Raw genomic sequence first — 144,179 nt, 5'->3', positions numbered from 1 at the left:
GAGGGATCCTGAGTTTTCAGGCCTTCTCTCCTTTGCTTTTTCATTTCAGTAGAAATGAGAGGGAACAATTCCTCAGGGATGCCCAGCATGGCTGCATGGGCATAAAACTCTACATCAGCCCAACCTGAGGCCTCTAGGTCATTACCTAAGAGACAGTCTACAGGTAAGCTAGGTGATACCACCACCTGCTTAGGGCCAGTAACTCCACCCCAACTAAACTGAATTATAGCTAAGGGAAGAAACTTAGTGGAGTTATGGACATCAATAATCTTATACTGTTGTCCAATGATGTGTTGATCAGGGTGCACTAGGTTTTCAGTCACCAAAGTGATACTGGCACCTGTGTCCCTGTAGGCCAAGGCCTCAACACCATTTATTGAAACTGTCTGCCTGTACTTATCCATTGTAAGGGGGCAAGCAACCAGTGTGGCAAGGCCAATGCCACTAGGTGTGACAGAAACTGTCTTGGGACTGACTACCCCAGTTTCTACTATGGACCCAAAAGTGAACCCAACTACACCCTTAACTTGACTGTTGCCAGCAGTCCCACCACTAGTACCACTACTGCTAGGGGCACTAGAGCTTGATGTATTAGTGGTGGTAGGCTCAGGGGGTTTACCTGGACAGGACTTATCCCCTGGCCTATGGCCTCTGTTTTTACACACAAAGCACCAAGGCTTTTTAATGTGTGCAGGTTGGGAAGAAGAGGAAGAATTTGTTTTATCCCCACCCTCTGAAGAGTGTTTAAGATTTGAAGTGGGATCTTTGGTTTTACCCTTATCCCCATGCTTATCTTGAGATTTTTCACCATCTTTCTTCTTATTGCCATCTTTGTCACCCCCTGTATGAACTTTTCTGTTCACCCTTGTTCTGACCCATTTGTCTGCCTTCTTTCCCAATTCTTGGGGAGAGGTCAGATCAGAGTCTACCAGGTACTGGTGCAACAAATCAGACACACAATTATTAAGTATATGCTCTCTCAGGATTGTGTTATACAGGCTTTCATAATCAGTAACTTTACTGCCATGTAACCACCCCTCCAAGGCCTTCACTGAATGGTCAATGAAATCCACCCAGTCTTGTGAAGACTCCTTTTTGGTCTCTCTGAACTTTATCCTGTACTGTTCAGTGGTTAAGCCATAACCATCCAGGAGTGCATTCTTAAGAACTTGGAAATTATTAGCATCATTTTCTTTCACAGTAAGGAGCCTATCCCTACCTTTTCCACTAAATGATAGCCATAGGATAGCAGCCCACTGCCTTTGAGGGACATCCTGTACAACACAGGCCCTCTCAAGTGCAGCAAACCACTTGTTAATGTCACCCCCCTCCTTATAAGGGGGAACTATCTTGTGCAGATTCCTGGAATCATGCTCTTTTGCAATATGACTATGGGGAATACTGCTGCTGCCACCATGGGTATCTAAACCCAACTTCTGTCTTTCCTTCTCTAATTCAAAAGACTGTCTATCCAAATCCAGCTGTTGCTTTTTAAGCTTCAGTCTGGTTTGTTCCACCCTCAACTTATTGAGTTCCCTCTCTAACATTCTGTCATCAGGGTTGGTGGGAGGGACATTCCTAGAAACAGAGCTATGATGGGAATGAACAGAAGGAGACCTGTCCCTTACAGAAGCCACCCTAACAGCTTGGTTAACAGAAACATTACTACCAGTATGGTGAGAATAAATGCTTTTGCTATGATGTGAGACAACACTATTTATATGGTGTGGCTCATCATCATTACCAACTATGCTAGACTGTCTAGTAATGGGCAGGCTAGGAAGTTTCTTTCCTGAATCTTTTCCTGGGGGAGTCCCTGAATCAGATTGGGAACTATTAGGTACTTTTTCAACAGATGAGGCACCTATGGCCTTATCTTGTTCTCTAAGCATGTTAAGTAACAGTTCCAAGGAAGGATTTTTCCCTACACCCAAACCTCTCTCTATACAGAGACTCCTTGCTCTTTTCCAGCTAAGGTTGTCATATGCAAGTTTGGACAGATCAACATTTTGGCCTGTGCCAGACATTTTTTAGAGAGAGTTAAAGTGATAGAAAAAGAGAAAAAAGTTTTCAGAACTTTTTGGAAAGACAGAAAAAAACTTTTTAAACTTTTAAGAACTTTTTGAAAGTTTAGAAGTACTTTTCAGCACTTAGAAAAGAGTGAAAAGAGGAAATGCAAAACTTTTTGGCTATGTGTATATACACTGACCTTGTTTTGTATATTTTTCTCTTATGAAAAGTACAATGACAAGAGTGGTAAGTAGTCTCAAGCACTTATCCCACCACTGCACAACCAATGTAGGAGGCTGGACTGGCTTGTAGTGAGTACCAAGGGGTACTTGCACCTTGCACCAGGCCCAGTTATCCCTTATTAGTGTATAGGGTGTCTAGCAGCTTAGGCTGATAGATAATGGTAGCTTAGCAGAGCAGCTTAGGCTGAACTAGGAGACGTGTGAAGCTACTACAGTACCACCTAGTGTCATATGCACAATATCATAAGAAAACACAATACACAGTTATACTAAAAATAAAGGTACTTTATTTTTATGACAATATGCCAAAGTATCTTAGAGTGTACCCTCAGTGAGAGGATAGGAAATATACACAAGATATATATACACAATAGCAAAAATATGCAGTATAGTCTTAGAAAACAGTGCAAACAATGTATAGTTACAATAGGATGCAATGGGGAAACATAGGGATAGGGGCAACACAAACCATATGCTCCAAAAGTGGAATGCGAACCACGAATGGACCCCAAACCTATGTGACCTTGTAGAGGGTCGCTGGGACTATTAGAAAATAGTGAGAGTTAGAAAAATAACCCTCCCCAAGACCCTGAAAAGTGAGCGCAAAGTGCACTAAAGTTCCCCTAAGGACAAAGAAGTCGTGTTAGAGAAATAATGCAGGAAAGACACAAACCAGCAATGCAACAACTGTGGATTTCCAATCTAGGGTACCTGTGGAACAAGGGGACCAAGTCCAAATGTCACAAGCAAGTCGGAGATGGGCAGATGCCCAGGAAATGCCAGCTGCGGGTGCAAAGAAGCTTCTACTGGACAGAAGAAGCTGAGGTTTCTGCAGGAACAAAAAGGGTTAGAGACTTCCCCTTTGGTGGACGGATTTCTCTCGCTTTGAAGAGTCGTGCAGAAGTGTTTTCCCGCCGAAAGGACGCCAACAAACCTTGCTAGTTGCAAATTGTGCATTTGGCGTTTTTGGACACTGCTGGGGCCCAGGAAAGACCAGGAGGTCTCAAATTGGACCTGAAGAGAGAAGGGACGTTGAGCAAGACAATAAGCCCTCACTGAAGCAGGTAGCACCCAGAGAAGTGCCAGAAACAGGCACTACGAGGATGCGTGAAACGGTGCTCGCCGAAGTTGCACAAAGGAGTCCCACGTCGCCGGAGACCAACTTAGAAAGTCGTGCAATGCAGGTTAGAGTGCCGTGGACCCAGGCTTGGCTGTGCACAAAGGATTTCTGCCGGAAGTCCGCAGGGGCCGGAGTAGCTGCAAAGTCGCGGTTCCCAGCAATGCAGCCCAGCGAGGTGAGGCAAGGACTTACCTCCACCAAACTTGGACTGAAGAGTCACTGGACGGTGGGGGTCACTTGGACAGAGTCGCTGGATTCGAGGGACCTCGCTCGTCGTGCTGAGAGGAGACCCAAGGGACCGGTAATGCAGCTTTTTGGTGCCTGCGGTTGCAGGGGGAAGATTCCGTCGACCCACAGGAGATTTCTTCGGAGCTTCTGGTGCAGAGAGGAGGCAGACTACCCCCACAGCATGCACAAGCAGGAAAACAGTCGAGAAGGCGGCAGGATCAGCGTTACAGAGTTGCAGTAGTCGTCTTTGCTACTATGTTGCAGGTTTGCAGGCTTCCAGCGCGGTCAGCAGTCGATTCCTTATCAGAAGGTGAAGAGAGAGATGCAGAGGAACTCGGCTGAGCTCATGCATTCGTTATCTAAAGTTTCCCCAGAGACAGAGACCCTAAATAGCCAGAAAAGAGGGTTTGGCTACCTAGGAGAGAGGATAGGCTAGTAACACCTGAAGGAGCCTATCACAAGGAGTCTCTGACGTCACCTGGTGGCACTGGCCACTCAGAGCAGTCCTGTGTGCCAGCAGCACCTCTGTTTCCAAGATGGCAGAAGTCTGGAGCACACTGGAGGAGCTCTGGACACCTCCCAGGGGAGGTGCAGGTCAGGGGAGTGGTCACTCCCCTTTCCTTTGTCCAGTTTCACGCCAGAGCAGGGCTAAGGGGTCCCCTGAACCGGTGTAGACTGGCTTATGCAGAATTGGGCACATCTGTGCCCAACAAAGCATTTCCAGAGGCTGGGGGAGGCTACTCCTCCCCTGCCTTCACACCATTTTCCAAAGGGAGAGGGTGTCACACCCTCTCTCAGAGGAAGTTCTTTGTTCTGCCATCCTGGGCCAGGCCTGGCTGGACCCCAGGAGGGCAGATGCCTGTCTGAGGGGTTGGCAGCAGCAGCAGCTGCAGTGAAACCCCAGGAAGGGAAGTTAGGCAGTACCAGGGTCTGTGCTATAGACCACTGGGATCATCGGATTGTGCCAACTATGCCAGGATGGCATAGAGGGGGCACTTCAATGATCATAGACATGTTACATGGCCATATTCGGAGTTACCATTGTGAAGCTACATATAGGTAGTGACCTATATGTAATGCACGCGTGTAATGGTGTTCCCGCACTCACAAAGTTCAGGGAATTGGCTCTGAACAATGTGGGGGCACCTTGGCTAGTGCCAGTGTGCCCTCACACTAAGTAACTTTGCACCTAACCTTTACCAGGTAAAGGTTAGACATATAGGTGACTTATAAGTTACTTAAGTGCAGTGTAAAATGGCTGTGAAATAATGTGGACGTTATTTCACTCAGGCTGCAGTGGCAGGCCTGTGTAAGAATTGTCAGAGCTCCCTATGGGTGGCAAAAGAAATGCTGCAGCCCATAGGGATCTCCTGGAACCCCAATACCCTGGGTACCTCAGTACCATATACTAGGGAATTATAAGGGTGTTCCAGTAAGCCAATGTAAATTGGTAAAATTGGTCACTAGCCTGTCAGTGACAATTTGAAATAAATGAGAGAGCATAACCACTGAGGTTCTGGTTAGCAGAGCCTCAGTGAGACAGTTAGGCACCACACAGGGAACACATACATATAGGCCACAAACTTATGAGCACTTGGGTCCTGACTAGCAGGGTCCCAGTGACACATAACAAACATACTGAAAACATGGGGTTTTCACTATGAGCACTGGGCCCTGGCTAGCAGGATCCCAGTGAGACAGTGAAAACACCCTGACATACACTCACAAACAGGCCAAAAGTGGGGGTAACAAGGCTAGAAAGAGGCTACTTTCTCACACTAGGGAATTATAAGGGTGTTCCAGTAAGCCAATGTAAATTGGTAAAAATGGTCACTAGCCTGTCAGTGACAATTTGGAAAGAAATGAGAGAGCATAACCACTGAGGTTCTGATTAGCAGAGCCTCAGTGAGACAGTTAGTCACTACACAGGTAACACATTCAGGCACACTTATGAGCACTGGGGCCCTGGGTTACCAGGGTCCCAGTGACACATACAACTAAAACAACATATATACAGTGAAAAATGGGGGTAACATGCCAGGCAAGATGGTACTTTCCTACAGTCTTCTTCACCTCCTGAGGCCTCTGTACACTATTTGCAAAATTCCTTGCTGCACAGCCTGGACTAGATCCCCAGCACTCTGTCCTATGACGCTCGACTTGCTGAGTTGACTTCCTTTGGCGTGGGACCTTCCTTTGTAGTGCTACACCAACTGGATTTTACACCTCCTTTGTCCCCGTGTCCTGGGTGTCCAATGGGGGCTGTCTGGTCGTCTGAGGGCTCTCTGAAGTGCTGTGAGTCCCCTCTTCCTCCTCACACAGAGTTGAGGCCCACAGGTCCTTCCTGGGTCCAGACAGCTCCATTTTGAAACAAAACACAACTTTGCCAGGACCAAGGTTTGTTGGATGAATCCAGTGCCAAAACTCGCCTGCATCCAGCATCTCTTCATGGGACATCAATTGCATCATGCAGGAACCTGCTGACATCTTCCTTGGGTGCATTTCTGCCATCTTCGTCCAACCGGGGACTCTTCTTTTGCACCGTCTTCTGGGTTGGCAGGGGCTCCTGTCCATCCTGGAACTTCTTCTGACTTCTGGACTTGGTCTCCTTCCTTTGCAGGTCTTCAGGTCCAGGAATCCACCATTTGTTGTTTGCAGTCTTGCTTGGTTCTTGCAATAACTCTAATCATGACTTATAGCTCGTCCTAAGGAAACTTGCAGTACTTTACTCCTACTTTCCTGGGCGCTGGGGTGGGGTAATGTATTTCCTTTACTGTATTTTTACTCTCCCAGAAATTCTCTATACACTACACTTGCCTAGGGGGGAATTCATGATTCGCATTCCACTTTCTTAGTATATGGTTTGTGTTGCCCCTAGACCTATTTTCTCTCATTGCATTCTACAGCATTTCCTATTGTTTGCACTATCCTATGTCCAATTACTTACCTCATTTTGGTGTCCAGTGGATATATTGTGTATAATACTTACCTCCAGAAGGATTATTGCCTCTAAGATATTTTTGGCCTCGTGTCACCCAAATAAACTAACTTTATTTTTGGTAACACTGAGTACTGTCTTTACTTGTGTATAAGTACTGTGTAACTATAAGTGGTATTGCAGGAGCTTTGCATGTCTCCTAGTTCAGCCTAAACTACTCTGCTATAGCAACCTCTATCAGCCTAAGCTGCTAGAGCACTACTACATTTCACTAATAAGGGTTAACTGGACCTGGTGTAATGTGTAAGTACCCAAGGTACCCACTGCAAACCAGACCAGCCTCCTACAACAGGCAAGCGTGGTTCAGAAAAGTCAGCGATGAGTCGATTCCTTACTCACAAGTAAGGCCGTGCATCGTTTCTTCTCCGGTCGGGTAGGCAATGTGTTGTTTCTCTCCCTTGCATGAGAGCAATGCGTCGATTTCTGGATGGGGCACCAATAATCCACACAGGTTCACGTTGAGTTTGATGCCCAGCGATGATGCGTATGAAATCCGGCCGCACAGTGATGGAAAACTGCGTTGCGTAGGGTTTGTGTTGTTTTCAGCAGCCGCTACGGTTGTTGGCGTCGTTTCTCCAGCCGTGATGCAGGTGATGCTTCGATTTCTCAGCTACGATGCAGGTGGTGTGTCGATTTAATCTGCGAGGTGGGTGGCGCATCATTTTTACAGCCCCGTTGCAGGTGGTGCATCAAAAGTTTCCCCGCACGGCTTCCTGTGCGTGGATTTCAGTCCTTGTTCTACCAGCTTTTCCTTTTATCGGCCCAGGGACTTGATAGGTCACTACTTGGCAGAGCAGGAGTCTCAGCAGAGGGTCCAAATTCTGGCAGATGAAGTCATTGATGGCCCTGAGACTTCAACACAGGAGGCAAGCTCAGTCCAAGCCCTCAGATATTCTTCACAAACAGGAATATACCACAAAGTTCAGTCTTTGCCCTTTTTCAGGCAGAAGCAGGTGCTGCAGGCCAACCCATCAAAGCACAGTAACAGGCAAAGGGGCAGTACTCCTCCTCCACCTCTTCAACTCTTGGTTCCAGAAGTAATCTGAAAATTTGGGATACTTTACCACTTTCTGCCTTTGAAGTAGGCAAACTTCAGAGGAAAGTCTCTGTTGTTCACAAGATCATGCCTTGTCCAGGTCTGGTTCCTGACACACACCAGGGGGTTGGAGACTGCATTGTGTGACGGCAGGCACAGCCCATTTTGGTGTAAGTGACCACTCCTCCCTCCACTCTAGCCCAGATGGCCCAGCAGGATATGCAGGTTACAACCCAGCTCCCTTTGTGTCATTGTCTAGAGGTGTTTCACAAACAGCCCACTGTCAGTCTGACCCAGACAGGGAATACACAGGCAGGCAGAGTCGCAGAACAGTTTAAGCGGAAAAATATCCACTTTCTGAAAGTGGTATTTTCAAACTGACAATTTAAAAACCAACTTTACCAAACGATCTATTTTTAAATTGTGAGTTATGAGACACCAATCTCTATATTTCTATCTGCTGCCAAAGGGAAACTACAATTAAATTATATTTAAAGGCAGCCCCCATGTTAACCTATGAGAGAGATAGGCCTTACAACAGTGAAAAACGAGTGTTGGACTTGGCCCTTTTTGCAGGGTCATCCCCATTTTTTTTGCCTGCTCCCTCCTATTTTTTTCTGACCTGTTTTTGTTGGCTTTAGGACTCTTGGCACTTTACCACTGCTAACCAGTGCTAAAGTTCATATGCTCTCTGTTTAAATTGATTGGTTTATTCCAGATTGTCATATTTGATTTACTAGTAGGTCCCTAGTAAAGAGCCCTAGAGGGGCAAGCAAGGTGTAAAGTATTTGTACCAACACACACAGTGACTCAGTGAAGGCACTACAAAATGAAACAACACAGGTTTAGAAAAAAAGGTAATATTTATCTAAACAAAACAAGACCAAAACGTCAAAAATCTGACATACACAAGTCAAGTTATGAATTTAAAAAACAATAAGAGTCTTAGGCCCTCATTACAACATTGGCGGTAAATCCCGCTTACCGCCATGCAGAAGACTGCCAACACACCACCGCGGCCACGGAATTCCGCTACAGCTATTACGAACCACTGTTCAGAATCCGCCAAAATCTTGACACCCACACAAGTCCGCCACACCAAAGGTCAGTGATAAACTGGCGATAACAAAACCTCCACCGTCACGCCAACAGGAATACGCCCACAATATCACGACCCACTAACCCGCGCAACGGTCTTTCAACCGCGGTATTCCATTGGCGGTACACACCGCCGCAATCAAAATACACACACTTTTACAAAACACAACCACATTGGACAATTCCAAATACACACACCTGATACACATACACACACCACTCCCACACACCCAATACAATATAAAACACACACCCACATTACCCACAAACCCTTACAATGAACAATTTGGAAGAAGCAGAGAGTGACCAAAGCAAAGACCACACCAGCATACAGAGGCACACAACACCATCACACATACACATCCACGCACAAAACACAACACACCACTAAACATCACCCCATACATCACAACACACACCATCTCACACATCACCCACACCACCCCATGGCACCGCAAACACACCCCAGGTTTTTTGAGGAGGAGCTCAAGGTCATGGTGGAGGAAATCATCCGGGTAGAGCCACAGCTATTTGGATCACAGGTGCAGCACACCACCATAGCTAGGAAGACGGAGCTATGACGCAGAATTGTGGACAGGGTCAACAAAGTGGGACAGCACCCAAGAACACAGGATGACATAAGGAAGAGGTGGAACGACCTACGGGGGAAGGTGCATTCCGTGGTCTCAGGACACCACATTGCGGTTCAGAGGACTGGCGGAGGACCCCCACCTCCTCCACCACAACTAACAACATGGGAGGAGCAGGTCTTGGCTATACTGCATCCTGAGGGCCTCGCAGGAGTAGCTGGAGGAATGGACTCTGGTAAGTCAAAGCTTTGACTACTTCATCCCCCACCCTACCTGCATGCTATCACATATTCCCACCCTCACCCTCACCCCCATCACTGCAACTCCTCACATGTGTCCCACTATCACAAACCACACATCCCAACACCAAGCCCTGCATGCAACAACAAAGCATGGACAGCCATCACCAATGCATGTCCACTACACATACCCACAGAAACCCCTAAACAATTATCACACAAGGTCCTACACAAGAATGTAAGCACTGGGGTACAGGGTCACCCACCCATTGCACACCATGGCACACACAGATGCAATAATCATGACTTTACACCCCTGCAGGGACCCTACCCACCGGCACCGGACAGGAGGTTCCAGACATGGCCACTTCACCCACAGAAGAGGCCCACAGTGATGACAGCAGCTCTGTCCAACTGGATCTAGATGACCAGCCCGGCCCATCAGGGACCTCGGGACAGTCGGTTCCCCTCACACAGTCACAGGCCACCACAGAGCCTCCCCCCTCAGGAAACACCAGCACAGCACCCACCCAGCGGGCCCATACCTCTGTCCCCAGGACATGTCAAGCAGCAGTGTGTCCACCACTACAGGGAACCCAAGCTAACCCACCACCAGTGGGCACACGGTTCAGGGGACAGAGGTCCAGGAAAACCGGGGAACTGGGAGGTCTGCTGTGCGATGGGGGAGGACAGGCCCAGGGAACCCACTCTCCACGAGGCCCTCTCCAACATCATGAGAGCATACCATCATTCCCAGGAGACGATGGCAACGGTACTGGCCAAATTTCAGGAGACCCAGTGGCTGCAGGAGGAACAGTATTTGGGGTTCAGGGAGGAACTCAAATCCATCAGTACCACCCTGGGCACCATTGTAGGGGTGCTGAAGGACCTCATGAACACCAGGAGGGACACTGTGGCACAACAAGGGGCCCCTAACACTAGCCTGGATGATGAACTGCCCACCACCTCTGACGGTGCTAGTGGACAGGAGGCACCGCCACAGGACCACTACACCAGCACCCCACCCCCTGCAGATGGAGAACCACCCTGCAAGCGGTCCCTGAGATCCAGGACAAAGACAGAGAACAATGCCAAGACCCCCTCCAAGAAATGAGACCACCCTGATTGTCATCCTTCTGTCCCACTTTGTCACCCTGTCCATCCTTAAACTGCCCTAGCTCCACTTCCTATGCCCCTTTGGACAATGCACCTGTGATACTCATAGATTGGACTCTGCCATGGACATTCCTCCACCATCACCCCTGACCATTTTACATCCCCCTCCACTATTTAGCACTTAAATAAACACCCTTGAATCACAAAACAATCTGGAGTCAGTCTGTGCTTTCACAAATGTGTATTTGCAATAACTGAGGTAAATAGCAATGTCCATTGTATTGTCAACATACCTATGTCACACAGCTCTAGTCCATGAGGTAACATAGCAGAGGTCACACAGTGGGACCCACATCTGTGAAATTGAAAGGGAAAGTGACAAATCAGGGTCCATACACTGGGTGAAAGTGACAGACAGATGAGAGGTCGAACAATTTTATCAGATGTAGGAGGCAGTGATGTCTTCTTACCTGTGTCTCACTGGAAGTATTGCTAGATCATGGTGTTTCTGCTGTCTATATCCTCTTTTTCTGCCTCCTCTTCTTCACTGTCCACAGGCTCCACAGCTGCCACAACACCTCCTTCAGGAAAATCCTCCTGCAGAAAAGGCACCTGTCATCACAAAGCCAAGTCGTGCAGCCTACAGCAGGCCACGATGATCTGGCACACCTTCTTTGGTGAGTAGTATAGGGAACCACCTGTCATATGGAGGCACCGGAGCCTGGTCTTCAGGAGGCCGAAGATCCTCTCTATAGCCCTCCTAGTTCGCCCTTGTGCCTCATTGTAGCGTTCCTCTGCCCTTATCCTGGGATTCCTCACTGGGGTCAGTAGCCATGACAGGTTGGGGTACCCAGAGTTACCTGCAAATGTCGAGGGACAACTGTTAGACACACACTAACCCTTAGGGACAACCCCAGACCCAGACAACTATTCACACTGTCTGGGGTCCATGTCCTCACCTAATAGCCACACACAGTGCCTCTGGAGTTGCCCCATCACATAAGGGATGCTGCTATTCCTCAGAATGTAAGAGTCATGCACTGAGCCAGGAAACTTGGCATTCACATGGGAGATGTACTGGTCAGCCAAAAACACCATCTGCACATTCATCGAATGGTAGCTCTTCCGGTTTCTGTACACCTGGGTGGGGGTACCAAGGCCACATGTATCCCATCAATGGCACCTATGATGTTGGGGATATGTCCCAGGGCATAGAAGTCACATTTCACTGTAGGCAAATCCTCCACCTGAGGGAAAACGATGTAGCTGCGCATGTGTTTTAGCAGGGCAGACAACACTCTGGACAACACATTTGAGAACATAAGCTGGGACATCCCTGATGCTGTGGCCACTGAAGTTTGAAAAGACCACTTGCCCAGGAAATGGAGTACTGACAGGACCTGCACTAGAGGGGGGATTCCTGTGGGATGGCGGATTGCTGACATCAGGTCTGGCTCCAACTGGGCACACAGTTCCTGGATTGTGGCACAATCAAGTCTGTAGGTGACTATTACATGTTGCTCTTCCATTGTCGACAGGTCCACCAGCGGTCTGTACACCGGAGGATGCCGCCATCTCCTCACCTGCCCCAGCGGACGTGCTCTATGGATGAGAACAGCGATCAGAGGGTCAGCCAACACTGAGGTACGAAAATAACAACTTTATTGCGCACATTTGTCATTCCGCTATGTGCCTGTCTTAGTTTGTATGCAAGGCCTAGATATGTCTGGCGCATTTAAAATTAATGCCATGTGGCCCCCTGAAATGGAGGCTGCCTGACCTGTAATGTGGGACAAGAGGATATGAGGTAAGTGTGCTGGTGTTGTACACCGTGGCGGTAGGCGGTCGAAGACAGCGCGCAATCCTGCATTGGTTAACATTGGACCCTATGGGTCCCAGGAGCCAATGAACATGTACGCCGGCGGTGACGGTGTGCACCGCCGCAGACGTGTCATGCCATTTTCTGTCTGTTCACTCACTTGATACCTGATCTTCGACAGGAGAGGACCTACACTGCAAGTGCTGCTGTGACCTCAGTCTGGAAGCGACAATGGCTCAAGTGTCTGGGGAAAGGGCTCCTGCCTTCACATCGGAGGAGCTGGAGAAACTAGTGGGTGGGGTAGTCCCCCAGTACACGCTACTCTACGCTCCTCCAGACAAACAGGTGAGTACACTGTGAGCATGCTGTATGGGCAATGACTGTTTGGAGTGGTGTGGATGGGAGATGGGGGGATGAGGAGTGCATGATACGACGATGGGTGTATGTGCGTCAGGGCAAGGGTGGGAATGTGGGCCAATGACTGTGACGGTCCGGACGGTTAATGTTTTACCTTTCCCCCTGTACTATTCCTTTAGGTCAGCGCCCACCAGAAGAAGGATATTTGACTCTGGGGGTCCACCACAGACGGAGCACCCACTGCCGTAAAAGATGGGAGGACATTCACCACTGGAGCAAGAAGACGGCGGGGACCCAGCTGGGGATGGCCTCCCAGCATGGGAGGGGTGCCCGTCGCACTATGACCCCCCTGATGTTCCAGATCCTGGCGGTGGCAAATCCGGAGTTGGATGGGCACTTGAGGGCATCACAGCGACCACAAGGGGGTCAGTACAGTCACATCCATTTGACTCTGCGTGCATTGGAGGTGTCTGGGTGGGGGAGGCGGGCTGTGGGTTCCCCTAGGCTAGGGCGAGCCTTGTAGGCAAGGTCCATTTGTGAGGCAGGCTAAGTGGTACCCCAAACCCACCAGTAATAAGAGCCATCTACACCTAGTCAGGCTTCTGTGACTTCCATGTGTGCAGCAATTGGGCATAGGCCATGTACCCCATGTCCCTGTGATCAATTAGGGAACTCTAAGTGCATGGCGTAGTGCAGAGGGCTGCTGTGTCTGTAGTGTCCGCCAACGGTAGTGGTATTGCATGCACTGAACATGTTTTTCTACTTTCTTCCCCCCCCTTTTTGCGGTCTCCGTGTTCTTGTGTGCATTAGAATCATCAGGCGAAGGAGCTGTGCCACCGGAAGAAGGAGGGAGCTGTATCCCACAGGGCCCTGGAGGGCGAGACTACGGAGTCAGAATTCACCAGTGGGACGAAGGGCGAGGGGAGCTCCACTGCGGGGACTGGAGAAGAGACCAGCGACATCGACTCCTCCTCTGATGGGAGCTCCCTTGCAGTGGCAGCCCCCTCTGTGACCCCTGCATCTACAGGCACCGCCCTCCCAGCAGCCCCTCAGCGTGTGTCCCATGGCCGCTCACCCAGGAGGGTGGGTATCTCCTTCACCCCAGGCACCTCAGGCCCTGCCTCAATCAGCCCTGCTGCCATCAGTGAGGAGGCCAATGACCTCCTCAGATCCCTTACTGTTGGGCAGTCTACCATTCTGAATGCCATCCAGGGAGTAGAGAGGCAGTTGCAACAGACAAATGCATACCTGGAGGGTATTCATTCTGGCCAGGCAGCCCAACAGCGAGCATTTCAGACTCTGGCCTCAGCACTGATGGCAGCCATTGTCCCTGTGTCCAACCTCCCCCCTCCAACTTCCTCCACCCAGACCCAATCCCCAGTACCTCATCCTATCCCAAGCACACCACCAGACCAACATGCACACACCTCAACACACAAGGGTAGCTCTGGCAAACATAAGCAGCACACATCCCACAGGCACTCTCACAAGCGTCATACCCATGCACACATACCAACATCCACTGCCTCCACTGTGTCCCCCTCCTCCACGTCTCCCTCCTCCCTCCCTGTCACGTCTCCACTCACACCTGCTTGCACTACATCTTTAGCCTCTACCTCCATCACCAGCACGCCCATCACCACACACCGCTCACTTGCAATCACCACCCCCACTACCATTCACACATCCCCTGTGTCCTCTACCAGTGTGTCTGTGAGCCCTCCTCCCAAAGTACACAAATGCAGTCACACACCCACCCAACAGCCATCCACCTCACGACAGCCTCCAGCCCATGCACCTTTACCCAAAGTCAGCAAACGAACACCTCCTGCAACCACTACCTCTTCCTCCACTCTCAAACCCCCTCCATCTACCCGTCCCAGTGTGTCTAAAAAACTTTTCCTGTCAAACCTTGACCTCTTCCATTTCCCTCCCCCACCCCTTCCGTCCCCGAGGGCCCGCCTTTCCAGGTCCCAACCCAGCACCTCTGCCATCACATCACCGGGCACAGTGGTGCCAACAGTAACCGGCTTCTGGAGTGCGCCAAGCAGCAGGGCTGCCAGTGTCCCAAAGGTGGAGGCCAAGGACATTCCCCCACCTCCAAAACAGAAGAAGTTGCCCACATCCTGGAGGGAGAAGGCCAAAACACCTGCCACCAAGGGCTCAGCCAAGACAACAGTTGGGAGTGGCAAGACAGCTGCGCCACCATCCAAGGTGGGGAAGGGCCTGAGAAAGAAAGGCAAGTTGCCGCCAACCTGCACGGTGGAAAAGACCGGCACCGCCACTTTCACCGCCGCCACAGGCTCCGCCGGTCATGACACTGCCGCCAGCACCAGGGTCAGTGAGCCCCCCACCACCACCGCCGCTCATGACACCACCGCCAGCATCGGGGTCAGTGAGCTCCCAACCAGCACCGACACTCATGACACTGCCGCCAGCACCGAGGTCATTGAGCCCCCCCACCTGCACCGCCGCTAATGACACTGCTCCAGCACCGAGGCCAGTGAGCCCCCCACCAGCACCGCTTCCCAATGACCGCCGCAAGCACCGCCGCTACTGAGCCCGCCGCCAGCACCGCCAGCGGCCACGCCACATCCTGAGCCAGTGACACCACCGCAGACATGGCTGCCATCCCCAGTTGTCATTCGTACGAGGCTGGTGGTCAGTTCCAGAAACTTGGGCAGCTTCCATGTTGCCCCACCATCAGTGGAGAATCACATCCACTACCTCAGTCCTTGGCAGGATGAAGCACTCTGGGCACCAAGCCCCCTCCAGAACCAGTGAAGTATCACATCCACTACCTCTGTCCTGGGCGGATGAAGCACTCTGGGCACCAAGCCCCCTCCAGAACCAGTAGAGTATCACATCCACTACCTCTGTCCTTGGCGGGATGAAGCACTCTGGGCACAAAGCCACCTCCAGAAACAGTGGAGAAAGGCATCCACTACCTCTGTCCTTGGAAGGATGAAGCACTCTGGGCACCAAGCCCCCTCCAGAACCAGTACCAGTAGGCATCCACTACCTCTGTCCTTGGCGGGATGAAGCACTCTGGGCACAAAGCCGCCTCCAGAACCAGTGGAGAAAGGCATCCACTACCTCTGTCCTTGGCAGGATGAAGCACTCTGGGCACCAAGCCCCCTCCAGAACCAGTGGAGAAAGGCATCCACTACCTCAGTCCTTGGCAGGATGAAGCACTCTGGGCACCAAGCCCCCTCCAGTACCAGTGGAGATTCACATTTACTACCTCAGTCCTAGGCAGGATGAAGCAGTCTGGGCACAAAGCCCCCTCCAGAACCAGTGGAGTATCACATCCACTACCTCAGTCCTTGGCAGGATGAAGCACTCAGGGCACAAAGCCCCCTCCAGAACCAGTGGAGACTGTTATCCACTTCAGAGACTGTGGCTTTGCACTCCCCAGGATAAAGCAGTGGGCAAACCACCCACTGAGAGACTTGAGAGACTGTGGCTTTGCACTCCCCAGGATAAAGCAGTGGGCAAACCACCCACTGGAGAGACTTGAGAGACTGTGGCTTTGCACTCCCCAGGATAAAGCAGTGGGCAAACCACCCACTGGAGAGACTTGAGAGACGGTGGCTTTGCACTCCCCAGGATAAATAAGTGGGCAAACCACCCACTGGAGAGACTGAGAGACTGTGGCTTTGCACTCCCCAGGATACATCAATGGGCATGGAGCCCCCTTGAGGAGCTGGCGACGTGCACTCATCCGGCTGAGGTGCCCCCCCACCGTTCCCCCTGAGGTGCCTGTTTTATTTCGATCCGATGCCCCTGCAGTGTTTTCCCTGTTTGGATCGAGTATCTTGTGTGGGCCTCGCCCATGCATTTTGGGCCCAGTGGTCCACGGACTATATAGGTGCAGTACACAGACTTGAATTCTTGGTGTACATATTTGTTGATAGTGTATATATATTTTAGAGTAATGGATTTCTCTTGATTACATTCGTTCAAATCATTTCCTTTTGTCCTTGCGTTTTTCCAGGGAGGGTTGGGGGGGAAATGCAACGTTTCTGCATGTATTTGTGTGTGTGTTGTTGTGGGTGAGGGTGGGGGTGTTCGTGTTGCGTTTGTGTGTCACTCTCTTTTCCCTCCCCCCTCCCCTGTGTTGTAGGTGCAGTACTCACCGTGGTCGTCGCTGCCGTCGGTCGTGCTCCTGGTAAAGGAGCAGGAAGACAATCGCAGGGAGTATTTGGAGTTCCGGCTCCATGGTGTCCTGGTTCCTCGAGGGGTGTGTAGAGGTGAGAGTTTTCCCTTCCAAATCCTGTTTCCCCCGTGTTTTTGCTCGCATTGAATCCGCCCCGGAAAAGGTGGCAGATTGGCCTGTCATGATAGTGTGGGCGGTACATTGTCTTCCACCTGTCTGTTGGCGGTGACCGCCATGTTGTTTGTTTGTACCGCCCTGGCAGTCAGAGTGTTAATGTGGCTGTCTATGTTGGCACTTTCCGCCACGGTCGTGATTCAATTTTGTTTTCCGCCGGCCTGTTGGCGGCCTTACCGCCGCTTTAACACCGACTGCCAAGGTTGTAATGAGTGCCTTAATCCTTAGAAAACAGTGACAATGCTGTTATTGTCCAAAAGTACCTGGGTAGCATCAAAATAAAGCTGCACAGGCGAGCGTGTGTCGAAAAGGCCAGCGATGTGTCAATTTCCCACCAGGAAGCGAGAACGTGCGTTGTTCGTCCTCCTGTCGGGTCGGCGTTTTTTCTCTCCTGCAAGAGAGCGATGCGTCGATCCAGACAGGCACCTCTGGTCCAGGCAGGCTTTGCGTTGATTTTCCTCACCCAGCGATGTTGCATTGAAATCCGGTCTCACAGTGTCAAGAAACTGCGCTGTGTGTGGGCTTGCGTCGTTAACCGCAGCCACTGTGGGTGTTGCATGTTGTTTCTCCAGCCATGTTGCGTCGATCTCCCAGCCACGATTCAGCTGGAGTGTCGATTTTAGCCGTGAGGCCGGCAGTGTGTCGATTATCAGCCACGGGATGGGTGGTGGTCAAATATTTCCCCTCACGGCAGATTTTGCATGGATTTCTGTCCTTTTCCACCAGCTTCACCTTTCAAGGGCCCAGAGACAAGTTAGGGCACCACTTGGCAGGGCAAGACCCTCAGGTGAGAGCCCAAGTGCTGGCAGAGAGAAGTCTTTGATGTCCCTGGGACACCAGAGAAGTAGGCAAGTACCTCATGTGCACAATTTTCTCTGTACTTCACCTTGCTTTCCCCCCTCACAGGCTAAATGTGCCATGTGTGCAAGTGAGACTTCTTGTGTGCCTGTAGTTGCAGTCTGTATGGCATCAATGGGATGGACAATGTGCAAAGTGCTGTATGTTAAGTTCAGTCACATTGTGTTGTATGAGGGTTTGGGGGTCCTAGGTTATCCTTATGTTGGATGCACATAACGGGGTAAGCAGACATTACTGCCAACCTCTGACATCTCTTTCATCATGATTGTTGTAAATATCAGACAACATGTATGTGCAGGACAGCATGATCTGTGTATGAGTCATTTGAGAGTCATGTGAACAATGTGTATAGTGCCACCAGTCTTTCAAACCCCATCTGCCCTTGTTAAACTGTGGAAGGCATATCATGAGTCACTCTCTCCTTCACCAGCAGATCCTGTCATGTAGCCAATATGATGCTCTGGTGGCAAAATCTACCCTCACTGCCTCATTCCTTTGACTGGATTAGGAATGGATGCAGAGGTATATCATCATTCTATTCCATATGTGCGTTTAGCTTCATTGTCAACGTGTGTCTTAGACTCGTGAGACATCCCTTACTCCCACAGCTCTGTTGTCCCCTTCACACAGGTCATATTTGTCCTGTACAGACATATTGCATAAATGACGGTCCCACAGTGCAGATAATGTGTAGATTCCTGGATGGCCATGATATGTGACTCAGTAGCTTGGTCATAGAGCAGAAACTGTACAATGCATGCCTTTGTTTGTTGGATGCCATCTCTGTAGGATAGAGACATATGCCCAAAGGAGTATTCTGTGGTACAGTTACATAGCACAGAACCCTACCCCATAAAGTGCCACGAGTCTGCATTTGTTATGCCACATGTCCACAAATGGAAAAGGAAGGCACTTCCTGAACCCACAATGGTAGCCCCTTGATTGTTACCCCTGTATAATGTTGAGGTTTGTACTCTGGCAGTTGCCTGTAGTGACTGTTTGCAATGAATCGTTCTCACAGAGTGTGAATGTGTTGGTCCATTCATGTCTAAGGACTTTACCCTTCAAATGCCACATAGTTGTTTAGTGTTTCATTGTGGCTCACATCACAGTACAGGCTGCTAGAGCATATGCTACCTGAAGTCAGTAGGCTTGCTTTGCTTTGTAGGCCATGAACAGGGTAGTGAGTTAGTCTGCAGATGAAAATACATGTCTGTAGTCAAGTCCCTGTAATCATTGCTGTGTGTGTTTCACAATTGGGGAGTATTAACATATAGAAAAGTCCTAGCTTCCTGTTACTGACATGTATGTGACTCAACCATTTGTTCTCAAGTTTGTGATTATAATCTCTTGATTTTGCATCCATGCGGGACAACACCCATCAGAAAAAGGAACTATAGAGAGCCACTGTCAAGAAGGTGTGGACCCTGGAGGATCACAGCTGCTGGAGCGCCTACTGTGGGAAGAGATGGCAGGACCTGAGATGCTGGCCCAGAAGATAGCAGAGTTGAAGTTGGGGATGTTCTACCAACGTGTGAGGGGTACCTGTCGGACCATGTCCCCCTAAATTTTCTGCATTCTGGAGGTGGTCTACCCATATCTTGATGGGCGTTGAAGGACAGCACAGCAGCCACAAGGGGGTGAGTACAGGGCATATTCCTACCTGTAACATTGCAAAGTGAATGTGTTAGGTTCTGGCAGCTCACTCTAATTATTTGGGATGAGCTATGTATAACACAGTAGATGAGTGATTGTTTCTGTAGACATGTCATGTGTTGTATACTGATGTGCCTTGCTTATTGGCCCAGGGACCTAAGACATAACTGTGTACAATCCACAAACAACTTGTTCTACAGGGACAACATATGGCAGCATATAGTGATCAATCAAGTACTGTTTGTTACTATAGTGAGTGTAAATTATATACAACAGACCACTACTTCTCAGTGTTACAGGCCAAAGGTAAGGAACTGATGGATTACCGTCCGCAGCCATGTGTCTGGTTAACCTCTTCGCTGCCAGGCCTTTTCCCCCTCCTGTGCCGAGCCTTTTTTTGGCTATTTGGGGCAGTTTGTGCTTAGGCCCTCATAACTTTTTGTTCACATAAGCTACCCACGCCAAATGTGCGTCCTTTTTTTCCAACATCCTAGGGATTCTAGAGGTACCCAGACTTTGTGGGTTCCCCAGAAGGAGGCCAAGAAATTAGCCAAAATACAGTGAAAATTTTGTTTGTTTCAAAAAAATGGGAAAAAGGGGCTGCAGAAGAAGGCTTGTGTTTTTTTCCCTGAAACTTGCATCAACAAAGGGTTTGCAGTTCTAAAATCACCAGCTTCCCAGCTTTTAGGATCAGGCAGACTTGAATCATAATACCAAATTTTTCAACACAATTTTGGCATTTTACTGGGACATACCCCATTTTTATGATTTTTTGTGCTTTCAGCCTCCTTCCAGTCAGTGACAGAAATGGGCATGATACCAATGCTGGATCCCAGAAACCGCAACATTTCTGAAAAGTAGACAAAATTCTGAATTCAGCTAGGGGTAATTTGTGTAGATCCTACAAGGGTTTCCCACAGAAATAAGAACTGAAAAAGAACAATATTGAAATTGAGGTGAAAAAAACATACATTTTTCTCTACGTTTTACTCTGTAACTTTTTCCTGCAATGTCAGATTTTCAAAAGCAATACACCGTTATGTCTGCTGGACTCCTCTGGTTGCGGGGATATATAGGGCTTGTAGGTTCATCAAGAACCCTAGGTACCCAGAGCCAATAAATGAGCTGCACCTTCCAGTGCGTTTTCATTCTATACCGGGTATACAGCAATTCATTTGCTGAAATATAAAGAGTGAAAAATAGCTATCAAGAAAACCTTTGTATTTCCAAAAAGGGCACAAGATAAGGTGTTGAGGAGCAGTGGTTATTTGCACAACTCTGAATTCCGGGGTGCCCATACTAGCATGCGAATTACAGGGCATTTCTCAAATAGATGTCTTTTTGGCACACTCTCTTATATTTGGAAGGAAAAAATGTAGAGAAAGACAAGGGGCAATAACACTTGTTTTGCTAATCTATGTTCCCCCAAATCTCCCGATAAAAATGATACCTCACTTGTGTGGGTAGGCCTAGAGCCCGCGACAGGAAACGCCCCAAAACGCAACGTGGACACATCACATTTTTTTAAAGAAAACAGAGGTGTTTTTTGCAAAGTGCTTACCTGTAGATTTTGGCCTCTAGCTCAGCCGGCACCTAGGGAAACCTACGAAACCTGTGAATTTTTTAAAACTAGAGACCTAGGGGAATCCAAGATGGGGTGACTTGTGGGGCTCCAACCAGGTTCTGTTACCCAGAATCCTTTGCAAACCTCAAACTTTGGCTAAAAAAACACATTTTCCTCAAATTTTGGTGACAGAAAGTTCTGAAATGGGAGAGGAGCCACAAATTCCCTTCCACCCAGTGTTCCCCCAAGTCTCCCGATAAAAATGATACCTTACTTGTGTGGGTAGGGCTAGCGCCCGCCTCAGGAAATGCCCCAAGACGCAACGTGGACACATCACATTTTTTTAAAGAAAACAGAGGTGTTTTTTGCAAAGTGCCTACCTGTAGATTTTGGCCTCTAGCTCAGCCGGCACCTAGGGAAACCCACCAAACCTGTGCATTTTTTAAACCTAGAGACCTAGGGGAATCCAAGATGGGGTGACTTGTGGGGCTCTGACCAGGTTCTGTTACCCAGAATCCTTTGCAAACCTCAAAATTTGGCTAAAAAAACAGCTTTCCTCATATTTTGGTGACAGATAGTTCTGGAATCAGAGAGGAGCCACAAATTTCCTTCCACCCAGCGTTCCCCCAAGTCTCCTGATAAAAATGATACCTCACTTGTGTGGGTAGGCCTTGCGCCCGCGACAGGAAATGCCCCCAAAACGCAACGTGGACACCACATTTTTTTAAAGAAAACAGAGGTGTTTTTTGCAAAGTGCCTACCTGTAGATTTTTGCGTCTAGCTCAGCCGGCACCTAGGGAAACCTACAAAACCTGAGCATTTTTGAAAACTAGAGACCTAGGGGAATCCAAGATGGGGTGACTTGTGGAGCTCCGACCAGGTTCTGTTACCCAGAATCCTTTGCAAACCTCAAACTTTGGCTAACAAAACACATTTTCCTCAAATTTTGGTGACAGAAAGTTCTGGAATCAGAGAGGAGCCACAAATTTCCTTTCACCCAGCGTTCCCCCAAGTCTCCAGATAAAAATGATGCCTTACTTGTGTGGGTAGGCATAGCGCCCGCGAAAGAAAATGCCCCAAGACGCAACGTGGACACATCACATTTTTTGAACGAAAACAGAGGTGTTTTTTGTAAAGTGCCTACCTGTAGATTTTGGCCTCTAGCTTAGCCGGCACCTAGGGAAACCTACGAAACCTGTGCATTTTTTAAAACTAGAGACCTAGGGGAATCCAAGATGGGGTGACTTGTGGGGCTCTGACCAGGTTCTGTTACCTAGAATCCTTTGCAAACCTCAAAATTTGGCTAAGAAAACACGTTTTCCTCACATTTCGGTGACAGAAAGTTCTGGAATCTGAGAGGAGCCACAAATTTCCTTCCACCCAGCTTTCCCCCAAGTCTCCCGATAAAAATGATACCTCACTTGTGTGGGTAGGCCTAGCTCCCGCGACAGGAAACGCCCCAAAACACAACGTGGACACATCACATTATTTGAAAGAAAACAGAGGTGTTTTTTGCAAAGTGCCTACCTGTAGATTTTGGCCTCTAGATCAGCCAGCACCTAGGGAAACCTACAAAACCTGTGCATTTTTGAAAACTAGAGACCTAGGGGAATCCAAGATGGGGTGACTTGTGGAGCTCCGACCAGGTTCTGTTACCCAGAATCCTTTGCAAACCTCAAACTTTGGCTAACAAAACACATTTTCCTCAAATTTTGGGGACAGAAAGTTCTGGAATCAGAGAGGAGCCACAAATTTCCTTCCACCCAGCGTTCCCCCAAGTCTCCAGGTAAAAATGATGCCTTACATGTGTGGGTAGGCCTAGCGCCTGCGACAGAAAATGCCCCAAGACGCAACGTGGACACATCACATTTTTTTAAAGAAAACAGAGGTGTTTTTTGCAAAGTGCCTACCTGTAGATTTTGGCCTCTAGCTCAGTCGGCACCTAGGGAAACCTACCAAACCTGTGCATTTTTGAAAACTAGAGACCAGTGGGAATCCAAGATGGGATGACTTGTGGGGCTCTGACCAGGTTCTGTTACCCAGAATCCTTTGCAAACCTCAAAATTTGGCTAAAAAAACAAGTTTTCCTCACATTTCGGTGACAGAAAGTTCTGGAATCTGAGAGGAGCCACAAATTTCCTTCCACCCAGCATTCCTCCAAGTCTCCTGATAAAAATGATACCTCACTTGTGTGGGTAGGCCTAGCGCCCGCGACAGGAAATGCCCCAAAACGCAACGTGGACACATCACATTTTTTGAAAGAAAACAGAGGTGTTTTTTGCAAAGTGCCTACCTGTAGATTTTGGCCTCTAGCTCAGCCGGCACCTAGGGAAACCTACCAAACCTGTGCATTTTTGAAAACTAGAGACCTAGGGGAATCCAAGATGGGGTGACTTGTGGGGCTCCGACCAGGTTCTGTTACCCAGAATCCTTTGCAAACCTCAAACTTTGGCTAAAAAAACACATTTTCCTAAAATGTTGGTGACAGAAAGTTCTGGAATCAGAGAGGAGCCACAAATTTCCTTCCACCCAGCGTTCCCCCAAGTCTCCCGATAAAAATGATACCTTACTTGTGTGGGTAGGCCTAGCGCCTGTGACAGGAAATGCCCCAAGATGCAACGTGGACACATCACATTTTTTTAAAGAAAACAGAGGTGTTTTTTGCAAAGAGCCTCCCTGTAGATTTCGGCCTCTAGCTCAGCCGGCACCTAGGGAAACCTACCAAACCTGTGCATTTTTGAAAACTAGAGACCTAGGGGAATCCAACATGGGGTGACTTGTGGGGCTCTGACCAGGTTCTGTTACCCAGAATCCTTTGCAAACCTCAAAATTTGGCTAACAAAACACGTTTTCCTCATATTTTGGTGACAGATAGTACTGGAATCAGAGAGGAGCCACAAATTTCCTTCCACCCAGCGTTCCCCCAAGTCTCCTGATAAAAATGATACCTCACTTGTGTGGGTAGGCCTAGCGCCCGTGACAGGAAATGCCCCAAAACGCAACGTGGACTCATCACATTTTTTGAAAGAAAACAGAGGTGTTTTTTGCAAAGTGCCTACCTGTAGATTTTGGCCTCTAGATCAGCCGGCACCTAGGGAAACCTACCAAACCTGTGCATTTATGAAAACTAGAGACCAAGGGGAATCCAAGATGGGGTGACTTGTGGGGCTCTGACCAGGTTCTGTTACCCAGAATCCTTTGCAAACCTCACAATTTGGCTAAAAAAAAAAGTTTTCCTCACATTTTGGTGACAGAAAGTTCTGGAATCTGAGAGGAGCCACAAATTTCCTTCCACCCAGAGTTCCCCAAAGTCTCCCGATAAATATGATACCTCACTTGTGTGGGTAGGCCTAGCGCCCGTGACAGGAAATGCCTCAAAACACAACGTGGACACATCACATTTTTTGAAAGAAAACAGAGGTGTTTTTTGCAAAGTGCCTACCTGTAGATTTTGGCCTCTAGCTCAGCCGGCACCTAGGGAAACCTACCAAACCTGTGCATTTTTGAAAACTAGAGACCTAGGGGAATCCAAGATGGGTGACTTGTGGGGCTCTGACCAGGTCCTTTGCAAACCTCAAAATTTGGCTAAAAAACACATTTTCCTCACATTTTGGTGACAGAAAGTTCTGGAGTCAAAGAGCAGCCACAAATTTCCTTCCACCCAGCGTTCCCCCAAGTCTCCCAATAAAAATGATACCTCACTTGTGTGGGTAGGCCTAGCGTCCGCGACAGGAAATGCCCCAAAATGCAACGTGGACACATCACATTTTTTTAAAGAAAACAGAGGTGTTTTTTGCAAAGTGCCTACCTGTAGATTTTGGCCTCTAGCTCAGCCGGCACCTAGGGAAACCTACTATACCTGTGCATTTTTGAAAACTAGAGACCTAGGGGAATCCAAGATGGGGTGACTTGTGGGGCTCCGACCAGGTTCTGTTACCCAGAATCCTTTGCAAACCTCAAACTTTGGCTAAAAAAACACATTTTCCTCAAATTTTGCTGACAGAAAGTTCTGAAATGGGAGAGGAGCCACAAATTTCCTTCCACCCAGCGTTATCCCAAGTCTCCCGATAAAAATGATACCTTACTTGTGTGGGTAGGCCTAGCGCCCGCGACAGGAAATGCCCCAAGACGCAACGTGGACACATCACATTTTTTTAAAGAAAACAGAGGTGTTTTTTGCAAAGTGCCTACCTGTAGATTTTGGCCTCTAGCTCAGCCGGCACCTAGGGAAACCCACCAAACCTGTGCATTTTTTAAACCTAGAGACCTAGGGGAATCCAAGATGGGGTGGCTTGTGGGGCTCTGACCAGGTTCTGTTACCCAGAATCCTTTGCAAACCTCAAAATATGGCTAAAAAAACATCTTTCCTCATATTTTGGTGACAGATAGTTCTGGAATCAGAGAGGAGCCACAAATTTCCTTCCACCCAGCGTTTCCCCAAGTCTCCTGATAAAAATGATACCTCACTTGTGTGGGTAGGCCTAGCGCCCGCGACAGGAAATGCCCCAAAACGCAACGTGGACACATCACATTTTTTTAAAGAAAACAGACGTGTTTTTTGCAAAGTGCCTACCTGTAGATTTTGGCGTCTAGCTCAGCCGGCACCTAGGGAAACCTACAAAACCTGTGCATTTTTTAAACCTAGAGACCTAGGGGAATCCAAGATGGGGTGACTTGTGGGGCTCTGACCAGGTTATGTTACCCAGAATCCTTTGCAAACCTCAAAATTTGGCTAAAAAAACACGTTTTCCTCACATTTCGGTGACAGAAAGTTCTGGAATCTGAGAGGAGCCACAAATTTCCTTCCACCCATCTTTCCCCCAAGTCTCCCTATAAAAATGATACCTCACTTGAGTGGGTAGACCTAGCTCCCGCGACAGGAAACGCCCCAAAACACAATGTGGACACATCACATTATTTGAAAGAAAACAGAGGTGTTTTTTGCAAAGTGCCTACCTGTAGATTTTGGCATCTAGCTCAGCCGGCACCTAAGGAAACCTACCATACCTGTGCATTTTTTAAAACTAGAGACCTAGGGGAATTCAAGATGGGTGACTTGTGGGGCTCTAACCAGGTTCTGCTACCCAGAATCCTTTGCTAACGTCAAAATTTGGCTAAAAATAACAAGTTTTCCTCACATTTTGGTGACAGAAAGTTCTGGAATCAGAGAGGAGCCACAAATTTCTTTCCACCCAGCGTTCCCCCAAGTCTCCCGATAAAAATGATGCCTTACTTGTGTGGGTAGGCCTAGCGCCTGTGACAGGAAATGCCCCAAGATGCAACGTGGACACATCACATTTTTTTAAAGAAAACAGAGGTGTTTTTTGCAAAGAGCCTCCCTGTAGATTTCGGCCTCTAGCTCAGCCGGCACCTAGGGAAACCTACCAAACCTGTGCATTTTTGAAAACTAGAGACCTAGGGGAATCCAACATGGGGTGACTTGTGGGGCTCTGACCAGGTTCTGTTACCCAGAATCCTTTGCAAACCTCAAAATTTGGCTAACAAAACACGTTTTCCTCATATTTTGGTGACAGATAGTACTGGAATCAGAGAGGAGCCACAAATTTCCTTCCACCCAGCGTTCCCCCAAGTCTCCTGATAAAAATGATACCTCACTTGTGTGGGTAGGCCTAGCGCCCGTGACAGGAAATGCCCCAAAACGCAACGTGGACTCATCACATTTTTTGAAAGTAAACAGAGGTGTTTTTTGCAAAGTGCCTACCTGTAGATTTTGGCCTCTAGATCAGCCGGCACCTAGGGAAACCTACCAAACCTGTGCATTTATGAAAACTAGAGACCAAGGGGAATCCAAGATGGGGTGACTTGTGGGGATCTGACCAGGTTCTGTTACCCAGAATCCTTTGCAAACCTCACAATTTGGCTAAAAAAACAAGTTTTCCTCACATTTCGGTGACAGAAAGTTCTGGAATCTGAGAGGAGCCACAAATTTCCTTCCACCCAGCGTTCCCCCAAGTCTCCCGATAAAAATGATGCCTTACTTGTGTGGGTAGGCCTAGCGCCCGCGACAGGAAATGCCCCAAGACGCAACGTGGACACATCACATTTTTTTAAAGAAAACAGAGGTGTTTTTTGCAAAGTGCCTACCTGTAGATTTTGGCCTCTAGCTCAGCCGGCACCTAGGGAAACCCACCAAACCTGTGCATTTTTTAAACCTAGAGACCTAGGGGAATCCAAGATGGGGTGGCTTGTGGGGCTCTGACCAGGTTCTGTTACCCAGAATCCTTTGCAAACCTCAAAATATGGCTAAAAAAACATCTTTCCTCATATTTTGGTGACAGATAGTTCTGGAATCAGAGAGGAGCCACAAATTTCATTCCACCCAGCGTTCCCCCAAGTCTCCTGATAAAAATGATACCTCACTTGTGTGGGTAGGCCTAGCGCCCGCGACAGGAAATGCCCCAAAACGCAACGTGGACACATCACATTTTTTTAAAGAAAACAGAGGTGTTTTTTGCAAAGTGCCTACCTGTAGATTTTGGCATCTAGCTCAGCCGCCACCTAGGGAAACCTACAAAACCTGTGCATTTTTTAAACCTAGAGACCTAGGGGAATCCAAGATGGGGTGACTTGTGGGGCTCTGACCAGGTTCTGTTACCCAGAATCCTTTGCAAACCTCAAAATTTGGCTAAAAAAACACGTTTTCCTCACATTTCGTTGACAGAAAGTTCTGGAATCTGAGAGGAGCCACAAATTTCTTTCCACCCATCTTTCCCCCAAGTCTCCCTATAAAAATGATACCTCACTTGAGTGGGTAGACCTAGCTCCCGCGACAGGAAACGCCCCAAAACACAACGTGGACACATCACATTATTTGAAAGAAAACAGAGGTGTTTTTTGCAAAGTGCCTACCTGTAGATTTTGGCCTCTAGCTCAGCCGGCACCTAAGGAAACCTACCATACCTGTGCATTTTTTAAAACTAGAGACCTAGGGGAATTCAAGATGGGTGACTTGTGGGGCTCTAACCAGGTTCTGCTACCCAGAATACTTTGCTAACGTCAAAATTTGGCTAAAAAAAACAAGTTTTCCTCACATTTTGGTGACAGAAAGTTCTGGAATCAGAGAGGAGCCACACATTTCCTTCCACCCAGCGTTCCCCCAAGTCTCCCGATAAAAATGATGCCTTACTTGTGTGGGTAGGCCTAGCGCCCGCAACAGAAAATGCCCCAAGACACAACGTGGACACATCACATTTTTTGAAAGAAAACAGAGGTGTTTTTTGCAAAGTGCCTACCTGTAGATTTTGGCCTCTAGCTTAGCCGGCACCTAGGGAAACCTACGAAACCTGTGCATTTTTTAAAACTAGAGACCTAGGGGAATCCAAGATGGGGTGACTTGTGGGGCTCTGACCAGGTTCTGTTACCTAGAATCCTTTGCAAACCTCAAAATTTGGCTAAAAAAACACGTTTTCCTCACATTTCGGTGACAGAAAGTTCTGGAATCTGAGAGGAGCCACAAATTTCCTTCCACCCAGCTTTCCCCCAAGTCTCCCGATAAAAATGAGACCTCACTTGTGTGGGTAGGCCTAGCTACCGCGACAGGAAACGCCCCAAAACACAACGTGGACACATCAAATTATTTGAAAGAAAACAGAGGTGTTTTTTGCAAAGTGCCTACCTGTAGATTTTGGCCTCTAGATCAGCCGGCACCTAGGGAAACCTACAAAACCTGTGCATTTTTTAAAACTAGAGACCTAGGGGAATCCAAGATGGGGTGACTTGTGGGGCTCCGACCAGGTTCTGTTACCCAGAATCCTTTGCAAACCTCAAACTTTGGCTAACAAAACACATTTTCCTCAAATTTTGGTGACAGAAAGTTCTGGAATCAGAGAGGAGCCACAAATTTCCTTCCACCCAGCGTTCCCCCAAGTCTCCAGGTAAAAATGATGCCTTACATGTGTGGGTAGGCCTAGCGCCCGCGACAGAAAATACCCCAAGACGCAACGTGGACACATCACATTTTTTTAAAGAAAACAGAGGTGTTTTTTGCAAAGTGCCTACCTGTAGATTTTGGCCTCTAGCTCAGCCGGCACCTAGGGAAACCTACGAAACCTGTGCATTTTTTAAAACTAGAGACCTAGGGGAATCCAAGATGGGGTGACTTGTGGGGCTCTGACCAGGTTCTGTTACCCAGAATCCTTTGCAAACCTCAAAATTTGGCTAAAAAAACACGTTTTCCTCACATTTCGGTGACAGAAAGTTCTGGAATCTGAGAGGAGCCACAAATTTCCTTCCACCCAGCGTTATCCCAAGTCTCCCGATAAAAATGATACCTCACTTGTGTGGGTAGGCCTAGCTCCCGCGACAGGAAACGCCCCAAAACACAACGTGGACACATCACATTATTTGAAAGAAAACAGAGGTGTTTTTTGCAAAGTGCCTACCTGTAGATTTTGGCCTCTAGCTCAGCCGGCACCTAGGGAAACCTACCAAACCTGTTCATTTTTTAAAACTAGAGACCTACGGGAATCCAAGATGGGGTGATTTGTGGGGCTCCAACCAGGTTCTGTTACCCAGAATCCTTTGCAAACCTCAAACTTTGGCTAAAAAAACACATTTTCCTAAAATGTTGGTGACAGAAAGTTCTGGAATCAGAGAGGAACCACAAATTTCCTTCCACCCAGCGTTCCCCCAAGTCTCCCGATAAAAATGATACCTTACTTGTGTGGGTTGGCCTAGCGCCTGTGACAGGAAATGCCCCAAGATGCAACGTGGACACATCACATTTTGTTAAAGAAAACAGAGGTGTTTTTTGCAAAGTGCCTCCCTGTAGATTTCGGCCTCTAGCTCAGCGGCACCTAGGGAAACCTAGCAAACCTGTGCATTTTTGAAAACTAGAGACCTAGGGGAATCCAACATGGGGTGACTTGTGGGGCTCTGAGCAGGTTCTGTTACCCAGAATCCTTTGCAAACGTCAAAATTTGGCTAACAAATCACGTTTTCCTCATATTTTGGTGACAGAAAGTTCTGGAATCAGAGAGGAGCCACAAATTTCTTTCCACCCAGCGTTCCCCCAAGTCTCCCGATAAAAATGATGCCTTACTTGTGTGGGTAGGCCTAGCGCCTGTGACAGGAAATGCCCCAAGATGCAACGTGGACACATCACATTTTTTTAAAGAAAACAGAGGTGTTTTTTGCAAAGAGCCTCCTTGTAGATTTCGGCCTCTAGCTCAGCCGGCACCTAGGGAAACCTACCAAACCTGTGCATTTTTGAAAACTAGAGACCTAGGGGAATCCAACATGGGGTGACTTGTGGGGCTCTGACCAGGTTCTGTTACCCAGAATCCTTTGCAAACCTCAAAATTTGGCTAACAAAACACGTTTTCCTCATATTTTGGTGACAGATAGTACTGGAATCAGAGAGGAGCCACAAATTTCCTTCCACCCAGCGTTCCCCCAAGTCTCCTGATAAAAATGATACCTCACTTGTGTGGGTAGGCCTAGCGCCCGTGACAGGAAATGCCCCAAAACGCAACGTGGACTCATCACATTTTTTGAAAGTAAACAGAGGTGTTTTTTGCAAAGTGCCTACCTGTAGATTTTGGCCTCTAGATCAGCCGGCACCTAGGGAAACCTACCAAACCTGTGCATTTATGAAAACTAGAGACCAAGGGGAATCCAAGATGGGGTGACTTGTGGGGCTCTGACCAGGTTCTGTTACCCAGAATCCTTTGCAAACCTCACAATTTGGCTAAAAAAACAAGTTTTCCTCACATTTCGGTGACAGAAAGTTCTGGAATCTGAGAGGAGCCACAAATTTCCTTCCACCCAGCGTTCCCCCAAGTCTCCCGATAAAAATGATGCCTTACTTGTGTGGGTAGGCCTAGCGCCCGCGACAGGAAATGCCCCAAGACGCAACGTGGACACATCACATTTTTTTAAAGAAAACAGAGGTGTTTTTTGCAAAGTGCCTACCTGTAGATTTTGGCCTCTAGCTCAGCCGGCACCTAGGGAAACCCACCAAACCTGTGCATTTTTTAAACCTAGAGACCTAGGGGAATCCAAGATGGGGTGGCTTGTGGGGCTCTGACCAGGTTCTGTTACCCAGAATCCTTTGCAAACCTCAAAATATGGCTAAAAAAAACATCTTTCCTCATATTTTGGTGACAGATAGTTCTGGAATCAGAGAGGAGCCACAAATTTCATTCCACCCAGCGTTCCCCCAAGTCTCCTGATAAAAATGATACCTCACTTGTGTGGGTAGGCCTAGCGCCCGCGACAGGAAATGCCCCAAAACGCAACGTGGACACATCACATTTTTTTAAAGAAAACAGAGGTGTTTTTTGCAAAGTGCCTACCTGTAGATTTTGGCATCTAGCTCAGCCGCCACCTAGGGAAACCTACACAACCTGTGCATTTTTTAAACCTAGAGACCTAGGGGAATCCAAGATGGGGTGACTTGTGGGGCTCTGACCAGGTTCTGTTACCCAGAATCCTTTGCAAACCTCAAAATTTGGCTAAAAAAACACGTTTTCCTCACATTTCGTTGACAGAAAGTTCTGGAATCTGAGAGGAGCCACAAATTTCTTTCCACCCATCTTTCCCCCAAGTCTCCCTATAAAAATGATACCTCACTTGAGTGGGTAGACCTAGCTCCCGCGACAGGAAACGCCCCAAAACACAACGTGGACACATCACATTATTTGAAAGAAAACAGAGGTGTTTTTTGCAAAGTGCCTACCTGTAGATTTTGGCCTCTAGCTCAGCCGGCACCTAAGGAAACCTACCATACCTGTGCATTTTTTAAAACTAGAGACCTAGGGGAATTCAAGATGGGTGACTTGTGGGGCTCTAACCAGGTTCTGCTACCCAGAATACTTTGCTAACGTCAAAATTTGGCTAAAAAAAACAAGTTTTCCTCACATTTTGGTGACAGAAAGTTCTGGAATCAGAGAGGAGCCACACATTTCCTTCCACCCAGCGTTCCCCCAAGTCTCCCGATAAAAATGATGCCTTACTTGTGTGGGTAGGCCTAGCGCCCGCAACAGAAAATGCCCCAAGACGCAACGTGGACACATCACATTTTTTGAAAGAAAACAGAGGTGTTTTTTGCAAAGTGCCTACCTGTAGATTTTGGCCTCTAGCTCAGCGGCACCTAGGGAAACCTAGCAAACCTGTGCATTTTTGAAAACTAGAGACCTAGGGGAATCCAACATGGGGTGACTTGTGGGGCTCTGAGCAGGTTCTGTTACCCAGAATCCTTTGCAAACGTCAAAATTTGGCTAACAAATCACGTTTTCCTCATATTTTGGTGACAGAAAGTTCTGGAATCAGAGAGGAGCCACAAATTTCTTTCCACCCAGCGTTCCCCCAAGTCTCCCGATAAAAATGATGCCTTACTTGTGTGGGTAGGCCTAGCGCCTGTGACAGGAAATGCCCCAAGATGCAACGTGGACACATCACATTTTTTTAAAGAAAACAGAGGTGTTTTTTGCAAAGAGCCTCCCTGTAGATTTCGGCCTCTAGCTCAGCCGGCACCTAGGGAAACCTACCAAACCTGTGCATTTTTGAAAACTAGAGACCTAGGGGAATCCAACATGGGGTGACTTGTGGGGCTCTGACCAGGTTCTGTTACCCAGAATCCTTTGCAAACCTCAAAATTTGGCTAACAAAACACGTTTTCCTCATATTTTGGTGACAGATAGTACTGGAATCAGAGAGGAGCCACAAATTTCCTTCCACCCAGCGTTCCCCCAAGTCTCCTGATAAAAATGATACCTCACTTGTGTGGGTAGGCCTAGCGCCCGTGACAGGAAATGCCCCAAAACGCAACGTGGACTCATCACATTTTTTTAAAGTAAACAGAGGTGTTTTTTGCAAAGTGCCTACCTGTAGATTTTGGCCTCTAGATCAGCCGGCACCTAGGGAAACCTACCAAACCTGTGCATTTATGAAAACTAGAGACCAAGGGGAATCCAAGATGGGGTGACTTGTGGGGCTCTGACCAGGTTCTGTTACCCAGAATCCTTTGCAAACCTCACAATTTGGCTAAAAAAACAAGTTTTCCTCACATTTCGGTGACAGAAAGTTCTGGAATCTGAGAGGAGCCACAAATTTCCTTCCACCCAGCGTTCCCCCAAGTCTCCCGATAAAAATGATGCCTTACTTGTGTGGGTAGGCCTAGCGCCCGCGACAGGAAATGCCCCAAGACGCAACGTGGACACATCACATTTTTTTAAAGAAAACAGAGGTGTTTTTTGCAAAGTGCCTACCTGTAGATTTTGGCCTCTAGCTCAGCCGGCACCTAGGGAAACCCACCAAACCTGTGCATTTTTTAAACCTAGAGACCTAGGGGAATCCAAGATGGGGTGGCTTGTGGGGCTCTGACCAGGTTCTGTTACCCAGAATCCTTTGCAAACCTCAAAATATGGCTAAAAAAACATCTTTCCTCATATTTTGGTGACAGATAGTTCTGGAATCAGAGAGGAGCCACAAATTTCATTCCACCCAGCGTTCCCCCAAGTCTCCTGATAAAAATGATACCTCACTTGTGTGGGTAGGCCTAGCGCCCGCGACAGGAAATGCCCCAAAACGCAACGTGGACACATCACATTTTTTTAAAGAAAACAGAGGTGTTTTTTGAAAAGTGCCTACCTGTAGATTTTGGCATCTAGCTCAGCCGCCACCTAGGGAAACCTACAAAACCTGTGCATTTTTTAAACCTAGAGACCTAGGGGAATCCAAGATGGGGTGACTTGTGGGGCTCTGACCAGGTTCTGTTACCCAGAATCCTTTGCAAACCTCAAAATTTGGCTAAAAAAACACGTTTTCCTCACATTTCGTTGACAGAAAGTTCTGGAATCTGAGAGGAGCCACAAATTTCTTTCCACCCATCTTTCCCCCAAGTCTCCCTATAAAAATGATACCTCACTTGAGTGGGTAGACCTAGCTCCCGCGACAGGAAACGCCCCAAAACACAACGTGGACACATCACATTATTTGAAAGAAAACAGAGGTGTTTTTTGCAAAGTGCCTACCTGTAGATTTTGGCCTCTAGCTCAGCCGGCACCTAAGGAAACCTACCATACCTGTGCATTTTTTAAAACTAGAGACCTAGGGGAATTCAAGATGGGTGACTTGTGGGGCTCTAACCAGGTTCTGCTACCCAGAATACTTTGCTAACGTCAAAATTTTGCTAAAAAAAACAAGTTTTCCTCACATTTTGGTGACAGAAAGTTCTGGAATCAGAGAGGAGCCACACATTTCCTTCCACCCAGCGTTCCCCCAAGTCTCCCGATAAAAATGATGCCTTACTTGTGTGGGTAGGCCTAGCGCCCGCAACAGAAAGTGCCCCAAGACGCAACGTGGACACATCACATTTTTTGAAAGAAAACAGAGGTGTTTTTTGCAAAGTGCCTACCTGTAGATTTTGGCCTCTAGCTTAGCCGGCACCTAGGGAAACCTACGAAACCTGTGCATTTTTTAAAACTAGAGACCTAGGGGAATCCAAGATGGGGTGACTTGTGGGGCTCTGACCAGGTTCTGTTACCTAGAATCCTTTGCAAACCTCAAAATTTGGCTAAAAAAACACGTTTTCCTCACATTTCGGTGACAGAAAGTTCTGGAATCTGAGAGGAGCCACAAATTTCCTTCCACCCAGCTTTCCCCCAAGTCTCCCGATAAAAATGAGACCTCACTTGTGTGGGTAGGCCTAGCTACCGCGACAGGAAACGCCCCAAAACACAACGTGGACACATCAAATTATTTGAAAGAAAACAGAGATGTTTTTTGCAAAGTGCCTACCTGTAGATTTTGGCCTCTAGATCAGCCGGCACCTAGGGAAACCTACAAAACCTGTGCATTTTTTAAAACTAGAGACCTAGGGGAATCCAAGATGGGGTGACTTGTGGGGCTCCGACCAGGTTCTGTTACCCAGAATCCTTTGCAAACCTCAAACTTTGGCTAACAAAACACATTTTCCTCAAATTTTGGTGACAGAAAGTTCTGGAATCAGAGAGGAGCCACAAATTTCCTTCCACCCAGCGTTCCCCCAAGTCTCCAGGTAAAAATGATGCCTTACATGTGTGGGTAGGCCTAGCGCCCGCGACAGAAAATACCCCAAGACGCAACGTGGACACATCACATTTTTTTAAAGAAAACAGAGGTGTTTTTTGCAAAGTGCCTACCTGTAGATTTTGGCCTCTAGCTCAGCCGGCACCTAGGGAAACCTACGAAACCTGTGCATTTTTTAAAACTAGAGACCTAGGGGAATCCAAGATGGGGTGACTTGTGGGGCTCTGACCAGGTTCTGTTACCCAGAATCCTTTGCAAACCTCAAAATTTGGCTAAAAAAACACGTTTTCCTCACATTTCGGTGACAGAAAGTTCTGGAATCTGAGAGGAGCCACAAATTTCCTTCCACCCAGCGTTATCCCAAGTCTCCCGATAAAAATGATACCTCACTTGTGTGGGTAGGCCTAGCTCCCGCGACAGGAAACGCCCCAAAACACAACGTGGACACATCACATTATTTGAAAGAAAACAGAGGTGTTTTTTGCAAAGTGCCTACCTGTAGATTTTGGCCTCTAGCTCAGCCGGCACCTAGGGAAACCTACCAAACCTGTTCATTTTTTAAAACTAGAGACCTACGGGAATCCAAGATGGGGTGATTTGTGGGGCTCCAACCAGGTTCTGTTACCCAGAATCCTTTGCAAACCTCAAACTTTGGCTAAAAAAACACATTTTCCTAAAATGTTGGTGACAGAAAGTTCTGGAATCAGAGAGGAGCCACAAATTTCCTTCCACCCAGCGTTCCCCGCAAGTCTCCCGATAAAAATGATACCTTACTTGTGTGGGTTGGCCTAGCGCCTGTGACAGGAAATGCCCCAAGATGCAACGTGGACACATCACATTTTGTTAAAGAAAACAGAGGTGTTTTTTGCAAAGTGCCTCCCTGTAGATTTCGGCCTCTAGCTCAGCGGCACCTAGGGAAACCTAGCAAACCTGTGCATTTTTGAAAACTAGAGACCTAGGGGAATCCAACATGGGGTGACTTGTGGGGCTCTGAGCAGGTTCTGTTACCCAGAATCCTTTGCAAACATCAAAATTTGGCTAACAAATCACGTTTTCCTCATATTTTGGTGACAGATAGTTCTGGAATCAGAGAGGAGCCACAAATTTCCTTCCACCCAGCATTCCCCCAAGTCTCCTGATAAAAATGATACCTCACTTGTGTGGGTAGGCCTAGCGCCCGTGACAGGAAATGCCCCAAAACACAACGTGGACACATCACATTTTTTTAAAGAAAACAGAGGTGTTTTTTGCAAAGTGCCTACCTGTAGATTTTGGCCTCTAGATCAGCCGGCACCTAGGGAAACCTACCAAACCTGTGCATTTATGAAAACTAGAGACCTAGGGGAATCCAAGATGGGGTGACTTGTGGGGCTCTGACCAGGTTCTGTTACACAGAATCCTATGCAAACCTCAAAATTTGGCTAACAAAACACGTTTTCCTCATATTTTGGTGACAGATAGTTCTGGAATCAGAGAGGAGCCACAAATTTTCTTCCACCCAGCGTTCCCCCAAGTCTCCTGATAAAAATGATACCTCACTTGTGTGGGTAGGCCTAGCGCCCGCGACAGGAAATGCCCCAAAACGCAACGTGGACACATCACATTTCTTGAACGAAAACAGAAGTGTTTTTTGCAAAGTGCCTACCTGTAGATTTTGGCCTCTAGATCAGCCGGCACCTACGGAAACCTACAAAACCTGTGCATTTTTGAAAACTAGAGACCTAGGGGAATCCAAGATGGGGTGACTTGTGGGGCTCTGACAAGGTTCTATTACCCAGTATCCTTTGCAAACCTCAAAATTTGGCAAAAAAAAAAAGTTTTCCTCACATTTCGGTGACAGATAGTTCTGGAATCTGAGAGGAGCCACAAATTTCCTTCCACCCAGCGTTCCCCCAAGTCTCCTGATAAAAATGATACCTCACTTGTGTGGGTAAGCCTAGCGCCCGTGACAGGAAATGCCCCAAAACACAACGTGGACACATCACATATTTTGAAAGAAAACAGAGGTTTTTTTTGCAAAGTGCCTACCTGTAGATTTTGGCCTCTAGCTCAGCCGGCACCTAGGGAAACCTACCAACCTGTGCATTTTTGAAAACTAGAGACCTAGGGGAATCCAAGATGGGGTGACTTGTTGGGCTCTGACCAGGTTCTGTTACACAGAATCCTATGCAAACCTCAAAATTTTGCTAACAAAACACGTTTTCCTCATATTTTGGTGACAGAAAGTTCTGGAATCAGAGAGGAGCCACAAATTTTCTTCCACCCAGCGTTCCCCCAAGTCTCCTGATAAAAATGATACCTCACTTGTGTGGGTAGGCCTAGCGCCCGCGACAGGAAATGCCCCAAAATGCAACGTGGACACATCACATTTCTTGAACGAAAACAGAAGTGTTTTTTGCAACGTGCCTACCTGTAGATTTTGGCCTCTAGATCAGCCGGCACCTAGGGAAACCTACGAAACCTGTGCATTTTTGAAAACTAGAGACCTAGGGGAATCCAAGATGGGGTGACTTGTGGGGCTCTGACAAGGTTCTGTTACCCAGAATCCTTTGCAAACCTCAAAATTTGGCTAAAAAAACAAGTTTTCCTCACATTTCGGTGACAGAAAGTTCTGGAATCTGAGAGGAGCCACAAATTTCCTTCCACCCAGCGTTCCCCCAAGTCTCCTGATAAAAATTATACCTCACTTGTGTGGGTAGGCCTAGCGCCCGTGACAGGAAACGCCCCAAAACACAACGTGGACACATCACATTTTTTTAAAGAAAACAGATGTGTTTTTTGGAAAGTGCCTACCTGTAGATTTTGGCCTCTAGCTCAGCCGGCACCTAGGGAAACCTACCAAACCTGGGCATTTTTGAAAACTAGAGACCTAGGGGAATCCAAGATGGGGTGACTTGTGGGGCTCTGACCAGGTCCTTTGCAAACCTCAAAATTTGGCTAAAAATACACATTTTCCTCACATTTTGGTGACAGAAAGTTCTGGAGTCAAAGAGGAGCCACAAATTTCCTTCCACCCAGCGTTCCCCCAAGTCTCCCGATAAAAATGATACCTCACTTGTGTGGGTAGGCCTAGCGCCCGCGACAGGATATGCCTCAAAACGCAATGTGGACACATCACATTTTTTGAAAGAAAACAGAGGTGTTTTTTGCAAAGTGCCTACCTGTAGATTTTGGCCTCTAGCTCAGCCGGCACCTAGGGAAACCTACCAACCTGTGCATTTTTGAAAACTAGAGACCTAGGGGAATCCAAGATGGGGTGACTTGTGGGGCTTTGACCAGGTTCTGTTACACAGAATCCTATGCAAACCTCAAAATTTGGCTAACAAAACACGTTTTCCTCATATTTTGGTGAAAGATAGTTCTGGAATCAGAGAGGAGCCACAAATTTTCTTCCACCCAGCGTTCCCCCAAGTCTCCTGATAAAAATGATACCTCACTTGTGTGGGTAGGCCTAGCGCCCGCGACAGGAAATGCCCCAAAACGCAACGTGGACACATCACATTTCTTGAACGAAAACAGAAGTGTTTTTTGCAAAGTGCCTACCTGTAGATTTTGGCCTCTAGATCAGCCGGCACCTAGGGAAACCTACGAAATCTGTGCATTTTTTAAAACTAGAGACCTAGGGGAATCCAAGATGGGGTGACTTGTGGGGCTCTGACAAGGTTCTGTTACCCAGAATCCTTTGCAAACCTCAAAATTTGGCTAAAAAAAAAAGTTTTCCTCACATTTCGGTGACAGAAAGTTCTGGAATCTGAGAGGAGCCACAAATTTCCTTCCACCCAGCGTTCCCCCAAGTCTCCTGATAAAAATGATACCTCACTTGTGTGGGTAGGCCTAGCGCCCGTGACAGGAAATGCCCCAAAACGCAACGTGGACACATCACATTTTTTTAAAGAAAACAGATGTGTTTTTTGGGAAGTGCCTACCTGTAGATTTTGGCCTCTAGCTCAGCCGGCACCTAGGGAAACCTACCAAACCTGGGCATTTTTGAAAACTAGAGACCTAGGGGAATCCAAGATGGGGTGACTTGTGGGGCTCTGACCATGTCCTTTGCAAACCTCAAAATTTGGCTAAAAAAACACATTTTACTCACATTTTGGTGACAGAAAGTTCTGGAGTCAAAGAGGAGCCACAAATTTCCTTCCACCCAGCGTTCCCCCAAGTCTCCTGATAAAAATGATACCTCACTTGTGTGGGTAGGCCTAGCGCCCGCGACAGGAAATGCCCCAAAACGCAATGTGGACACATCACATTTTTTGAAAGAAAACAGAGGTGTTTTTTGCAAAGTGCCTACCTGTAGATTTTGGCCTCTAGCTCAGCCGGCACCTAGGGAAACCTACCAACCTGTGCATTTTTGAAAACTAGAGACCTAGGGGAATCCAAGATGGGGTGACTTGTGGGGCTCTGACCAGGTTCTGTTACACAGAATCCTATGCAAACCTCAAAATTTGGCTAACAAAACACGTTTTCCTCATATTTTGGTGACAGATAGTTCTGGAATCAGAGAGGAGCCACAAATTTTCTTCCACCCAGCGTTCCCCCAAGTCTCCTGATAAAAATGATACCTCACTTGTGTGGGTAGGCCTAGCGCCCGCGACAGCAAATGCCCCAAAACGCAACGTGGACACATCACATTTCTTGAACGAAAACAGAAGTGTTTTTTGCAAAGTGCCTACCTGTAGATTTTGGCCTCTAGATCAGCCGGCACCTAGGGAAACCTACGAAACCTGTGCATTTTTTAAAACTAGAGACCTAGGGGAATCCAAGATGGGGTGACTTGTGGGGCTCTGACAAGGTTCTGTTACCCAGAATCCTTTGCAAACCTCAAAATTTGGCTAAAAAAACAAGTTTTCCTCACATTTCGGTGACAGAAAGTTCTGGAATTTGAGAGGAGCCACAAATTTCCTTCCACCCAGCGTTCCCCCAAGTCTCCTGATAAAAATGATACCTCACTTGTGTGGGTAGGCCTAGCGCCCGTGACAGGAAATGCCCCAAAACGCCACGTGGACACATCACATTTTTTGAAAGAAAACAGAGGTGTTTTTTGCAAAGTGCCTACCTGTAGATTTGGGCCTCTAGATCAGCCGACACCTAGAGAAACCTACCAAACCTGTGCATTTATGAAAACTAGAGACCAAGGGGAATCCAAGATGGGGTGACTTGTGGGGCTCTGACCAGGTTCTGTTACCCAGAATCCTTTGCAAACCTCAAAATTTGGCTAAAAAAACAAGTTTTCCTCACATTTCGGTGACAGAAAGTTCTGGAATCTGAGAGGAGCCACAAATTTCCTTCCACCCAGCATTCCTCCAAGTCTCCTGATAAAAATGATACCTCACTTGTGTGGGTAGGCCTAGCGCCCGCGACAGGAAATGCCCCAAAACGCAACGTGGACACATCACATTTTTTTAAAGAAAACAGAGGTGTTTTTTGCAAAGTGCCTACCTGTAGATTTTGGCCTCTAGCTCAGCCGGCACCTAGGGAAACCTACCAAACCTGTGCATTTTTGAAAACTAGAGACCTAGGGGAATCCAAGATGGGGTGACTTGTGGGGCTCCGACCAGGTTCTGTTACCCAGAATCCTTTGCAAACCTCAAACTTTGGCTAAAAAAAACACATTTTCCTAAAATGTTGGTGACAGAAAGTTCTGGAATCAGAGAGGAGCCACAAATTTCCTTCCACCCAGCGTTCCCCCAAGTCTCCCGATAAAAATGATACCTTACTTGTGTGGGTAGGCCTAGCGCCTGTGACAGGAAATGCCCCAAGATGCAACGTGGACACATCACATTTTTTTAAAGAAAACAGAGGTGTTTTTTGCAAAGAGCCTCCCTGTAGATTTCGGCCTCTAGCTCAGCCGGCACCTAGGGAAACCTACCAAACCTGTGCATTTTTGAAAACTAGAGACCTAGGGGAATCCAACATGGTGTGACTTGTGGGGCTCTGACCAGGTTCTGTTACCCAGAATCCTTTGCAAACCTCAAAATTTGGCTAACAAAACACGTTTTCCTCATATTTTGGTGACAGATAGTACTGGAATCAGAGAGGAGCCACAAATTTCCTTCCACCCAGCGTTCCCCCAAGTCTCCTGATAAAAATGATACCTCACTTGTGTGGGTAGGTCTAGCGCCCGTGACAGGAAATGCCCCAAAACGCAACGTGGACACATCACATTTTTTGAAAGAAAACAGAGGTGTTTTTTGCAAAGTGCCTACCTGTAGATTTTGGCCTCTAGATCAGCCGGCACCTAGGGAAAGCTACCAAACCTGTGCATTTATGAAAACTAGAGACCAAGGGGAATCCAAGATGGGGTGACTTGTGGGGCTCTGACCAGGTTCTGTTACCCAGAATCCTTTGCAAACCTCACAATTTGGATAAAAAAACACGTTTTCCTCACATTTCGGTGACAGAAAGTTCTGGAATCTGAGAGGAGCCACAAATTTCCTTCCACCCAGAGTTCCCCAAAGTCTCCCGATAAATATGATACCTCACTTGTGTGGGTAGGCCTAGCGCCCGTGACAGGAAATGCCTCAAAACACAACGTGGACACATCACATTTTTTTAAAGAAAACAGAGGTGTTTTTTGCAAAGTGCCTACCTGTAGATTTTGGCCTCTAGCTCAGCCGGCACCTAGGGAAACCTACCAAACCTGTGCATTTTTGAAAACTAGAGACCTAGGGGAATCCAAGATGGGGTGACTTGTGGGGCTCTGACCAGGTCCTTTGCAAACCTCAAAATTTTGCTAAAAAAACAAGTTTTCCTCACATTTCGGTGACAGAAAGTTCTGGAATCTGAGAGGAGCCACAAATTTCCTTCCACCCAGAGTTCCCCAAAGTCTCCCGATAAATATGATACCTCACTTGTGTGGGTAGGCCTAGCGCCCGTGACAGGAAATGCCTCAAAACACAACGTGGACACATCACATTTTTTTGGGAAGAAAACAGAGGTGTTTTTTGCAAAGTGCCTACCTGTAGATTTTGGCCTCTAGCTCAGCTGGCACCTAGGGAAACCTACCAAACCTGTGCATTTTTGAAAACTAGAGACCTAGGGGAATCCAAGATGGGGTGACTTGTGGGGCTCTGACCAGGTCCTTTGCAAACCTCAAAATTTGGCTAAAAAACACATTTTCCTCACATTTTGGTGACAGAAAGTTCTGGAGTCAAAGAGGAGCCACAAATTTCCTTCCACCCAGCGTTCCCCCAAGTCTCCCAATAAAAATGATACCTCACTTGTGTGGGTAGGCCTAGCGTCCGCGACAGGAAATGCCCCAAAATGCAACGTGGACACATCACATTTTTTGAAAGAAAACAGAGGTGTTTTTTGCAAAGTGCCTACCTGTAGATTTTGGCCTCTAGCTCAGCCGGCACCTAGGGAAACCTACTATACCTGTGCATTTTTGAAAACTAGAGACCTAGGGGAATCCAAGATGGGGTGACTTGTGGGGCTCCGACCAGGTTCTGTTACCCAGAATCCTTTGCAAACCTCAAACTTTGGCTAAAAAAACACATTTTCCTCAAATTTTGCTGACAGAAAGTTCTGGAGTCAAAGAGGAGCCACAAATTTCCTTCCACCCAGCGTTCCCCCAAGTCTCCTGATAAAAATGATACCTCACTTGTGTGGGTAGGCCTAGCGCCCGCGACAGGAAATGCCCCAAAACGCAACGTGGACACATCACAATTTTTTAAAGAAAACAGAGGTGTTTTTTGCAAAGTGCCTTCCTGTAGATTTTGGCGTCTAGCTCAGCCGGCACATAGGGAAACCTACAAAACCTGTGCATTTTTTAAACCTAGAGACCTAGGGGAATCCAAGATGGGGTGACTTGTGGGGCTCTGACCAGGTTCTGTTACCCAGAATCCTTTGCAAACCTCAAAATTTGGCTAAAAAAACACGTTTTCCTCACATTTCGGTGACAGAAAGTTCTGGAATCTGAGAGGAGCCACAAATTTCCTTCCACCCATCTTTCCCCCAAGTCTCCCTATAAAAATGATACCTCACTTGAGTGGGTAGACCTAGCTCCCGCGACAGGAAACGCCCCAAAACACAACGTGGACACATCACATTATTTGAAAGAAAACAGAGGTGTTTTTTGCAAAGTGCCTACCTGTAGATTTTGGCCTCTAGCTCAGCCGGCACCTAAGGAAACCTACCATACCTGTGCATTTTTTAAAACTAGAGACTTAGGGGAATTCAAGATGGGTGACTTGTGGGGCTCTAACCAGGTTCTGCTACCCAGAATCCTTTGCTAACGTCAAAATTTGGCTAAAAAAAACAAGTTTTCCTCACATTTTGGTGACAGAAAGTTCTGGAATCAGAGAGGAGCCACACATTTACTTCCACCCAGCGTTCCCCCAAGTCTCCCGATAAAAATGATGCCTTACTTGTGTGGGTAGGCCTAGCGCCCGCAACAGAAAATGCCCCAAGACGCAACGTGGACACATGACATTTTTTGAAAGAAAACAGAGGTGTTTTTTGCAAAGTGCCTACCTGTAGATTTTGGCCTCTAGCTTAGCCGGCACCTAGGGAAACCTACGAAACCTGTGAATTTTTTAAAACTAGAGACCTAGGGGAATCCAAGATGGGGTGACTTGTGGGGCTCTGACGCAAACCTCAAAATTTGGCTCAAAAAACACGTTTTCCTCACATTTCGGTGACAGAAAGTTCTGGAATCTGAGAGGAGCCACAAATTTCCTTCCACCCAGCTTTCCCCCCAAGTCTCCCGATAAAAATGAGACCTCACTTGTGTGGGTAGGCCTAGCTCCCACGACAGGAAACGCCCCAAAACACAACGTGGACACATCAAATTATTTGAAAGAAAACAGAGGTGTTTTTTGCAAAGTGCCTACCTGTAGATTTTGGCCTCTAGATCAGCCGGCACCTAGGGAAACCTACAAAACCTGTGCATTTTTTAAAACTAGAGACCTAGGGGAATCCAAGATGGGGTGACTTGTGGGGCTCCGACCAGGTTCTGTTACCCAGAATCCTTTGCAAACCTCAAACTTTGGCTAACAAAACACATTTTCCTCAAATTTTGGTGACAGAAAGTTCTGGAATCTGAGAGGAGCCACAAATTTCCTTCCACCCAGCTTTCCCCCAAGTCTCCCGATAAAAATGAGACCTCACTTGTGTGGGTAGGCCTAGCTCCCACGACAGGAAACGCCCCAAAACACAACGTGGACACATCAAATTATTTGAAAGAAAACAGAGGTGTTTTTTGCAAAGTGCCTACCTGTAGATTTTGGCCTCTAGATCAGCCGGCACCTAGGGAAACCTACAAAACCTGTGCATTTTTTAAAACTAGAGACCTAGGGGAATCCAAGATGGGGTGACTTGTGGGGCTCCGACCAGGTTCTGTTACCCAGAATCCTTTGCAAACCTCAAACTTTGGCTAACAAAACACATTTTCCTCAAATTTTGGTGACAGAAAGTTCTGGAATCAGAGAGGAGCCACAAATTTCCTTCCACCCAGCGTTCCCCCAAGTCTCCAGGTAAAAATGATGCCTTACATGTGTGGGTAGGCCTAGCGCCCGCAACAGAAAATACCCCAAGACGCAACGTGGACACATCAAATTTTTTGAAAGAAAACAGAGGTGTTTTTTGCAAAGTGCCTACCTGTAGATTTTGGCCTCTAGCTCAGCCGGCACCTAGGGAAACCTACGAAACCTGTGCATTTTTTAAAACTAGAGACCTAGGGGAATCCAAGATGGGGTGACTTGTGGGGCTCTGACCAGGTTCTGTTACCCAGAATCCTTTGCAAACCTCAAAATTTGGCTAAAAAAACACGTTTTCCTCACATTTCGGTGACAGAAAGTTCTGGAATCTGAGAGGAGCCACAAATTTCCTTCCACCCAGCGTTATCCCAAGTCTCCCGATAAAAATGATACCTCACTTGTGTGGGTAGGCCTAGCTCCCGCGACAGGAAACGCCCCAAAACACAACGTGGACACATCACATTATTTGAAAGAAAACAGAGGTGTTTTTTGCAAAGTGCCTACCTGTAGATTTTGGCCTCTAGCTCAGCCGGCACCTAGGGAAACCTACCAAACCTGTTCATTTTTGAAAACTAGAGACCTACGGGAATCCAAGATGGGGTGATTTGTGGGGCTCCAACCAGGTTCTGTTACCCAGAATCCTTTGCAAACCTCAAACTTTGGCTAAAAAAACACATTTTCCTAAAATGTTGGTGACAGAAAGTTCTGGAATCAGAGAGGAGCCACAAATTTCCTTCCACCCAGCGTTCCCCCAAGTCTCCTGATAAAAATGATACCTTACTTGTGTGGGTTGGCCTAGCGCCTGTGACAGGAAATGCCCCAAGATGCAACGTGGACACATCACATTTTGTTAAAGAAAACAGAGGTGTTTTTTGCAAAGTGCCTCCCTGTAGATTTCGGCCTCTAGCTCTGCCGGCACCTAGGGAAACCTAGCAAACCTGTGCATTTTTGAAAACTAGAGACCTAGGGGAATCCAACATGGGGTGACTTGTGGGGCTCAGACCAGGTTCTGTTACCCAGAATCCTTTGCAAACATCAAAATTTGGCTAACAAATCACGTTTTCCTCATATTTTGGTGACAGATAGTTCTGGAATCAGAGAGGAGCCACACATTTCCGTCCACCCAGCATTCCCCCAAGTCTCCTGATAAAAATGATACCTCACTTGTGTGGGTAGGCCTAGCGCCCGTGACAGGAAATGCCCCAAAACACAACGTGGACACATCACATTTTTTTAAAGAAAACAGAGGTGTTTTTTGCAAAGTGCCTACCTGTAGATTTTGGCCTCTAGATCAGCCGGCACCTAGGGAAACCTACCAAACCTGTGCATTTTTTAAAACTAGAGACCTAGGGGAATCCAAGATGGGGTGACTTTTGGGGCTCTGACCAGGTTCTGTTACCCAGAATCCTTTGCAAACCTCAAAATTTGGCTAAAAAAACAAGTTTTCCTCACATTTCGGTGACAGAAAGTTCTGGAATCTGAGAGGAGCCACAAATTTCCTTCCAGCCAGAGTTCCCCAAAGTTTCCCGATAAATATGATACCTCACTTGTGTGGGTAGGCCTAGCGCCCGTGACAGGAAATGCCTCAAAACACAACGTGGACACATCACATTTTTTGAAAGAAAACAGAGGTGTTTTTTGCAAAGTGCCTACCTGTAGATTTTGGCCTCTAGCTCAGCCGGCACCTAGGGAAACCTACCAAACCTGTGCATTTTTGAAAACTAGAGACCTAGGGGAATCCAAGATGGGGTGACTTGTGGGGCTTTGACCAGGTCCTTTGCAAACCTCAAAATTTGGCTAAAAAACACATTTTCCTCACATTTTTGGTGACAGAAAGTTCTGGAGTCAAAGAGGAGCCACAAATTTCCTTCCACCCAGCGTTCCCCCAAGTCTCCCAATAAAAATGATACCTCACTTGTGTGGGTAGGCCTAGCGCCCGTGACAGGAAATGCCCCAAAACACAACGTGGACACATCACATTTTTTTAAAGAAAACAGATGTGTTTTTTGGAAAGTGCCTACCTGTAGATTTTGGCCTCTAGATCAGCCGGCACCTAGGGAAACCTAAAAAACCTGTGCATTTTTGAAAACTAGAGACCAGTGGGAATCCAAGATGGGGTCACTTGTGGGGCTCTGACAAGGTTCTGTTACCCAGAATCCTTTGCAAACCTCAAAATTTGGCTAAAAAAACAAGTTTTCCTCACTTTTCGGTGACAGAAAGTTCTGGAATCTGAGAGGAGCCACAAATTTCCTTCCACCCAGCGTTCCCCCAAGTCTCCTGATAAAAATGATACCTCACTTGTGTGGGTAGGCCTAGCGCCCGTGACAGGAAATGCCCCAAAACGCCACGTGGACACATCACATTTTTTGAAAGAAAACAGAGGTGTTTTTTGCAAAGTGCCTACCTGTAGATTTTGGCCTCTAGATCAGCCGACACCTAGGGAAACCTACCAAACCTGTGCATTTATGAAAACTAGAGACCAAGGGGAATCCAAGATGGGGTGACTTGTGGGGCTCTGACCAGGTTCTGTTACCCAGAATCCTTTGCAAACCTCAAAATTTGGCTAAAAAAACACCTTTTCCTCACATTTCGGTGACAGAAAGTTCTGGAATCTGAGAGGAGCCACAAATTTCCTTCCACCCAGCGTTCCCCAAAAGTCTCCTGATAAAAATGATACCTCACTTGTGTGGGTAGGCCTAGCGCCAGTGACAGGAAATGCCCCAAAACACAACGTGGACACATCACATTTTTTGAAAGAAAACAGATGTGTTTTTTGGAAAGTGCCTACCTGTAGATTTTGGCCTCTAGCTCAGCCGGCGCATAGGGCACCTACCAAACCTGGGCATTTTTGAAAACTAGAGACATAGGGGAATCCAAGATGGGGTGACTTGTGGGGCTCTGACCAGGTCCTTTGCAAACCTCAAAATTTGGCTAAAAAAACACATTTTCCTCACATTTTGGTGACAGAAAGTTCTGGAGTCAAAGAGGAGCCACAAATTTCCTTCCACCAAGCGTTCCCCCAAGTCTCCCGATAAAAATGATACCTCACTTGTGTGGGTAGGCCTAGCGCCCGCGACAGGAAATGCCCCAAAACGCAATGTGGACACATCACATTTTTTGAAAGAAAACAGAGGTGTTTTTTGCAAAGTGCCTACCTGTAGATTTTGGCCTCTAGCTCAGCCGGCACCTAGGGAAACCTACCAACCTGTGCATTTTTGAAAACTAGAGACCTAGGGGAATCCAAGATGGGGTGACTTGTGGGGCTCTGACCAGGTTCTGTTACACAGAATCCTATTCAAACCTCAAAATTTGGCTAACAAAACACGTTTTCCTCATATTTTGGTGACAGATAGTTCTGGAATCAGAGAGGAGCCACAAATTTTCTTCCACCCAGCGTTCCCCCAAGTCTCCTGATAAAAATGATACCTCACTTGTGTGGGTAGGCCTAGCGCCCGCGACAGGAAATGCCCCAAAACGCAACGTGGACACATCACATTTCTTGAACGAAAACAGAAGTGTTTTTTGCAAAGTGCCTACCTGTAGATTTTGGCCTCTAGATCAGCCGGCACCTAGGGAAACATACGAAACCTGTGCATTTTTTAAAACTAGAGACCTAGGGGAATCCAAGATGGGGTGACTTGTGGGGCTCTGACACGGTTCCGTTACCCAGAATCCTTTGCAAACCTCAAAATTTGTCTAAAAAAACAAGTTTTCCTCACATTTCGGTGACAGAAAGTTCTGGAATCTGAGAGGAGCCTCAAATTTCCTTCCACCCAGCGTTCCCCCAAGTCTCCTGATAAAAATGATACCTCACTTGTGTGGGTAAGCCTAGCGCCCGTGACAGGAAATGCCCCAAAACACAACGTGGACACATCACATATTTTGAAAGAAAACAGAGGTGTTTTTTGCAAAGTGCCTACCTGTAGATTTTGGCCTCTAGCTCAGCCGGCACCTAGGGAAACCTAAAAAACCTGTGCATTTATGAAAACTAGAGACCAGTGGGAATCCAAGATGGGGTCACTTGTGGGGCTCTGACAAGGTTCTGTTACCCAGAATCCTTTGCAAACCTCAAAATTTGGCTAAAAAAACAAGTTTTCCTCACTTTTCGGTGACAGAAAGTTCTGGAATCTGAGAGGAGCCACAAATTTCCTTCCACCCAGCGTTACCCCAAGTCTCCTGATAAAAATTATTCCTCACTTGTGTGAGTAGGCCTAGCGCCCGTGACAGGAAACGCCCCAAAACACAACGTGGACACATCACATTTTTTTAAAGAAAACAGATGTGTTTTTTGGAAAGTGCCTACCTGTAGATTTTGGCCTCTAGCTCAGCCGGCACCTAGGGAAACCTACCAAACCTGGGCATTTTTGAAAACTAGAGACCTAGGGGAATCCAAGATGGGGTGACTTGTGGGGCTCTGACCAGGTCCTTTGCAAACCTCAAAATTTGGCTAAAAAAACACATTTTCCTCACATTTTGGTGACAAAAAGTTCTGGAGTCAAAGAGGAGCCACAAATTTCCTTCGACCCAGCGTTCCCCCAAGTCTCCCGATAAAAATGATACCTCACTTGTGTGGGTAGGCCTAGCGCCCGCGACAGGAAATGCCCCAAAGCGCAATGTGGACACATTACATTTTTTTAAAGAAAACAGAGGTGTTTTTTGCAAAGTGCCTACCTGTAGATTTTGGCCTCTAGCTCAGCCGGCACCTAGGGAAACCTACCAACCTGTGCATTTTTGAAAACTAGAGACCTAGGCGAATCCAAGATGGGGTGACTTGTGGGGCTCTGACCAGGTTCTGTTACACAGAATCCTATGCAAACCTCAAAATTTGGCTAACAAAACACGTTTTCCTCATATTTTGGTGAAAGATAGTTCTGGAATCAGAGAGGAGCCACGAATTTTCTTCCACCCAGCGTTCCCCCAAGTCTCCTGATAAAAATGATACCTCACTTGTGTGGGTAGGCCTAGCGCCCGCGACAGGAAATGCCCCAAAACGCAATGTGGACACATTACATTTTTTTAAAGAAAACAGAGGTGTTTTTTGCAAAGTGCCTACCTGTAGATTTTGGCCTCTAGCTCAGCCGGCACCTAGGGAAACCTACCAACCTGTGCATTTTTGAAAACTAGAGACCTAGGGGAATCCAAGATGGGGTGACTTGTTGGGCTCTGACCAGGTTCTGTTACACAGAATCCTATGCAAACCTCAAAATTTTGCTAACAAAACACGTTTTCCTCATATTTTGGTGACAGATAGTTCTGGAATCTGAGAGGAGCCACAAATTTCCTTCCACCCAGCGTTCCGCCAAGTCTCCTGATAAAAATGATACCTCACTTGAGTGGGTAGACCTAGCACCCGCGACAGGAAACGCCCCAAAACACAACGTGGACACATCACATTATTTGAAAGAAAACAGAGGTGTTTTTTGCAAAGTGCCTACCTGTAGATTTTGGCCTCTAGCTCAGCCGGCACCTAGGGAAACCTAAAAAACCTGTGCATTTATGAAAACTAGAGACCAGTGGGAATCCAAGATGGGGTCACTTGTGGGGCTCTGACAAGGTTCTGTTACCCAGAATCCTTTGCAAACCTCAAAATTTGGCTAAAAAAACAAGTTTTCCTCACATTTTGGTGACAGAAAGTTCTGGAGTCAAAGAGGAGCCACAAATTTCCTTCCACCAAGCGTTCCCCCATTCTCCCGATAAAAATGATACCTCACTTGTGTGGGTAGGCCTAGCGCCCGCGACAGGAAATGCCCCAAAACGCAATGTGGACACATCACATTTTTTGAAAGAAAACAGAGGTGTTTTTTGCAAAGTGCCTACCTGTAGATTTTGGCCTCTAGCTCAGCCGGCACCTAGGGAAACCTACCAACCTGTGCATTTTTGAAAACTAGAGACCTAGGGGAATCCAAGATGGGGTGACTTGTGGGGCTCTGACCAGGTTCTGTTACACAGAATCCTATTCAAACCTCAAAATTTGGCTAACAAAACACGTTTTCCTCATATTTTGGTGACAGATAGTTCTGGAATCAGAGAGGAGCCACAAATTTTCTTCCACCCAGCGTTCCCCCAAGTCTCCTGATAAAAATGATACCTCACTTGTGTGGGTAGGCCTAGCGCCCGCGACAGGAAATGCCCCAAAACGCAACGTGAACACATCACATTTCTTGAACGAAAACAGAAGTGTTTTTTGCAAAGTGCCTACCTGTAGATTTTGGCCTCTAGATCAGCCGGCACCTAGGGAAACCTACGAAACCTGTGCATTTTTTAAAACTAGAGACCTAGGGGAATCCAAGATGGGGTGACTTGTGGGGCTCTGACACGGTTCCGTTACCCAGAATCCTTTGCAAACCTCAAAATTTGTCTAAAAAAACAAGTTTTCCTCACATTTCGGTGACAGAAAGTTCTGGAATCTGAGAGGAGCCTCAAATTTCCTTCCACCCAGCGTTCCCCCAAGTCTCCTGATAAAAATGATACCTCACTTGTGTGGGTAAGCCTAGCGCCCGTGACAGGAAATGCCCCAAAACACAACGTGGACACATCACATATTTTGAAAGAAAACAGAGGTGTTTTTTGCAAAGTGCCTACCTGTAGATTTTGGCCTCTAGCTCAGCCGGCACCTAGGGAAACCTACCAACCTGTGCATTTTTGAAAACTAGAGACCTAGGGGAATCCAAGATGGGGTGACTTGTTGGGCTCTGACCAGGTTCTGTTACACAGAATCCTATGCAAACCTCAAAATTTTGCTAACAAAACACGTTTTCCTCATATTTTGGTGACAGATAGTTCTGGAATCTGAGAGGAGCCACAAATTTCCTTCCACCCAGCGTTCCGCCAAGTCTCCTGATAAAAATGATACCTCACTTGAGTGGGTAGACCTAGCACCCGCGACAGGAAACGCCCCAAAACACAACGTGGACACATCACATTATTTGAAAGAAAACAGAGGTGTTTTTTGCAAAGTGCCTACCTGTAGATTTTGGCCTCTAGCTCAGCCGGCACCTAGGGAAACCTACCAACCTGTGCATTTTTGAAAACTAGAGACCTAGGGGAATCCAAGATGGGGTGACTTGTGGGGCTCTGACCAGGTTCTGTTACACAGAATCCTATTCAAACCTCAAAATTTGGCTAACAAAACACGTTTTCCTCATATTTTGGTGACAGATAGTTCTGGAATCAGAGAGGAGCCACAAATTTTCTTCCACCCAGCGTTCCCCCAAGTCTCCTGATAAAAATGATACCTCACTTGTGTGGGTAGGCCTAGCGCCCGCGACAGGAAATGCCCCAAAACGCAACGTGGACACATCACATTTCTTGAACGAAAACAGAAGTGTTTTTTGCAAAGTGCCTACCTGTAGATTTTGGCCTCTAGATCAGCCGGCACCTAGGGAAACATACGAAACCTGTGCATTTTTTAAAACTAGAGACCTAGGGGAATCCAAGATGGGGTGACTTGTGGGGCTCTGACACGGTTCCGTTACCCAGAATCCTTTGCAAACCTCAAAATTTGTCTAAAAAAACAAGTTTTCCTCACATTTCGGTGACAGAAAGTTCTGGAATCTGAGAGGAGCCTCAAATTTCCTTCCACCCAGCGTTCCCCCAAGTCTCCTGATAAAAATGATACCTCACTTGTGTGGGTAAGCCTAGCGCCCGTGACAGGAAATGCCCCAAAACACAACGTGGACACATCACATATTTTGAAAGAAAACAGAGGTGTTTTTTGCAAAGTGCCTACCTGTAGATTTTGGCCTCTAGCTCAGCCGGCACCTAGGGAAACCTAAAAAACCTGTGCATTTATGAAAACTAGAGACCAGTGGGAATCCAAGATGGGGTCACTTGTGGGGCTCTGACAAGGTTCTGTTACCCAGAATCCTTTGCAAACCTCAAAATTTGGCTAAAAAAACAAGTTTTCCTCACTTTTCGGTGACAGAAAGTTCTGGAATCTGAGAGGAGCCACAAATTTCCTTCCACCCAGCGTTACCCCAAGTCTCCTGATAAAAATTATTCCTCACTTGTGTGAGTAGGCCTAGCGCCCGTGACAGGAAACGCCCCAAAACACAACGTGGACACATCACATTTTTTTAAAGAAAACAGATGTGTTTTTTGGAAAGTGCCTACCTGTAGATTTTGGCCTCTAGCTCAGCCGGCACCTAGGGAAACCTACCAAACCTGGGCATTTTTGAAAACTAGAGACCTAGGGGAATCCAAGATGGGGTGACTTGTGGGGCTCTGACCAGGTCCTTTGCAAACCTCAAAATTTGGCTAAAAAAACACATTTTCCTCACATTTTGGTGACAAAAAGTTCTGGAGTCAAAGAGGAGCCACAAATTTCCTTCGACCCAGCGTTCCCCCAAGTCTCCCGATAAAAATGATACCTCACTTGTGTGGGTAGGCCTAGCGCCCGCGACAGGAAATGCCCCAAAGCGCAATGTGGACACATTACATTTTTTTAAAGAAAACAGAGGTGTTTTTTGCAAAGTGCCTACCTGTAGATTTTGGCCTCTAGCTCAGCCGGCACCTAGGGAAACCTACCAACCTGTGCATTTTTGAAAACTAGAGACCTAGGCGAATCCAAGATGGGGTGACTTGTGGGGCTCTGACCAGGTTCTGTTACACAGAATCCTATGCAAACCTCAAAATTTGGCTAACAAAACACGTTTTCCTCATATTTTGGTGAAAGATAGTTCTGGAATCAGAGAGGAGCCACGAATTTTCTTCCACCCAGCGTTCCCCCAAGTCTCCTGATAAAAATGATACCTCACTTGTGTGGGTAGGCCTAGCGCCCGCGACAGGAAATGCCCCAAAACGCAATGTGGACACATTACATTTTTTTAAAGAAAACAGAGGTGTTTTTTGCAAAGTGCCTACCTGTAGATTTTGGCCTCTAGCTCAGCCGGCACCTAGGGAAACCTACCAACCTGTGCATTTTTGAAAACTAGAGACCTAGGGGAATCCAAGATGGGGTGACTTGTTGGGCTCTGACCAGGTTCTGTTACACAGAATCCTATGCAAACCTCAAAATTTTGCTAACAAAACACGTTTTCCTCATATTTTGGTGACAGATAGTTCTGGAATCTGAGAGGAGCCACAAATTTCCTTCCACCCAGCGTTCCGCCAAGTCTCCTGATAAAAATGATACCTCACTTGAGTGGGTAGACCTAGCACCCGCGACAGGAAACGCCCCAAAACACAACGTGGACACATCACATTATTTGAAAGAAAACAGAGGTGTTTTTTGCAAAGTGCCTACCTGTAGATTTTGGCCTCTAGCTCAGCCGGCACCTAGGGAAACCTAAAAAACCTGTGCATTTATGAAAACTAGAGACCAGTGGGAATCCAAGATGGGGTCACTTGTGGGGCTCTGACAAGGTTCTGTTACCCAGAATCCTTTGCAAACCTCAAAATTTGGCTAAAAAAACAAGTTTTCCTCACATTTTGGTGACAGAAAGTTCTGGAGTCAAAGAGGAGCCACAAATTTCCTTCCACCAAGCGTTCCCCCATTCTCCCGATAAAAATGATACCTCACTTGTGTGGGTAGGCCTAGCGCCCGCGACAGGAAATGCCCCAAAACGCAATGTGGACACATCACATTTTTTGAAAGAAAACAGAGGTGTTTTTTGCAAAGTGCCTACCTGTAGATTTTGGCCTCTAGCTCAGCCGGCACCTAGGGAAACCTACCAACCTGTGCATTTTTGAAAACTAGAGACCTAGGGGAATCCAAGATGGGGTGACTTGTGGGGCTCTGACCAGGTTCTGTTACACAGAATCCTATTCAAACCTCAAAATTTGGCTAACAAAACACGTTTTCCTCATATTTTGGTGACAGATAGTTCTGGAATCAGAGAGGAGCCACAAATTTTCTTCCACCCAGCGTTCCCCCAAGTCTCCTGATAAAAATGATACCTCACTTGTGTGGGTAGGCCTAGCGCCCGCGACAGGAAATGCCCCAAAACGCAACGTGGACACATCACATTTCTTGAACGAAAACAGAAGTGTTTTTTGCAAAGTGCCTACCTGTAGATTTTGGCCTCTAGATCAGCCGGCACCTAGGGAAACCTACGAAACCTGTGCATTTTTTAAAACTAGAGACCTAGGGGAATCCAAGATGGGGTGACTTGTGGGGCTCTGACACGGTTCCGTTACCCAGAATCCTTTGCAAACCTCAAAATTTGTCTAAAAAAACAAGTTTTCCTCACATTTCGGTGACAGAAAGTTCTGGAATCTGAGAGGAGCCTCAAATTTCCTTCCACCCAGCGTTCCCCCAAGTCTCCTGATAAAAATGATACCTCACTTGTGTGGGTAAGCCTAGCGCCCGTGACAGGAAATGCCCCAAAACACAACGTGGACACATCACATATTTTGAAAGAAAACAGAGGTGTTTTTTGCAAAGTGCCTACCTGTAGATTTTGGCCTCTAGCTCAGCCGGCACCTAGGGAAACCTACCAACCTGTGCATTTTTGAAAACTAGAGACCTAGGGGAATCCAAGATGGGGTGACTTGTTGGGCTCTGACCAGGTTCTGTTACACAGAATCCTATGCAAACCTCAAAATTTTGCTAACAAAACACGTTTTCCTCATATTTTGGTGACAGATAGTTCTGGAATCTGAGAGGAGCCACAAATTTCCTTCCACCCAGCGTTCCGCCAAGTCTCCTGATAAAAATGATACCTCACTTGAGTGGGTAGACCTAGCACCCGCGACAGGAAACGCCCCAAAACACAACGTGGACACATCACATTATTTGAAAGAAAACAGAGGTGTTTTTTGCAAAGTGCCTACCTGTAGATTTTGGCCTCTAGCTCAGCCGGCACCTAGGGAAACCTAAAAAACCTGTGCATTTATGAAAACTAGAGACCAGTGGGAATCCAAGATGGGGTCACTTGTGGGGCTCTGACAAGTTTCTGTTACCCAGAATCCTTTGCAAACCTCAAAATTTGGCTAAAAAAACAAGTTTTCCTCACTTTTCGGTGACAGAAAGTTCTGGAATCTGAGAGGAGCCACAAATTTCCTTCCACCCAGCGTTACCCCAAGTCTCCTGATAAAAATTATTCCTCACTTGTGTGAGTAGGCCTAGCGCCCGTGACAGGAAACGCCCCAAAACACAACGTGGACACATCACATTTTTTGAAAGAAAACAGATGTGTTTTTTGGAAAGTGCCTACCTGTAGATTTTGGCCTCTAGCTCAGCCGGCACCTAGGGAAACCTACCAAACCTGGGCATTTTTGAAAACTAGAGACCTAGGGGAATCCAAGATGGGGTGACTTGTGGGGCTCTGACCAGGTCCTTTGCAAACCTCAAAATTTGGCTAAAAAAACACATTTTCCTCACATTTTGGTGACAAAAAGTTCTGGAGTCAAAGAGGAGCCACAAATTTCCTTCCACCCAGCGTTCCCCCAAGTCTCCCGATAAAAATGATACCTCACTTGTGTGGGTAGGCCTAGCGCCCGCGACAGGAAATGCCCCAAAGCGCAATGTGGACACATTACATTTTTTTAAAGAAAACAGAGGTGTTTTTTGCAAAGTGCCTACCTGTAGATTTTGGCCTCTAGCTCAGCCGGCACCTAGGGAAACCTACCAACCTGTGCATTTTTGAAAACTAGAGACCTAGGCGAATCCAAGATGGGGTGACTTGTGGGGCTCTGACCAGGTTCTGTTACACAGAATCCTATGCAAACCTCAAAATTTGGCTAACAAAACACGTTTTCCTCATATTTTGGTGAAAGATAGTTCTGGAATCAGAGAGGAGCCACGAATTTTCTTCCACCCAGCGTTCCCCCAAGTCTCCTGATAAAAATGATACCTCACTTGTGTGGGTAGGCCTAGCGCCCGCGACAGGAAATGCCCCAAAACGCAACGTGGACACATCACATTTCTTGAACGAAAACAGAAGTGTTTTTTGCAAAGTGCCTACCTGTAGATTTTGGCCTCTAGATCAGCCGGCACCTAGGGAAACCTATGAAACCTGTGCATTTTTTAAAACTAGAGACCTAGGGGAATCCAAGATGGGGTGACTTGTGGGGCTCTGACAAGGTTCTGTTACCCAGAATCCTTTGCAAACCTCAAAATTTGGCTAAAAAAACACCTTTTCCTCACATTTCGGTGACAGAAAGTTCTGGAATCTGAGAGGAGCCACAAATTTCCTTCCACCCAGCGTTCCCCCAAGTCTCCTGATAAAAATGATACCTCACTTGTGTGGGTAGGCCTAGCGCCCGTGACAGGAAATGCCCCAAAACGCAACGTGGACACATCACATTTTTTTATAGAAAACAGATGTGTTTTTTGGGAAGTGCCTACCTGTAGATTTTGGCCTCTAGCTCAGCCGGCACCTAGGGAAACCTACCAAACCTGGGCATTTTTGAAAACTAGAGACCTAGGGGAATCCAAGATGGGGTGACTTGTGGGGCTCTGACCAGGTCCTTTGCAAACCTCAAAATTTGGCTAAAAAAACACATTTTCCTCACATTTTGGTGACAGAAAGTTCTGGAGTCAAAGAGGAGCCACAAATTTCCTTCCACCCAGCGTTCCCCCAAGTCTCCCGATAAAAATGATACCTCACTTGTGTGGGTAGGCCTAGCGCCCGCGACAGGAAATGCCCCAAAACGCAATGTGGACACATCACATTTTTTGAAAGAAAACAGAGGTGTTTTTTGCAAAGTGCCTACCTGTAGATTTTGGCCTCTAGCTCAGCCGGCACCTAGGGAAACCTACCAACCTGTGCATTTTTGAAAACTAGAGACCTAGGGGAATCCAAGATGGGGTGACTTGTGGGGCTCTGACCAGGTTCTGTTACCCAGAATCCTTTGCAAACCTCCAAATTTGGCTAAAAAAACACGTTTTCCTCACATTTCGGTGACAGAAAGTTCTGGAATCTGAGAGGAGCCACAAATTTCCTTCCACCCAGCGTTCCCCCAAGTCTCCTGATAAAAATGATACCTCACTTGTGTGGGTAAGCCTAGCGCCCGTGACAGGAAATGCCCCAAAACACAACGTGGACACATCACATATTTTGAAAGAAAACAGAGGTGTTTTTTGCAAAGTGCCTACCTGTAGATTTTAGCCTCTAGCTCAGCCGGCACCTAGGGAAACCTACCAACCTGTGCATTTTTGAAAACTAGAGACCTAGGGGAATCCAAGATGGGGTGACTTGTGGGGCTCTGACCAGGTTCTGTTACACAGAATCCTATGCAAACCTCAAAATTTGGCTAACAAAACACGTTTTCCTCATATTTTGGTGAAAGATAGTTCTGGAATCCGAGAGGAGCCACGAATTTTCTTCCACCCAGCGTTCCCCCAAGTCTCCTGATAAAAATGATACCTCACTTGTGTGGGTAGGCCTAGCGCCCGCGACAGGAAATGCCCCAAAACGCAACGTGGACACATCACATTTCTTGAACGAAAACAGAAGTGTTTTTTGCAAAGTGCCTACCTGTAGATTTTGGCCTCTAGATCAGCCGGCACCTAGGGAAACCTATGAAACCTGTGCATTTTTTAAAACTAGAGACCTAGGGGAATCCAAGATGGGGTGACTTGTGGGGCTCTGACAAGGTTCTGTTACCCAGAATCCTTTGCAAACCTCAAAATTTGGCTAAAAGAACAAGTTTTCCTCACATTTCGGTGACAGAAAGTTCGGGAATCTGAGAGGAGCCACAAATTTCCTTCCACCCAGCGTTCCCCCAAGTCTCCTGATAAAAATGATACCTCACTTGTGTGGGTAGGCCTAGCGCCCGTGACAGGAAATGCCCCAAAACGCCACGTGGACACATCACATTTTTTGAAAGAAAACAGAGGTGTTTTTTGCAAAGTGCCTACCTGTAGATTTTGGCGTCTAGATCAGCCGACACCTAGGGAAACCTACCAAACCTGTGCATTTATGAAAACTAGAGACCAAGGGGAATCCAAGATGGGGTGACTTGTGGGGCTCTGACCAGGTTCTGTTACCCAGAATCCTTTGCAAACCTCAAAATTTGGCTAAAAAAACACCTTTTCCTCACATTTCGGTGACAGAAAGTTCTGGAATCTGAGAGGAGCCACAAATTTCCTTCCACCCAGCGTTCCGCCAAGTCTCCTGATAAAAATGATACCTCACTTGAGTGGGTAGACCTAGCACCCGCGACAGGAAACGCCCCAAAACACAACGTGGACACATCACATTATTTGAAAGAAAACAGAGGTGTTTTTTGCAAAGTGCCTACCTGTAGATTTTGGCCTCTAGCTCAGCCGGCACCTAGGGAAACGTAAAAAACCTGTGCATTTATGAAAACTAGAGACCAGTGGGAATCCAAGATGGGGTCACTTGTGGGGCTCTGACAAGGTTCTGTTACCCAGAATCCTTTGCAAACCTCAAAATTTGGCTAAAAAAACAAGTTTTCCTCACATTTTGGTGACAGAAAGTTCTGGAGTCAAAGAGGAGCCACAAATTTCCTTCCACCAAGCGTTCCCCCATTCTCCCGATAAAAATGATACCTCACTTGTGTGGGTAGGCCTAGCGCCCGCGACAGGAAATGCCCCAAAACGCAATGTGGACACATCACATTTTTTGAAAGAAAACAGAGGTGTTTTTTGCAAAGTGCCTACCTGTAGATTTTGGCCTCTAGCTCTGCCGGCACCTAGGGAAACCTACCAACCTGTGCATTTTTGAAAACTAGAGACCTAGGGGAATCCAAGATGGGGTGACTTGTGGGGCTCTGACCAGGTTCTGTTACACAGAATCCTATTCAAACCTCAAAATTTGGCTAACAAAACACGTTTTCCTCATATTTTGGTGACAGATAGTTCTGGAATCAGAGAGGAGCCACAAATTTTCTTCCACCCAGCGTTCCCCCAAGTCTCCTGATAAAAATGATACCTCACTTGTGTGGGTAGGCCTAGCGCCCGCGACAGGAAATGCCCCAAAACGCAACGTGGACACATCACATTTCTTGAACGAAAACAGAAGTGTTTTTTGCAAAGTGCCTACCTGTAGATTTTGGCCTCTAGATCAGCCGGCACCTAGGGAAACCTACGAAACCTGTGCATTTTTTAAAACTAGAGACCTAGGGGAATCCAAGATGGGGTGACTTGTGGGGCTCTGACACGGTTCCGTTACCCAGAATCCTTTGCAAACCTCAAAATTTGTCTAAAAAAACAAGTTTTCCTCACATTTCGGTGACAGAAAGTTCTGGAATCTGAGAGGAGCCTCAAATTTCCTTCCACCCAGCGTTCCCCCAAGTCTCCTGATAAAAATGATACCTCACTTGTGTGGGTAAGCCTAGCGCCCGTGACAGGAAATGCCCCAAAACACAACGTGGACACATCACATATTTTGAAAGAAAACAGAGGTGTTTTTTGCAAAGTGCCTACCTGTAGATTTTGGCCTCTAGCTCAGCCGGCACCTAGGGAAACCTACCAACCTGTGCATTTTTGAAAACTAGAGACCTAGGGGAATCCAAGATGGGGTGACTTGTTGGGCTCTGACCAGGTTCTGTTACACAGAATCCTATGCAAACCTCAAAATTTTGCTAACAAAACACGTTTTCCTCATATTTTGGTGACAGATAGTTCTGGAATCTGAGAGGAGCCACAAATTTCCTTCCACCCAGCGTTCCGCCAAGTCTCCTGATAAAAATGATACCTCACTTGAGTTTGTAGACCTAGCACCCGCGACAGGAAACGCCCCAAAACACAACGTGGACACATCACATTATTTGAAAGAAAACAGAGGTGTTTTTTGCAAAGTGCCTACCTGTAGATTTTGGCCTCTAGCTCAGCCGGCACCTAGGGAAACCTAAAAAACCTGTGCATTTATGAAAACTAGAGACCAGTGGGAATCCAAGATGGGGTCACTTGTGGGGCTCTGACAAGTTTCTGTTACCCAGAATCCTTTGCAAACCTCAAAATTTGGCTAAAAAAACAAGTTTTCCTCACTTTTCGGTGACAGAAAGTTCTGGAATCTGAGAGGAGCCACAAATTTCCTTCCACCCAGCGTTACCCCAAGTCTCCTGATAAAAATTATTCCTCACTTGTGTGAGTAGGCCTAGCGCCCGTGACAGGAAACGCCCCAAAACACAACGTGGACACATCACATTTTTTGAAAGAAAACAGATGTGTTTTTTGGAAAGTGCCTACCTGTAGATTTTGGCCTCTAGCTCAGCCGGCACCTAGGGAAACCTACCAAACCTGGGCATTTTTGAAAACTAGAGACCTAGGGGAATCCAAGATGGGGTGACTTGTGGGGCTCTGACCAGGTCCTTTGCAAACCTCAAAATTTGGCTAAAAAAACACATTTTCCTCACATTTTGGTGACAAAAAGTTCTGGAGTCAAAGAGGAGCCACAAATTTCCTTCCACCCAGCGTTCCCCCAAGTCTCCCGATAAAAATGATACCTCACTTGTGTGGGTAGGCCTAGCGCCCGCGACAGGAAATGCCCCAAAGCGCAATGTGGACACATTACATTTTTTTAAAGAAAACAGAGGTGTTTTTTGCAAAGTGCCTACCTGTAGATTTTGGCCTCTAGCTCAGCCGGCACCTAGGGAAACCTACCAACCTGTGCATTTTTGAAAACTAGAGACCTAGGCGAATCCAAGATGGGGTGACTTGTGGGGCTCTGACCAGGTTCTGTTACACAGAATCCTATGCAAACCTCAAAATTTGGCTAACAAAACACGTTTTCCTCATATTTTGGTGAAAGATAGTTCTGGAATCAGAGAGGAGCCACGAATTTTCTTCCACCCAGCGTTCCCCCAAGTCTCCTGATAAAAATGATACCTCACTTGTGTGGGTAGGCCTAGCGCCCGCGACAGGAAATGCCCCAAAACGCAACGTGGACACATCACATTTCTTGAACGAAAACAGAAGTGTTTTTTGCAAAGTGCCTACCTGTAGATTTTGGCCTCTAGATCAGCCGGCACCTAGGGAAACCTATGAAACCTGTGCATTTTTTAAAACTAGAGACCTAGGGGAATCCAAGATGGGGTGACTTGTGGGGCTCTGACAAGGTTCTGTTACCCAGAATCCTTTGCAAACCTCAAAATTTGGCTAAAAAAACACATTTTCCTCACATTTCGGTGACAGAAAGTTCTGGAATCTGAGAGGAGCCACAAATTTCCTTCCACCCAGCGTTCCCCCAAGTCTCCTGATAAAAATGATACCTCACTTGTGTGGGTAGGCCTAGCGCCCGTGACAGGAAATGCCCCAAAACGCAACGTGGACACATCACATTTTTTTATAGAAAACAGATGTGTTTTTTGGGAAGTGCCTACCTGTAGATTTTGGCCTCTAGCTCAGCCGGCACCTAGGGAAACCTACCAAACCTGGGCATTTTTGAAAACTAGAGACCTAGGGGAATCCAAGATGGGGTGACTTGTGGGGCTCTGACCAGGTCCTTTGCAAACCTCAAAATTTGGCTAAAAAAACACATTTTCCTCACATTTTGGTGACAGAAAGTTCTGGAGTCAAAGAGGAGCCACAAATTTCCTTCCACCCAGCGTTCCCCCAAGTCTCCCGATAAAAATGATACCTCACTTGTGTGGGTAGGCCTAGCGCCCGCGACAGGAAATGCCCCAAAACGCAATGTAGACACATCACATTTTTTGAAAGAAAACAGAGGTGTTTTTTGCAAAGTGCCTACCTGTAGATTTTGGCCTCTAGCTCAGCCGGCACCTAGGGAAACCTACCAACCTGTGCATTTTTGAAAACTAGAGACCTAGGGGAATCCAAGATGGGGTGACTTGTGGGGCTCTGACCAGGTTCTGTTACCCAGAATCCTTTGCAAACCTCCAAATTTGGCTAAAAAAACACGTTTTCCTCACATTTCGGTGACAGAAAGTTCTGGAATCTGAGAGGAGCCACAAATTTCCTTCCACCCAGCGTTCCCCCAAGTCTCCTGATAAAAATGATACCTCACTTGTGTGGGTAAGCCTAGCGCCCGTGACAGGAAATGCCCCAAAACACAACGTGGACACATCACATATTTTGAAAGAAAACAGAGGTGTTTTTTGCAAAGTGCCTACCTGTAGATTTTAGCCTCTAGCTCAGCCGGCACCTAGGGAAACCTACCAACCTGTGCATTTTTGAAAACTAGAGACCTAGGGGAATCCAAGATGGGGTGACTTGTGGGGCTCTGACCAGGTTCTGTTACACAGAATCCTATGCAAACCTCAAAATTTGGCTAACAAAACACGTTTTCCTCATATTTTGGTGAAAGATAGTTCTGGAATCCGAGAGGAGCCACGAATTTTCTTCCACCCAGCGTTCCCCCAAGTCTCCTGATAAAAATGATACCTCACTTGTGTGGGTAGGCCTAGCGCCCGCGACAGGAAATGCCCCAAAACGCAACGTGGACACATCACATTTCTTGAACGAAAACAGAAGTGTTTTTTGCAAAGTGCCTACCTGTAGATTTTGGCCTCTAGATCAGCCGGCACCTAGGGAAACCTATGAAACCTGTGCATTTTTTAAAACTAGAGACCTAGGGGAATCCAAGATGGGGTGACTTGTGGGGCTCTGACAAGGTTCTGTTACCCAGAATCCTTTGCAAACCTCAAAATTTGGCTAAAAGAACAAGTTTTCCTCACATTTCGGTGACAGAAAGTTCGGGAATCTGAGAGGAGCCACAAATTTCCTTCCACCCAGCGTTCCCCCAAGTCTCCTGATAAAAATGATACCTCACTTGTGTGGGTAGGCCTAGCGCCCGTGACAGGAAATGCCCCAAAACGCCACGTGGACACATCACATTTTTTGAAAGAAAACAGAGGTGTTTTTTGCAAAGTGCCTACCTGTAGATTTTGGCGTCTAGATCAGCCGACACCTAGGGAAACCTACCAAACCTGTGCATTTATGAAAACTAGAGACCAAGGGGAATCCAAGATGGGGTGACTTGTGGGGCTCTGACCAGGTTCTGTTACCCAGAATCCTTTGCAAACCTCAAAATTTGGCTAAAAAAACACCTTATCCTCACATTTCGGTGACAGAAAGTTCTGGAATCTGAGAGGAGCCACAAATTTCCTTCCACCCAGCGTTCCGCCAAGTCTCCTGATAAAAATGATACCTCACTTGAGTGGGTAGACCTAGCACCCGCGACAGGAAACGCCCCAAAACACAACGTGGACACATCACATTATTTGAAAGAAAACAGAGGTGTTTTTTGCAAAGTGCCTACCTGTAGATTTTGGCCTCTAGCTCAGCCGGCACCTAGGGAAACCTAAAAAACCTGTGCATTTATGAAAACTAGAGACCAGTGGGAATCCAAGATGGGGTCACTTGTGGGGCTCTGACAAGGTTCTGTTACCCAGAATCCTTTGCAAACCTCAAAATTTGGCTAAAAAAACAAGTTTTCCTCACATTTTGGTGACAGAAAGTTCTGGAGTCAAAGAGGAGCCACAAATTTCCTTCCACCAAGCGTTCCCCCATTCTCCCGATAAAAATGATACCTCACTTGTGTGGGTAGGCCTAGCGCCCGCGACAGGAAATGCCCCAAAACGCAATGTGGACACATCACATTTTTTGAAAGAAAACAGAGGTGTTTTTTGCAAAGTGCCTACCTGTAGATTTTGGCCTCTAGCTCAGCCGGCACCTAGGGAAACCTACCAACCTGTGCATTTTTGAAAACTAGAGACCTAGGGGAATCCAAGATGGGGTGACTTGTGGGGCTCTGACCAGGTTCTGTTACACAGAATCCTATTCAAACCTCAAAATTTGGCTAACAAAACACGTTTTCCTCATATTTTGGTGACAGATAGTTCTGGAATCAGAGAGGAGCCACAAATTTTCTTCCACCCAGCGTTCCCCCAAGTCTCCTGATAAAAATGATACCTCACTTGTGTGGGTAGGCCTAGCGCCCGCGACAGGAAATGCCCCAAAACGCAACGTGGACACATCACATTTCTTGAACGAAAACAGAAGTGTTTTTTGCAAAGTGCCTACCTGTAGATTTTGGCCTCTAGATCAGCCGGCACCTAGGGAAACCTACGAAACCTGTGCATTTTTTAAAACTAGAGACCTAGGGGAATCCAAGATGGGGTGACTTGTGGGGCTCTGACACGGTTCCGTTACCCAGAATCCTTTGCAAACCTCAAAATTTGTCTAAAAAAACAAGTTTTCCTCACATTTCGGTGACAGAAAGTTCTGGAATCTGAGAGGAGCCTCAAATTTCCTTCCACCCAGCGTTCCCCCAAGTCTCCTGATAAAAATGATACCTCACTTGTGTGGGTAAGCCTAGCGCCCGTGACAGGAAATGCCCCAAAACACAACGTGGACACATCACATATTTTGAAAGAAAACAGAGGTGTTTTTTGCAAAGTGCCTACCTGTAGATTTTGGCCTCTAGCTCAGCCGGCACCTAGGGAAACCTACCAACCTGTGCATTTTTGAAAACTAGAGACCTAGGGGAATCCAAGATGGGGTGACTTGTTGGGCTCTGACCAGGTTCTGTTACACAGAATCCTATGCAAACCTCAAAATTTTGCTAACAAAACACGTTTTCCTCATATTTTGGTGACAGATAGTTCTGGAATCTGAGAGGAGCCACAAATTTCCTTCCACCCAGCGTTCCGCCAAGTCTCCTGATAAAAATGATACCTCACTTGAGTGGGTAGACCTAGCACCCGCGACAGGAAACGCCCCAAAACACAACGTGGACACATCACATTATTTGAAAGAAAACAGAGGTGTTTTTTGCAAAGTGCCTACCTGTAGATTTTGGCCTCTAGCTCAGCCGGCACCTAGGGAAACCTAAAAAACCTGTGCATTTATGAAAACTAGAGACCAGTGGGAATCCAAGATGGGGTCACTTGTGTGGCTCTGACAAGTTTCTGTTACCCAGAATCCTTTGCAAACCTCAAAATTTGGCTAAAAAAACAAGTTTTCCTCACTTTTCGGTGACAGAAAGTTCTGGAATCTGAGAGGAGCCACAAATTTCCTTCCACCCAGCGTTACCCCAAGTCTCCTGATAAAAATTATTCCTCACTTGTGTGAGTAGGCCTAGCGCCCGTGACAGGAAACGCCCCAAAACACAACGTGGACACATCACATTTTTTGAAAGAAAACAGATGTGTTTTTTGGAAAGTGCCTACCTGTAGATTTTGGCCTCTAGCTCAGCCGGCACCTAGGGAAACCTACCAAACCTGGGCATTTTTGAAAACTAGAGACCTAGGGGAATCCAAGATGGGGTGACTTGTGGGGCTCTGACCAGGTCCTTTGCAAACCTCAAAATTTGGCTAAAAAAACACATTTTCCTCACATTTTGGTGACAAAAAGTTCTGGAGTCAAAGAGGAGCCACAAATTTCCTTCCACCCAGCGTTCCCCCAAGTCTCCCGATAAAAATGATACCTCACTTGTGTGGGTAGGCCTAGCGCCCGCGACAGGAAATGCCCCAAAGCGCAATGTGGACACATTACATTTTTTTAAAGAAAACAGAGGTGTTTTTTGCAAAGTGCCTACCTGTAGATTTTGGCCTCTAGCTCAGCCGGCACCTAGGGAAACCTACCAACCTGTGCATTTTTGAAAACTAGAGACCTAGGCGAATCCAAGATGGGGTGACTTGTGGGGCTCTGACCAGGTTCTGTTACACAGAATCCTATGCAAACCTCAAAATTTGGCTAACAAAACACGTTTTCCTCATATTTTGGTGAAAGATAGTTCTGGAATCAGAGAGGAGCCACGAATTTTCTTCCACCCAGCGTTCCCCCAAGTCTCCTGATAAAAATGATACCTCACTTGTGTGGGTAGGCCTAGCGCCCGCGACAGGAAATGCCCCAAAACGCAACGTGGACACATCACATTTCTTGAACGAAAACAGAAGTGTTTTTTGCAAAGTGCCTACCTGTAGATTTTGGCCTCTAGATCAGCCGGCACCTAGGGAAACCTATGAAACCTGTGCATTTTTTAAAACTAGAGACCTAGGGGAATCCAAGATGGGGTGACTTGTGGGGCTCTGACAAGGTTCTGTTACCCAGAATCCTTTGCAAACCTCAAAATTTGGCTAAAAAAACACCTTTTCCTCACATTTCGGTGACAGAAAGTTCTGGAATCTGAGAGGAGCCACAAATTTCCTTCCACCCAGCGTTCCCCCAAGTCTCCTGATAAAAATGATACCTCACTTGTGTGGGTAGGCCTAGCGCCCGTGACAGGAAATGCCCCAAAACGCAACGTGGACACATCACATTTTTTTATAGAAAACAGATGTGTTTTTTGGGAAGTGCCTACCTGTAGATTTTGGCCTCTAGCTCAGCCGGCACCTAGGGAAACCTACCAAACCTGGGCATTTTTGAAAACTAGAGACCTAGGGGAATCCAAGATGGGGTGACTTGTGGGGCTCTGACCAGGTCCTTTGCAAACCTCAAAATTTGGCTAAAAAAACACATTTTCCTCACATTTTGGTGACAGAAAGTTCTGGAGTCAAAGAGGAGCCACAAATTTCCTTCCACCCAGCGTTCCCCCAAGTCTCCCGATAAAAATGATACCTCACTTGTGTGGGTAGGCCTAGCGCCCGCGACAGGAAATGCCCCAAAACGCAATGTGGACACATCACATTTTTTGAAAGAAAACAGAGGTGTTTTTTGCAAAGTGCCTACCTGTAGATTTTGGCCTCTAGCTCAGCCGGCACCTAGGGAAACCTACCAACCTGTGCATTTTTGAAAACTAGAGACCTAGGGGAATCCAAGATGGGGTGACTTGTGGGGCTCTGACCAGGTTCTGTTACCCAGAATCCTTTGCAAACCTCCAAATTTGGCTAAAAAAACACGTTTTCCTCACATTTCGGTGACAGAAAGTTCTGGAATCTGAGAGGAGCCACAAATTTCCTTCAACCCAGCGTTCCCCCAAGTCTCCTGATAAAAATGATACCTCACTTGTGTGGGTAAGCCTAGCGCCCGTGACAGGAAATGCCCCAAAACACAACGTGGACACATCACATATTTTGAAAGAAAACAGAGGTGTTTTTTGTAAAGTGCCTACCTGTAGATTTTAGCCTCTAGCTCAGCCGGCACCTAGGGAAACCTACCAACCTGTGCATTTTTGAAAACTAGAGACCTAGGGGAATCCAAGATGGGGTGACTTGTGGGGCTCTTTCCAGGTTCTGTTACACAGAATCCTATGCAAACCTCAAAATTTGGCTAACAAAACACGTTTTCCTCATATTTTGGTGAAAGATAGTTCTGGAATCAGAGAGGAGCCACGAATTTTCTTCCACCCAGCGTTCCCCCAAGTCTCCTGATAAAAATGATACCTCACTTGTGTGGGTAGGCCTAGCGCCCGCGACAGGAAATGCCCCAAAACGCAACGTGGACACATCACATTTCTTGAACGAAAACAGAAGTGTTTTTTGCAAAGTGCCTACCTGTAGATTTTGGCCTCTAGATCAGCCGGCACCTAGGGAAACCTATGAAACCTGTGCATTTTTTAAAACTAGAGACCTAGGGGAATCCAAGATGGGGTGACTTGTGGGGCTCTGACAAGGTTCTGTTACCCAGAATCCTTTGCAAACCTCAAAATTTGGCTAAAAGAACAAGTTTTCCTCACATTTCGGTGACAGAAAGTTCGGGAATCTGAGAGGAGCCACAAATTTCCTTCCACCCAGCGTTCCCCCAAGTCTCCTGATAAAAATGATACCTCACTTGTGTGGGTAGGCCTAGCGCCCGTGACAGGAAATGCCCCAAAACGCCACGTGGACACATCACATTTTTTGAAAGAAAACAGAGGTGTTTTTTGCAAAGTGCCTACCTGTAGATTTTGGCGTCTAGATCAGCCGACACCTAGGGAAACCTACCAAACCTGTGCATTTATGAAAACTAGAGACCAAGGGGAATCCAAGATGGGGTGACTTGTGGGGCTCTGACCAGGTTCTGTTACCCAGAATCCTTTGCAAACCTCAAAATTTGGCTAAAAAAACACCTTTTCCTCACATTTCGGTGACAGAAAGTTCTGGAATCTGAGAGGAGCCACAAATTTCCTTCCACCCAGCGTTCCCCCAAGTCTCCTGATAAAAATGATACCTCACTTGTGTGGGTAGGCCTAGCGCCCGTGACAGGAAATGCCCCAAAACGCAACGTGGACACATCACATTTTTTTATAGAAAACAGATGTGTTTTTTGGGAAGTGCCTACCTGTAGATTTTGGCCTCTAGCTCAGCCGGCACCTAGGGAAACCTACCAAACCTGGGCATTTTTGAAAACTAGAGACCTAGGGGAATCCAAGATGGGGTGACTTGTGGGGCTCTGACCAGGTCCTTTGCAAACCTCAAAATTTGGCTAAAAAAACACATTTTCCTCACATTTTGGTGACAGAAAGTTCTGGAGTCAAAGAGGAGCCACAAATTTCCTTCCACCCAGCGTTCCCCCAAGTCTCCCGATAAAAATGATACCTCACTTGTGTGGGTAGGCCTAGCGCCCGCGACAGGAAATGCCCCAAAACGCAATGTGGACACATCACATTTTTTGAAAGAAAACAGAGGTGTTTTTTGCAAAGTGCCTACCTGTAGATTTTAGCCTCTAGCTCAGCCGGCACCTAGGGAAACCTACCAACCTGTGCATTTTTGAAAACTAGAGACCTAGGGGAATCCAAGATGGGGTGACTTGTGGGGCTCTGACCAGGTTCTGTTACCCAGAATCCTTTGCAAACCTCAAAATTTGGCTAAAAAAACACGTTTTCCTCACATTTCGGTGACAGAAAGTTCTGGAATCTGAGAAGAGCCACAAATTTCCTTCCACCCAGCGTTCCCCCAAGTCTCCTGATAAAAATGATACCTCACTTGTGTGGGTAAGCCTAGCGCCCGTGACAGGAAATGCCCCAAAACACAACGTGGACACATCACATATTTTGAAAGAAAACAGAGGTGTTTTTTGCAAAGTGCCTACCTGTAGATTTTGGCCTATAGCTCAGCCGGCACCTAGGGAAACCTACCAACCTGTGCATTTTTGAAAACTAGAGACCTAGGGGAATCCAAGATGGGGTGACTTGTTGGGCTCTGACCAGGTTCTGTTACACAGAATCCGATGCAAACCTCAAAATTTTGCTAACGAAACACGTTTTCCTCATATTTTGGTGACAGATAGTTCTGGAATCAGAGAGGAGCCACAAATTTTCTTCCACCCAGCGTTCCCCCAAGTCTCCTGATAAAAATGATACCTCACTTGTGTGGGTAGGCCTAGCGCCCGCGACAGGAAATGCCCCAAAACGCACGTGGACACATCACAGTTTTTGAAAGAAAACAGAGGTGTTTTTTGCAGAGTGCCTACCTGTAGATTTTGGCCTCTAGATCAGCCGGCACCTAGGGAAATCTACCAAACCTGTGCATTTATGAAAACTAGAGACCAAGGGGAATCCAAGATGGGGTGACTTGTGGGGCTCTGACCATGTTCTGTTACCCAGAATCCTTTGCAAACCTCAAAATTTGGCTAAAAAAACACGTTTTCCTCACATTTCGGTGACAGTAAGTTCTGGAATCTGAGAGGAGCCACAAATTTCCTTCCACCCAGCGTTCCCCCAAGTCTCCCAATAAAAATGATACCTCACTTGTGTGGGTAGGCCTAGCGCCCGCGACAGGAAATGCCCCAAAATGCAACGTGGACACATCACATTTTTTGAAAGAAAACAGAGGTGTTTTTTGCAAAGTGCCTACCTGTAGATTTTGGCCTCTAGCTCAGCCGGCACCTAAGGAAACCTACCACACCTGTGCATTTTTTAAAACTAGAGACCTAGGGGAATCCAAGATGGGGTGACTTGTGGGGCTCTGACCAGGTTCTGTTACACAGAATCCTATGCAAACCTCAAAATTTGGCTAACAAAACACGTTTTCCTCATATTTTGGTGACAGATAGTTCTGGAATCAGAGAGGAGCCACAAATTTTCTTCCACCCAGCGTTCCCCCATGTCTCCTGATAAAAATGATACCTCACTTGTGTGGGTAGGCCTAGCGCCCGCGACAGGAAAAGCCCCAAAACGCAACTTGGACACATCACATTTCTTGAACGAAAACAGAAGTGTTTTTTGCAAAGTGCCTACCTGTAGATTTTGGCCTCTAGATCAGCCGGCACCTAGGGAAACCTACGAAACCTGTGCATTTTTGAAAACTAGAGACCTAGGGGAATCCAAAATGGTGTGACTTGTGGGGCTCTGACAAGGTTCTGTTACCCAGAATCCTTTGCAAACCTCAAAATTTGGCTAAAAAAACAAGTTTTCCTCACATTTCGGTGACAGAAAGTTCTGGAATCTGAGAGGAGCCACAAATTTCCTATCACCCAGCGTTCCCCCAAGTCTCCTGATAAAAATGATACCTCACTTGTGTGGGTAAGCCTAGCGCCCGTGACAGGAAATGCCCCAAAACACAACGTGGACACATCACATATTTTGAAAGAAAACAGAGGTGTTTTTTGCAAAGTGCCTACCTGTAGATTTTGGCCTCTAGCTCAGCCGGCACCTAGGGAAACCTACCAACCTGTGCATTTTTGAAAACTAGAGACCTAGGGGAATCCAAGATGGGGTGACTTGTTGGGCTCTGACCAGGTTCTGTTACACAGAATCCTATGCAAACCTCAAAATTTTGCTAACAAAACACGTTTTCCTCATATTTTGGTGACAGATAGTTCTGGAATCAGAGAGGAGCCACAAATTTTCTTCCACCCAGCGTCCCCCCAAGTCTCCTGATAAAAATGATACCTCACTTGTGTGGGTAGGCCTAGCGCCCGCGACAGGAAATGCCCCAAAACGCAACATGGACACATCATATTTTTTTAAAGAAAACAGAGGTGTTTTTTGCAAAGTGCCTACCTGTAGATTTTGGCATCTAGCTCAGCCGGCACCTAGGGAAACCTACAAAACCTGTGCATTTTTTAAACCTAGAGACCTAGGGGAATCCAAGATGGGGTGACTTGTGGGGCTCTGACCAGGTTCTGTTACCCAGAATCCTTTGCAAACCTCAAAATTTGGCTAAAAAAACACGTTTTCCTCACATTTCGGTGACAGAAAGTTCTGGAATCTGAGAGGAGCCACAAATTTCCTTCCACCCATCTTTCCCCCAAGTCTCCCGATAAAAATGATACCTCACTTGAGTGGGTAGACCTAGCACCCGCGACAGGAAACGCCCCAAAACACAACGTGGACACATCACATTATTTGAAAGAAAACAGAGGTTTTTTTTGCAAAGTGCCTACCTGTAGATTTTGGCCTCTAGCTCAGCCGGCACCCAGGGAAACCTAAAAAACCTGTGCATTTTTAAAAACTAGAGACCAGTGGGAATCCAAGATGGGGTCACTTGTGGGGCTCTGACCAGGTTCTGTTACCCGGAATCCTTTGCTAACCTCAAAATTTGGCTAAAAAAACAAGTTTTCCTCACATTTCGGTGACAGAAAGTTCTGGAATCTGAGAGGAGCCACAAATTTCCTTCCACCCAGCGTTACCCCAAGTCTCCTGATAAAAATTACACCTCACTTGTGTGGGTAGGCCTAGCGCCCGTGACAGGAAACGCCCCAAAACACAACGTGGACACATCACATTTTTTGAAAGAAAACAGATGTGTTTTTTGGAAAGTGCCTACCTGTAGATTTTGGCCTCTAGCTCAGCCGGCACATAGGGAAACCTACCAAACCTGGGCATTTTTGAAAACTAGAGACCTAGGGGAATCCAAGATGGGGTGACTTGTGGGGCTCTGACCAGGTCCTTTGCAAACCTCAAAATTTGGCTAAAAAAACACATTTTCCTCATATTTTGGTGACAGATAGTTCTGGAATCAGAGAGGAGCCACAAATTTTCTTCCACCCAGCGTTCCCCCAAGTCTCCTGATAAAAATGATACCTCACTTGTGTGGGTAGGCCTAGCGCCCGCGACAGGAAATGCCCCAAAACGCAACTTGGACACATCACATTTCTTGAACGAAAACAGAAGTGTTTTTTGCAAAGTGCCTACCTGTAGATTTTGGCCTCTAGATCAGCCGGCACCTAGGGAAACCTACGAAACCTGTGGATTTTTGAAAACTAGAGACCTAGGGGAATCCAAGATGGGGTGACTTGTGGGGCTCTGACAAGGTTCTGTTACCCAGAATCCTTTGCAAACCTCAAAATTTGGCTAAAAAAACAAGTTTTCCTCACATTTCGGTGACAGAAAGTTCTGGAATCTGAGAGGAGCCACAAATTTCCTTCCACCCAGCGTTCCCCCAAGTCTCCTGATAAAAATGATACCTCACTTGTGTGGGTAAGCCTAGCGCCCGTGACAGGAAATGCCCCAAAACACAACGTGGACACATCACATATTTTGAAAGAAAACAGAGGTTTTTTTTTGCAAAGTGCCTACCTGTAGATTTTGGCCTCTAGCTCAGCCGGCACCTAGGGAAACCTAAAAAACCTGTGCATTTTTGAAAACTAGAGACCAGTGGGAATCCAAGATGGGGTCACTTGTGGGGCTCTGACCAGGTTCTGTTACCCAGAATCCTTTGCTAACCTCAAAATTTGGCTAAAAAAACAAGTTTTCCTCACATTTCGGTGACAGAAAGTTCTGGAATCTGAGAGGAGCCACAAATTTCCTTCCACCCAGCGTTACCCCAAGTCTCCTGATAAAAATTATACCTCACTTGTGTGGGTAGGCCTAGCGCCCGTGACAGGAAACGCCCCAAAACACAACGTGGACACATCACATTTTTTTAAAGAAAACAGATGTGTTTTTTGGAAAGTGCCTACCTGTAGATTTTGGCCTCTAGCTCAGCCGGCACATAGGGAAACCTACCAAACCTGGGCATTTTTGAAAACTAGAGACCTAGGGGAATCCAAGATGGGGTGACTTGTGGGGCTCTGACCAGGTCCTTTGCAAACCTCAAAATTTGGCTAAAAAAACACATTTTCCTCATATTTTGGTGACAGATAGTTCTGGAATCAGAGAGGAGCCACAAATTTTCTTCCACCCAGCGTTCCCCCAAGTCTCCTGATAAAAATGATACCTCACTTGTGTGGGTAGGCCTAGCGCCCGCGACAGGAAATGCCCCAAAACGCAACTTGGACACATCACATTTCTTGAACGAAAACAGAAGTGTTTTTTGCAAAGTGCCTACCTGTAGATTTTGGCCTCTAGATCAGCCGGCACCTAGGGAAACCTACGAAACCTGTGCATTTTTGAAAACTAGAGACCTAGGGGAATCCAAGATGGGGTGACTTGTGGGGCTCTGACAAGGTTCTGTTACCCAGAATCCTTTGCAAACCTCAAAATTTGGCTAAAAAAACAAGTTTTCCTCACATTTCGGTGACAGAAAGTTCTGGAATCTGAGAGGAGCCACAAATTTCCTTCCACCCAGCGTTCCCCCAAGTCTCCTGATAAAAATGATACCTCACTTGTGTGGGTAAGCCTAGCGCCCGTGACAGGAAATGCCCCAAAACACAACGTGGACACATCACATATTTTGAAAGAAAACAGAGGTGTTTTTTGCAAAGTGCCTACCTGTAGATTTTGGCCTCTAGCTCAGCCGGCACCTAGGGAAACCTACCAACCTTTGCATTTTTTAAAACTAGAGACCTAGGGGAATCCAAGATGGGGTGACTTGTTGGGCTCTGACCAGGTTCTGTTACACAGAATCCTATGCAAACCTCAAAATTTTGCTAACAAAACACGTTTTCCTCATATTTTGGTGACAGATAGCTCTGGAATCTGAGAGGAGCCACAAATTTTCTTCCACCCAGCGTTCCCCCAAGTCTCCTGATAAAAATGATACCTCACTTGTGTGGGTAGGCCTAGCGCCTGCGACAGGAAATGCCCCAAAACGCAACGTGGACACATCATATTTTTTTAAAGAAAACAGAGGTGTTTTTTGCAAAGTGCCTACCTGTAGATTTTGGCATCTAGCTCAGCCGGCACCTAGGGAAACCTACAAAACCTGTGCATTTTTTAAACCTAGAGACCTAGGGGAATCCAAGATGGGGTGACTTGTGGGGCTCTGACCAGGTTCTGTTACCCAGAATCCTTTGCAAACCTCAAAATTTGGCTAAAAAAAACACGTTTTCCTCACATTTCGGTGACAGAAAGTTCTGGAATCTGAGAGGAGCCACAAATTTCCTTCCACCCATCTTTCCCCCAAGTCTCCCGATAAAAATGATACCTCACTTGAGTGGGTAGACCTAGCACCCGCAACAGGAAACGCCCCAAAACACAACGTGGACACATCACATTATTTGAAAGAAAACAGAGGTTTTTTTTGCAAAGTGCCTACCTGTAGATTTTGGCCTCTAGCTCAGCCGGCACCTAGGGAAACCTAAAAAACCTGTGCATTTTTGAAAACTAGAGACCAGTGGGAATCCAAGATGGGGTCACTTGTGGGGCTCTGACCAGGTTCTGTTACCCAGAATCCTTTGCTAACCTCAAAATTTGGCTAAAAAAACAAGTTTTCCTCACATTTCGGTGACAGAAAGTTCTGGAATCTGAGAGGAGCCACAAATTTCCTTCCACCCAGCGTTACCCCAAGTCTCCTGATAAAAATTATACCTCACTTTTGTGGGTAGGCCTAGCGCCCGTGACAGGAAACGCCCCAAAACACAACGTGGACACATCACATTTTTTGAAAGAAAACAGATGTGTTTTTTGGAAAGTGCCTACCTGTAGATTTTGGCCTCTAGCTCAGCCGGCACATAGGGAAACCTACCAAACCTGGGCATTTTTGAAAACTAGAGACCTAGGGGAATCCAAGATGGGGTGACTTGTGGGGCTCTGACCAGGTCCTTTGCAAACCTCAAAATTTGGCTACAAAAACACATTTTCCTCACATTTTGGTGACAGAAAGTTCTGGAGTCAAAGAGGAGCCACAAATTTCCTTCCACCCAGCGTTCCCCCAAGTCTCCCGATAAAAATGATACCTCACTTGTGTGGGTAGGCCTAGCGCCCGCGACAGGAAATGCCCCAAAACGCAATGTGGACACATCACATTTTTTGAAAGAAAACAGAGGTGTTTTTTGCAAAGTGCCTACCTGTAGATTTTGGCCTCTAACTCAGCCGGCACCTAGGGAAACCTACCAACCTGTGCATTTTTGAAAACTAGAGACCTAGGGGAATCCAAGATGGGGTGACTTGTGGGGCTCTGACCAGGTTCTGTTACACAGAATCCTATGCAAACCTCAAAATTTGGCTAACAAAACACGTTTTCCTCATATTTTGGTGAAAGATAGTTCTGGAATCAGAGAGGAGCCACGAATTTTCTTCCACCCAGCGTTCCCCCAAGTCTCCTGATAAAAATGATACCTCACTTGTGTGGGTAGGCCTAGCGCCCGCGACAGGAAATGCCCCAAAACGCAACGTGGACACATCACATTTCTTGAACGAAAACAGAAGTGTTTTTTGCAAAGTGCCTACCTGTAGATTTTGGCCTCTAGATCAGCCGGCACCTAGGGAAACCTATGAAACCTGTGCATTTTTTTAAACTAGAGACCTAGGGGAATCCAAGATGGGGTGACTTGTGGGGCTCTGACAAGGTTCTGTTACCCAGAATCCTTTGCAAACCTCAAAATTTGGCTAAAAAAACAAGTTTTCCTCACATTTCGGTGACAGAAAGTTCTGGAATCTGAGAGGAGCCACAAATTTCCTTCCACCCAGCGTTCCCCCAAGTCTCCTGATAAAAATGATACCTCACTTGTGTGGGTAGGCCTAGCGCCCGTGACAGGAAATGCCCCAAAACGCCACGTGGACACATCACATTTTTTGAAAGAAAACAGAGGTGTTTTTTGCAAAGTGCCTACCTGTAGATTTAGGCCTCTAGATCAGCCGAAACCTAGGGAAACCTACCAAACCTGTGCATTTATGAAAACTAGAGACCAAGGGGAATCCAAAATGGGGTGACTTGTGGGGCTCTGACCAGGTTCTGTTACCCAGAATCCTTTGCAAACCTCAAAATTTGGCTAAAAAAACACGTTTTCCTCACATTTCGGTGACAGAAAGTTCTGGAATCTGAGAGGAGCCACAAATTTCCTTCCACCCAGCGTTCCCCCAAGTCTCCTGATAAAAATGATACCTCACTTGTGTGGGTAGGCCTAGCGCCCGTGACAGGAAATGCCCCAAAACGCAACGTGGACACATCACATTTTTTTATAGAAAACAGATGTGTTTTTTGGGAAGTGCCTACCTGTAGATTTTGGCCTCTAGCTCAGCCGGCACCTAGGGAAACCTACCAAACCTGGGCATTTTTGAAAACTAGAGACCTAGGGGAATCCAAGATGGGGTGACTTGTGGGGCTCTGACCAGGTCCTTTGCAAACCTCAAAATTTGGCTAAAAAAACACATTTTCCTCACATTTTGGTGACAGAAAGTTCTGGAGTCAAAGAGGAGCCACAAATTTCCTTCCACCCAGCGTTCCCCCAAGTCTCCCGATAAAAATGATACCTCACTTGTGTGGGTAGGCCTAGCGCCCGCAACAGGAAATGCCCCAAAACGCAATGTGGACACATCACATTTTTTGAAAGAAAACAGAGGTGTTTTTTGCAAAGTGCCTACCTGTAGATTTTGGCCTCTAGCTCAGCCGGCACCTAGGGAAACCTACCAACCTGTGCATTTTTGAAAACTAGAGACCTAGGGGAATCCAAGATGGGGTGACTTGTGGGGCTCTGACCAGGTTCTGTTACCCAGAATCCTTTGCAAACCTCAAAATTTGGCTAAAAAAACAAGTTTTCCTCACATTTCGGTGACAGAAAGTTCTGGAATCTGAGAGGAGCCACAGATTTCCTTCCACCCAGCGTTCCCCCAAGTCTCCTGATAAAAATGATACCTCACTTGTGTGGGTAAGCCTAGCGCCCGTGACAGGAAATGCCCCAAAACACAACGTGGACACATCACATATTTTGAAAGAAAACAGAGGTGTTTTTTGCAAAGTGCCTACCTGTAGATTTTGGCCTCTAGCTCAGCCGGCACCTAGGGAAACCTACCAACCTGTGCATTTTTGAAAACTAGAGACCTAGGGGAATCCAAGATGGGGTGACTTGTTGGGCTCTGACCAGGTTCTGTTACACAGAATCCTATGCAAACCTCAAAATTTTGCTAACGAAACACGTTTTCCTCATATTTTGGTGACAGATAGTTCTGGAATCAGAGAGGAGCCACAAATTTTCTTCCACCCAGCGTTCCCCCAAGTCTCCTGATAAAAATGATACCTCACTTGTGTGGGTAGGCCTAGCGCCCGCGACAGGAAATGCCCCAAAACGCACGTGGACACATCACAGTTTTTGAAAGAAAACGGAGGTGTTTTTTGCAGAGTGCCTACCTGTAGATTTTGGCCTCTAGATCAGCCGGCACCTAGGGAAATCTACCAAACCTGTGCATTTATGAAAACTAGAGACCAAGGGGAATCCAAGATGGGGTGACTTGTGGGGCTCTGACCAGGTTCTGTTACCCAGAATCCTTTGCAAACCTCAAAATTTGGCTAAAAAAACACGTTTTCCTCACATTTCGGTGACAGTAAGTTCTGGAATCTGAGAGGAGCCACAAATTTCCTTCCACCCAGCGTTCCCCCAAGTCTCCCAATAAAAATGATACCTCACTTGTGTGGGTAGGCCTAGCGCCCGCGACAGGAAATGCCCCAAAATGCAACGTGGACACATCACATTTTTTGAAAGAAAACAGAGGTGTTTTTTGCAAAGTGCCTACCTGTAGATTTTGGCCTCTAGCTCAGCCGGCACCTAAGGAAACCTACCACACCTGTGCATTTTTTAAAACTAGAGACCTAGGGGAATCCAAGATGGGCTGACTTGTGGGGCTCTGACCAGGTTCTGTTACACAGAATCCTATGCAAACCTCAAAATTTGGCTAACAAAACACGTTTTCCTCATATTTTGGTGACAGATAGTTCTGGAATCAGAGAGGAGCCACAAATTTTCTTCCACCCAGCGTTCCCCCATGTCTCCTGATAAAAATGATACCTCACTTGTGTGGGTAGGCCTAGCGCCCGCGACAGGAAAAGCCCCAAAACGCAACTTGGACACATCACATTTCTTGAACGAAAACAGAAGTGTTTTTTGCAAAGTGCCTACCTGTAGATTTTGGCCTCTAGATCAGCCGGCACCTAGGGAAACCTACGAAACCTGTGCATTTTTGAAAACTAGAGACCTAGGGGAATCCAAGATGGGGTGACTTGTGGGGCTCTGACAAGGTTCTGTTACCCAGAATCCTTTGCAAACCTCAAAATTTGGCTAAAAAAACAAGTTTTCCTCACATTTCGGTGACAGAAAGTTCTGGAATCTGAGAGGAGCCACAAATTTCCTTCCACCCAGCGTTCCCCCAAGTCTCCTGATAAAAATGATACCTCACTTGTGTGGGTAAGCCTAGCGCCCGTGACAGGAAATGCCCCAAAACACAACGTGGACACATCACATATTTTGAAAGAAAACAGAGGTGTTTTTTGCAAAGTGCCTACCTGTAGATTTTGGCCTCTAGCTCAGCCGGCACCTAGGGAAACCTACCAACCTGTGCATTTTTGAAAACTAGAGACCTAGGGGAATCCAAGATGGGGTGACTTGTTGGGCTCTGACCAGGTTCTGTTACACAGAATCCTATGCAAACCTCAAAATTTTGCTAACAAAACACGTTTTCCTCATATTTTGGTGACAGATAGTTCTGGAATCAGAGAGGAGCCACAAATTTTCTTCCACCCAGCGTCCCCCCAAGTCTCCTGATAAAAATGATACCTCACTTGTGTGGGTAGGCCTAGCGCCCGCGACAGGAAATGCCCCAAAACGCAACATGGACACATCATATTTTTTTAAAGAAAACAGAGGTGTTTTTTGCAAAGTGCCTACCTGTAGATTTTGGCGTCTAGCTCAGCCGGCACCTAGGGAAACCTACAAAACCTGTGCATTTTTTAAACCTAGAGACCTAGGGGAATCCAAGATGGGGTGACTTGTGGGGCTCTGACCAGGTTCTGTTACCCAGAATCCTTTGCAAACCTCAAAATTTGGCTAAAAAAACACGTTTTCCTCACATTTCGGTGACAGAAAGTTCTGGAATCTGAGAGGAGCCACAAATTTCCTTCCACCCATCTTTCCCCCAAGTCTCCCGATAAAAATGATACCTCACTTGAGTGGGTAGACCTAGCACCCGCGACAGGAAACGCCCCAAAACACAACGTGGACACATCACATTATTTGAAAGAAAACAGAGGTTTTTTTTGCAAAGTGCCTACCTGTAGATTTTGGCCTCTAGCTCAGCCGGCACCTAGGGAAACCTAAAAAACCTGTGCATTTTTGAAAACTAGAGACCAGTGGGAATCCAAGATGGGGTCACTTGTGGGGCTCTGACCAGGTTCTGTTACCCAGAATCCTTTGCTAACCTCAAAATTTGGCTAAAAAAACAAGTTTTCCTCACATTTCGGTGACAGAAAGTTCTGGAATCTGAGAGGAGCCACAAATTTCCTTCCACCCAGCGTTACCCCAAGTCTCCTGATAAAAATTATACCTCACTTGTGTGGGTAGCCTAGCGCCCGTGACAGGAAACGCCCCAAAACACAACGTGGACACATCACATTTTTTGAAAGAAAACAGATGTGTTTTTTGGAAAGTGCCTACCTGTAGATTTTGGCCTCCAGCTCAGCCGGCACATAGGGAAACCTACCAAACCTGGGCATTTTTGAAAACTAGAGACCTAGGGGAATCCAAGATGGGGTGACTTGTGGGGCTCTGACCAGGTCCTTTGCAAACCTCAAAATTTGGCTAAAAAAACACATTTTCCTCATATTTTGGTGACAGATAGTTCTGGAATCAGAGAGGAGCCACAAATTTTCTTCCACCCAGCGTTCCCCCAAGTCTCCTGATAAAAATGATACCTCACTTGTGTGGGTAGGCCTAGCGCCCGCGACAGGAAATGCCCCAAAACGCAACTTGGACACATCACATTTCTTGAACGAAAACAGAAGTGTTTTTTGCAAAGTGCCTACCTGTAGATTTTGGCCTCTAGATCAGCCGGCACCTAGGGAAACCTACGAAACCTGTGCATTTTTGAAAACTAGAGACCTAGGGGAATCCAAGATGGGGTGACTTGTGGGGCTCTGACAAGGTTCTGTTACCCAGAATCCTTTGCAAACCTCAAAATTTGGCTAAAAAAACAAGTTTTCCTCACATTTCGGTGACAGAAAGTTCTGGAATCTGAGAGGAGCCACAAATTTCCTTCCACCCAGCGTTCCCCCAAGTCTCCTGATAAAAATGATACCTCACTTGTGTGGGTAAGCCTAGCGCCCGTGACAGGAAATGCCCCAAAACACAACGTGGACACATCACATATTTTGAAAGAAAACAGAGGTTTTTTTTGCAAAGTGCCTACCTGTAGATTTTGGCCTCTAGCTCAGCCGGCACCTAGGGAAACCTAAAAAACCTGTGCATTTTTTAAAACTAGAGATCAGTGGGAATCCAAGATGGGGTCACTTGTGGGGCTCTGACCAGGTTCTGTTACCCAGAATCCTTTGCTAACCTCAAAATTTGGCTAAAAAAACAAGTTTTCCTCACATTTCGGTGACAGAAAGTTCTGGAATCTGAGAGGAGCCACAAATTTCCTTCCACCCAGCGTTACCCCAAGTCTCCTGATAAAAATTATACCTCACTTGTGTGGGTAGGCCTAGCGCCCGTGACAGGAAACGCCCCAAAACACAACGTGGACACATCACATTTTTTGAAAGAAAACAGATGTGTTTTTTGGAAAGTGCCTACCTGTAGATTTTGGCCTCTAGCTCAGCCGGCACATAGGGAAACCTACCAAACCTGGGCATTTTTGAAAACTAGAGACCTAGGGGAATCCAAGATGGGGTGACTTGTGGGGCTCTGACCAGGTCCTTTGCAAACCTCAAAATTTGGCTAAAAAAACACATTTTCCTCATATTTTGGTGACAGATAGTTCTGGAATCAGAGAGGAGCCACAAATCTTCTTATACCCAGCGTTCCCCCAAGTCTCCTGATAAAAATGATACCTCACTTGTGTGGGTAGGCCTAGCGCCCGCGGCAGGAAATGACCCAAAACGCAACTTGGACACATCACATTTCTTGAACGAAAACAGAAGTGTTTTTTGCAAAGTGCCTACCTGTAGATTTTGGCCTCTAGATCAGCCGGCACCTAGGGAAACCTACGAAACCTGTGCATTTTTGAAAACTAGAGACCTAGGGGAATCCAAGATGGGGTGACTTGTGGGGCTCTGACAAGGTTCTGTTACCCAGAATCCTTTGCAAACCTCAAAATTTGGCTAAAAAAACAAGTTTTCCTCACATTTCGGTGACAGAAAGTTCTGGAATCTGAGAGGAGCCACAACTTTCCTTCCACCCAGCGTTCCCCCAAGTCTCCTGATAAAAATGATACCTCACTTGTGTGGGTAAGCCTAGCGCCCGTGACAGGAAATGCCCCAAAACACAACGTGGACACATCACATATTTTGAAAGAAAACAGAGGTTTTTTTTGCAAAGTGCCTACCTGTAGATTTTGGCCTCTAGCTCAGCCGGCACCTAGGGAAACCTAAAAAACCTGTGCATTTTTGAAAACTAGAGATCAGTGGGAATCCAAGATGGGGTGACTTGTGGGGCTCTGACCAGGTTCTGTTACCCAGAATCCTTTGCAAACCTCAAAATTTGGCTAAAAAAACACGTTTTCCTCACATTTCGGTGACAGAAAGTTCTGGAATCTGAGAGGAGCCACAAATTTCCTTCCACCCATCTTTCCCCCAAGTCTCCCGATAAAAATGATACCTCACTTGAGTGGGTAGACCTAGCGCCCGTGACAGGAAACGCCCCAAAACACAACGTGGACACATCACATTATTTGAAAGAAAACAGATGTGTTTTTTGGAAAGTGCCTACCTGTAGATTTTGGCCTCTAGCTCAGCCGGCACATAGGGAAACCTACCAAACCTGGGCATTTTTGAAAACTAGAGACCTAGGGGAATCCAAGATGGGGTGAGTTGTGGGGCTCTGACCAGGTCCTTTGCAAACCTCAAAATTTGGCTAAAAAAACACATTTTCCTCATATTTTGGTGACAGATAGTTCTGGAATCAGAGAGGAGCCACAAATTTCCTTCCACCCATCTTTCCCCCAAGTCTCCCGATAAAAATGATACCTCACTTGAGTGGGTAGACCTAGCACCCGCGACAGGAAACGCCCCAAAACACAACGTGGACACATCACATTATTTGAAAGAAAACAGAGGGTTTTTTTGCAAAGTGCCTACCTGTAGATTTTGGCCTCTAGCTCAGCCGGCACCTAGGGAAACCTAAAAAACCTGTGCATTTTTGAAAACTAGAGACCAGTGGGAATCCAAGATGGGGTCACTTGTGGGGCTCTGACCAGGTTCTGTTACCCAGAATCCTTTGCTAACCTCAAAATTTGGCTAAAAAAACAAGTTTTCCTCACATTTCGGTGACAGAAAGTTCTGGAATCTGAGAGGAGCCACAAATTTCCTTCCACCCAGCGTTCCCCCAAGTCTCCTGATAAAAATGATACCTCACTTGTGTGGGTAGGCCTAGCGCCCGCGACAGGAAATGCCCCAAAACGCAACTTGGACACATCACATTTCTTGAACGAAAACAGAAGTGTTTTTTGCAAAGTGCCTACCTGTAGATTTTGGCCTCTAGATCAGCCGGCACCTAGGGAAACCTACGAAACCTGTGCATTTTTGAAAACTAGAGACCTAGGGGAATCCAAGATGGGGTGACTTGTGGGGCTCTGACAAGGTTCTGTTACCCAGAATCCTTTGCAAACCTCAAAATTTGGCTAAAAAAACAAGTTTTCCTCACATTTCGGTGACAGAAAGTTCTGGAATCTGAGAGGAGCCACAAATTTCCTTCCACCCAGCGTTCCCCCAAGTCTCCTGATAAAAATGATACCTCACTTGTGTGGGTAAGCCTAGCGCCTGTGACAGGAAATGCCCCAAAACACAACGTGGACACATCACATATTTTGAAAGAAAACAGAGGTGTTTTTTGCAAAGTGCCTACCTGTAGATTTTGGCCTCTAGCTCAGCCGGCACCTAGGGAAACCTACCAACCTGTGCATTTTTGAAAACTAGAGACCTAGGGGAATCCAAGATGGGGTGACTTGTTGGGCTCTGACCAGGTTCTGTTACACAGAATCCTATGCAAACCTCAAAATTTTGCTAACAAAACACGTTTTCCTCATATTTTGGTGACAGATAGCTCTGGAATCAGAGAGGAGCCACAAATTTTCTTCCACCCAGCGTTCCCCCAAGTCTCCTGATAAAAATGATACCTCACTTGTGTGGGTAGGCCTAGCGCCCGCGACAGGAAATGCCCCAAAACGCAACGTGGACACATCATATTTTTTTAAAGAAAACAGAGGTGTTTTTTGCAAAGTGCCTACCTGTAGATTTTGGCGTCTAGCTCATCCGGCACCTAGGGAAACCTACAAAACCTGTGCATTTTTTAAACCTAGAGACCTAGGGGAATCCAAGATGGGGTGACTTGTGGGGCTCTGACCAGGTTCTGTTACCCAGAATCCTTTGCAAACCTCAAAATTTGGCTAAAAAAAAGACGTTTTCCTCACATTTCGGTGACAGAAAGTTCTGGAATCTGAGAGGAGCCACAAATTTCCTTCCACCCATCTTTCCCCCAAGTCTCCCGATAAAAATGATACCTCACTTGAGTGGGTAGACCTAGCACCCGCGACAGGAAACGCCCCAAAACACAACGTGGACACATCACATTATTTGAAAGAAAACAGAGGTTTTTTTTGCAAAGTGCCTACCTGTAGATTTTGGCCTCTAGCTCAGCCGGCACCTAGGGAAACCTAAAAAACCTGTGCATTTTTGAAAACTAGAGACCAGTGGGAATCCAAGATGGGGTCACTTGTGGGGCTCTGACCAGGTTCTGTTACCCAGAATCCTTTGCTAACCTCAAAATTTGGCTAAAAAAACAAGTTTTCCTCACATTTCGGTGACAGAAAGTTCTGGAATCTGAGAGGAGCCACAAATTTCCTTCCACCCAGCGTTACCCCAAGTCTCCTGATAAAAATTATACCTCACTTTTGTGGGTAGGCCTAGCGCCCGTGACAGGAAACGCCCCAAAACACAACGTGGACACATCACATTTTTTGAAAGAAAACAGATGTGTTTTTTGGAAAGTGCCTACCTGTAGATTTTGGCCTCTAGCTCAGCCGGCACATAGGGAAACCTACCAAACCTGGGCATTTTTGAAAACTAGAGACCTAGGGGAATCCAAGATGGGGTGACTTGTGGGGCTCTGACCAGGTCCTTTGCAAACCTCAAAATTTGGCTAAAAAAACACATTTTCCTCACATTTTGGTGACAGAAAGTTCTGGAGTCAAAGAGGAGCCACAAATTTCCTTCCACCCAGCGTTCCCCCAAGTCTCCCGATAAAAATGATACCTCACTTGTGTGGGTAGGCCTAGCGCCCGCGACAGGAAATGCCCCAAAACGCAATGTGGACACATCACATTTTTTTAAAGAAAACAGAGGTGTTTTTTGCAAAGTGCCTACCTGTAGATTTTGGCCTCTAGCTCAGCCGGCACCTAGGGAAACCTACCAACCTGTGCATTTTTGAAAACTAGAGACCTAGGGGAATCCAAGATGGGGTGACTTGTGGGGCTCTGACCAGGTTCTGTTACACAGAATCCTATGCAAACCTCAAAATTTGGCTAACAAAACACGTTTTCCTCATATTTTGGTGACAGTTAGTTCTGGAATCAGAGAGGAGCCACAAATTTTCTTCCACCCAGCGTTCCCCCAAGTCTCCTGATAAAAATGATACCTCACTTGTGTGGGTAGGCCTAGCGCCCGCAACAGGAATTGCCCCAAAACGCAACGTGGACACATCACATTTCTTGAACGAAAACAGAAGTGTTTTTTGCAAAGTGCCTACCTTTAGATTTTGGCCTCTAGATCAGCCGGCACCTAGGGAAACCTATGAAACCTGTGCATTTTTTTAAAACTAGAGACCTAGGGGAATCCAAGATGGGGTGACTTGTGGGGCTCTGACCAGGTTCTGTTACCCAGAATCCTTTGCAAACCTCAAAATTTGGCTAAAAAAACAAGTTTTCCTCACATTTCGGTGACAGAAAGTTCTGGAATCTGAGAGGAGCCACAAATTTCCTTCCACCCAGCGTTCCCCCAAATCTCCCGATAAAAATGATACCTCACTTGTGTGGGTAGGCCTAGCGCCCGCGACAGGAAATGCCCCAAAACGCAATGTGGACACATCACATTTTTTGAAAGAAAACAGAGGTGTTTTTTGCAAAGTGCCTACCTGTAGATTTTGGCCTCTAGCTCAGCCGGCACCTAGGGAAACCTACCAACCTGTGCATTTTTGAAAACTAGAGACCTAGGGGAATCCAAGATGGGGTGACTTGTCGGGCTCTGACCAGGTTCTGTTACACAGAATCCTATGCAAACCTCAAAATTTGGCTAACAAAACACGTTTTCCTCATATTTTGGTGACAGATAGTTCTGGAATCAGAGAGGAGCCACAAATTTTCTTCCACCCAGCGTTCCCCCAAGTCTCCTGATAAAAATGATACCTCACTTGTGTGGGTAGGCCTAGCGCCCGCGACAGGAAATGCCCCAAAATGCAACGTGGACACATCACATTTCTTGAACGAAAACAGAAGTGTTTTTTGCAAAGTGCCTACCTGTAGATTTTGGCCTCTAGCTCAGCCGGCACCTAGGGAAACCTACCAACCTGTGCATTTTTGAAAACTAGAGACCTAGGGGAATCCAAGATGGGGTGACTTGTTGGGCTCTGACCAGGTTCTGTTACACAGAATCCTATGCAAACCTCAAAATTTTGCTAACTAAACACGTTTTCCTCATATTTTGGTGACAGATAGCTCTGGAATCAGAGAGGAGCCACAAATTTTCTTCCACCCAGCGTTCCCCCAAGTCTCCTGATAAAAATGATACCTCACTTGTGTGGGTAGGCCTAGCGCCCGCGACAGGAAATGCCCCAAAACGCAACGTGGACACATCATATTTTTTTAAAGAAAACAGATGTGTTTTTTGCAAAGTGCCTACCTGTAGATTTTGGCGTCTAGCTCAGCCGGCACCTAGGGAAACCTACAAAACCTGTGCATTTTTTAAACCTAGAGACCTAGGGGAATCCAAGATGGGGTGACTTGTGGGGCTCTGACCAGGTTCTGTTACCCAGAATCCTTTGCAAACCTCAAAATTTGGCTAAAAAAAACACGTTTTCCTCACATTTCGGTGACAGAAAGTTCTGGAATCTGAGAGGAGCCACAAATTTCCTTCCACCCATCTTTCCCCCAAGTCTCCCGATAAAAATGATACCTCACTTGAGTGGGTAGACCTAGCACCCGCGACAGGAAACGCCCCAAAACACAACGTGGACATATCACATTATTTGAAAGAAAACAGAGGTTTTTTTTGCAAAGTGCCTACCTGTAGATTTTGGCCTCTAGCTCAGCCGGCACCTAGGGAAACCTAAAAAACCTGTGCATTTTTTAAAACTAGAGACCAGTGGGAATCCAAGATGGGGTCACTTGTGGGGCTCTGACCAGGTTCTGTTACCCAGAATCCTTTGCTAACCTCAAAATTTGGCTAAAAAAACAAGTTTTCCTCACATTTCGGTGACAGAAAGTTCTGGAATCTGAGAGGAGCCACAAATTTCCTTCCACCCAGCGTTACCCCAAGTCTCCTGATAAAAATTATACCTCACTTTTGTGGGTAGGCCTAGCGCCCGTGACAGGAAACGCCCCAAAAAACAACGTGGACACATCACATTTTTTGAAAGAAAACAGATGTGTTTTTTGGAAAGTGCCTACCTGTAGATTTTGGCCTCTAGCTCAGCCGGCACATAGGGAAACCTACCAAACCTGGGCATTTTTGAAAACTAGAGACCTAGGGGAATCCAAGATGGGGTGACTTGTGGGGCTCTGACCAGGTCCTTTGCAAACCTCAAAATTTGGCTAAAAAAACACATTTTCCTCACATTTTGGTGACAGAAAGTTCTGGAGTCAAAGAGGAGCCACAAATTTCCTTCCACCCAGCGTTCCCCCAAGTCTCCCGATAAAAATGATACCTCACTTGTGTGGGTAGGCCTAGCGCCCGCGACAGGAAATGCCACAAAACGCAATGTGGACACATCACATTTTTTTAAAGAAAACAGAGGTGTTTTTTGCAAAGTGCCTACCTGTAGATTTTGGCCTCTAGCTCAGCCGGCACCTAGGGAAACCTACCAACCTGTGCATTTTTGAAAACTAGAGACCTAGGGGAATCCAAGATGGGGTGACTTGTGGGGCTCTGACCAGGTTCTGTTACACAGAATCCTATGCAAACCTCAAAATTTGGCTAACAAAACACGTTTTCCTCATATTTTGGTGACAGTTAGTTCTGGAATCAGAGAGGAGCCACAAATTTTCTTCCACCCAGCGTTCCCCCAAGTCTCCTGATAAAAATGATACCTCACTTGTGTGGGTAGGCCTAGCGCCCGCAACAGGAATTGCCCCAAAACGCAACGTGGACACATCACATTTCTTGAACGAAAACAGAAGTGTTTTTTGCAAAGTGCCTACCTTTAGATTTTGGCCTCTAGATCAGCCGGCACCTAGGGAAACCTATGAAACCTGTGCATTTTTTTAAAACTAGAGACCTAGGGGAATCCAAGATGGGGTGACTTGTGGGGCTCTGACCAGGTTCTGTTACCCAGAATCCTTTGCAAACCTCAAAATTTGGCTAAAAAAACAAGTTTTCCTCACATTTCGGTGACAGAAAGTTCTGGAATCTGAGAGGAGCCACAAATTTCCTTCCACCCAGCGTTCCCCCAAATCTCCCGATAAAAATGATACCTCACTTGTGTGGGTAGGCCTAGCGCCCGCGACAGGAAATGCCCCAAAACGCAATGTGGACACATCACATTTTTTGAAAGAAAACAGAGGTGTTTTTTGCAAAGTGCCTACCTGTAGATTTTGGCCTCTAGCTCAGCCGGCACCTAGGGAAACCTACCAACCTGTGCATTTTTGAAAACTAGAGACCTAGGGGAATCCAAGATGGGGTGACTTGTCGGGCTCTGACCAGGTTCTGTTACACAGAATCCTATGCAAACCTCAAAATTTGGCTAACAAAACACGTTTTCCTCATATTTTGGTGACAGATAGTTCTGGAATCAGAGAGGAGCCACAAATTTTCTTCCACCCAGCGTTCCCCCAAGTCTCCTGATAAAAATGATACCTCACTTGTGTGGGTAGGCCTAGCGCCCGCGACAGGAAATGCCCCAAAATGCAACGTGGACACATCACATTTCTTGAACGAAAACAGAAGTGTTTTTTGCAAAGTGCCTACCTGTAGATTTTGGCCTCTAGCTCAGCCGGCACCTAGGGAAACCTACCAACCTGTGCATTTTTGAAAACTAGAGACCTAGGGGAATCCAAGATGGGGTGACTTGTGGGGCTCTGACCAGGTTCTGTTACCCAGAATCCTTTGCAAACCTCAAAATTTGGCTAAAAAAACAAGTTTTCCTCACATTTCGGTGACAGAAAGTTCTGGAATCTGAGAGGAGCCACAAATTTCCTTCCACCCAGCGTTCCCCCAAGTCTCCTGATAAAAATTATACCTCACTTGTGTGGGTAGGCCTAGCGCCCGTGACAGGAAATGCCCCAAAACGCCACGTGGACACATCACATTTTTTGAAAGAAAACAGAGGTGTTTTTTGCAAAGTGCCTACCTGTAGATTTTGGCCTCTAGATCAGCCGACACCTAGGGAAACCTACCAAACCTGTGCATTTATGAAAACTAGAGACCAAGGGGAATCCAAGATGGGGTGACTTGTGGGGCTCTGACCAGGTTCTGTTACCCAGAATCCTTTGCAAACCTCAAAATTTGGCTAAAAAAACACGTTTTCCTCACATTTCGGTGACAGAAAGTTCTGGAATCTGAGAGGAGCCACAAATTTCCTTCCACCCAGCGTTCCCCCAAATCTCCCGATAAAAATGATACCTCACTTGTGTGGGTAGGCCTAGCGCCCGCGACAGGAAATGCCCCAAAACGCAATGTGGACACATCACATTTTTTGAAAGAAAACAGAGGTGTTTTTTGCAAAGTGCCTACCTGTAGATTTTGGCCTCTAGCTCAGCCGGCACCTAGGGAAACCTACCAACCTGTGCATTTTTGAAAACTAGAGACCTAGGGGAATCCAAGATGGGGTGACTTGTCGGGCTCTGACCAGGTTCTGTTACACAGAATCCTATGCAAACCTCAAAATTTGGCTAACAAAACACGTTTTCCTCATATTTTGGTGACAGATAGTTCTGGAATCAGAGAGGAGCCACAAATTTTCTTCCACCCAGCGTTCCCCCAAGTCTCCTGATAAAAATGATACCTCACTTGTGTGGGTAGGCCTAGCGCCCGCGACAGGAAATGCCCCAAAATGCAACGTGGACACATCACATTTCTTGAACGAAAACAGAAGTGTTTTTTGCAAAGTGCCTACCTGTAGATTTTGGCCTCTAGCTCAGCCGGCACCTAGGGAAACCTACCAACCTGTGCATTTTTGAAAACTAGAGACCTAGGGGAATCCAAGATGGGGTGACTTGTGGGGCTCTGACCAGGTTCTGTTACCCAGAATCCTTTGCAAACCTCAAAATTTGGCTAAAAAAACAAGTTTTCCTCACATTTCGGTGACAGAAAGTTCTGGAATCTGAGAGGAGCCACAAATTTCCTTCCACCCAGCGTTCCCCCAAGTCTCCTGATAAAAATTATACCTCACTTGTGTGGGTAGGCCTAGCGCCCGTGACAGGAAATGCCCCAAAACGCCACGTGGACACATCACATTTTTTGAAAGAAAACAGAGGTGTTTTTTGCAAAGTGCCTACCTGTAGATTTTGGCCTCTAGATCAGCCGACACCTAGGGAAACCTACCAAACCTGTGCATTTATGAAAACTAGAGACCAAGGGGAATCCAAGATGGGGTGACTTGTGGGGCTCTGACCAGGTTCTGTTACCCAGAATCCTTTGCAAACCTCAAAATTTGGCTAAAAAAACACGTTTTCCTCACATTTCGGTGACAGAAAGTTCTGGAATCTGAGAGGAGCCACAAATTTCCTTCCACCCAGCGTTCCCCCAAGTCTCCTGATAAAAATGATACCTCACTTGTGTGGGTAGGCCTAGCGCCCGTGACAGGAAATGCCCCAAAACGCAACGTGGACACATCACATTTTTTTATAGAAAACAGATGTGTTTTTTGGGAAGTGCCTACCTGTAGATTTTGGCCTCTAGCTCAGCCGGCACCTAGGGAAACCTACCAAACCTGGGCATTTTTGAAAACTAGAGACCTAGGGGAATCCAAGATGGGGTGACTTGTGGGGCTCTGACCAGGTCCTTTGCAAACCTCAAAATTTGGCTAAAAAAACACATTTTCCTCACATTTTGGTGACAGAAAGTTCTGGAGTCAAAGAGGAGCCACAAATTTCCTTCCACCCAGCGTTCCCCCAAGTCTCCCGATAAAAATGATACCTCACTTGTGTGGGTAGGCCTAGCGCCCGCGACAGGAAATGCCCCAAAACGCAATGTGGACACATCACATTTTTTTAAAGAAAACAGAGGTGTTTTTTGCAAAGTGCCTACCTGTAGATTTTGGCCTCTAGCTCAGCCGGCACCTAGGGAAACCTACCAACCTGTGCATTTTTGAAAACTAGAGACCTAGGGGAATCCAAGATGGGGTGACTTGTGGGGCTCTGACCAGGTTCTGTTACCCAGAATCCTTTGCAAACCTCAAAATTTGGCTAAAAAAACACGTTTTCCTCACATTTCGGTGACAGAAAGTTCTGGAATCTGAGAGGAGCCACAAATTTCCTTCCACCCAGCGTTCCCCCAAGTCTCCTGATAAAAATGATACCTCACTTGAGTGGGTAGGCCTAGCGCCCGCGACAGGAAATGCCCCAAAACGCAATGTGGACACATCACATTTTTTTAAAGAAAACAGAGGTGTTTTTTGCAAAGTGCCTACCTGTAGATTTTGGCCTCTAGCTCAGCCGGCACCTAGGGAAACCTACCAACCTGTGCATTTTTGAAAACTAGAGACCTAGGGGAATCCAAGATGGGGTGACTTGTTGGGCTCTGACCAGGTTCTGTTACACAGAATCCTATGCAAACCTCAAAATTTTGCTAACAAAACACGTTTTCCTCATATTTTGGTGACAGATAGTTCTGGAATCAGAGAGGAGCCACAAATTTTCTTCCACCCAGCGTTCCCCCAAGTCTCCTGATAAAAATGATACCTCACTTGTGTGGGTAGGCCTAGCGCCCGCGACAGGAAATGCCCCAAAATGCAACGTGGACACATCACATTTCTTGAACGAAAACAGAAGTGTTTTTTGCAAAGTGCCTACCTGTAGATTTTGGCCTCTAGATCAGCCGGCACCTAGGGAAACCTACGAAACCTGTGAATTTTTGAAAACTAGAGAACTAGGGGAATCCAAGATGGGGTGACTTGTGGGGCTCTGACAAGGTTCTGTTACCCAGAATCCTTTGCAAACCTCAAAATTTGGCTAAAAAACAAGTTTTCCTCACATTTCGGTGACAGAAAGTTCTGGAATCTGAGAGGAGCCACAAATGTCCTTCCACCCAGCGTTCCCCCAAGTCTCCTGATAAAAATGATAACTCACTTGTGTGGGTAGGCCTAGCGCCCGCGACAGGAAATGCCCCAAAACGCAACGTGGACACATCACAGTTTTTGAAAGAAAACAGAGGTGTTTTTTGCAGAGTGCCTACCTGTAGATTTTGGCCTCTAGATCAGCCGGCACCTAGGGAAATCTACCAAACCTGTGCATTTATGAAAACTAGAGACCAAGGGGAATCCAAGATGGGGTGACTTGTGGGGCTCTGACCAGGTTCTGTTACCCAGAATCCTTTGCAAACCTCAAAATTTGGCTAAAAAAACACGTTTTCCTCACATTTCGGTGACAGTAAGTTCTGGAATCTGAGAGGAGCCACAAATTTCCTTCCACCCAGCGTTCCCCCAAGTCTCCCAATAAAAATGATACCTCACTTGTGTGGGTAGGCCTAGCGCCCGCGACAGGAAATGCCCCAAAATGCAACGTGGACACATCACATTTTTTGAAAGAAAACAGAGGTGTTTTTTGCAAAGTGCCTACCTGTAGATTTTGGCCTCTAGCTCAGCCGGCACCTAAGGAAACCTACCACACCTGTGCATTTTTTAAAACTAGAGACCTAGGGGAATCCAAGATGGGGTGACTTGTGGGGCTCTGACCAGGTTCTGTTACACAGAATCCTATGCAAACCTCAAAATTTGGCTAACAAAACACGTTTTCCTCATATTTTGGTGACAGATAGTTCTGGAATCAGAGAGGAGCCACAAATTTTCTTCCACCCAGCGTTCCCCCAAGTCTCCTGATAAAAATGATACCTCACTTGTGTGGGTAGGCCTAGCGCCCGCGACAGGAAAAGCCCCAAAACGCAACTTGGACACATCACATTTCTTGAACGAAAACAGAAGTGTTTTTTGCAAAGTGCCTACCTGTAGATTTTGGCCTCTAGATCAGCCGGCACCTAGGGAAACCTACGAAACCTGTGCATTTTTGAAAACTAGAGACCTAGGGGAATCCAAGATGGGGTGACTTGTGGGGCTCTGACAAGGTTCTGTTACCCAGAATCCTTTGCAAACCTCAAAATTTGGCTAAAAAAACAAGTTTTCCTCACATTTCGGTGACAGAAAGTTCTGGAATCTGAGAGGAGCCACAAATTTCCTTCCACTCAGCGTTCCCCCAAGTCTCCTGATAAAAATGATACCTCACTTGTGTGGGTAAGCCTAGCGCCCGTGACAGGAAATGCCCCAAAACACAACGTGGACACATCACATATTTTGAAAGAAAACAGAGGTGTTTTTTGCAAAGTGCCTACCTGTAGATTTTGGCCTCTAGCTCAGCCGGCACCTAGGGAAACCTACCAACCTGTGCATTTTTGAAAACTAGAGACCTAGGGGAATCCAAGATGGGGTGACTTGTTGGGCTCTGACCAGGTTCTGTTACACAGAATCCTATGCAAACCTCAAAATTTGGCTAAAAAACAAGTTTTCCTCACATTTCGGTGACAGAAAGTTCTGGAATCTGAGAGGAGCCACAAATGTCCTTCCACCCAGCGTTCCCCCAAGTCTCCTGATAAAAATGATACCTCACTTGTGTGGGTAGGCCTAGCGCCCGCGACAGGAAATGCCCCAAAACGCAACGTGGACACATCACAGTTTTTGAAAGAAAACAGAGGTGTTTTTTGCAGAGTGCCTACCTGTAGATTTTGGCCTCTAGATCAGCCGGCACCTAGGGAAATCTACCAAACCTGTGCATTTATGAAAACTAGAGACCAAGGGGAATCCAAGATGGGGTGACTTGTGGGGCTCTGACCAGGTTCTGTTACCCAGAATCCTTTGCAAACCTCAAAATTTGGCTAAAAAAACACGTTTTCCTCACATTTCGGTGACAGTAAGTTCTGGAATCTGAGAGGAGCCACAAATTTCCTTCCACCCAGCGTTCCCCCAAGTCTCCCAATAAAAATGATACCTCACTTGTGTGGGTAGGCCTAGCGCCCGCGACAGGAAATGCCCCAAAATGCAACGTGGACACATCACATTTTTTGAAAGAAAACAGAGGTGTTTTTTGCAAAGTGCCTACCTGTAGATTTTGGCCTCTAGCTCAGCCGGCACCTAAGGAAACCTACCACACCTGTGCATTTTTTAAAACTAGAGACCTAGGGGAATCCAAGATGGGGTGACTTGTGGGGCTCTGACCAGGTTCTGTTACACAGAATCCTATGCAAACCTCAAAATTTGGCTAACAAAACACGTTTTCCTCATATTTTGGTGACAGATAGTTCTGGAATCAGAGAGGAGCCACAAATTTTCTTCCACCCAGCGTTCCCCCAAGTCTCCTGATAAAAATGATACCTCACTTGTGTGGGTAGGCCTAGCGCCCGCGACAGGAAAAGCCCCAAAACGCAACTTGGACACATCACATTTCTTGAACGAAAACAGAAGTGTTTTTTGCAAAGTGCCTACCTGTAGATTTTGGCCTCTAGATCAGCCGGCACCTAGGGAAACCTACGAAACCTGTGCATTTTTGAAAACTAGAGACCTAGGGGAATCCAAGATGGGGTGACTTGTGGGGCTCTGACAAGGTTCTGTTACCCAGAATCCTTTGCAAACCTCAAAATTTGGCTAAAAAAACAAGTTTTCCTCACATTTCGGTGACAGAAAGTTCTGGAATCTGAGAGGAGCCACAAATTTCCTTCCACTCAGCGTTCCCCCAAGTCTCCTGATAAAAATGATACCTCACTTGTGTGGGTAAGCCTAGCGCCCGTGACAGGAAATGCCCCAAAACACAACGTGGACACATCACATATTTTGAAAGAAAACAGAGGTGTTTTTTGCAAAGTGCCTACCTGTAGATTTTGGCCTCTAGCTCAGCCGGCACCTAGGGAAACCTACCAACCTGTGCATTTTTGAAAACTAGAGACCTAGGGGAATCCAAGATGGGGTGACTTGTTGGGCTCTGACCAGGTTCTGTTACACAGAATCCTATGCAAACCTCAAAATTTTGCTAACAAAACACGTTTTCCTCATATTTTGGTGACAGATAGTTCTGGAATCAGAGAGGAGCCACAAATTTTCTTCCACCCACCGTCCCCCCAAGTCTCCTGATAAAAATGATACCTCACTTGTGTGGGTAGGCCTAGCGCCCGCGACAGGAAATGCCCCAAAACGCAACGTGGACACATCATATTTTTTTAAAGAAAACAGAGGTGTTTTTTGCAAAGTGCCTACCTGTAGATTTTGGCGTCTAGCTCAGCCGGCACCTAGGGAAACCTACAAAACCTGTGCATTTTTTAAACCTAGAGACCTAGGGGAATCCAAGATGGGGTGACTTGTGGGGCTCTGACCAGGTTCTGTTACCCAGAATCCTTTGCAAACCTCAAAATTTGGCTAAAAAAAACACGTTTTCCTCACATTTCGGTGACAGAAAGTTCTGGAATCTGAGAGGAGCCACAAATTTCCTTCCACCCATCTTTCCCCCAAGTCTCCCGATAAAAATGATACCTCACTTGAGTGGGTAGACCTAGCACCCGCGACAGGAAACGCCCCAAAACACAACGTGGACATATCACATTATTTGAAAGAAAACAGAGGTTTTTTTTGCAAAGTGCCTTCCCTTTATATTTTGGCCTCTAGCTCAGCCGGCACCTAGGGAAACCTAAAAAACCTGTGCATTTTTGAAAACTAGAGACCAGTGGGAATCCAAGATGGGGTCACTTGTGGGGCTCTGACCAGGTTCTGTTACCCAGAATCCTTTGCTAACCTCAAAATTTGGCTAAAAAAACAAGTTTTCCTCACATTTCGGTGACAGAAAGTTCTGGAATCTGAGAGGAGCCACAAATTTCCTTCCACCCAGCGTTACCCCAAGTCTCCTGATAAAAATTATACCTCACTTTTGTGGGTAGGCCTAGCGCCCGTGACAGGAAACGCCCCAAAAAACAACGTGGACACATCACATTTTTTGAAAGAAAACAGATGTGTTTTTTGGAAAGTGCCTACCTGTAGATTTTGGCCTCTAGCTCAGCCGGCACATAGGGAAACCTACCAAACCTGGGCATTTTTGAAAACTAGAGACCTAGGGGAATCCAAGATGGGGTGACTTGTGGGGCTCTGACCAGGTCCTTTGCAAACCTCAAAATTTGGCTAAAAAAACACATTTTCCTCACATTTTGGTGACAGAAAGTTCTGGAGTCAAAGAGGAGCCACAAATTTCCTTCCACCCAGCGTTCCCCCAAGTCTCCCGATAAAAATGATACCTCACTTGTGTGGGTAGGCCTAGCGCCCGCAACAGGAATTGCCCCAAAACGCAACGTGGACACATCACATTTCTTGAACGAAAACAGAAGTGTTTTTTGCAAAGTGCCTACCTTTAGATTTTGGCCTCTAGATCAGCCGGCACCTAGGGAAACCTATGAAACCTGTGCATTTTTTTAAAACTAGAGACCTAGGGGAATCCAAGATGGGGTGACTTGTGGGGCTCTGACCAGGTTCTGTTACCCAGAATCCTTTGCAAACCTCAAAATTTGGCTAAAAAAACAAGTTTTCCTCACATTTCGGTGACAGAAAGTTCTGGAATCTGAGAGGAGCCACAAATTTCCTTCCACCCAGCGTTCCCCCAAATCTCCCGATAAAAATGATACCTCACTTGTGTGGGTAGGCCTAGCGCCCGCGACAGGAAATGCCCCAAAACGCAATGTGGACACATCACATTTTTTGAAAGAAAACAGAGGTGTTTTTTGCAAAGTGCCTACCTGTAGATTTTGGCCTCTAGCTCAGCCGGCACCTAGGGAAACCTACCAACCTGTGCATTTTTGAAAACTAGAGACCTAGGGGAATCCAAGATGGGGTGACTTGTCGGGCTCTGACCAGGTTCTGTTACACAGAATCCTATGCAAACCTCAAAATTTGGCTAACAAAACACGTTTTCCTCATATTTTGGTGACAGATAGTTCTGGAATCAGAGAGGAGCCACAAATTTTCTTCCACCCAGCGTTCCCCCAAGTCTCCTGATAAAAATGATACCTCACTTGTGTGGGTAGGCCTAGCGCCCGCGACAGGAAATGCCCCAAAATGCAACGTGGACACATCACATTTCTTGAACGAAAACAGAAGTGTTTTTTGCAAAGTGCCTACCTGTAGATTTTGGCCTCTAGCTCAGCCGGCACCTAGGGAAACCTACCAACCTGTGCATTTTTGAAAACTAGAGACCTAGGGGAATCCAAGATGGGGTGACTTGTGGGGCTCTGACCAGGTTCTGTTACCCAGAATCCTTTGCAAACCTCAAAATTTGGCTAAAAAAACAAGTTTTCCTCACATTTCGGTGACAGAAAGTTCTGGAATCTGAGAGGAGCCACAAATTTCCTTCCACCCAGCGTTCCCCCAAGTCTCCTGATAAAAATTATACCTCACTTGTGTGGGTAGGCCTAGCGCCCGTGACAGGAAATGCCCCAAAACGCCACGTGGACACATCACATTTTTTGAAAGAAAACAGAGGTGTTTTTTGCAAAGTGCCTACCTGTAGATTTTGGCCTCTAGATCAGCCGACACCTAGGGAAACCTACCAAACCTGTGCATTTATGAAAACTAGAGACCAAGGGGAATCCAAGATGGGGTGACTTGTGGGGCTCTGACCAGGTTCTGTTACCCAGAATCCTTTGCAAACCTCAAAATTTGGCTAAAAAAACACGTTTTCCTCACATTTCGGTGACAGAAAGTTCTGGAATCTGAGAGGAGCCACAAATTTCCTTCCACCCAGCGTTCCCCCAAGTCTCCTGATAAAAATGATACCTCACTTGTGTGGGTAGGCCTAGCGCCCGTGACAGGAAATGCCCCAAAACGCAACGTGGACACATCACATTTTTTTATAGAAAACAGATGTGTTTTTTGGGAAGTGCCTACCTGTAGATTTTGGCCTCTAGCTCAGCCGGCACCTAGGGAAACCTACCAAACCTGGGCATTTTTGAAAACTAGAGACCTAGGGGAATCCAAGATGGGGTGACTTGTGGGGCTCTGACCAGGTCCTTTGCAAACCTCAAAATTTGGCTAAAAAAACACATTTTCCTCACATTTTGGTGACAGAAAGTTCTGGAGTCAAAGAGGAGCCACAAATTTCCTTCCACCCAGCGTTCCCCCAAGTCTCCCGATAAAAATGATACCTCACTTGTGTGGGTAGGCCTAGCGCCCGCGACAGGAAATGCCCCAAAACGCAATGTGGACACATCACATTTTTTTAAAGAAAACAGAGGTGTTTTTTGCAAAGTGCCTACCTGTAGATTTTGGCCTCTAGCTCAGCCGGCACCTAGGGAAACCTACCAACCTGTGCATTTTTGAAAACTAGAGACCTAGGGGAATCCAAGATGGGGTGACTTGTGGGGCTCTGACCAGGTTCTGTTACCCAGAATCCTTTGCAAACCTCAAAATTTGGCTAAAAAAACACGTTTTCCTCACATTTCGGTGACAGAAAGTTCTGGAATCTGAGAGGAGCCACAAATTTCCTTCCACCCAGCGTTCCCCCAAGTCTCCTGATAAAAATGATACCTCACTTGAGTGGGTAGGCCTAGCGCCCGCGACAGGAAATGCCCCAAAACGCAATGTGGACACATCACATTTTTTTAAAGAAAACAGAGGTGTTTTTTGCAAAGTGCCTACCTGTAGATTTTGGCCTCTAGCTCAGCCGGCACCTAGGGAAACCTACCAACCTGTGCATTTTTGAAAACTAGAGACCTAGGGGAATCCAAGATGGGGTGACTTGTTGGGCTCTGACCAGGTTCTGTTACACAGAATCCTATGCAAACCTCAAAATTTTGCTAACAAAACACGTTTTCCTCATATTTTGGTGACAGATAGTTCTGGAATCAGAGAGGAGCCACAAATTTTCTTCCACCCAGCGTTCCCCCAAGTCTCCTGATAAAAATGATACCTCACTTGTGTGGGTAGGCCTAGCGCCCGCGACAGGAAATGCCCCAAAATGCAACGTGGACACATCACATTTCTTGAACGAAAACAGAAGTGTTTTTTGCAAAGTGCCTACCTGTAGATTTTGGCCTCTAGATCAGCCGGCACCTAGGGAAACCTACGAAACCTGTGAATTTTTGAAAACTAGAGAACTAGGGGAATCCAAGATGGGGTGACTTGTGGGGCTCTGACAAGGTTATGTTACCCAGAATCCTTTGCAAACCTCAAAATTTGGCTAAAAAACAAGTTTTCCTCACATTTCGGTGACAGAAAGTTCTGGAATCTGAGAGGAGCCACAAATGTCCTTCCACCCAGCGTTCCCCCAAGTCTCCTGATAAAAATGATACCTCACTTGTGTGGGTAGGCCTAGCGCCCGCGACAGGAAATGCCCCAAAACGCAACGTGGACACATCACAGTTTTTGAAAGAAAACAGAGGTGTTTTTTGCAGAGTGCCTACCTGTAGATTTTGGCCTCTAGATCAGCCGGCACCTAGGGAAATCTACCAAACCTGTGCATTTATGAAAACTAGAGACCAAGGGGAATCCAAGATGGGGTGACTTGTGGGGCTCTGACCAGGTTCTGTTACCCAGAATCCTTTGCAAACCTCAAAATTTGGCTAAAAAAACACGTTTTCCTCACATTTCGGTGACAGTAAGTTCTGGAATCTGAGAGGAGCCACAAATTTCCTTCCACCCAGCGTTCCCCCAAGTCTCCCAATAAAAATGATACCTCACTTGTGTGGGTAGGCCTAGCGCCCGCGACAGGAAATGCCCCAAAATGCAACGTGGACACATCACATTTTTTGAAAGAAAACAGAGGTGTTTTTTGCAAAGTGCCTACCTGTAGATTTTGGCCTCTAGCTCAGCCGGCACCTAAGGAAACCTACCACACCTGTGCATTTTTTAAAACTAGAGACCTAGGGGAATCCAAGATGGGGTGACTTGTGGGGCTCTGACCAGGTTCTGTTACACAGAATCCTATGCAAACCTCAAAATTTGGCTAACAAAACACGTTTTCCTCATATTTTGGTGACAGATAGTTCTGGAATCAGAGAGGAGCCACAAATTTTCTTCCACCCAGCGTTCCCCCAAGTCTCCTGATAAAAATGATACCTCACTTGTGTGGGTAGGCCTAGCGCCCGCGACAGGAAAAGCCCCAAAACGCAACTTGGACACATCACATTTCTTGAACGAAAACAGAAGTGTTTTTTGCAAAGTGCCTACCTGTAGATTTTGGCCTCTAGATCAGCCGGCACCTAGGGAAACCTACGAAACCTGTGCATTTTTGAAAACTAGAGACCTAGGGGAATCCAAGATGGGGTGACTTGTGGGGCTCTGACAAGGTTCTGTTACCCAGAATCCTTTGCAAACCTCAAAATTTGGCTAAAAAAACAAGTTTTCCTCACATTTCGGTGACAGAAAGTTCTGGAATCTGAGAGGAGCCACAAATTTCCTTCCACTCAGCGTTCCCCCAAGTCTCCTGATAAAAATGATACCTCACTTGTGTGGGTAAGCCTAGCGCCCGTGACAGGAAATGCCCCAAAACACAACGTGGACACATCACATATTTTGAAAGAAAACAGAGGTGTTTTTTGCAAAGTGCCTACCTGTAGATTTTGGCCTCTAGCTCAGCCGGCACCTAGGGAAACCTACCAACCTGTGCATTTTTGAAAACTAGAGACCTAGGGGAATCCAAGATGGGGTGACTTGTTGGGCTCTGACCAGGTTCTGTTACACAGAATCCTATGCAAACCTCAAAATTTGGCTAAAAAACAAGTTTTCCTCACATTTCGGTGACAGAAAGTTCTGGAATCTGAGAGGAGCCACAAATGTCCTTCCACCCAGCGTTCCCCCAAGTCTCCTGATAAAAATGATACCTCACTTGTGTGGGTAGGCCTAGCGCCCGCGACAGGAAATGCCCCAAAACGCAACGTGGACACATCACAGTTTTTGAAAGAAAACAGAGGTGTTTTTTGCAGAGTGCCTACCTGTAGATTTTGGCCTCTAGATCAGCCGGCACCTAGGGAAATCTACCAAACCTGTGCATTTATGAAAACTAGAGACCAAGGGGAATCCAAGATGGGGTGACTTGTGGGGCTCTGACCAGGTTCTGTTACCCAGAATCCTTTGCAAACCTCAAATTTTGTCTAAAAAAACACGTTTTCCTCACATTTCGGTGACAGTAAGTTCTGGAATCTGAGAGGAGCCACAAATTTCCTTCCACCCAGCGTTCCCCCAAGTCTCCCAATAAAAATGATACCTCACTTGTGTGGGTAGGCCTAGCGCCCGCGACAGGAAATGCCCCAAAATGCAACGTGGACACATCACATTTTTTGAAAGAAAACAGAGGTGTTTTTTGCAAAGTGCCTACCTGTAGATTTTGGCCTCTAGCTCAGCCGGCACCTAAGGAAACCTATCACACCTGTGCATTTTTTAAAACTAGAGACCTAGGGGAATCCAAGATGGGGTGACTTGTGGGGCTCTGACCAGGTTCTGTTACACAGAATCCTATGCAAACCTCAAAATTTGGCTAACAAAACACGTTTTCCTCATATTTTGGTGACAGATAGTTCTGGAATCAGAGAGGAGACACAAATTTTCTTCCACCCAGCGTTCCCCCAAGTCTCCTGATAAAAATGATACCTCACTTGTGTGGGTAGGCCTAGCGCCCGCGACAGGAAAAGCCCCAAAACGCAACTTGGACACATCACATTTCTTGAACGAAAACAGAAGTGTTTTTTGCAAAGTGCCTACCTGTAGATTTTGGCCTCTAGATCAGCCGGCACCTAGGGAAACCTACGAAACCTGTGCATTTTTGAAAACTAGAGACCTAGGGGAATCCAAGATGGGGTGACTTGTGGGGCTCTGACAAGGTTCTGTTACCCAGAATCCTTTGCAAACCTCAAAATTTGGCTAAAAAAACAAGTTTTCCTCACATTTCGGTGACAGAAAGTTCTGGAATCTGAGAGGAGCCACAAATTTCCTTCCACTCAGCGTTCCCCCAAGTCTCCTGATAAAAATGATACCTCACTTGTGTGGGTAAGCCTAGCGCCCGTGACAGGAAATGCCCCAAAACACAACGTGGACACATCACATATTTTGAAAGAAAACAGAGGTGTTTTTTGCAAAGTGCCTACCTGTAGATTTTGGCCTCTAGCTCAGCCGGCACCTAGGGAAACCTACCAACCTGTGCATTTTTGAAAACTAGAGACCTAGGGGAATCCAAGATGGGGTGACTTGTTGGGCTCTGACCAGGTTCTGTTACACAGAATCCTATGCAAACCTCAAAATTTTGCTAACAAAACACGTTTTCCTCATATTTTGGTGACAGATAGTTCTGGAATCAGAGAGGAGCCACAAATTTTCTTCCACCCAGCGTCCCCCCAAGTCTCCTGATAAAAATGATACCTCACTTGTGTGGGTAGGCCTAGCGCCCGCGACAGGAAATGCCCCAAAACGCAACGTGGACACATCATATTTTTTTAAAGAAAACAGAGGTGTTTTTTGCAAAGTGCCTACCTGTAGATTTTGGCGTCTAGCTCAGCCGGCACCTAGGGAAACCTACAAAACCTGTGCATTTTTTAAACCTAGAGACCTAGGGGAATCCAAGATGGGGTGACTTGTGGGGCTCTGACCAGGTTCTGTTACCCAGAATCCTTTGCAAACCTCAAAATTTGGCTAAAAAAACACGTTTTCCTCACATTTCGGTGACAGAAAGTTCTGGAATCTGAGAGGAGCCACAAATTTCCTTCCACCCATCTTTCCCCCAAGTCTCCCGATAAAAATGATACCTCACTTGAGTGGGTAGACCTAGCACCCGCGACACGAAACGCCCCAAAACACAACGTGGACACATCACATTATTTGAAAGAAAACAGAGGTTTTTTTTGCAAAGTGCCTACCTGTAGATTTTGGCCTCTAGCTCAGCCGGCACCTAGGGAAACCTAAAAAACCTGTGCATTTTTGAAAACTAGAGACCAGTGGGAATCCAAGATGGGGTCACTTTTGGGGCTCTGACCAGGTTCTGTTACCCAGAATCCTTTGCTAACCTCAAAATTTGGCTAAAAAAACAAGTTTTCCTCACATTTCGGTGACAGAAAGTTCTGGAATCTGAGAGGAGCCACAAATTTCCTTCCACCCAGCGTTACCCCAAGTCTCCTGATAAAAATTATACCTCACTTGTGTGGGTAGGCCTAGCGCCCGTGACAGGAAACGCCCCAAAACACAACGTGGACACATCACATTTTTTGAAAGAAAACAGATGTGTTTTTTGGAAAGTGCCTACCTGTAGATTTTGGCCTCTAGCTCAGCCGGCACATAGGGAAACCTACCAAACCTGGGCATTTTTGAAAACTAGAGACCTAGGGGAATCCAAGATGGGGTGACTTGTGGGGCTCTGACCAGGTCCTTTGCAAACCTCAAAATTTGGCTAAAAAAACTCATTTTCCTCATATTTTGGTGACAGATAGTTCTGGAATCAGAGAGGAGCCACAAATTTTCTTCCACCCAGCGTTCCCCCAAGTCTCCTGATAAAAATGATACCTCACTTGTGTGGGTAGGCCTAGCGCCCGCGACAGGAAATGCCCCAAAACGCAACTTGGACACATCACATTTCTTGAACGAAAACAGAAGTGTTTTTTGCAAAGTGCCTACCTGTAGATTTTGGCCTCTAGATCAGCCGGCACCTAGGGAAACCTACGAAACCTGTGCATTTTTGAAAACTAGAGACCTAGGGGAATCGAAGATGGGGTGACTTGTGGGGCTCTGACAAGGTTCTGTTACCCAGAATCCTTTGCAAACCTCAAAATTTGGCTAAAAAAACAAGTTTTCCTCACATTTCGGTGACAGAAAGTTCTGGAATCTGAGAGGAGCCACAAATTTCCTTCCACCCAGCGTTCCCCCAAGTCTCCCGATAAAAATGATACCTCACTTGTGTGGGTAGGCCTAGCGCCCGCGACAGGAAATGCCCCAAAACGCAATGTGGACACATCACATTTTTTTAAAGAAAACAGAGGTGTTTTTTGCAAAGTGCCTACCTGTAGATTTTGGCCTCTAGCTCAGCCGGCACCTAGGGAAACCTACCAACCTGTGCATTTTTGAAAACTAGAGACCTAGGGGAATCCAAGATGGGGTGACTTGTGGGGCTCTGACCAGGTTCTGTTACACAGAATCCTATGCAAACCTCAAAATTTGGCTAACAAAACACGTTTTCCTCATATTTTGGTGACAGTTAGTTCTGGAATCAGAGAGGAGCCACAAATTTTCTTCCACCCAGCGTTCCCCCAAGTCTCCTGATAAAAATGATACCTCACTTGTGTGGGTAGGCCTAGCGCCCGCAACAGGAATTGCCCCAAAACGCAACGTGGACACATCACATTTCTTGAACGAAAACAGAAGTGTTTTTTGCAAAGTGCCTACCTTTAGATTTTGGCCTCTAGATCAGCCGGCACCTAGGGGAACCTATGAAACCTGTGCATTTTTTTAAAACTAGAGACCTAGGGGAATCCAAGATGGGGTGACTTGTGGGGCTCTGACCAGGTTCTGTTACCCAGAATCCTTTGCAAACCTCAAAATTTGGCTAAAAAAACAAGTTTTCCTCACATTTCGGTGACAGAAAGTTCTGGAATCTGAGAGGAGCCACAAATTTCCTTCCACCCAGCGTTCCCCCAAATCTCCCGATAAAAATGATACCTCACTTGTGTGGGTAGGCCTAGCGCCCGCGACAGGAAATGCCCCAAAACGCAATGTGGACACATCACATTTTTTGAAAGAAAACAGAGGTGTTTTTTGCAAAGTGCCTACCTGTAGATTTTGGCCTCTAGCTCAGCCGGCACCTAGGGAAACCTACCAACCTGTGCATTTTTGAAAACTAGAGACCTAGGGGAATCCAAGATGGGGTGACTTGTCGGGCTCTGACCAGGTTCTGTTACACAGAATCCTATGCAAACCTCAAAATTTGGCTAACAAAACACGTTTTCCTCATATTTTGGTGACAGATAGTTCTGGAATCAGAGAGGAGCCACAAATTTTCTTCCACCCAGCGTTCCCCCAAGTCTCCTGATAAAAATGATACCTCACTTGTGTGGGTAGGCCTAGCGCCCGCGACAGGAAATGCCCCAAAATGCAACGTGGACACATCACATTTCTTGAACGAAAACAGAAGTGTTTTTTGCAAAGTGCCTACCTGTAGATTTTGGCCTCTAGCTCAGCCGGCACCTAGGGAAACCTACCAACCTGTGCATTTTTGAAAACTAGAGACCTAGGGGAATCCAAGATGGGGTGACTTGTGGGGCTCTGACCAGGTTCTGTTACCCAGAATCCTTTGCAAACCTCAAAATTTGGCTAAAAAAACAAGTTTTCCTCACATTTCGGTGACAGAAAGTTCGGGAATCTGAGAGGAGCCACAAATTTCCTTCCACCCAGCGTTCCCCCAAGTCTCCTGATAAAAATTATACCTCACTTGTGTGGGTAGGCCTAGCGCCCGTGACAGGAAATGCCCCAAAACGCCACGTGGACACATCACATTTTTTGAAAGAAAACAGAGGTGTTTTTTGCAAAGTGCCTACCTGTAGATTTTGGCCTCTAGATCAGCCGACACCTAGGGAAACCTACCAAACCTGTGCATTTATGAAAACTAGAGACCAAGGGGAATCCAAGATGGGGTGACTTGTGGGGCTCTGACCAGGTTCTGTTGCCCAGAATCCTTTGCAAACCTCAAAATTTGGCTAAAAAAACACGTTTTCCTCACATTTCGGTGACAGAAAGTTCTGGAATCTGAGAGGAGCCACAAATTTCCTTCCACCCAGCGTTCCCCCAAGTCTCCTGATAAAAATGATACCTCACTTGTGTGGGTAGGCCTAGCGCCCGTGACAGGAAATGCCCCAAAACGCAACGTGGACACATCACATTTTTTTATAGAAAACAGATGTGTTTTTTGGGAAGTGCCTACCTGTAGATTTTGGCCTCTAGCTCAGCCGGCACCTAGGGAAACCTACCAAACCTGGGCATTTTTGAAAACTAGAGACCTAGGGAATCCAAGATGGGGTGACTTGTGGGGCTCTGACCAGGTCCTTTGCAAACCTCAAAATTTGGCTAAAAAAACACATTTTCCTCACATTTTGGTGACAGAAAGTTCTGGAGTCAAAGAGGAGCCACAAATTTCCTTCCACCCAGCGTTCCCCCAAGTCTCCCGATAAAAATGATACCTCACTTGTGTGGGTAGGCCTAGCGCCCGCGACAGGAAATGCCCCAAAACGCAATGTGGACACATCACATTTTTTTAAAGAAAACAGAGGTGTTTTTTGCAAAGTGCCTACCTGTAGATTTTGGCCTCTAGCTCAGCCGGCACCTAGGGAAACCTACCAACCTGTGCATTTTTGAAAACTAGAGACCTAGGGGAATCCAAGATGGGGTGACTTGTGGGGCTCTGACCAGGTTCTGTTACCCAGAATCCTTTGCAAACCTCAAAATTTGGCTAAAAAAACACGTTTTCCTCACATTTCGGTGACAGAAAGTTCTGGAATCTGAGAGGAGCCACAAATTTCCTTCCACCCAGCGTTCCCCCAAGTCTCCTGATAAAAATGATACCTCACTTGAGTGGGTAGGCCTAGCGCCCGCGACAGGAAATGCCCCAAAACGCAATGTGGACACATCACATTTTTTTAAAGAAAACAGAGGTGTTTTTTGCAAAGTGCCTACCTGTAGATTTTGGCCTCTAGCTCAGCCGGCACCTAGGGAAACCTACCAACCTGTGCATTTTTGAAAACTAGAGACCTAGGGGAATCCAAGATGGGGTGACTTGTTGGGCTCTGACCAGGTTCTGTTACACAGAATCCTATGCAAACCTCAAAATTTTGCTAACAAAACACGTTTTCCTCATATTTTGGTGACAGATAGTTCTGGAATCAGAGAGGAGCCACAAATTTTCTTCCACCCAGCGTTCCCCCAAGTCTCCTGATAAAAATGATACCTCACTTGTGTGGGTAGGCCTAGCGCCCGCGACAGGAAATGCCCCAAAATGCAACGTGGACACATCACATTTCTTGAACGAAAACAGAAGTGTTTTTTGCAAAGTGCCTACCTGTAGATTTTGGCCTCTAGATCAGCCGGCACCTAGGGAAACCTACGAAACCTGTGAATTTTTGAAAACTAGAGAACTAGGGGAATCCAAGATGGGGTGACTTGTGGGGCTCTGACAAGGTTCTGTTACCCAGAATCCTTTGCAAACCTCAAAATTTGGCTAAAAAACAAGTTTTCCTCACATTTCGGTGACAGAAAGTTCTGGAATCTGAGAGGAGCCACAAATGTCCTTCCACCCAGCGTTCCCCCAAGTCTCCTGATAAAAATGATACCTCACTTGTGTGGGTAGGCCTAGCGCCCGCGACAGGAAATGCCCCAAAACGCAACGTGGACACATCACAGTTTTTGAAAGAAAACAGAGGTGTTTTTTGCAGAGTGCCTACCTGTAGATTTTGGCCTCTAGATCAGCCGGCACCTAGGGAAATCTACCAAACCTGTGCATTTATGAAAACTAGAGACCAAGGGGAATCCAAGATGGGGTGACTTGTGGGGCTCTGACCAGGTTCTGTTACCCAGAATCCTTTGCAAACCTCAAAATTTGGCTAAAAAAACACGTTTTCCTCACATTTCGGTGACAGTAAGTTCTGGAATCTGAGAGGAGCCACAAATTTCCTTCCACCCAGCGTTCCCCCAAGTCTCCCAATAAAAATGATACCTCACTTGTGTGGGTAGGCCTAGCGCCCGCGACAGGAAATGCCCCAAAATGCAACGTGGACACATCACATTTTTTGAAAGAAAACAGAGGTGTTTTTTGCAAAGTGCCTACCTGTAGATTTTGGCCTCTAGCTCAGCCGGCACCTAAGGAAACCTACCACACCTGTGCATTTTTTAAAACTAGAGACCTAGGGGAATCCAAGATGGGGTGACTTGTGGGGCTCTGACCAGGTTCTGTTACACAGAATCCTATGCAAACCTCAAAATTTGGCTAACAAAACACGTTTTCCTCATATTTTGGTGACAGATAGTTCTGGAATCAGAGAGGAGCCACAAATTTTCTTCCACCCAGCGTTCCCCCAAGTCTCCTGATAAAAATGATACCTCACTTGTGTGGGTAGGCCTAGCGCCCGCGACAGGAAAAGCCCCAAAACGCAACTTGGACACATCACATTTCTTGAACGAAAACAGAAGTGTTTTTTGCAAAGTGCCTACCTGTAGATTTTGGCCTCTAGATCAGCCGGCACCTAGGGAAACCTACGAAACCTGTGCATTTTTGAAAACTAGAGACCTAGGGGAATCCAAGATGGGGTGACTTGTGGGGCTCTGACAAGGTTCTGTTACCCAGAATCCTTTGCAAACCTCAAAATTTGGCTAAAAAAACAAGTTTTCCTCACATTTCGGTGACAGAAAGTTCTGGAATCTGAGAGGAGCCACAAATTTCCTTCCACTCAGCGTTCCCCCAAGTCTCCTGATAAAAATGATACCTCACTTGTGTGGGTAAGCCTAGCGCCCGTGACAGGAAATGCCCCAAAACACAACGTGGACACATCACATATTTTGAAAGAAAACAGAGGTGTTTTTTGCAAAGTGCCTACCTGTAGATTTTGGCCTCTAGCTCAGCCGGCACCTAGGGAAACCTACCAACCTGTGCATTTTTGAAAACTAGAGACCTAGGGGAATCCAAGATGGGGTGACTTGTTGGGCTCTGACCAGGTTCTGTTACACAGAATCCTATGCAAACCTCAAAATTTGGCTAAAAAACAAGTTTTCCTCACATTTCGGTGACAGAAAGTTCTGGAATCTGAGAGGAGCCACAAATGTCCTTCCACCCAGCGTTCCCCCAAGTCTCCTGATAAAAATGATACCTCACTTGTGTGGGTAGGCCTAGCGCCCGCGACAGGAAATGCCCCAAAACGCAACGTGGACACATCACAGTTTTTGAAAGAAAACAGAGGTGTTTTTTGCAGAGTGCCTACCTGTAGATTTTGGCCTCTAGATCAGCCGGCACCTAGGGAAATCTACCAAACCTGTGCATTTATGAAAACTAGAGACCAAGGGGAATCCAAGATGGGGTGACTTGTGGGGCTCTGACCAGGTTCTGTTACCCAGAATCCTTTGCAAACCTCAAAATTTGGCTAAAAAAACACGTTTTCCTTACATTTCGGTGACAGTAAGTTCTGGAATCTGAGAGGAGCCACAAATTTCCTTCCACCCAGCGTTCCCCCAAGTCTCCCAATAAAAATGATACCTCACTTGTGTGGGTAGGCCTAGCGCCCGCGACAGGAAATGCCCCAAAATGCAACGTGGACACATCACATTTTTTGAAAGAAAACAGAGGTGTTTTTTGCAAAGTGCCTACCTGTAGATTTTGGCCTCTAGCTCAGCCGGCACCTAAGGAAACCTACCACACCTGTGCATTTTTTAAAACTAGAGACCTAGGGGAATCCAAGATGGGGTGACTTGTGGGGTTCTGACCAGGTTCTGTTACACAGAATCCTATGCAAACCTCAAAATTTGGCTAACAAAACACGTTTTCCTCATATTTTGGTGACAGATAGTTCTGGAATCAGAGAGGAGCCACAAATTTTCTTCCACCCAGCGTTCCCCCAAGTCTCCTGATAAAAATGATACCTCACTTGTGTGGGTAGGCCTAGCGCCCGCGACAGGAAAAGCCCCAAAACGCAACTTGGACACATCACATTTCTTGAACGAAAACAGAAGTGTTTTTTGCAAAGTGCCTACCTGTAGATTTTGGCCTCTAGATCAGCCGGCACCTAGGGAAACCTACGAAACCTGTGCATTTTTGAAAACTAGAGACCTAGGGGAATCCAAGATGGGGTGACTTGTGGGGCTCTGACAAGGTTCTGTTACCCAGAATCCTTTGCAAACCTCAAAATTTGGCTAAAAAAACAAGTTTTCCTCACATTTCGGTGACAGAAAGTTCTGGAATCTGAGAGGAGCCACAAATTTCCTTCCACTCAGCGTTCCCCCAAATCTCCTGATAAAAATGATACCTCACTTGTGTGGGTAAGCCTAGCGCCCGTGACAGGAAATGCCCCAAAACACAACGTGGACACATCACATATTTTGAAAGAAAACAGAGGTGTTTTTTGCAAAGTGCCTACCTGTAGATTTTGGCCTCTAGCTCAGCCGGCACCTAGGGAAACCTACCAACCTGTGCATTTTTGAAAACTAGAGACCTAGGGGAATCCAAGATGGGGTGACTTGTTGGGCTCTGACCAGGTTCTGTTACACAGAATCCTATGCAAACCTCAAAATTTTGCTAACAAAACACGTTTTCCTCATATTTTGGTGACAGATAGTTCTGGAATCAGAGAGGAGCCACAAATTTTCTTCCACCCACCGTCCCCCCAAGTCTCCTGATAAAAATGATACCTCACTTGTGTGGGTAGGCCTAGCGCCCGCGACAGGAAATGCCCCAAAACGCAACGTGGACACATCATATTTTTTTAAAGAAAACAGAGGTGTTTTTTGCAAAGTGCCTACCTGTAGATTTTGGCGTCTAGCTCAGCCGGCACCTAGGGAAACCTACAAAACCTGTGCATTTTTTAAACCTAGAGACCTAGGGGAATCCAAGATGGGGTGACTTGTGGGGCTCTGACCAGGTTCTGTTACCCAGAATCCTTTGCAAACCTCAAAATTTGGCTAAAAAAACACGTTTTCCTCACATTTCGGTGACAGAAAGTTCTGGAATCTGAGAGGAGCCACAAATTTCCTTCCACCCATCTTTCCCCCAAGTCTCCCGATAAAAATGATACCTCACTTGAGTGGGTAGACCTAGCACCCGCGACACGAAACGCCCCAAAACACAACGTGGACACATCACATTATTTGAAAGAAAACAGAGGTTTTTTTTGCAAAGTGCCTACCTGTAGATTTTGGCCTCTAGCTCAGCCGGCACCTAGGGAAACCTAAAAAACCTGTGCATTTTTGAAAACTAGAGACCAGTGGGAATCCAAGATGGGGTCACTTGTGGGGCTCTGACCAGGTTCTGTTACCCAGAATCCTTTGCTAACCTCAAAATTTGGCTAAAAAAACAAGTTTTCCTCACATTTCGGTGACAGAAAGTTCTGGAATCTGAGAGGAGCCACAAATTTCCTTCCACCCAGCGTTACCCCAAGTCTCCTGATAAAAATTATACCTCACTTGTGTGGGTAGGCCTAGCGCCCGTGACAGGAAACGCCCCAAAACACAACGTGGACACATCACATTTTTTGAAAGAAAACAGATGTGTTTTTTGGAAAGTGCCTACCTGTAGATTTTGGCCTCTAGCTCAGCCGGCACATAGGGAAACCTACCAAACCTGGGCATTTTTGAAAACTAGAGACCTAGGGGAATCCAAGATGGGGTGACTTGTGGGGCTCTGACCAGGTCCTTTGCAAACCTCAAAATTTGGCTAAAAAAACACATTTTCCTCATATTTTGGTGACAGATAGTTCTGGAATCAGAGAGGAGCCACAAATTTTCTTCCACCCAGCGTTCCCCCAAGTCTCCTGATAAAAATGATACCTCACTTGTGTGGGTAGGCCTAGCGCCCGCGACAGGAAATGCCCCAAAACGCAACTTGGACACATCACATTTCTTGAACGAAAACAGAAGTGTTTTTTGCAAAGTGCCTACCTGTAGATTTTGGCCTCTAGATCAGCCGGCACCTAGGGAAACCTACGAAACCTGTGCATTTTTGAAAACTAGAGACCTAGGGGAATCGAAGATGGGGTGACTTGTGGGGCTCTGACAAGGTTCTGTTACCCAGAATCCTTTGCAAACCTCAAAATTTGGCTAAAAAAACACATTTTCCTCACATTTCGGTGACAGAAAGTTCTGGAATCTGAGAGGAGCCACAAATTTCCTTCCACCCAGCGTTCCCCCAAGTCTCCCGATAAAAATGATACCTCACTTGTGTGGGTAGGCCTAGCGCCCGCGACAGGAAATGCCCCAAAACGCAATGTGGACACATCACATTTTTTTAAAGAAAACAGAGGTGTTTTTTGCAAAGTGCCTACCTGTAGATTTTGGCCTCTAGCTTAGCCGGCACCTAGGGAAACCTACCAACCTGTGCATTTTTGAAAACTAGAGACCTAGGGGAATCCAAGATGGGGTGACTTGTGGGGCTCTGACCAGGTTCTGTTACACAGAATCCTATGCAAACCTCAAAATTTGGCTAACAAAACACGTTTTCCTCATATTTTGGTGACAGTTAGTTCTGGAATCAGAGAGGAGCCACACATTTTCTTCCACCCAGCGTTCCCCCAAGTCTCCTGATAAAAATGATACCTCACTTGTGTGGGTAGGCCTAGCGCCCGCAACAGGAATTGCCCCAAAACGCAACGTGGACACATCACATTTCTTGAACGAAAACAGAAGTGTTTTTTGCAAAGTGCCTACCTTTAGATTTTGGCCTCTAGATCAGCCGGCACCTAGGGAAACCTATGAAACCTGTGCATTTTTTTAAAACTAGAGACCTAGGGGAATCCAAGATGGGGTGACTTGTGGGGCTCTGACCAGGTTCTGTTACCCAGAATCCTTTGCAAACCTCAAAATTTGGCTAAAAAAACAAGTTTTCCTCACATTTCGGTGACAGAAAGTTCTGGAATCTGAGAGGAGCCACAAATTTCCTTCCACCCAGCGTTCCCCCAAATCTCCCGATAAAAATGATACCTCACTTGTGTGGGTAGGCCTAGCGCCCGCGACAGGAAATGCCCCAAAACGCAATGTGGACACATCACATTTTTTGAAAGAAAACAGAGGTGTTTTTTGCAAAGTGCCTACCTGTAGATTTTGGCCTCTAGCTCAGCCGGCACCTAGGGAAACCTACCAACCTGTGCATTTTTGAAAACTAGAGACCTAGGGGAATCCAAGATGGGGTGACTTGTGGGGCTCTGACCAGGTTCTGTTACCCAGAATCCTTTGCAAACCTCAAAATTTGGCTAAAAAAACACGTTTTCCTCACATTTCGGTGACAGAAAGTTCTGGAATCTGAGAGGAGCCACAAATTTCCTTCCACCCAGCGTTCCCCCAAGTCTCCTGATAAAAATGATACCTCACTTGAGTGGGTAGGCCTAGCGCCCGCGACAGGAAATGCCCCAAAACGCAATGTGGACACATCACATTTTTTTAAAGAAAACAGAGGTGTTTTTTGCAAAGTGCCTACCTGTAGATTTTGGCCTCTAGCTCAGCCGGCACCTAGGGAAACCTACCAACCTGTGCATTTTTGAAAACTAGAGACCTAGGGGAATCCAAGATGGGGTGACTTGTTGGGCTCTGACCAGGTTCTGTTACACAGAATCCTATGCAAACCTCAAAATTTTGCTAACAAAACACGTTTTCCTCATATTTTGGTGACAGATAGTTCTGGAATCAGAGAGGAGCCACAAATTTTCTTCCACCCAGCGTTCCCCCAAGTCTCCTGATAAAAATGATACCTCACTTGTGTGGGTAGGCCTAGCGCCCGCGACAGGAAATGCCCCAAAATGCAACGTGGACACATCACATTTCTTGAACGAAAACAGAAGTGTTTTTTGCAAAGTGCCTACCTGTAGATTTTGGCCTCTAGATCAGCCGGCACCTAGGGAAACCTACGAAACCTGTGAATTTTTGAAAACTAGAGAACTAGGGGAATCCAAGATGGGGTGACTTGTGGGGCTCTGACAAGGTTCTGTTACCCAGAATCCTTTGCAAACCTCAAAATTTGGCTAAAAAACAAGTTTTCCTCACATTTCGGTGACAGAAAGTTCTGGAATCTGAGAGGAGCCACAAATGTCCTTCCACCCAGCGTTCCCCCAAGTCTCCTGATAAAAATGATACCTCACTTGTGTGGGTAGGCCTAGCGCCCGCGACAGGAAATGCCCCAAAACGCAACGTGGACACATCACAGTTTTTGAAAGAAAACAGAGGTGTTTTTTGCAGAGTGCCTACCTGTAGATTTTGGCCTCTAGATCAGCCGGCACCTAGGGAAATCTACCAAACCTGTGCATTTATGAAAACTAGAGACCAAGGGGAATCCAAGATGGGGTGACTTGTGGGGCTCTGACCAGGTTCTGTTACCCAGAATCCTTTGCAAACCTCAAAATTTGGCTAAAAAAACACGTTTTCCTCACATTTCGGTGACAGTAAGTTCTGGAATCTGAGAGGAGCCACAAATTTCCTTCCACCCAGCGTTCCCCCAAGTCTCCCAATAAAAATGATACCTCACTTGTGTGGGTAGGCCTAGCGCCCGCGACAGGAAATGCCCCAAAATGCAACGTGGACACATCACATTTTTTGAAAGAAAACAGAGGTGTTTTTTGCAAAGTGCCTACCTGTAGATTTTGGCCTCTAGCTCAGCCGGCACCTAAGGAAACCTACCACACCTGTGCATTTTTTAAAACTAGAGACCTAGGGGAATCCAAGATGGGGTGACTTGTGGGGCTCTGACCAGGTTCTGTTACACAGAATCCTATGCAAACCTCAAAATTTGGCTAACAAAACACGTTTTCCTCATATTTTGGTGACAGATAGTTCTGGAATCAGAGAGGAGCCACAAATTTTCTTCCACCCAGCGTTCCCCCAAGTCTCCTGATAAAAATGATACCTCACTTGTGTGGGTAGGCCTAGCGCCCGCGACAGGAAAAGCCCCAAAACGCAACTTGGACACATCACATTTCTTGAACGAAAACAGAAGTGTTTTTTGCAAAGTGCCTACCTGTAGATTTTGGCCTCTAGATCAGCCGGCACCTAGGGAAACCTACGAAACCTGTGCATTTTTGAAAACTAGAGACCTAGGGGAATCCAAGATGGGGTGACTTGTGGGGCTCTGACAAGGTTCTGTTACCCAGAATCCTTTGCAAACCTCAAAATTTGGCTAAAAAAACAAGTTTTCCTCACATTTCGGTGACAGAAAGTTCTGGAATCTGAGAGGAGCCACAAATTTCCTTCCACTCAGCGTTCCCCCAAGTCTCCTGATAAAAATGATACCTCACTTGTGTGGGTAAGCCTAGCGCCCGTGACAGGAAATGCCCCAAAACACAACGTGGACACATCACATATTTTGAAAGAAAACAGAGGTGTTTTTTGCAAAGTGCCTACCTGTAGATTTTGGCCTCTAGCTCAGCCGGCACCTAGGGAAACCTACCAACCTGTGCATTTTTGAAAACTAGAGACCTAGGGGAATCCAAGATGGGGTGACTTGTTGGGCTCTGACCAGGTTCTGTTACACAGAATCCTATGCAAACCTCAAAATTTGGCTAAAAAACAAGTTTTCCTCACATTTCGGTGACAGAAAGTTCTGGAATCTGAGAGGAGCCACAAATGTCCTTCCACCCAGCGTTCCCCCAAGTCTCCTGATAAAAATGATACCTCACTTGTGTGGGTAGGCCTAGCGCCCGCGACAGGAAATGCCCCAAAACGCAACGTGGACACATCACAGTTTTTGAAAGAAAACAGAGGTGTTTTTTGCAGAGTGCCTACCTGTAGATTTTGGCCTCTAGATCAGCCGGCACCTAGGGAAATCTACCAAACCTGTGCATTTATGAAAACTAGAGACCAAGGGGAATCCAAGATGGGGTGACTTGTGGGGCTCTGACCAGGTTCTGTTACCCAGAATCCTTTGCAAACCTCAAAATTTGGCTAAAAAAACACGTTTTCCTTACATTTCGGTGACAGTAAGTTCTGGAATCTGAGAGGAGCCACAAATTTCCTTTCACCCAGCGTTCCCCCAAGTCTCCCAATAAAAATGATACCTCACTTGTGTGGGTAGGCCTAGCGCCCGCGACAGGAAATGCCCCAAAATGCAACGTGGACACATCACATTTTTTGAAAGAAAACAGAGGTGTTTTTTGCAAAGTGCCTACCTGTAGATTTTGGCCTCTAGCTCAGCCGGCACCTAAGGAAACCTACCACACCTGTGCATTTTTTAAAACTAGAGACCTAGGGGAATCCAAGATGGGGTGACTTGTGGGGTTCTGACCAGGTTCTGTTACACAGAATCCTATGCAAACCTCAAAATTTGGCTAACAAAACACGTTTTCCTCATATTTTGGTGACAGATAGTTCTGGAATCAGAGAGGAGCCACAAATTTTCTTCCACCCAGCGTTCCCCCAAGTCTCCTGATAAAAATGATACCTCACTTGTGTGGGTAGGCCTAGCGCCCGCGACAGGAAAAGCCCCAAAACGCAACTTGGACACATCACATTTCTTGAACGAAAACAGAAGTGTTTTTTGCAAAGTGCCTACCTGTAGATTTTGGCCTCTAGATCAGCCGGCACCTAGGGAAACCTACGAAACCTGTGCATTTTTGAAAACTAGAGACCTAGGGGAATCCAAGATGGGGTGACTTGTGGGGCTCTGACAAGGTTCTGTTACCCAGAATCCTTTGCAAACCTCAAAATTTGGCTAAAAAAACAAGTTTTCCTCACATTTCGGTGACAGAAAGTTCTGGAATCTGAGAGGAGCCACAAATTTCCTTCCACTCAGCGTTCCCCCAAATCTCCTGATAAAAATGATACCTCACTTGTGTGGGTAAGCCTAGCGCCCGTGACAGGAAATGCCCCAAAACACAACGTGGACACATCACATATTTTGAAAGAAAACAGAGGTGTTTTTTGCAAAGTGCCTACCTGTAGATTTTGGCCTCTAGCTCAGCCGGCACCTAGGGAAACCTACCAACCTGTGCATTTTTGAAAACTAGAGACCTAGGGGAATCCAAGATGGGGTGACTTGTTGGGCTCTGACCAGGTTCTGTTACACAGAATCCTATGCAAACCTCAAAATTTTGCTAACAAAACACGTTTTCCTCATATTTTGGTGACAGATAGTTCTGGAATCAGAGAGGAGCCACAAATTTTCTTCCACCCACCGTCCCCCCAAGTCTCCTGATAAAAATGATACCTCACTTGTGTGGGTAGGCCTAGCGCCCGCGACAGGAAATGCCCCAAAACGCAACGTGGACACATCATATTTTTTTAAAGAAAACAGAGGTGTTTTTTGCAAAGTGCCTACCTGTAGATTTTGGCGTCTAGCTCAGCCGGCACCTAGGGAAACCTACAAAACCTGTGCATTTTTTAAACCTAGAGACCTAGGGGAATCCAAGATGGGGTGACTTGTGGGGCTCTGACCAGGTTCTGTTACCCAGAATCCTTTGCAAACCTCAAAATTTGGCTAAAAAAACACGTTTTCCTCACATTTCGGTGACAGAAAGTTCTGGAATCTGAGAGGAGCCACAAATTTCCTTCCACCCATCTTTCCCCCAAGTCTCCCGATAAAAATGATACCTCACTTGAGTGGGTAGACCTAGCACCCGCGACACGAAACGCCCCAAAACACAACGTGGACACATCACATTATTTGAAAGAAAACAGAGGTTTTTTTTGCAAAGTGCCTACCTGTAGATTTTGGCCTCTAGCTCAGCCGGCACCTAGGGAAACCTAAAAAACCTGTGCATTTTTGAAAACTAGAGACCAGTGGGAATCCAAGATGGGGTCACTTGTGGGGCTCTGACCAGGTTCTGTTACCCAGAATCCTTTGCTAACCTCAAAATTTGGCTAAAAAAACAAGTTTTCCTCACATTTCGGTGACAGAAAGTTCTGGAATCTGAGAGGAGCCACAAATTTCCTTCCACCCAGCGTTACCCCAAGTCTCCTGATAAAAATTATACCTCACTTGTGTGGGTAGGCCTAGCGCCCGTGACAGGAAACGCCCCAAAACACAACGTGGACACATCACATTTTTTGAAAGAAAACAGATGTGTTTTTTGGAAAGTGCCTACCTGTAGATTTTGGCCTCTAGCTCAGCCGGCACATAGGGAAACCTACCAAACCTGGGCATTTTTGAAAACTAGAGACCTAGGGGAATCCAAGATGGGGTGACTTGTGGGGCTCTGACCAGGTCCTTTGCAAACCTCAAAATTTGGCTAAAAAAACACATTTTCCTCATATTTTGGTGACAGATAGTTCTGGAATCAGAGAGGAGCCACAAATTTTCTTCCACCCAGCGTTCCCCCAAGTCTCCTGATAAAAATGATACCTCACTTGTGTGGGTAGGCCTAGCGCCCGCGACAGGAAATGCCCCAAAACGCAACTTGGACACATCACATTTCTTGAACGAAAACAGAAGTGTTTTTTGCAAAGTGCCTACCTGTAGATTTTGGCCTCTAGATCAGCCGGCACCTAGGGAAACCTACGAAACCTGTGCATTTTTGAAAACTAGAGACCTAGGGGAATCGAAGATGGGGTGACTTGTGGGGCTCTGACAAGGTTCTGTTACCCAGAATCCTTTGCAAACCTCAAAATTTGGCTAAAAAAACACATTTTCCTCACATTTCGGTGACAGAAAGTTCTGGAATCTGAGAGGAGCCACAAATTTCCTTCCACCCAGCGTTCCCCCAAGTCTCCCGATAAAAATGATACCTCACTTGTGTGGGTAGGCCTAGCGCCCGCGACAGGAAATGCCCCAAAACGCAATGTGGACACATCACATTTTTTTAAAGAAAACAGAGGTGTTTTTTGCAAAGTGCCTACCTGTAGATTTTGGCCTCTAGCTTAGCCGGCACCTAGGGAAACCTACCAACCTGTGCATTTTTGAAAACTAGAGACCTAGGGGAATCCAAGATGGGGTGACTTGTGGGGCTCTGACCAGGTTCTGTTACACAGAATCCTATGCAAACCTCAAAATTTGGCTAACAAAACACGTTTTCCTCATATTTTGGTGACAGTTAGTTCTGGAATCAGAGAGGAGCCACACATTTTCTTCCACCCAGCGTTCCCCCAAGTCTCCTGATAAAAATGATACCTCACTTGTGTGGGTAGGCCTAGCGCCCGCAACAGGAATTGCCCCAAAACGCAACGTGGACACATCACATTTCTTGAACGAAAACAGAAGTGTTTTTTGCAAAGTGCCTACCTTTAGATTTTGGCCTCTAGATCAGCCGGCACCTAGGGAAACCTATGAAACCTGTGCATTTTTTTAAAACTAGAGACCTAGGGGAATCCAAGATGGGGTGACTTGTGGGGCTCTGACCAGGTTCTGTTACCCAGAATCCTTTGCAAACCTCAAAATTTGGCTAAAAAAACAAGTTTTCCTCACATTTCGGTGACAGAAAGTTCTGGAATCTGAGAGGAGCCACAAATTTCCTTCCACCCAGCGTTCCCCCAAATCTCCCGATAAAAATGATACCTCACTTGTGTGGGTAGGCCTAGCGCCCGCGACAGGAAATGCCCCAAAACGCAATGTGGACACATCACATTTTTTGAAAGAAAACAGAGGTGTTTTTTGCAAAGTGCCTACCTGTAGATTTTGGCCTCTAGCTCAGCCGGCACCTAGGGAAACCTACCAACCTGTGCATTTTTGAAAACTAGAGACCTAGGGGAATCCAAGATGGGGTGACTTGTCGGGCTCTGACCAGGTTCTGTTACACAGAATCCTATGCAAACCTCAAAATTTGGCTAACAAAACACGTTTTCCTCATATTTTGGTGACAGATAGTTCTGGAATCAGAGAGGAGCCACAAATTTTCTTCCACCCAGCGTTCCCCCAAGTCTCCTGATAAAAATGATACCTCACTTGTGTGGGTAGGCCTAGCGCCCGCGACAGGAAATGCCCCAAAATGCAACGTGGACACATCACATTTCTTGAACGAAAACAGAAGTGTTTTTTGCAAAGTGCCTACCTGTAGATTTTGGCCTCTAGCTCAGCCGGCACCTAGGGAAACCTACCAACCTGTGCATTTTTGAAAACTAGAGACCTATGGGAATCCAAGATGGGGTGACTTGTTGGGCTCTGACCAGGTTCTGTTACACAGAATCCTATGCAAACCTCAAAATTTTGCTAACAAAACACGTTTTCCTCATATTTTGGTGACAGATAGCTCTGGAATCAGAGAGGAGCCACAAATTTTCTTCCACCCAGCGTTCCCCCAAGTCTCCTGATAAAAATGATACCTCACTTGTGTGGGTAGGCCTAGCGCCCGCGACAGGAAATGCCCCAAAACGCAACGTGGACACATCATATTTTTTTAAAGAAAACAGAGGTGTTTTTTGCAAAGTGCCTACCTGTAGATTTTGGCGTCTAGCTCAGCCGGCACCTAGGGAAACCTACAAAACCTGTGCATTTTTTAAACCTAGAGACCTAGGGGAATCCAAGATGGGGTGACTTGTGGGGCTCTGACCAGGTTCTGTTACCCAGAATCCTTTGCAAACCTCAAAATTTGGCTAAAAAAAACACGTTTTCCTCACATTTCGGTGACAGAAAGTTCTGGAATCTGAGAGGAGCCACAAATTTCCTTCCACCCATCTTTCCCCCAAGTCTCCCGATAAAAATGATACCTCACTTGAGTGGGTAGACCTAGCACCCGCGACAGGAAACGCCCCAAAACACAACGTGGACACATCACATTATTTGAAAGAAAACAGAGGTTTTTTTTGCAAAGTGCCTACCTGTAGATTTTGGCCTCTAGCTCAGCCGGCACCTAGGGAAACCTAAAAAACCTGTGCATTTTTGAAAACTAGAGACCAGTGGGAATCCAAGATGGGGTCACTTGTGGGGCTCTGACCAGGTTCTGTTACCCAGAATCCTTTGCTAACCTCAAAATTTGGCTAACAAAACACGTTTTCCTCATATTTTGGTGACAGATAGTTCTGGAATCAGAGAGGAGCCACAAATTTTCTTCCACCCAGCGTTCCCCCAAGTCTCCTGATAAAAATGATACCTCACTTGTGTGGGTAGGCCTAGCGCCCGCGACAGGAAATGCCCCAAAATGCAACGTGGACACATCACATTTCTTGAACGAAAACAGAAGTGTTTTTTGCAAAGTGCCTACCTGTAGATTTTGGCCTCTAGCTCAGCCGGCACCTAGGGAAACCTACCAACCTGTGCATTTTTGAAAACTAGAGACCTATGGGAATCCAAGATGGGGTGACTTGTTGGGCTCTGACCAGGTTCTGTTACACAGAATCCTATGCAAACCTCAAAATTTTGCTAACAAAACACGTTTTCCTCATATTTTGGTGACAGATAGCTCTGGAATCAGAGAGGAGCCACAAATTTTCTTCCACCCAGCGTTCCCCCAAGTCTCCTGATAAAAATGATACCTCACTTGTGTGGGTAGGCCTAGCGCCCGCGACAGGAAATGCCCCAAAACGCAACGTGGACACATCATATTTTTTTAAAGAAAACAGAGGTGTTTTTTGCAAAGTGCCTACCTGTAGATTTTGGCGTCTAGCTCAGCCGGCACCTAGGGAAACCTACAAAACCTGTGCATTTTTTAAACCTAGAGACCTAGGGGAATCCAAGATGGGGTGACTTGTGGGGCTCTGACCAGGTTCTGTTACCCAGAATCCTTTGCAAACCTCAAAATTTGGCTAAAAAAAACACGTTTTCCTCACATTTCGGTGACAGAAAGTTCTGGAATCTGAGAGGAGCCACAAATTTCCTTCCACCCATCTTTCCCCCAAGTCTCCCGATAAAAATGATACCTCACTTGAGTGGGTAGACCTAGCACCCGCGACAGGAAACGCCCCAAAACACAACGTGGACACATCACATTATTTGAAAGAAAACAGAGGTTTTTTTTGCAAAGTGCCTACCTGTAGATTTTGGCCTCTAGCTCAGCCGGCACCTAGGGAAACCTAAAAAACCTGTGCATTTTTGAAAACTAGAGACCAGTGGGAATCCAAGATGGGGTCACTTGTGGGGCTCTGACCAGGTTCTGTTACCCAGAATCCTTTGCTAACCTCAAAATTTGGCTAAAAAAACAAGTTTTCCTCACATTTCGGTGACAGAAAGTTCTGGAATCTGAGAGGAGCCACAAATTTCCTTCCACCCAGCGTTACCCCAAGTCTCCTGATAAAAATTATACCTCACTTTTGTGGGTAGGCCTAGCGCCCGTGACAGGAAACGCCCCAAAACACAACGTGGACACATCACATTTTTTGAAAGAAAACAGATGTGTTTTTTGGAAAGTGCCTACCTGTAGATTTTGGCCTCTAGCTCAGCCGGCACATAGGGAAACCTACCAAACCTGGGCATTTTTGAAAACTAGAGACCTAGGGGAATCCAAGATGGGGTGACTTGTGGGGCTCTGACCAGGTCCTTTGCAAACCTCAAAATTTGGCTAAAAAAACACATTTTCCTCACATTTTGGTGACAGAAAGTTCTGGAGTCAAAGAGGAGCCACAAATTTCCTTCCACCCAGCGTTCCCCCAAGTCTCCCGATAAAAATGATACCTCACTTGTGTGGGTAGGCCTAGCGCCCGCGACAGGAAATGCCCCAAAACGCAATGTGGACACATCACATTTTTTTAAAGAAAACAGAGGTGTTTTTTGCAAAGTGCCTACCTGTAGATTTTGGCCTCTAGCTCAGCCGGCACCTAGGGAAACCTACCAACCTGTGCATTTTTGAAAACTAGAGACCTAGGGGAATCCAAGATGGGGTGACTTGTGGGGCTCTGACCAGGTTCTGTTACACAGAATCCTATGCAAACCTCAAAATTTGGCTAACAAAACACGTTTTCCTCATATTTTGGTGACAGTTAGTTCTGGAATCAGAGAGGAGCCACAAATTTTCTTCCACCCAGCGTTCCCCCAAGTCTCCTGATAAAAATGATACCTCACTTGTGTGGGTAGGCCTAGCGCCCGCAACAGGAATTGCCCCAAAACGCAACGTGGACACATCACATTTCTTGAACGAAAACAGAAGTGTTTTTTGCAAAGTGCCTACCTTTAGATTTTGGCCTCTAGATCAGCCGGCACCTAGGGAAACCTATGAAACCTGTGCATTTTTTTAAAACTAGAGACCTAGGGGAATCCAAGATGGGGTGACTTGTGGGGCTCTGACCAGGTTCTGTTACCCAGAATCCTTTGCAAACCTCAAAATTTGGCTAAAAAAACAAGTTTTCCTCACATTTCGGTGACAGAAAGTTCTGGAATCTGAGAGGAGCCACAAATTTCCTTCCACCCAGCGTTCCCCCAAATCTCCCGATAAAAATGATACCTCACTTGTGTGGGTAGGCCTAGCGCCCGTGACAGGAAATGCCCCAAAACGCAATGTGGACACATCACATTTTTTGAAAGAAAACAGAGGTGTTTTTTGCAAAGTGCCTACCTGTAGATTTTGGCCTCTAGCTCAGCCGGCACCTAGGGAAACCTACCAACCTGTGCATTTTTGAAAACTAGAGACCTAGGGGAATCCAAGATGGGGTGACTTGTCGGGCTCTGACCAGGTTCTGTTACACAGAATCCTATGCAAACCTCAAAATTTGGCTAACAAAACACGTTTTCCTCATATTTTGGTGACAGATAGTTCTGGAATCAGAGAGGAGCCACAAATTTTCTTCCACCCAGCGTTCCCCCAAGTCTCCTGATAAAAATGATACCTCACTTGTGTGGGTAGGCCTAGCGCCCGCGACAGGAAATGCCCCAAAATGCAACGTGGACACATCACATTTCTTGAACGAAAACAGAAGTGTTTTTTGCAAAGTGCCTACCTGTAGATTTTGGCCTCTAGCTCAGCCGGCACCTAGGGAAACCTACCAACCTGTGCATTTTTGAAAACTAGAGACCTAGGGGAATCCAAGATGGGGTGACTTGTGGGGCTCTGACCAGGTTCTGTTACCCAGAATCCTTTGCAAACCTCAAAATTTGGCTAAAAAAACAAGTTTTCCTCACATTTCGGTGACAGAAAGTTCTGGAATCTGAGAGGAGCCACAAATTTCCTTCCACCCAGCGTTCCCCCAAGTCTCCTGATAAAAATTATACCTCACTTGTGTGGGTAGGCCTAGCGCCCGTGACAGGAAATGCCCCAAAACGCCACGTGGACACATCACATTTTTTGAAAGAAAACAGAGGTGTTTTTTGCAAAGTGCCTACCTGTAGATTTTGGCCTCTAGATCAGCCGACACCTAGGGAAACCTACCAAACCTGTGCATTTATGAAAACTAGAGACCAAGGGGAATCCAAGATGGGGTGACTTGTGGGGCTCTGACCAGGTTCTGTTACCCAGAATCCTTTGCAAACCTCAAAATTTGGCTAAAAAAACACGTTTTCCTCACATTTCGGTGACAGAAAGTTCTGGAATCTGAGAGGAGCCACAAATTTCCTTCCACCCAGCGTTCCACCAAGTCTCCTGATAAAAATGATACCTCACTTGTGTGGGTAGGCCTAGCGCCCGTGACAGGAAATGCCCCAAAACGCAACGTGGACACATCACATTTTTTTATAGAAAACAGATGTGTTTTTTGGGAAGTGCCTACCTGTAGATTTTGGCCTCTAGCTCAGCCGGCACCTAGGGAAACCTACCAAACCTGGGCATTTTTGAAAACTAGAGACCTAGGGGAATCCAAGATGGGGTGACTTGTGGGGCTCTGACCAGGTCCTTTGCAAACCTCAAAATTTGGCTAAAAAAACACATTTTCCTCACATTTTGGTGACAGAAAGTTCTGGAGTCAAAGAGGAGCCACAAATTTCCTTCCACCCAGCGTTCCCCCAAGTCTCCCGATAAAAATGATACCTCACTTGTGTGGGTAGGCCTAGCGCCCGCGACAGGAAATGCCCCAAAACGCAATGTGGACACATCACATTTTTTTAAAGAAAACAGAGGTGTTTTTTGCAAAGTGCCTACCTGTAGATTTTGGCCTCTAGCTCAGCCGGCACCTAGGGAAACCTACCAACCTGTGCATTTTTGAAAACTAGAGACCTAGGGGAATCCAAGATGGGGTGACTTGTGGGGCTCTGACCAGGTTCTGTTACCCAGAATCCTTTGCAAACCTCAAAATTTGGCTAAAAAAACACGTTTTCCTCACATTTCGGTGACAGTAAGTTCTGGAATCTGAGAGGAGCCACAAATTTCCTTCCACCCAGCGTTCCCCCAAGTCTCCCAATAAAAATGATACCTCACTTGTGTGGGTAGGCCTAGCGCCCGCGACAGGAAATGCCCCAAAATGCAACGTGGACACATCACATTTTTTGAAAGAAAACAGAGGTGTTTTTTGCAAAGTGCCTACCTGTAGATTTTGGCCTCTAGCTCAGCCGGCACCTAAGGAAACCTACCACACCTGTGCATTTTTTAAAACTAGAGACCTAGGGGAATCCAAGATGGGGTGACTTGTGGGGCTCTGACCAGGTTCTGTTACACAGAATCCTATGCAAACCTCAAAATTTGGCTAACAAAACACGTTTTCCTCATATTTTGGTGACAGATAGTTCTGGAATCAGAGAGGAGCCACAAATTTTCTTCCACCCAGCGTTCCCCCAAGTCTCCTGATAAAAATGATACCTCACTTGTGTGGGTAGGCCTAGCGCCCGCGACAGGAAAAGCCCCAAAACGCAACTTGGACACATCACATTTCTTGAACGAAAACAGAAGTGTTTTTTGCAAAGTGCCTACCTGTAGATTTTGGCCTCTAGATCAGCCGGCACCTAGGGAAACCTATGAAACCTGTGCATTTTTTTAAAACTAGAGACCTAGGGGAATCCAAGATGGGGTGACTTGTGGGGCTCTGACCAGGTTCTGTTACCCAGAATCCTTTGCAAACCTCAAAATTTGGCTAAAAAAACAAGTTTTCCTCACATTTCGGTGACAGAAAGTTCTGGAATCTGAGAGGAGCCACAAATTTCCTTCCACCCAGCGTTCCCCCAAATCTCCCGATAAAAATGATACCTCACTTGTGTGGGTAGGCCTAGCGCCCGTGACAGGAAATGCCCCAAAACGCAATGTGGACACATCACATTTTTTGAAAGAAAACAGAGGTGTTTTTTGCAAAGTGCCTACCTGTAGATTTTGGCCTCTAGCTCAGCCGGCACCTAGGGAAACCTACCAACCTGTGCATTTTTGAAAACTAGAGACCTAGGGGAATCCAAGATGGGGTGACTTGTTGGGCTCTGACCAGGTTCTGTTACACAGAATCCTATGCAAACCTCAAAATTTTGCTAACAAAACACGTTTTCCTCATATTTTGGTGACAGATAGCTCTGGAATCAGAGAGGAGCCACAAATTTTCTTCCACCCAGCGTTCCCCCAAGTCTCCTGATAAAAATGATACCTCACTTGTGTGGGTAGGCCTAGCGCCCGCGACAGGAAATGCCCCAAAACGCAACGTGGACACATCATATTTTTTTAAAGAAAACAGAGGTGTTTTTTGCAAAGTGCCTACCTGTAGATTTTGGCGTCTAGCTCAGCCGGCACCTAGGGAAACCTACAAAACCTGTGCATTTTTTAAACCTAGAGACCTAGGGGAATCCAAGATGGGGTGACTTGTGGGGCTCTGACCAGGTTCTGTTACCCAGAATCCTTTGCAAACCTCAAAATTTGGCTAAAAAAAACACGTTTTCCTCACATTTCGGTGACAGAAAGTTCTGGAATCTGAGAGGAGCCACAAATTTCCTTCCACCCATCTTTCCCCCAAGTCTCCCGATAAAAATGATACCTCACTTGAGTGGGTAGACCTAGCACCCGCGACAGGAAACGCCCCAAAACACAACGTGGACACATCACATTATTTGAAAGAAAACAGAGGTTTTTTTTGCAAAGTGCCTACCTGTAGATTTTGGCCTCTAGCTCAGCCGGCACCTAGGGAAACCTAAAAAACCTGTGCATTTTTGAAAACTAGAGACCAGTGGGAATCCAAGATGGGGTCACTTGTGGGGCTCTGACCAGGTTCTGTTACCCAGAATCCTTTGCTAACCTCAAAATTTGGCTAAAAAAACAAGTTTTCCTCACATTTCGGTGACAGAAAGTTCTGGAATCTGAGAGGAGCCACAAATTTCCTTCCACCCAGCGTTACCCCAAGTCTCCTGATAAAAATTATACCTCACTTTTGTGGGTAGGCCTAGCGCCCGTGACAGGAAACGCCCCAAAACACAACGTGGACACATCACATTTTTTGAAAGAAAACAGATGTGTTTTTTGGAAAGTGCCTACCTGTAGATTTTGGCCTCTAGCTCAGCCGGCACATAGGGAAACCTACCAAACCTGGGCATTTTTGAAAACTAGAGACCTAGGGGAATCCAAGATGGGGTGACTTGTGGGGCTCTGACCAGGTCCTTTGCAAACCTCAAAATTTGGCTAAAAAAACACATTTTCCTCACATTTTGGTGACAGAAAGTTCTGGAGTCAAAGAGGAGCCACAAATTTCCTTCCACCCAGCGTTCCCCCAAGTCTCCCGATAAAAATGATACCTCACTTGTGTGGGTAGGCCTAGCGCCCGCGACAGGAAATGCCCCAAAACGCAATGTGGACACATCACATTTTTTTAAAGAAAACAGAGGTGTTTTTTGCAAAGTGCCTACCTGTAGATTTTGGCCTCTAGCTCAGCCGGCACCTAGGGAAACCTACCAACCTGTGCATTTTTGAAAACTAGAGACCTAGGGGAATCCAAGATGGGGTGACTTGTGGGGCTCTGACCAGGTTCTGTTACACAGAATCCTATGCAAACCTCAAAATTTGGCTAACAAAACACGTTTTCCTCATATTTTGGTGACAGTTAGTTCTGGAATCAGAGAGGAGCCACAAATTTTCTTCCACCCAGCGTTCCCCCAAGTCTCCTGATAAAAATGATACCTCACTTGTGTGGGTAGGCCTAGCGCCCGCAACAGGAATTGCCCCAAAACGCAACGTGGACACATCACATTTCTTGAACGAAAACAGAAGTGTTTTTTGCAAAGTGCCTACCTTTAGATTTTGGCCTCTAGATCAGCCGGCACCTAGGGAAACCTATGAAACCTGTGCATTTTTTTAAAACTAGAGACCTAGGGGAATCCAAGATGGGGTGACTTGTGGGGCTCTGACCAGGTTCTGTTACCCAGAATCCTTTGCAAACCTCAAAATTTGGCTAAAAAAACAAGTTTTCCTCACATTTCGGTGACAGAAAGTTCTGGAATCTGAGAGGAGCCACAAATTTCCTTCCACCCAGCGTTCCCCCAAATCTCCCGATAAAAATGATACCTCACTTGTGTGGGTAGGCCTAGCGCCCGTGACAGGAAATGCCCCAAAACGCAATGTGGACACATCACATTTTTTGAAAGAAAACAGAGGTGTTTTTTGCAAAGTGCCTACCTGTAGATTTTGGCCTCTAGCTCAGCCGGCACCTAGGGAAACCTACCAACCTGTGCATTTTTGAAAACTAGAGACCTAGGGGAATCCAAGATGGGGTGACTTGTCGGGCTCTGACCAGGTTCTGTTACACAGAATCCTATGCAAACCTCAAAATTTGGCTAACAAAACACGTTTTCCTCATATTTTGGTGACAGATAGTTCTGGAATCAGAGAGGAGCCACAAATTTTCTTCCACCCAGCGTTCCCCCAAGTCTCCTGATAAAAATGATACCTCACTTGTGTGGGTAGGCCTAGCGCCCGCGACAGGAAATGCCCCAAAATGCAACGTGGACACATCACATTTCTTGAACGAAAACAGAAGTGTTTTTTGCAAAGTGCCTACCTGTAGATTTTGGCCTCTAGCTCAGCCGGCACCTAGGGAAACCTACCAACCTGTGCATTTTTGAAAACTAGAGACCTAGGGGAATCCAAGATGGGGTGACTTGTGGGGCTCTGACCAGGTTCTGTTACCCAGAATCCTTTGCAAACCTCAAAATTTGGCTAAAAAAACAAGTTTTCCTCACATTTCGGTGACAGAAAGTTCTGGAATCTGAGAGGAGCCACAAATTTCCTTCCACCCAGCGTTCCCCCAAGTCTCCTGATAAAAATTATACCTCACTTGTGTGGGTAGGCCTAGCGCCCGTGACAGGAAATGCCCCAAAACGCCACGTGGACACATCACATTTTTTTAAAGAAAACAGAGGTGTTTTTTGCAAAGTGCCTACCTGTAGATTTTGGCCTCTAGCTCAGCCGGCACCTAGGGAAACCTACCAACCTGTGCATTTTTGAAAACTAGAGACCTAGGGGAATCCAAGATGGGGTGACTTGTCGGGCTCTGACCAGGTTCTGTTACACAGAATCCTATGCAAACCTCAAAATTTGGCTAACAAAACACGTTTTCCTCATATTTTGGTGACAGATAGTTCTGGAATCAGAGAGGAGCCACAAATTTTCTTCCACCCAGCGTTCCCCCAAGTCTCCTGATAAAAATGATACCTCACTTGTGTGGGTAGGCCTAGCGCCCGCGACAGGAAATGCCCCAAAATGCAACGTGGACACATCACATTTCTTGAACGAAAACAGAAGTGTTTTTTGCAAAGTGCCTACCTGTAGATTTTGGCCTCTAGCTCAGCCGGCACCTAGGGAAACCTACCAACCTGTGCATTTTTGAAAACTAGAGACCTAGGGGAATCCAAGATGGGGTGACTTGTGGGGCTCTGACCAGGTTCTGTTACCCAGAATCCTTTGCAAACCTCAAAATTTGGCTAAAAAAACAAGTTTTCCTCACATTTCGGTGACAGAAAGTTCTGGAATCTGAGAGGAGCCACAAATTTCCTTCCACCCAGCGTTCCCCCAAGTCTCCTGATAAAAATTATACCTCACTTGTGTGGGTAGGCCTAGCGCCCGTGACAGGAAATGCCCCAAAACGCCACGTGGACACATCACATTTTTTGAAAGAAAACAGAGGTGTTTTTTGCAAAGTGCCTACCTGTAGATTTTGGCCTCTAGATCAGCCGACACCTAGGGAAACCTACCAAACCTGTGCATTTATGAAAACTAGAGACCAAGGGGAATCCAAGATGGGGTGACTTGTGGGGCTCTGACCAGGTTCTGTTACCCAGAATCCTTTGCAAACCTCAAAATTTGGCTAAAAAAACACGTTTTCCTCACATTTCGGTGACAGAAAGTTCTGGAATCTGAGAGGAGCCACAAATTTCCTTCCACCCAGCGTTCCACCAAGTCTCCTGATAAAAATGATACCTCACTTGTGTGGGTAGGCCTAGCGCCCGTGACAGGAAATGCCCCAAAACGCAACGTGGACACATCACATTTTTTTATAGAAAACAGATGTGTTTTTTGGGAAGTGCCTACCTGTAGATTTTGGCCTCTAGCTCAGCCGGCACCTAGGGAAACCTACCAAACCTGGGCATTTTTGAAAACTAGAGACCTAGGGGAATCCAAGATGGGGTGACTTGTGGGGCTCTGACCAGGTCCTTTGCAAACCTCAAAATTTGGCTAAAAAAACACATTTTCCTCACATTTTGGTGACAGAAAGTTCTGGAGTCAAAGAGGAGCCACAAATTTCCTTCCACCCAGCGTTCCCCCAAGTCTCCCGATAAAAATGATACCTCACTTGTGTGGGTAGGCCTAGCGCCCGCGACAGGAAATGCCCCAAAACGCAATGTGGACACATCACATTTTTTTAAAGAAAACAGAGGTGTTTTTTGCAAAGTGCCTACCTGTAGATTTTGGCCTCTAGCTCAGCCGGCACCTAGGGAAACCTACCAACCTGTGCATTTTTGAAAACTAGAGACCTAGGGGAATCCAAGATGGGGTGACTTGTGGGGCTCTGACCAGGTTCTGTTACCCAGAATCCTTTGCAAACCTCAAAATTTGGCTAAAAAAACACGTTTTCCTCACATTTCGGTGACAGTAAGTTCTGGAATCTGAGAGGAGCCACAAATTTCCTTCCACCCAGCGTTCCCCCAAGTCTCCCAATAAAAATGATACCTCACTTGTGTGGGTAGGCCTAGCGCCCGCGACAGGAAATGCCCCAAAATGCAACGTGGACACATCACATTTTTTGAAAGAAAACAGAGGTGTTTTTTGCAAAGTGCCTACCTGTAGATTTTGGCCTCTAGCTCAGCCGGCACCTAAGGAAACCTACCACACCTGTGCATTTTTTAAAACTAGAGACCTAGGGGAATCCAAGATGGGGTGACTTGTGGGGCTCTGACCAGGTTCTGTTACACAGAATCCTATGCAAACCTCAAAATTTGGCTAACAAAACACGTTTTCCTCATATTTTGGTGACAGATAGTTCTGGAATCAGAGAGGAGCCACAAATTTTCTTCCACCCAGCGTTCCCCCAAGTCTCCTGATAAAAATGATACCTCACTTGTGTGGGTAGGCCTAGCGCCCGCGACAGGAAAAGCCCCAAAACGCAACTTGGACACATCACATTTCTTGAACGAAAACAGAAGTGTTTTTTGCAAAGTGCCTACCTGTAGATTTTGGCCTCTAGATCAGCCGGCACCTAGGGAAACCTACGAAACCTGTGCATTTTTGAAAACTAGAGACCTAGGGGAATCCAAGATGGGGTGACTTGTGGGGCTCTGACAAGGTTCTGTTACCCAGAATCCTTTGCAAACCTCAAAATTTGGCTAAAAAAACAAGTTTTCCTCACATTTCGGTGACAGAAAGTTCTGGAATCTGAGAGGAGCCACAAATTTCCTTCCACTCAGCGTTCCCCCAAGTCTCCTGATAAAAATGATACCTCACTTGTGTGGGTAAGCCTAGCGCCCGTGACAGGAAATGCCCCAAAACACAACGTGGACACATCACATATTTTGAAAGAAAACAGAGGTGTTTTTTGCAAAGTGCCTACCTGTAGATTTTGGCCTCTAGCTCAGCCGGCACCTAGGGAAACCTACCAACCTGTGCATTTTTGAAAACTAGAGACCTAGGGGAATCCAAGATGGGGTGACTTGTTGGGCTCTGACCAGGTTCTGTTACACAGAATCCTATGCAAACCTCAAAATTTTGCTAACAAAACACGTTTTCCTCATATTTTGGTGACAGATAGTTCTGGAATCAGAGAGGAGCCACAAATTTTCTTCCACCCAGCGTCCCCCCAAGTCTCCTGATAAAAATGATACCTCACTTGTGTGGGTAGGCCTAGCGCCCGCGACAGGAAATGCCCCAAAACGCAACGTGGACACATCATATTTTTTTAAAGAAAACAGAGGTGTTTTTTGCAAAGTGCCTACCTGTAGATTTTGGCGTCTAGCTCAGCCGGCACCTAGGGAAACCTACAAAACCTGTGCATTTTTTAAACCTAGAGACCTAGGGGAATCCAAGATGGGGTGACTTGTGGGGCTCTGACCAGGTTCTGTTACCCAGAATCCTTTGCAAACCTCAAAATTTGGCTAAAAAAACACGTTTTCCTCACATTTCGGTGACAGAAAGTTCTGGAATCTGAGAGGAGCCACAAATTTCCTTCCACCCATCTTTCCCCCAAGTCTCCCGATAAAAATGATACCTCACTTGAGTGGGTAGACCTAGCACCCGCGACAGGAAACGCCCCAAAACACAACGTGGACACATCACATTATTTGAAAGAAAACAGAGGTTTTTTTTGCAAAGTGCCTACCTGTAGATTTTGGCCTCTAGCTCAGCCGGCACCTAGGGAAACCTAAAAAACCTGTGCATTTTTGAAAACTAGAGACCAGTGGGAATCCAAGATGGGGTCACTTGTGGGGCTCTGACCAGGTTCTGTTACCCAGAATCCTTTGCTAACCTCAAAATTTGGCTAAAAAAACAAGTTTTCCTCACATTTCGGTGACAGAAAGTTCTGGAATCTGAGAGGAGCCACAAATTTCCTTCCACCCAGCGTTACCCCAAGTCTCCTGATAAAAATTATACCTCACTTGTGTGGGTAGGCCTAGCGCCCGTGACAGGAAACGCCCCAAAACACAACGTGGACACATCACATTTTTTGAAAGAAAACAGATGTGTTTTTTGGAAAGTGCCTACCTGTAGATTTTGGCCTCTAGCTCAGCCGGCACATAGGGAAACCTACCAAACCTGGGCATTTTTGAAAACTAGAGACCTAGGGGAATCCAAGATGGGGTGACTTGTGGGGCTCTGACCAGGTCCTTTGCAAACCTCAAAATTTGGCTAAAAAAACACATTTTCCTCATATTTTGGTGACAGATAGTTCTGGAATCAGAGAGGAGCCACAAATTTTCTTCCACCCAGCGTTCCCCCAAGTCTCCTGATAAAAATGATACCTCACTTGTGTGGGTAGGCCTAGCGCCCGCGACAGGAAATGCCCCAAAACGCAACTTGGACACATCACATTTCTTGAACGAAAACAGAAGTGTTTTTTGCAAAGTGCCTACCTGTAGATTTTGGCCTCTAGATCAGCCGGCACCTAGGGAAACCTACGAAACCTGTGCATTTTTGAAAACTAGAGACCTAGGGGAATCCAAGATGGGGTGACTTGTGGGGCTCTGACAAGGTTCTGTTACCCAGAATCCTTTGCAAACCTCAAAATTTGGCTAAAAAAACAAGTTTTCCTCACATTTCGGTGACAGAAAGTTCTGGAATCTGAGAGGAGCCACAAATTTCCTTCCACCCAGCGTTCCCCCAAGTCTCCTGATAAAAATGATACCTCACTTGTGTGGGTAAGCCTAGCGCCCGTGACAGGAAATGCCCCAAAACACAACGTGGACACATCACATATTTTGAAAGAAAACAGAGGTGTTTTTTGCAAAGTGCCTACCTGTAGATTTTGGCCTCTAGCTCAGCCGGCACCTAGGGAAACCTACCAACCTGTGCATTTTTGAAAACTAGAGACCTAGGGGAATCCAAGATGGGGTGACTTGTTGGGCTCTGACCAGGTTCTGTTACACAGAATCCTATGCAAACCTCAAAATTTTGCTAACAAAACACGTTTTCCTCATATTTTGGTGACAGATAGCTCTGGAATCAGAGAGGAGCCACAAATTTTCTTCCACCCAGCGTTCCCCCAAGTCTCCTGATAAAAATGATACCTCACTTGTGTGGGTAGGCCTAGCGCCCGCGACAGGAAATGCCCCAAAACGCAACGTGGACACATCATATTTTTTTAAAGAAAACAGAGGTGTTTTTTGCAAAGTGCCTACCTGTAGATTTTGGCGTCTAGCTCAGCCGGCACCTAGGGAAACCTACAAAACCTGTGCATTTTTTAAACCTAGAGACCTAGGGGAATCCGAGATGGGGTGACTTGTGGGGCTCTGACCAGGTTCTGTTACCCAGAATCCTTTGCAAACCTCAAAATTTGGCTAAAAAAACACGTTTTCCTCACATTTCGGTGACAGAAAGTTCTGGAATCTGAGAGGAGCCACAAATTTCCTTCCACCCATCTTTCCCCCAAGTCTCCCGATAAAAATGATACCTCACTTGAGTGGGTAGACCTAGCACCCGCGACAGGAAACGCCACAAAACACAACGTGGACACATCACATTATTTGAAAGAAAACAGAGGTTTTTTTTGCAAAGTGCCTACCTGTAGATTTTGGCCTCTAGCTCAGCCGGCACCTAGGGAAACCTAAAAAACCTGTGCATTTTTGAAAACTAGAGACCAGTGGGAATCCAAGATGGGGTCACTTGTGGGGCTCTGACCAGGTTCTGTTACCCAGAATCCTTTGCTAACCTCAAAATTTGGCTAAAAAACAAGTTTTCCTCACATTTCGGTGACAGAAAGTTCTGGAATCTGAGAGGAGCCACAAATTTCCTTCCACCCAGCGTTACCCCAAGTCTCCTGATTAAAATTATACCTCACTTTTGTGGGTAGGCCTAGCGCCCGTGACAGGAAACGCCCCAAAACACAACGTGGACACATCACATTTTTTGAAAGAAAACAGATGTGTTTTTTGGAAAGTGCCTACCTGTAGATTTTGGCCTCTAGCTCAGCCGGCACATAGGGAAACCTACCAAACCTGGGCATTTTTGAAAACTAGAGACCTAGGGGAATCCAAGATGGGGTGACTTGTGGGGCTCTGACCAGGTTCTGTTACACAGAATCCTATGCAAACCTCAAAATTTGGCTAACAAAACACGTTTTCCTCATATTTTGGTGACAGATAGTTCTGGAATCAGAGAGGAGCCACAAATTTTCTTCCACCCAGCGTTCCCCCAAGTCTCCTGATAAAAATGATACCTCACTTGTGTGGGTAGGACTAGCGCCCGCGACAGGAAATGCCCCAAAACGCAACGTGGACACATCACATTTCTTGAACGAAAACAGAAGTGTTTTTTACAAAGTGCCTACCTGTAGATTTTGGCCTCTAGATCAGCCGGCACCTAGGGAAACCTATGAAACCTGTGCATTTTTTTAAAACTAGAGACCTAGGGGAATCCAAGATGGGGTGACTTGTGGGGCTCTGACAAGCTTCTGTTACCCAGAATCCTTTGCAAACCTCAAAATTTGGCTAAAAAAACACGTTTTCCTCACATTTCGGTGACAGAAAGTTCTGGAGTCTGAGAGGAGCCACAAATTTCCTTCCACCCAGCGTTCCCCCAAGTCTCCTGATAAAAATGATACCTCACTTGTGTGGGTAGGACTAGCGCCCGTGACAGGAAATGCCCCAAAACGCCACGTGGACACATCACATTTTTTGAAAGAAAACAGAGGTGTGTTTTGCAAAGTGCCTACCTGTAGATTTTTGCCTCTAGATCAGCCGGCACCTAGGGAAACCTACCAAACCTGTGCATTTATGAAAACTAGAGACCAAGGGGAATCCAAGATGGGGTGACTTGTGGGGCTCTGACCAGGTTCTGTTACCCAGAATCCTTTGCAAACCTCAAAATTTGGCTAAAAAAACACGTTTTCCTCACATTTCGGTGACAGAAAGTTCTGGAATCTGAGAGGAGCCACAAATTTCCTTCCACCCAGCGTTCCCCCAAGTCTCCTGATAAAAATGATACCTCACTTGTGTGGGTAGGCCTAGCGCCCGTGACAGGAAATGCCCCAAAACGCAACGTGGACACATCACATTTTTTTAAAGAAAACAGATATGTTTTTTGGGAAGTGCCTACCTGTAGATTTTGGCCTCTAGCTCAGCCGGCACCTAGGGAAACCTACCAAACCTGGGCATTTTTGAAAACTAGAGACCTAGGGGAATCCAAGATGGGGTGACTTGTGGGGCTCTGACCAGGTCCTTTGCAAACCTCAAAATTTGGCTAAAAAAACACATTTTCCTCACATTTTGGTGACAGAAAGTTCTGGAGTCTAAGAGGAGCCACAAATTTCCTTCCACCCAGCGTTCCCCCAAGTCTCCCGATAAAAATGATACCTCACTTGAGTGGGTAGGCCTAGCGCCCGCGACAGGAAATGCCCCAAAACGCAATGTGGACACATCACATTTTTTTTAAGAAAACAGAGGTGTTTTTTGCAAAGTGCCTACCTGTAGATTTTGGCCTCTAGCTCAGCCGGCACCTAGGGAAACCTACCAACCTGTGCATTTTTGAAAACTAGAGACCTAGGGGAATCCAAGATGGGGTGACTTGTGGGGCTCTGACAAGGTTCTGTTACCCAGAATCCTTTGCAAACCTCAAAATTTGGCTAAAAAAACACGTTTTCCTCACATTTCGGTGAAAGAAAGTTCTGGAATCTGAGAGGAGCCACAAATTTCCTTCCACCCAGCGTTACCCCAAGTCTCCTGATAAAAATTATACCTCACTTGTGTGGGTAGGCCTAGCGCCCGTGACAGGAAACGCCCCAAAACACAACGTGGACACATCACATTTTTTGAAAGAAAACAGATGTGTTTTTTGGAAAGTGCCTACCTGTAGATTTTGGCCTCTAGCTCAGCCGGCACATAGGGAAACCTACCAAACCTGGGCATTTTTGAAAACTAGAGACCTAGGGGAATCCAAGATGGGGTGACTTGTGGGGCTCTGACCAGGTCCTTTGCAAACCTCAAAATTTGGCTAAAAAAACACATTTTCCTCATATTTTGGTGACAGATAGTTCTGGAATCAGAGAGGAGCCACAAATTTTCTTCCACCCAGCGTTCCCCCAAGTCTCCTGATAAAAATGATACCTCACTTGTGTGGGTAGGCCTAGCGCCCGCGACAGGAAATGCCCCAAAACGCAACTTGGACACATCACATTTCTTGAACGAAAACAGAAGTGTTTTTTGCAAAGTGCCTACCTGTAGATTTTGGCCTCTAGATCAGCCGGCACCTAGGGAAACCTACGAAACCTGTGCATTTTTGAAAACTAGAGACCTAGGGGAATCCAAGATGGGGTGACTTGTGGGGCTCTGACAAGGTTCTGTTACCCAGAATCCTTTGCAAACCTCAAAATTTGGCTAAAAAAACAAGTTTTCCTCACATTTCGGTGACAGAAAGTTCTGGAATCTGAGAGGAGCCACAAATTTCCTTCCACCCAGCGTTCCCCCAAGTCTCCTGATAAAAATGATACCTCACTTGTGTGGGTAAGCCTAGCGCCCGTGACAGGAAATGCCCCAAAACACAACGTGGACACATCACATATTTTGAAAGAAAACAGAGGTGTTTTTTGCAAAGTGCCTACCTGTAGATTTTGGCCTCTAGCTCAGCCGGCACCTAGGGAAACCTACCAACCTGTGCATTTTTGAAAACTAGAGACCTAGGGGAATCCAAGATGGGGTGACTTGTTGGGCTCTGACCAGGTTCTGTTACACAGAATCCTATGCAAACCTCAAAATTTTGCTAACAAAACACGTTTTCCTCATATTTTGGTGACAGATAGCTCTGGAATCAGAGAGGAGCCACAAATTTTCTTCCACCCAGCGTTCCCCCAAGTCTCCTGATAAAAATGATACCTCACTTGTGTGGGTAGGCCTAGCGCCCGCGACAGGAAATGCCCCAAAACGCAACGTGGACACATCATATTTTTTTAAAGAAAACAGAGGTGTTTTTTGCAAAGTGCCTACCTGTAGATTTTGGCGTCTAGCTCAGCCGGCACCTAGGGAAACCTACAAAACCTGTGCATTTTTTAAACCTAGAGACCTAGGGGAATCCGAGATGGGGTGACTTGTGGGGCTCTGACCAGGTTCTGTTACCCAGAATCCTTTGCAAACCTCAAAATTTGGCTAAAAAAACACGTTTTCCTCACATTTCGGTGACAGAAAGTTCTGGAATCTGAGAGGAGCCACAAATTTCCTTCCACCCATCTTTCCCCCAAGTCTCCCGATAAAAATGATACCTCACTTGAGTGGGTAGACCTAGCACCCGCGACAGGAAACGCCCCAAAACACAACGTGGACACATCACATTATTTGAAAGAAAACAGAGGTTTTTTTTGCAAAGTGCCTACCTGTAGATTTTGGCCTCTAGCTCAGCCGGCACCTAGGGAAACCTAAAAAACCTGTGCATTTTTGAAAACTAGAGACCAGTGGGAATCCAAGATGGGGTCACTTGTGGGGCTCTGACCAGGTTCTGTTACCCAGAATCCTTTGCTAACCTCAAAATTTGGCTAAAAAACAAGTTTTCCTCACATTTCGGTGACAGAAAGTTCTGGAATCTGAGAGGAGCCACAAATTTCCTTCCACCCAGCGTTACCCCAAGTCTCCTGATTAAAATTATACCTCACTTTTGTGGGTAGGCCTAGCGCCCGTGACAGGAAACGCCCCAAAACACAACGTGGACACATCACATTTTTTGAAAGAAAACAGATGTGTTTTTTGGAAAGTGCCTACCTGTAGATTTTGGCCTCTAGCTCAGCCGGCACATAGGGAAACCTACCAAACCTGGGCATTTTTGAAAACTAGAGACCTAGGGGAATCCAAGATGGGGTGACTTGTGGGGCTCTGACCAGGTTCTGTTACACAGAATCCTATGCAAACCTCAAAATTTGGCTAACAAAACACGTTTTCCTCATATTTTGGTGACAGATAGTTCTGGAATCAGAGAGGAGCCACAAATTTTCTTCCACCCAGCGTTCCCCCAAGTCTCCTGATAAAAATGATACCTCACTTGTGTGGGTAGGACTAGCGCCCGCGACAGGAAATGCCCCAAAACGCAACGTGGACACATCACATTTCTTGAACGAAAACAGAAGTGTTTTTTACAAAGTGCCTACCTGTAGATTTTGGCCTCTAGATCAGCCGGCACCTAGGGAAACCTATGAAACCTGTGCATTTTTTTAAAACTAGAGACCTAGGGGAATCCAAGATGGGGTGACTTGTGGGGCTCTGACAAGGTTCTGTTACCCAGAATCCTTTGCAAACCTCAAAATTTGGCTAAAAAAACACGTTTTCCTCACATTTCGGTGACAGAAAGTTCTGGAGTCTGAGAGGAGCCACAAATTTCCTTCCACCCAGCGTTCCCCCAAGTCTCCTGATAAAAATGATACCTCACTTGTGTGGGTAGGACTAGCGCCCGTGACAGGAAATGCCCCAAAACGCCACGTGGACACATCACATTTTTTGAAAGAAAACAGAGGTGTGTTTTGCAAAGTGCCTACCTGTAGATTTTTGCCTCTAGATCAGCCGGCACCTAGGGAAACCTACCAAACCTGTGCATTTATGAAAACTAGAGACCAAGGGGAATCCAAGATGGGGTGACTTGTGGGGCTCTGACCAGGTTCTGTTACCCAGAATCCTTTGCAAACCTCAAAATTTGGCTAAAAAAACACGTTTTCCTCACATTTCGGTGACAGAAAGTTCTGGAATCTGAGAGGAGCCACAAATTTCCTTCCACCCAGCGTTCCCCCAAGTCTCCTGATAAAAATGATACCTCACTTGTGTGGGTAGGCCTAGCGCCCGTGACAGGAAATGCCCCAAAACGCAACGTGGACACATCACATTTTTTTAAAGAAAACAGATATGTTTTTTGGGAAGTGCCTACCTGTAGATTTTGGCCTCTAGCTCAGCCGGCACCTAGGGAAACCTACCAAACCTGGGCATTTTTGAAAACTAGAGACCTAGGGGAATCCAAGATGGGGTGACTTGTGGGGCTCTGACCAGGTCCTTTGCAAACCTCAAAATTTGGCTAAAAAAACACATTTTCCTCACATTTTGGTGACAGAAAGTTCTGGAGTCTAAGAGGAGCCACAAATTTCCTTCCACCCAGCGTTCCCCCAAGTCTCCCGATAAAAATGATACCTCACTTGAGTGGGTAGGCCTAGCGCCCGCGACAGGAAATGCCCCAAAACGCAATGTGGACACATCACATTTTTTTAAAGAAAACAGAGGTGTTTTTTGCAAAGTGCCTACCTGTAGATTTTGGCCTCTAGCTCAGCCGGCACCTAGGGAAACCTACCAACCTGTGCATTTTTGAAAACTAGAGACCTAGGGGAATCCAAGATGGGGTGACTTGTGGCGCTCTGACCAGCTTCTGTTACACAGAATCCTATGCAAACCTCAAAATTTGGCTAACAAAACACGTTTTCCTCATATTTTGGTGACAGATAGTTCTGGAATCAGAGAGGAGCCACAAATTTTCTTCCACCCAGCGTTCCCCCAAGTCTCCTGATAAAAATGATACCTCACTTGTGTGGGTAGGCCTAGCGCCCGCGACAGGAAATGCCCCAAAATGCAACGTGGACACATCACATTTCTTGAACGAAAACAGAAGTGTTTTTTGCAAAGTGCCTACCTGTAGATTTTGGCCTCTAGATCAGCCGGCACCTAGGGAAACTTACGAAACCTGTGCATTTTTGAAAACTAGAGACCTAGGGGAATCCAAGATGGGGTCACTTGTGGGGCTCTGACCAGGTTCTGTTACCCAGAATCCTTTGCTAACCTCAAAATTTGGCTAAAAAAACACGTTTTCCTCATATTTTGGTGACAGATAGTTCTGGAATCAGAGAGGAGCCACAAATTTTCTTCCACCCAGCGTTCCCCCAAGTCTCCTGATAAAAATGATACCTCACTTGTGTGGGTAGGCCTAGCGCCCGCGACAGGAAATGCCCCAAAACGCAACTTGGACACATCACATTTCTTGAATGAAAACAGAAGTGTTTTTTGCAAAGTGCCTACCTGTAGATTTTGGCCTCTAGATCAGCCGGCACCTAGGGAAACCTACGAAACCTGTGCATTTTTGAAAACTAGAGACCTAGGGGAATCCAAGATGGGGTGACTTGTGGGGCTCTGACAAGGTTCTGTTACCCAGAATCCTTTGCAAACCTCAAAATTTGGCTAAAAAAACAAGTTTTCCTCACATTTCGGTGACAGAAAGTTCTGCAATCTGAGAGGAGCCACAAATTTCCTTCCACCCAGCGTTTCCGCAAGTCTCCTGATAAAAATGATACCTCACTTGTGTGGGTAAGCCTAGTGCCCGTGACAGGAAATGCCCCAAAACACAACGTGGACACATCACATATTTTGAAAGAAAACTGAGGTGTTTTTTGCAAAGTGCCTACCTGTAGATTTTGGCCTCTAGCTCAGCCGGCACCTAGGGAAACCTACCAACCTGTGCATTTTTGAAAACTAGAGACCTAGGGGAATCCAAGATGGGGTGACTTGTTGGGCTCTGACCAGGTTCTGTTACACAGAATCCTATGCAAACCTCAAAATTTGGCTAAAAAAAACAAGTTTTCCTCACATTTCGGTGACAGAAAGTTCTGGAATCTGAGAGGAGCCACAAATTTCCTTCCACCCAGCGTTCCCCCAAGTCTCCTGATAAAAATGATACCTCACTTGTGTGGGTAGGCCTAGCGCCCGCGACAGGAAATGCCCCAAAACGCAACGTGGACACATCACATTTTTTGAAAGAAAACAGAGGTGTTTTTTGCAAAGTGCCTACCTGTAGATTTTGGCCTCTAGCTCAGCCGGCACCATTGGAAAACTACCAAACCTGTGCAGTTTTGAAAACTAGAGACCTAGGGGAATCCAAGATGGGGTGACTTGTGGGGCTCTGACAAGGTTCTGTTACCCAGAATCCTTTGCAAACCTCAAAATTTGGCTAAAAAAACAAGTTTTCCTCACATTTCGGTGACAGAAAGTTCTGGAATCTGAGAGGAGCCACAAATTTCCTTCCACCCAGCGTTCCCCCAAGTCTCCTGATAAAAATGATACCTCACTTGTGTGGGTAGGCCTAGCGCCCGCGACAGGAAATGCCCCAAAACGCAACGTGGACACATCACATTTTTTGAAAGAAAACAGAGGTGTTTTTTGCAAAGTGCCTACCTGTAGATTTTGGCCTCTAGATCAGCCGGCACCTAGGGAAACCTACCAAACCTGTGCATTTATGAAAACTAGAGACCAAGGGGAATCCAAGATGGGGTGACTTGTGGGGCTCTGACCAGGTTCTGTTACCCAGAATCCTTTGCAAACCTCAAAATTTGGCTAAAAAAACACGTTTTCCTCACATTTCGGTGACAGAAAGTTCTGGAATCTGAGAGGAGCCACAAATTTCCTTCCACCCAGCGTTCCCCCAAGTCTCCCAATAAAAATTATACCTCACTTGTGTGGGTAGGCCTAGCGCCCGCGACAGGAAATGCCCCAAAATGCAACGTGGACACATCACATTTTTTGAAAGAAAACAGAGGTGTTTTTTGCAAAGTGCCTACCTGTAGATTTTGGCCTCTAGCTCAGCCGGCACCTAAGGAAACCTACCATACCTGTGCATTTTTTAAAACTAGAGACCTAGGGGAATCTAGGTGACTTGTGACTTGTGGGGCTCTAACCAGGTTCTGTTACCCAGAATCCTTTGCTAACGTCAAAATTTGGCTAAAAAAAACAAGTTTTCCTCACATTTCGGTGACAGAAAGTTCTGTAATCTGAGAGGAGCCACAAATTTCCTTCCACCCAGCGTTCCCCCAAGTCTCCTGATAAAAACGATACCTCACTTGTGTGGGTAGGCCTAGCGCGCGTGACAGGAAATGCCTCAAAACACAACGTGGACTCATCACATTTTTTTAAAGAAAACAGAGGTGTTTTTTGCAAAGTGCCTACCTGTAGATTTTGGCCTCTAGCTCAGCCGGCACCTAGGGAAACCTACCAACCTGTGCATTTTTGAAAACTAGAGACCTAGGGGAATCCAAGATGGGGTGACTTGTTGGGCTCTGACCAGGTTCTGTTACACAGAATCCTATGCAAACCTCAATATTTTGCTAACAAAACACGTTTTCCTCATATTTTGGTGACAGATAGTTCTGGAATCAGAGAGGAGCCACAAATTTTCTTCCACCCAGCGTTCCCCCAAGTCTCCTGATAAAAATGATACCTCACTTGTGTGGGTAGGCCTAGCGCCCGCGACAGGAAATGCCCCAAAACGCAACGTGGACACATCACATTTCTTGAACAAAAACAGAAGTGTTTTTTGCAAAGTGCCTACCTGTAGATTTTGGCCTCTAGATCAGCCAGCACCTAGGGAAACCTACGAAACCTGTGCATTTTTGAAAACTAGAGACCTAGGGGAATCCAAGATGGGGTGACTTGTGGGGCTCTGACAAGGTTCTGTTACCCAGAATCCTTTGCAAACCTCAAAATTTGGCTAAAAAAACAAGTTTTCCTCACATTTCGGTGACAGAAAGTTCTGGAATCTGAGAGGAGCCACAAATTTCCTTCCACCCAGCGTTCCCCCAAGTCTCCTGATAAAAATGATACCTCACTTGTGTGGGTAGGCCTAGCGCCCGCGACAGGAAATGCCCCAAGACGCAACGTGGACACATCACATTTTTTGAAAGAAAACAGAGGTGTTTTTTGCAAAGTGCCTACCTGTAGATTTTGGCCTCTAGATCAGCCGGCACCTAGGGAAACCTACCAAACGTGTGCATTTATGAAATCTAGAGACCAAGGGGAATCCAAGATGGGGTGACTTGTGGGGCTCTGACCAGGTTCTGTTACCCAGAATCCTTTGCAAACCTCAAAATTTGGCTAAAAAAACACGTTTTCCTCACATTTCGGTGACAGAAAGTTCTGGAATCTGAGAGGAGCCACAAATTTCCTTCCACCCAGCGTTCCCCCAAGTCTCCCAATAAAAATGATACCTCACTTGTGTGGGTAGGCCTAGCTCCCGCGACAGGAAATGCCCCAAAATGCAACGTGGACACATCACATTTTTTTAAAGAAAACAGAGGTGTTTTTTGCAAAGTGCCTACCTGTAGATTTTGGCCTCTAGCTCAGCCGGCACCTAAGGAAACCTACCATACCTGTGCATTTTTTAAAACTAGATACCTAGGGGAATTCAAGATGGGGTGACTTGTGGGGCTCTAACCAGGTTCTGTTACCCAGAATCCTTTGCAAACCTCAAAATTTGGCTAAAAAAACAAGTTTTCCTCACATTTCGGTGACAGAAAGTTCTGGAATCTGAGAGGAGCCACAAATTTCCTTCCACCCAGCGTTCCCCCAAGTCTCCTGATAAAAACGATACCTCACTTGTGTGGGTAGGCCTAGCGCCTGTGAC

This window comes from Pleurodeles waltl, chromosome 6 (genome assembly GCF_031143425.1).
Source record: "Pleurodeles waltl isolate 20211129_DDA chromosome 6, aPleWal1.hap1.20221129, whole genome shotgun sequence".
In the NCBI taxonomy this organism is placed as follows: domain Eukaryota; kingdom Metazoa; phylum Chordata; class Amphibia; order Caudata; family Salamandridae; genus Pleurodeles; species Pleurodeles waltl.
The sequence above is the reverse complement of the archived record's forward strand: the minus strand, read 5'-3'. Positions refer to the sequence as shown.